Source organism: Phoca vitulina, unplaced genomic scaffold (genome assembly GCF_004348235.1).
Source record: "Phoca vitulina isolate PV1807 unplaced genomic scaffold, GSC_HSeal_1.0 scaffold97, whole genome shotgun sequence".
In the NCBI taxonomy this organism is placed as follows: Eukaryota; Metazoa; Chordata; class Mammalia; order Carnivora; family Phocidae; genus Phoca; species Phoca vitulina.
In genome coordinates, this window is record NW_022589800.1 from 1,548,991 (window position 1) to 1,672,077 (window position 123,087).

At 41.7% G+C, this 123,087-nt stretch overlaps 5 protein-coding genes across 5 annotated transcripts; 2 read left to right on the top strand and 3 right to left on the bottom strand.

The window, feature by feature from the left end:
• Window positions 1–35,308: 35,308 nt before the first annotated feature.
• Window positions 35,309–36,238, bottom strand: LOC116627516 (olfactory receptor 10J1-like). Its single transcript, XM_032397294.1, has one exon. The coding sequence runs from the start codon at window positions 36,236–36,238 to the stop codon at window positions 35,309–35,311; it is 930 nt and encodes a 309-aa protein (XP_032253185.1).
• Window positions 36,239–58,616: 22,378 nt separating this feature from the next.
• Window positions 58,617–59,560, bottom strand: LOC116627448 (olfactory receptor 10J1-like). The gene is given in 2 exon segments (XM_032397213.1): window positions 58,617–58,912; window positions 58,915–59,560. Coding segments are annotated over 2 exon segments (942 nt in total).
• Window positions 59,561–80,541: 20,981 nt separating this feature from the next.
• LOC116627396 (olfactory receptor 10J3-like) lies at window positions 80,542–81,483 on the top strand. Its single transcript, XM_032397152.1, has one exon. It carries the CDS (start codon window positions 80,542–80,544, stop codon window positions 81,481–81,483), a length of 942 nt encoding a protein of 313 aa, XP_032253043.1.
• Window positions 81,484–87,610: 6,127 nt separating this feature from the next.
• Window positions 87,611–93,686, bottom strand: FCER1A (Fc fragment of IgE receptor Ia). Its single transcript, XM_032397214.1, has 5 exons — window positions 93,632–93,686; window positions 93,180–93,200; window positions 91,877–92,140; window positions 89,217–89,474; window positions 87,611–87,795 (listed from the first exon to the last, which is right to left on the bottom strand). The coding sequence occupies exons 1-5, from the start codon at window positions 93,684–93,686 to the stop codon at window positions 87,611–87,613; spliced, it is 783 nt and encodes a 260-aa protein (XP_032253105.1).
• A 19,196-nt stretch (window positions 93,687–112,882) lies between these two features.
• LOC116627407 (olfactory receptor 10J1-like) lies at window positions 112,883–113,815 on the top strand. The gene has a single exon (XM_032397160.1). It carries the CDS (start codon window positions 112,883–112,885, stop codon window positions 113,813–113,815), a length of 933 nt encoding a protein of 310 aa, XP_032253051.1.
• The last annotated feature ends 9,272 nt before the right edge of the window (window positions 113,816–123,087 follow it).

Sequence of the window (123,087 nt, forward strand, 5' to 3'; positions counted from 1 at the left end):
GAATGGTGTGAGCAGAGCTAATGCAGGCTCATTCAGCGCTCACAATAGTAGAAAGTGCATAATGACATATTTGGTTCATTCAATCTTTGTATTTTGGAAAATCCCACACACTGAGGCACCGTTCAACCCCAAAGTCTCAGCTGGGTTTCTCTTCCTTACAGGAGGCCCCAGGAACTCAGCCTCCTTAAAGCTGCTACAAACCCCATGGCCCTAGACTCATTCAGAACCACTCTTCATTTCCTAAACGTGACATGATCATCCCTAACAGTGATGATAACCATGGCCGACATTTTTGGAGATCTTACTGTGTCCGTCATTTTGCTTAATGGCTTATGCTTTAACCTATTTGAGCCTTACAGTATTCAGAGCTAAGTACTAAAGTTACCCATCGTATAGATGAGGACAGTGTGTTATGGAGACGATTGGACCCTGCCCAAGGTGAAATAAGATTCAGTGGTAGTACCTTCTGGCTCTGGAACCTTTCCTTAACCATTGACCTGTAGTGATTCTCTTGCTGCTTCATCTAAATCTTTCTAAATGCTGATTCCTCTAACCAGATGCCCCCCTGTGACCCATGCATCGGTCATCTTTCCCTTACTAGTTTGGATAACCTCTTCTCTAGTGGGTTGTGACCCTTGGTCTGAGTTAGGTGCTCTTGTCTTATGCTTCTATAGCATCCTGTACTCATCCCCATCGTAGTACCCATTATTCTGCCCATCATTCCCATTTACTTTTCTCCCTTAATGGTGTTTCCAGTTCCTTAACATCAGAGACTCTAATTCATTATTCATTCAATAAATGTTTGTTGAGAAACTAGTATGGACTAGCCATTGCATCCATAGATCCTGTCACGTGGTAGGGGACTAGAAAATGTTTGAACAAATCTCTTTTGGGGGATTCTTCTCCCCTTAAGATTAATTGCGAATTTTATTGCTGATCTCACAGAGAAAGATGGGTTGAACGCATAGCCACACTGAATAAGTTATAGAATGGATTGTACTCATACCAGCTTCCTGTGAATACTGCCTTTTATCTTTAGCTTCCAGTCCCCACTCCAAAATCATTGGCAGTTTTCCTGGTGAAGCACCAGGTATGTAGTGTCAGTACTGGTGGGAAACCTCAAGCTTTATATGTACTGAGTTTACTTAGATAGCGTTTACTAGGTTTTCTAAACACTCTGCATATATTAACTACTTTGATCCTCACAACTCTGAAGATGTTGCTTCATTAAGCCCACTTCAGAGATAAACAGACAGAAGTGACTTCCCTGTGGGGACATTGCTAGAAGGAAAGAGGATTCAGTCCCAGGCAGTGTGGCTCCAGATAGAAACTTTCACTTGCAGAGCCTTCTTGCCTCTCACTACACTCTCTTTCCTCTTTGAGACCTAATGATAGGAAATTGCACCCTGACACCTTCTTTGTGAGACATCACTTGGTAAGAAATTGTACAGAGAGAAATGTGACACTCTATCAAAGTTTAGTATGCTCCTAGCATTTGACTTTGCATTTCACTTTCTTGTGTTCATTTAAGTATGAAATGACATGTTTATAGTTGTCTATTATAGAATTGTTTATATTATATGGCAACAGCTGGAAAAAAAATCTGTCAGCAGTAAGTTAATAATGACCTATCTATAAAATGGAAAATTATATCACCATTAAAAAAATTCAGATGAATCTTTAAGTACTCTCTGGAAGGGCACCCAAGATATTTTATTAAATATAGTAGGGAAAGTATGAATGTGTATATGAGCACATGTATGCTTGTGTATTAGCCTTATTGGAAGGCATATCTGCATAATTACATTCTATGTCTTTCCTGGACATGGGGTGGAAGGGGGAAAGGAGGGTGCATGCTTACTGACTGTATTAACATGACTCTGCCATTCGTTTGTTTTCAATAGTACAACTTTACTATTCTTCATCAGCATGGCGTTACTATTCCAAACAATCCTTGCCTAGGAAGACAAAAGTTGTGAACTTTATTCTTATGAACCTTCACAAGAAAAAATTCAGGTCAGTGACCATCAAACTCTTCAGCTTTTTAATAGCATCAAATAACTGTTAACTCTCTAAGGCACTAGAAACCCTTACCTCAAAACCCTTGCTTTATTGAGCCCACAAATCCTAAAGTACTATATTGTAGTACTCACCCAGTCCTAATTAAGCCCCTGAGTTGAAAAACTGATTATATACCTCACCCTAAACCATCAGGAATAGCCTTTTCACTCCCCTCTAGTAGATACTAATACTCTGTCAAGGTCATACTCCTATATCAAGATAGGAGTAAACTCAGGTTGTTTATCAATAGGTTATTTTGGTGATATATTCAGAGTCAGCATTCTAAAAGAGGAAGGAAGTTGAAGGCAGACTAATATTTAGCTAAAACCTGTTTTAGTTTTTGTACAGTGTTGTGTATTACCTATTCAAAAACCATTGGAAGGAGGGATGAATGGGAGAACCTAAGGTGCTCAGTAGAAGCACTTCAGGAAAGAATGCAAAAAACCCAGATGTAAGTCCTTTGTCATTTCAATTTGTAGGGTCAGAGTAGGAGCAACCGACTGAGAAAGAGCATCTGTGATAAAATGAGTTAAAAAGAAACAAAATTCTTTAACCTTCTTAGATAGAAGCAGGGTCATTAGTGGAAGAAGGGTAGAGGAGGGGTACCTTTTAGGTTGACATGTGTGATTCAGTTCCATGAATGCTAGAACAGCTGGGAGCAAGACACAAGTACACTTTAATGCCCCTATATTGAGCTCATTGTTCCTAGAAAAAGTCTGTCTTTGGAAGGGAGGGGAGGCTCCAGGTGTACCAGTCCAGCGTGACAGAGTAGAACCACCTTGCCACTCTGGCATGCCATTGCTGCCTCAATAAATCCAGTAGTTTGGGCCCCATCTGGAGAGACAGGGCGGTTCAGGAGAGAAGGTGCAGAGGAGAGCCGGAGATGAAGCTGGAAATCCAACACACATTGCCTTCTCCGAAGACATTTGGTTGTATCTTCCTCCTCCAGTGTCTGCTGTGGCCAATCTCCCTCCCAAGTGGTGAGGAGAAACATCATGCATCCAAGAGACTCCCCCCCACCCCCTCAAGAAAAGGGAAACACAAAGACAGACACATGTAGAAATAGTACAAGCTGTTGACAGATAAAGAAAAATCGTGAAATCAAGAAATAATTTTTCACACACAAGGGAACTGAAATAAAATTAACAGCTGACTTGTGGGACAGTGGAGTCCACAGTCAATGGGATAACATTTAAATGGCTGGGGGAAAAGAAAACATTATCAATGTTTGTTCTTTGCAAGCTTTTTTTTTTAAAAATTTTTATTTTTTTTAAATTTTATTATGTCACCATACAATACATCATTAGTTTTTGATGTAGTGATCCATGATCCATTGTTTCCGTATAACACCCAGTGCTCCATGCAGTATGTGCCCTCCTTAATACCCATCACCGGGCTAACCAATCCCCCCTCCCCTCTAAAACCCTGTTTGTTTCTCAGAGTCCATAGTCTCTCATGGTTCATCTCTCCCTCTGATTTCCACCCCCTTCATCTTTCCCTCCCTTCTCCTAATGTCCTCCATGCTATTCCTTATGTTCCACAAATAAGTGAAACCATATGATGATTGACTTTCTCTGCTTGACTTATTTCACGTAGCATAATCTCCTCCAGTCCTACCCATGTTGTTGTAAAAGTTGGGTATTCATCCTTTCTGATGGCTGAGTAATATTCCATCGTATATATGGACCACATCTTCTTTATCCATTCATCTGTTGAAGGGCATCTCGGCTCTTTCCACAGTTTGGCTATTGCGGACATTGCTGCTATGAACATTGGGGTGCATATGGCCCTTCTTTTCACTACATCTGTGTCTTTGGGGTAAATACCCAGTAGTGCAGTTGCTGGGTCATAGGGTAGCTCTATTTTTAAATTTTTGAGGCACCTCCACACTGTTTTCCAAAGTGGCTGTACCAACTTGCATTCTCACCGACAGTGTAAGAGGGTTCCCCTTTCTCCACAACCTCTCCAACATTTGTTGTTTCTTTCCCTGTCCATTTTTGCCATTCTAACTGGTGTAAGGTGGTATCTCAATGTGGTTTTGATTTGAATTTCCCTGATGGCTAATGATGATGAACATTTTTTCATGTGTCTGTTAGCCATTTGTATGTCTTCTTCAGAGAAGTGTCTTTTCATATCTTCTGCTCAGTTTTTGACTTGATTATTTGTTTTTTGGGTGTTGAGTTTGAGAAGTTCTTTATAGATCTTGGATACCAGCCCTTTATCTGTTTACACTCATGAAAGAAATTGAAGAAGACACAAAAAGATAGAAAAATATTCCATGCTCATGGATCAGAAGAATAAACATTGTTAAAATGTCTATGCTACCCAGAGCAATCTATACCTTCAATGCCATCCCGATCAAAATTCCAATGACATTTTTCAAAGTGCTGGAACAAACAATCCTAAAATTTGTATGGAATCAGAAAAGACCCCGAATCGCCAAGGAAATGTTGAAAAAGAAATGCAAGCTTTGGGGCGCCTGGGTGGCTCAGTCGTTAAGCGTCTGCCTTCGGCTCAGGTCATGATCCCAGGGTCCTGGGATCAGTGGGAAGCCTGCTTCTCCCTCTCCCACTCCCCCTGCTTGTGTTCCCTCTCTCACTGTGTCTTTCACTCTGTCAAATAAATAAATAAAAAATATTTAAAAAAAAAATGCAAGCTTTGTTTTAAAAGAGATGTTTAAGTACCCAAACAGAAAACATGGCTTGGGGGGCGGGGAAGGGGAAGAGATGTGAATAAATGGGAGCCACAGGTTGTCTATAGGAAGGGGGATCCCAGCTGCCCCTTCAGAATAGCCTGAAGCTTTCAGAGAGGAATGCCCAGGGGCTTGAGATCAAGAATTCTGTATTTGGCCAAACTACCATTCAAAAATGACGGTGAAAGAGACACATTCCCAGGTAATCAAACCCCTGAGAATAACTTGCTGGCAAGCATGCCTTCCAGGAGTGCGGAAGGAGGTCCTCCAGACTGAAAGGAAGGGACGCTGGGCAGCAACTCTGGGCTGTGCTGCGATGAAGGGCACCAATAATCGTAATTACAGAAAATGCTGTACAAATGATGGTTTTATTTAGAAACATTTGATACCAAAAGTGATCATCTATTTCTGCCTTTCCAGTGATGGAGAGATTACACACTAATAGATCACAAAAGTAGCATGTGGGCTCTTGAGAATTTTGAGTGTTTTTCCCTCACCACTGGTATCTGGATTATTAAAGGAAGGGCCTTTTCTAAACTTACTTTGGCTCCTCTTGTCCCTCCACCTTCCCGTTGCCCTCTTCTATCACTAGAAGCTTTTAATTCCGATCTGCGTACTTTTCTGCCTTTGGTCAGTCGTACAGCATTTTCAACCATGAGCTCTGTCGTTGATCTTGTGCGCGAGAGAGGTGTTTCTTCACCACACGGCCTGAGCTTCACGTGGCTTTTTCTAGCCAGAATGGATCATATGAATCCTATAAATCAGACCAAAGCCTGTGACCCTGTTGACATGGCCAGAGTCTGATGTCTGTCTCGTCTCATTAAAAATCTTTCCCCAGTTTCTGTCCTGGACATGTGGAGACGGACATGTGAGTAAAGGCAATTTGATTTGAATTGGTAGAAAGTATCCACTGAAGAAAACTTAGAGCTTATTCCAGCTCATTCCTAAAAGTTATGTCTGAATAATATATTAAAACTGTAATCAGTTTTTTTTTTAAAGACTTTTTTTTTAGAGCTGATTTAGGTTTGCAGCAATAGCCCGCATACCCTTTCTTCCCACATGTGCACACCTGCCGCCTTATCCGCATCTGCCTCAAGAGTGGTACGTCTGTTACAACTGATGAACCCGCATTAACATGTCATCACCCACAGTCCACAGTTCACATTCGGGTTCGCCCTCGGTACTGTGCATTGTGTAGGTTTGGATGAATGTAAAATGATGCGCATCTACTACAGTGTACAGAGTATTGTCCCTGCCCTGAAAACCCTCTGTGTTCTGCCTGCTCATCCCTCCCTCCTCCTCGGCCCCCGTTCACCATCTATCTTTTTACTGTCTCCGTAGATTTGTCATTTCCAGAATATTACATACTCAGATTCATGCAATACGTAGCCCTTACAGATTCGCTGCTTCCACTTCATAATATGCATTTATGTTTCTCCTCTTTCTTTTCACGGCTTGATATCTTGTTTTTAGTATCGACCAATATTCCATTATCTGAATATAGCATAGTTTCTTTCTCCATTCCCCTAGTGAAGGCATCTTGGCTGTGTCTCCATTTTGGCAATTGTCAATAAAGCTGCTATGAACATCCACACACAGGTTTTTGTGTGAACATAAGCTTCCAGATTCTTTAGGTAAATACCAAGGAGCACAATTGCTGGATCATATGATAAGAATGTGTTTAGTTTTGTCAGAAACTGCTAAACTGTCATCCAACACGGCTGCACCATTTTGCATTTCCAGCGGCCGTGAATGAGTGTTCCTATTGGTCCACATCCTCACCAGCGTTTGGTGTCATCAATGGTCTGGATTTTGGCCATTCTGATAGGTATGTAGTGGTATCTCGTTTTAATTTGCATTTTGTGGAGCATCTTTTTATAGGCTTATTTGCCGCCTGTGTATCAACTTCGGTGAGGTCTGTTAAGGTCTTAAATTCATTTTTAAAATCAGATTGTTTTCTCATTGTTGAGTGCTAGACTTGTTTGTATATTTTGGATATAGCAGATGTGTTTTAGGCACATATTTTCTCCCAATCTGTGGCTTGTCTTTTCCTTCTCTTGCCATCTCTCACAGAGCAGAGGTTTTTCTCTTTTATGTGATGTTGCATCTGAACAATCATCACCATACCCAAGGTGGTCAAAGTTTTTTTCTCTGTTGTCTTTTAGAGTTTGAGTTTTGCATTTTTCATTTAGTTCTGTGATCCATTTTGAGCTCGTTTTTTGAAGGGTGTAAGATCTGTGTCTAGATTCATTTTTTGCATGGGGATATTCAGTTGTTCCAGCACCATTTGTTGAAAAGACTGTCTTTGTTGTATTGGCTTTCTGTTCTTTTCCACCGATCCATGTGTCCATTCTTCTGCCAACACCATCCTGCCTTGATTACTGTAAGTCCTGGAGTTGGGTAATATCACTTCTTTGATTTTGTACTTCTCTTTAGATATCGTGGACCTTTTGCCTCTCCAAATAAATTTAGAATAAGTCTGTTGATACCCACAAAAGAACTTTCTGGGATTTTGTTTGGGATTGCATTGGATATACAAATCCATCTGGGGAGAACTGACGTCATGACAATATTAAGTCTCCCCGTCTCTGAGTGCATAATCTCTCTCCATTTATTTAGCTCTTTATTTTCATTTATCAGAGTTCTTGTAGTTTTCCTCACATAGTTCTTGTCTATATTTTGGTAGATTTATACCTAAATATTGCCTTTTTTTGGGGTGCTAACATAAATGATATTCCTTTTAATTTCAAATTGTACTTGTTCATTGCTGGTATATAAGAAAGCAATTGACTTTTGTGTATTAACCTTGTATCCTATAGCCTTGCTGTTGCTGGAACTCTTGGTTAGTTGGAGTTAGTTGATTCTTTTGGATTTTCAACATGGACAGTTGTGACAAAATTTCAACAGGATTTTGATATAGATAATCATAGACACTCTGAACAAATACTGATTGATTTCTAATCCTCCCCAATCTATATACATTTTATTTCCTTTTATTGTCTTACTGCATTAGTTAGGAATTCCAGTACCATGTTGAAAAGGCATGGTGAGACAGGACATCCTTATCTTGTACCTGTTCTTAGTGGGAAAGCTTCTAGATTCTATTATGATGTTACCTATATAGGGTATTTTGGTTGGTTTTTGTATATTCTTGCTTGAGTTGAGGAACTTTCCCCCTATTCCTAGATGACTGAGAGTTTTTATCATGAATGGGTATTGACTTTGTCATACTTTTTCTGTATCTATTGATGTGCTCATGTAATTTTTCTTTTTTAGCCTGTTGATATGATGGATTATATTGATTGATTTTCAAATGTTGAACCCGAATTGCATGCCTGCCATAAATCCCACTTGGTTGTGATGTGCAATTCTTTTTACACATTATTGGATTCAGTTTGCTAATATTTTGTTGAGGGCTTTTGCATTTATGTTCATGAGACATGTTAGCTTCTAGTGTTTCTCTTTTGTAATGTCTTCGTCTGGTTTGGATATTAGGATAATGGTGGCCTCTTAGAATAAATTAGGAAGTATTTCTTGTACTTCTATTCTCTAACAGAGATGGACAAAATTGGTATTAGTTCTTTCTTAAATGTTTAGTAGAATTTACCAGTGAACCCCTTTGGGCCTGGTGCTTTCTGACTTAATATATTATTTTCCTTCTTTTTAAAGAAATTATTTTAACATTTCCTGGAAGACAGGTCTACTGGCAACAAAATTTGTTTTTGTCTGAGAATGTCTTTATTTCTCTTTCACTTTTAAAGAATGATTTTGCAGGGTACAGAATTCTAGGATGGTCATTGTTTTCTGTCAACAGTAAATATTTCTACTCTCTTCTGCTTGTATGATTGCCGAGGAGAAGTCATATGTAATACTTATCTTTGTTACCTTATAGGCAAGATTTTTTTTTTTTTTTTAACCTCTGGCCCTGACCTGAACTTAGTGATGGGAGCAATCCTGTGGTATACACTGAGGGTGCCAGCAGGACACAGGTCTTCTAGTTCTTGAGTTAAATAAGAGTGGGTAGCCCATATCAGGGTATTACCCTGTTACTGCTCTGGGTTGGTGATAGGAAAGCAAAGATGACCCATGCACAGGGAAATGGGCTGATTCTTGCTTCTACAAGACTTTAAAGCCAAAGTGAGATAAAGTCCATGCAGTACCTTTTTGAAGGAAACAGGTCATTAAGAAACACAGGAGGAGCGTGGAAGGGGTGGTCACAGGGATGACATTATTAGCCATTGTTATGAAGTTACAGGTATGGGGGCAGAAAAAAAATCCTTGAAAAATAACTCCCCTGTATGTCTTTTCTTTTTGCTGAGAAATTTCACATCAGAAAGAGATTTAGAGAAAGTCAGCATCATTTATTAACACTGGGTATTGCTTTTTTCTCTAGAGAGGCTACTGTATAAAGCAAAAAACATGAGAGAACTTAGTTCAAAAGAGCATTGGCCTCCATTTCTGGAAACATGACGAGTACTGTAGCTCGAATGGCCCTTCCACCACCTGACCTTGTACTAGTCATCTTCTGTACATGAAGGAGTCGGGCTAGGAAGAGGAAAGCTCAGGCCTCAGAATATTTGGGAAGAACACCTGTTCTGGGACATTGCCAGGGCACTTGGTGTGGCGGTGCATGCTGGTAGGGATGGCTGGACCAGTCCCAGGTGGTACAGAGGGGGCTCAAGTGCCGGGGTCACTCAACACCTGCCGGCTCTTTGGCCTGGACCCACCTCTCTGATGATCAAGTATAGTAGTTGTCTTCCTAATTCTGTTCACTGACATTGAAACTTTTCCTCCCTCTCATCCCTGCTGGAAATGAAGCAAATCATGAGAAACTTCTTGATTTGTTCTCAAGAGTTTTGAGTCCCTGGCCAGTGGAAGAGCACTGGTGGTTCCTGAGGCTGGGGCATTACTCAAGAGTACAGCTCAGATGGGGCACCTGGGTTGCTCAGTCGTTAAGCATCTGCCTTCAGTTCAGGTCATGATCCCAGGGTCCTGGGATCGAGCCCCGCATCGGGCTCCCTGCTCAGCGGGGAGTTTGCTTCTCCCTCTCCTGCTCCGCCTGCTTGTTCATGCTTGCTCTCTTTCTCTCTCAAATAAAATCTTAAAAAGTACAGCTTGGAGCACCATGTAATCTGTTGGGCTGTGAGAGCCTCACCCTTCCTTCCCTTTGTCCAGCTCATTCAGATCCAGACCTTCCTCAGTGCTGAGGTTGACCTCTTGATGCAACAATACTCCCTGAAGATTTCTCCAGGAGTTTTGGGTGGTAGTATAGGCTTGTCCCTTTTTTTTTTCCCTTCCAACTTTGTACCTGCTGACTCTTTCTGGCATTGTCGTCATCATGGTGATCTGGACCGTCACCTCCATACTCCTTTGTACTTCTTCCTGAGCATGCTCTCTGTGAACTGCTATGGTGCGGCTGTCATTCCCTGCATTCTGTCTGGCCTCCTGAGTCCTCACCAGCCCACTGCCATTCAAGACTATGCCACCCACACTTGTGTCTCACCTGCGCAACCAGCCATGGTTTCCCCCCCTCGTGGCCATTCAGTATGATCACCGTGTGACCTGCAACCCCTGTGGTGTTCAGTCCTTGTATGTATCAAGGTTCTCCAGCGGAACAGAACCAATAGGTGTTACTGCTATATGTAAGAGATTTAAGAATTGCTTCATGTGCCTGTGGAGGCCAAGAAGTCCCATGATCTCCCAGCTCCCAGCTGAAGAGCCAGGAAAGCTGATGGTATAAATCCCAGTCTGAGTCTGAAGGTCCAAGACCCAGGAGCCCTGATGTCTGTGGGCAGGAGAAGACGGATGTCTCAGCTCAGCCACAGACAAAGAATTGACCCTTCCTCTGCCATTTGCTCTCAACAGGTTCAGGTTCTCAACAGATTGGATGATCCCTGCCCACACTGGGTGAGAGGGAGCTCGAGGCATGAGTGCACATGCAGTGGGGTTGGAGGCCACGCTAACTCCCCCTGCCAGCATCCACGGACGTCTTCCTATGTGGACAGGAGCTGTGATGTTAAACTCCCAACTCCCAGCCCAGTGCTGCTTGCTCGCTGTCAAGAGAAAACACACTGATGCATTAAGTATTTACTGGGTAACAAGCACCGTGTTAGAAATTGTATGCTTGTTGTCCAATTAAAACTGTACTGTATCCTTCACAAACCTAGCATATGGATTCTTTTGTTCCCTCGTGTATCCAAGTAGTGTTTGTTGAGGCTGCATTACCCGGTTGATGCTGTGAAGCTGGCCCTAAGAAGGTGGGGGCCATCCCACACTTGGTGACTAAAGAATCCTTTAAACACTTTAAAAAAAAAAAAAAAAAAGAAGACCCAAGAGCTTTTTTTGTGTTATTTTACGAATAATAAAAATTTAAAAATTTTTTGAAAAACACTTCTTATTCATTTAAAAATGACAATCCACATGATAGTGTCAATAGCATGGTTATGAAAAATAACCATACCCCAGACAAAAAGTGTTTAGGAGAGAGACATTTGTTTACACTTTTGCTGTTTTTAGTGTCTGGCTTAATAGAAAAGAAACCTGCGTTTTCATGTGTGCTTCTGTACGTGATCTGACGCCATATCACGTATCATGTAGCCTCCGAAAAACTTGTGTCTCAGGAGAGAATGAGTGAAAAGGGTGAAGAGTATCAGTTTTGTCATGAAAATAGTTCTGACCTAGGAGACCCTCAGAAAGGGATTCCGGAGCACTCTGGGCGCATCTGAGCCATGCACAGGCCCTTGTCTGCGGGCATCTGCCAGCCTTACCTGTCTTCTCATGGACACGCTGGTTTTAGAATAAGAGAACGAACCAGAACTGCGCACGGGGAAGCATCACTCCTTGGGGGTGGTTAGCAAAGGAACCGATGAGGAGGTCCCAGCCTCTCTCCTCTTGGAGCATTTTTTGGTCCATTGGAAGGGGCATCAGAAAGTGTGTTTAGGGGGTGCCTGGGGGGCTCAGTCAGTTAAGCATCTGCCTTCAGCTCAGGTCATGATCCCAGGGTCCTGGAATCCAGCCCTGCCTTGGGCTCCCTGCTCAGTGGGGAGCCTGCTTCTCCCTCTCCCTCTGCCTATAGCTCCCCCTGCTTGTGTGCTTTTGCTCTCAGTCTCTCTGTTAGATAAATAAAATCTTAAAAAAAAAAAGCATGGAGAGGGGAGAAATGAGATGTAGAGCCGAGGTCAGGAGGCTCGTCACCCCTTGGTGCTCAGTATGTGGGTGAAAGGCGGGCTTCCCAAAACTTGTTTTCCTGTTGATTTTCTCTTATTCCTGACCCTGACCGGCAAATTAGAGTCTGTTGTGCTTCATAGCACCAGCTGAAACTCAAGTGCGACCCTTTCTTTGGATTGTTAACATTAAATCAGGAGAGAAACAACTGATGGATTTTTTTTTTTTTTTTTTTTTAGTAGTTGGCTCTGAGCACATTGGAGTTCAGAGCCAGGAAGTGCAGTTAAAAAAAAAAAAAAATCTAATGAGAACTTCATGTTTGCATGTTTCTAAGTGATATCTGTTCCATCATGGTCCTTTCTTGGTCATGTGCCAAATTGGTCTATGTGTACAGATCTGTTTTGGTTATTTTGTGCCAATTTTATGCTGTTTTAATTAATATAGATTTATGATGTGTCTTGGCATCTGCTAGATCAAGTAAAAAACCATTGTAATTTTTTTTCTGAAATAGCCTTGTCTATTTTAGCACATTACTTAATATAAGCCCCACGAAAGCAGTGAGGTGGTTTATCATTTTGATTGTTGTACCCCAGCAGCTTTAATAAAAGTGACATAGTGTAAGCACTCAATAAATATTTGTTAAAGGAATGAACTTATACTTCTGAACTAATTTTAGAATTTGTCAGTGTGTATGCAGCATCTTACTGGGCTTTTTACTGGGATCGCATTGAATTTGTAGATTGATTTGGGAGGAATTGACATCTTTGCATCCTTGAATCTTCCCATCAATGAATATGGCCCCATTTATGCAGTGCTTCCTTTATGTTCTTCAGTAAAGGGACATGATATGCTCCAGAAGGATCTCATATAAAAATATCCATTTACAGTAATAACACCTTACAAAAACATAACAAAAATATACAATGGCTTCATTGAGATGGCATTCAGAATGTAAAATGCACCCTTTTAAAGTATGCAATTCAGTGGTTTTTGCCAAAATCAGTGTACAATTATCACCACTAATTTTAGCACCTTTTCATCACTCCCATCAACCCCCTGTAGTCCTTAGCGGCCACTCTTCCTTTCTCCCCTCCCCCAACCACTTACAAACACTGATGGAGTTTCTATCTATGGATTTGCCTCTTCTGCACATTTTCTATAAATGGGATCATACAATATGTGACTGGTGATTAGCTTCTTTGACTTAGCACAATGTAAGGTTCATCCATGTTGTAGCGTGTATCAATATTTTATTCCTTTTTATGGCAAAATAATATTCTAATATATTGATATACTGTATTTATCTAGTCACCAGTCGATGGAAATTGGGGCTGTTTCCACTTTTTAGCTCTTATGAATATAATGCTATTGTGAACATTAATCTACGATTTTTTGTGTGGACACATTTTCATTTCTTTTGGACATATGCCTCAAAGTGGAATTGTTGCTGGATTTCCATCTTGAGGATTTTTATAACTAATACATCAGGAGTATTGGTCTATAGCTTTTCCTTTTTTTTTTTTTTTTTTTTTTTGTGATGCCATTGTCTTGTTTTGGTATCAAGATAATACTTCACAGAATGAGTTGGGAAGCATTTCCTTCTCTTTTGTGTTCTAGAAGAGTTTGTGAAGGATTGGAATTCTTTAATGTTTTGTAGACTTCATCAGTGAAGCCACATGGTTCTGGGCTATTCTTTGTGGGACTTCTGTTCATCACTGATGCAAGCTGTGCTTATTGTAGGTCTATTCAGATGTTCTCCTTAAGTCAGTTTTGCTAGTTTGTGACTTTCTGGGAATTGGTCCATTTCATCTAGGTCACCTAACTTGTTGGCACACAGCTGTTAATAGTATTCCTTTTTTTTTTTTTTTTTTTTTAAAGATTTTATTTATTTGACAGAGACAGAGCGAGAGAGGGAACACAAGCAGGGGGAGTGGGAGAGGGAGAAGCAGGCTTCCCGCTGAGCAGGGAGCCCGATGCGGGGCTCGATCCCAGAACTCTGGGATCATGACCTGAGCCGAAGGCAGACGCTTAACGACTGAGCCACCCAGGCGCCCCGACCTTTATGTTTTTTTTTTTATTTCTGTAAGGTCAATGGCAATATCTTCTCTTTAATTCTCAATTTTAGCAACTTGTGTTATCTTTTTCTCTTGGTCTGTGTAGCTAAAGGCTTATCGACTTTGTTGATCATGTTAAAGAACCAAATACTGGTTTTGTTGCTTTTCTATTATCTATATTTCATCTCCAGTCTTTTAATTTTTCCCCCCTTCTTTTTGCTTTGGATTTAGTTTGCTCTTTTTCTAAGTTTTTTTTTTATTATTATTATGTTAATCACCATACATTACATCATTAGTTTTTTTTTTTTTTTTAAAGATTTTATTTATTTATTTGACAGAGAGCGAGAGCAGGAACACAAGCAAGGGGAGTGGGAGAGGGAGAAGCAGGCTTCCTGCCGAGCAGGGAGCCCAATGTGGGACTCGATCCCAGGACCCTGGGATCATGACCTGAGCTGAAGGCAGACGCTTAACGACTGAGCCACCCAGGTGCCCTACATCATTAGTTTTTGATGTAGTGTTCCATGATTCATTGTTTGTGTATAACACCCCGTGCTCCATGCAGTACATGCCCTCTTTAATACCCATCACCAGGCTAACCCATCCCCCCACCCCCCTCCCCTCTAGAACCCTCAGTTTGTTTCTCAGAGTTCATAGTCTTTCATGGTTCGTCTCCCCCTCCGATTTCCCCCCCTTCATTCATCCCTTCCTGCTATTATCATCATCATCTTTTTTTTTTTTTAACATAGAATGTATTCTTTGTTTCAGAGGTACAGGTCTGTGATTCATCAGTCTTACACAATTCACAGCGCTCACTATAGCACATACCCTCCCCAATGTCTATCACCCAGCCACCCCATCCCTCCCACCCCACCCCCACTCCAGCAACCCTCAGTTTGTTTCCTGAGATTAAGAATTCCTCATACCAGTGAGGTCATATGATACTTGTCTTCCCCTGATTGACTTATTTTGCTCAGCATAATACCCTCCAGTTCCATCCACGTCATTGCAAATGGCAAGATTTCATTCCTTTTGATGGCTGCATAATATTCCTGTGTGTGTGTGTGTGTGTGTGTGTGTGTGTGTGTGTGTATATATATATATACACCACTTCTTTATCCATTCATCTGTTGATGGACATTGTGGGTCTTTCCACAGTTTGGCTATTGTGGACATTGCTGCTATAAACATCGAGGTGCATGTACCCCTTTGGATCCCTACATTTGTATCTTAGGGGTAAATACCCAGTAGTGCAATTGCTGGATCGTATGGTAGCTCTATCTTCAACTTTTTGAGGAACCTCCATACTGTTTTCCGGAGTGGCTGCACCAGCTTGCATTCCCACCAACAGCATAGGAGGGTTCCCCTTTCTCCACATCCCCGCCAACATCTGTCATTTCCTGACTTGTTAATTTTAGCCATTCTGACTGGTGTGAGTATCTCATTGAGGTTTTGATTTGTATTTCCCTGATGCCAAGTGATGTTGAGCACTTTTTCATGTGTTTGTTGGCCATTTCGATGTCTTTGCAGAAATGTCTGTTCATGACTAATGCCCATTTCTTGATTGGAATATTTGTTCTTTGGGTGTTGAGTTTGATGAGTTCTTTATAGATTTTGGATACTAGCCCTTTATCTGATATGTCATTTGCAAATATCTTCTCCCATTCTGTCGGTTGTCTTTTGGTTTTATTGACTGTTTCTTTTGCTGTGCAAAAGCTTTTTATCTTGATGAAGTCATCCCAATAGTTCATTTTTGCCCTTGCTTCCCTTGCCTTTGGCAATGTTTCTAGGAAGAAGTTGCTGCGGCTGAGGTCAAAGAAGTTGCTGCCTGTGTTCTCCTTTAGGATTTTGATGGACTCCTGTCTCACATTAGGTCTTTCAACCATTTTGAGTCTATTTTTGTGTGTGGTATAAGGAAATGGTCCAGTTTCATTCTTCTGTAGGTGGCTGTCCAATTTTCACAACACCATTTGTTGAAGAGACTTTTTTTTTTTTTTTCCATTGGACAGTCTTTCCTGCTTTGTCAAAGATTAGTTGACCATAGAGTTGAGGGTCCATTTCTGGGCTCTCTATTCTGTTCCATTGATCTACGTGTCTGTTTTTGTGCCAGCACCATACTGTCTTGATGATGACAGCTTTGTAATAGAGCTGGAAGTCCAGACTTTTTATGCCGCCAGCTTTGCTTTTCTTTTTCAACCTTCCTCTGGCTATTCAGGGTCTTTTCTGGTTCCATACAAATTTTAGGATTATTTGTTCCATTTCTTTGAAAAAAGTTGATGGTATTTTGATGGGGCTTGCATTGAATGTGTAGATTGCTCTAGGTAGCATTGACATCTTCACAATATTTGTTCTTCCAATCCATGAGCATGGAACGTTTTTCCATTTCTTTGTGTCTTCCTCAGTTTCTTTCATGAGTATTTTATAGTTTTCTGAGTACAGATCCTTTGCCTCTTTGGTTAGATTTATTCCTAGGTATCTTATGGTTTTGGGTGCAATTGTAAATGGGATTGACTCCTTAATTTCTCTTTCTTCTGTGTTGTTGTTGGTGTATAGGAATGCCACTGACTTCTGTGCATTGATTTTATATCCTGCCACTTGACTGAATTTCTGTATGAGTTCTAGCAGTTTTGGGGTGGAGTCTTTTGGGTTTTCCACATAAAGTATCATATCATCTGCAGAGAGTGAGAGTTTGACTACTTCTTTGCTGATTTGGATGCCTTTGATTTCTTTTTGTTGTCCGATTGCTGTGGCTAGGACTTCTAATACTATGTTGAATAGCAGTGGTGATAGTGGACATCCCTGCTGTGTTTCTGACCTTAGGGGGAAACCTCTCAGTTTTTCCCCATTGAGAATGATATTCGCTGTGGGTTTTTCATAGATGGCTTTATGATATTGAGGTATGTATCCTCTATCCCTATACTCTGAAGAGTTTTGATCAAGAAAGGAGGCTGTACTTTGTCAAATGATTTTTCTGCATCTATTGAGAGGATCATATGGTTCTTGTTCTTTTATTAATGTATTGTATCACATTGATTTGTGGATGCTGAACTACCTTGCAGCCCAGGGATAAATCCCACTTGGTCGTGGTGAATAATCATGTTAATGTACTGTTGGATCCTATTGGCTAGTATTTTGGTGAGAATTTTTGCATCCATGTTCATCAGGGATATTGGTCTGTAATTCTCATTTTTGATGGGGTCTTTGTCTGGTTTGGGGACCAAGGTAATGGTGGCCTCATAAAATGAGTTTGGAAGTTTTCTTTCCATTTCTATTTTTTGGAACAGTTTCAGAAGAATAGGTATTAATTCTTCTTGAAATGTTTGGTAGAATTCCCCTGGGAAGCCATCTGGCCCTGGGCTTTTGTTTGTTGGGAGATTTTTGATGACTGCTTCCATTTCCTTAGTGGTTATAGGTCTGTTCAGGTTTTCTATTTCTTCCTGGCTCAGTTTTGGTAGTTGATACATCTCTAGGAATGCATCCATTTCTTCCAGGTTATCTCATTTGCTGGCATAGAGTTGCTCATAAAATGTTCTTACAATTGTTGGTATTTCTTTGGTGTTGGTTGTGATCTCTCCTCTTTCATTCATGATTTTGTTTATTTGGGTCATTTTTCTTTTTGATAAATCTGGCCAGGGGTTTATCCATCTTGTTAATTCTTTCAAATAACCAGTTCCTAGTTTTGTTGATCTGTTCTACTGTTCTTTTGGTTTCTATTTCATTGATTTCTGCTCTGATCTTTATTATTTCTCTTCTCCTGCTGGGTTTAGGCTTTATTTGCTGTTCTTTCTCCAGCTCCTTTAGGTGTAGGGTTAGGTTGTGTACTTGAGACCTTTCTTGTTTCTTGAGAAAGGCTTGTAGTGCTATATACTTTCCTCTTAGGACTGCCTTTGCTGCATCCCAAAGATTTTGAACAGTTGTATTTTCATTAGTTTCCATGAATTTTTTTAATTCTTCTTTAATTTCCTGGTTGACCCATTCATTCTTCAGTAGGATGCTCTTTAGCCTCCATGTATTTGAGTTCTTTCCGACTTTCCTCTTGTGATTGAGTTCTAGTTTCAAAGCATTGTGGTCTGAAAATAGGCAGGGGATGATCCCAGTCTTCTGGTACCAGTTGAGACCTGATTTGTGACCTAGGATGTGATCTATTCTGGAGAATGTTCCATGGGCACTAGAGAAGAATGTGTATTCTGTTGCTTTGGGATGGAGTGTTCTGAATATATCTGTGAAGTCCATTTGGTCCAGTGTGTCATTTAAAGTCTTTATTTCCTTGTTGATCTTCTGTTTAGATGGATCTGTCCATTTCAGTGAGGGGGGTGTTAAAGTCCCCCACTATTATTGTATTGTTGTCAGTGTGTTTCTTTGCTCTTGTTATTAATTTTCTTATATAATTGGCTGCTCCCATGTTAGGGGCAGAGATATTTACAATTGTTAGATCTTCTTGTTGGATAGACCCTTTAAGTAGGATATAGTGTCCTTCCTCATCTCTTATTACAGTCTTTGGTTTAAAATCTAATTTGTCTGATATAAGGATTGCCACCCCAGCTTTCTTTTGGTGTCCATTAGCATGGTAAATGGTTTTCCACCCCCTCACTTTCAATCTGGGGGTGTCTTTGGGTCTAAAATGAGTCTCTTGCAGACAGCATATCGATGGGTCTTGTTTTTTTAATCCAATCTGATAGTCTGTGTCTTTGGATTGGGGCATTTAGCCCATTTACATTCAGGGTAACTATTGAAAGATAGGAATTTAGTGCCATTGTCTTGCCTGTAAGGTGACTGTTACTGTATATTGTCTGTGTTCCTTTCTGATCTATGTTGCTTTTAGGCTCTGTCTTTGCTTAGAGGACCCCTTTCAATATTTCTTGTAGGGCTGGTTTCGTGTTTGCAAATTCCTTTAGTTTTTGTCTGTCCTGGAAGCTTTTTATCCTTCTATTTTCAATGACAGCCTAGCTGGATATAGTATTCTTGGCTGCATATTTTTCTCATTTAGTGCTCTGAAGATATCCTGCCAGTCCTTTCTGGCCTGCCAGGTCTCTGTGGATAGGTCTGTTGCCAATCCAATGTTTCTACCATTGTAGGTTACATATCTCTTCTCCCGAGCTGCTTTCAGGATTTTCTCTTTGTCTCTGAGACACGTAAGTTTTACTGTTAGATGTCAGGGTGTTGACCTATTTTTATTATTTTGAGGGAGTTTCTGTGTGCCTCCTGGATTTTGATGCCTGTTTCCTTCCCCAAATTAGGGAAGTTCTCTGCTATAATTTGCTCCAATATACCTTCTGCCCCTCTCTCTCTTTCTCCTTCTTCTGGGATCCCAATTATTCCAATATTGTTTTGTCTTATGGTATTGCTTCTCTCTCGAATTCTGCCCTCATGATCCAGTAGTTGTTTATCTTTTTCTCAGCTTCTTTATTTTCCATCATTTGGTCTTCTGTATCACTAATTCTCTCTCCTAACTCATTTATCTTAGCAGTTAGAACCTCCATTTTTGATTGTACCTCATTAATAGCCTTTTTGATTTTGACTTGGTTAGATTTTAGTTCTTTTATTTCTCCAGAAAGGATTTCTCTAATATCTTCCATGCTTTTTTCAAGCCCAGCTAGTATCTTTAAAATCATCATTCTGAACTCGAGTTCCGACGTCTTACTAATGTCCGTATTGATTAGGTCCCTGGCAGTCAGTACTGCCTCTTGTTGTTTTTGTTGAGGTGATTTTTTCTGTCTTGTCATTTTGTCCAGAGGAGAAGAGATGAATGAGAGAAGAAGGTGCTAACAGGGTAACAACGTCCCCAGAAAATATGCACTAAACCAATCAGAAGAGACCTGAAATCGGGGGAAAAGAAAGGGAAAGAAATAAAAAAGAAAAAAAGATAAAAACAAAAACAAAAAAACAAAAAAACCCAGTATGATCAAATATGATCAGGCTGGTGCATAGATCATTGCCACACACTAGATTTTGGGTGCATTTTGGTCTGTCAGAAGGAAGTGCCTCCCAAAATTTTAAAGAAAGAAAAGCTTATATATGTACAAAAATAAGGGTAAATACAATGAAGGGATGGAATATGACTGTAAAGATGAAAGTTATAAAAGATTTTATAAAAGGAATTGATAAGTTGGTTGAAAAAAGAAAAGAGGATTAAAAAAAAAAATGTGATCAGGCAGGAGACTAGAACAAAGCCATACACTAGAGATTTAGGGTATATTTTGGTCTGTTAGAAGAAACTGTATCCCAAAATTTTAAGGAGAGAACAACTTATATGTATATACCAAAAATAAGGTTAACTACTATGAAGAGATTGACTATGACTCTAAAAATGAAAAATAAGATTTTTTATAAAAAGGATTGATAAGATGTTGGTGGAAAAAGAAAAATTAAAAAAAAAAAGTTAAAAAAAAATTAACTTTGAAAGACTAAAGAATCATGGGAAAACAGCCATGGATTCTATGTGCAGTATTCCCCTAGCGCTGGAGTTCTGCCGTTCTCACTGATCGGTAAACTTGGTCTTGGCTGGCTGTTCTCGCTGATCTTCTGGGGGAGGGGCCTGTTGCCGTGGTTCCCAAATGTCTTTGCCGGAGGCGGAATTGCCCCGCCCTTGCCGGTCCAGCTAAGTAATCTGCTCGGGTTTGCTCTCGGGAGCTTTTGTTCCCTGCAAGCTTTCCGTACAGCTTTGGAGGACGAGAGTGAGAATGGTGGCCTCCCAATCTCTGCCCCGGAGGAGCCGAGAACTCGGGGCCCCGCTCCTCAGCAAGCCCCCAGAGAAAAGCTGTCAGTCACTCCCGTCTCCCTGGTCTCCGGCTGCACTCCGCGCTCACCTGGCCTGGGGTCCCTGCTGGAGGAGCAGTGGCCCGACTGTGCCGCGGATCACGGTTTATAGCAACCCCGAGCTGAGAGCCCGCGCCTGGGCTCCGTCTCTGCAGCCGGCTTCCCTGCTCCGATACCTGGGAGCTCTGCCACATTCAGGCACCCCCGGTCTCTCTGTGACCCCGAGGGTCCTGAGACCACACTGTCCCGCGAGGGTTCCACCCCCCGCTTAGCCACCGGAGCGACGTCCCTCAGCGGAGCAGACTCTAAAAGTTCCAATTTTGTGCTCCGGGGCTCTATCACTTGCCAGAAGCGCCGACGGAGCCCCCTCCCCCGCCGTCTATCCTCCCAAATATCGCCTCAGATTCACTTCTCCGCACGTCCTACCTTCCAGAAAGTGGTCGCTTTTCTGTTCAGAGAGTTGTTGCTATTCTTTTCTTCGATCTCCTGTTGAGTTTGTAGGTGTTCAGGGTTTGATCCCTATCCAGCTGAATTCCTGGGACCAGACGAAATTTAGGTGGTCTACTCCTCCGTCACCTTGCTCCTCCCCCCTGCTCTTTTTCTAAGTTTTTAAGGTGATTCTTAGGTTAATGACTTGAGAACTTCTCTTTTAATATACACATTTACACCTATAAGTCTCTCTCTAAGCACTGCTTTTGCTCTATTCCATAAGTTTGGGGATATGTTTTCATTTTTATTCATCTTAAAGTACTTTCTATTTTTTTTTATTTCTTCTTTGATATGGTAATTATTTAGAAGTGTGTTAATATCTACGTATTTGTGAATTTCCAAAATTTCCTTCTGTTAGTGATTTCTAATTCCAGTGTTGTCAGGGAACATGATCTGTTTGGTTTCAGTACCCCTAAATTTATTGAGGCTTCTTAATGGTCTAACAAATGGTCTATCCTGAAGAATGTTCCTTGTGGACTGGACAGGAATGTATATGTTGATAGTTTGGGTGGAATGTTCTATAGATATCTGCTCTAACTGCTTCATAGTGTTGTTCATACCTACTTCTGTGTTGATCTTATGCCTCATTGTTTTATCCATTATTGAATACAAAATATTAAAGGCTCCAATCCTTATTATTGAATTGTGTATTTTTCCCTTCAAATCTGTCAGTTTTTGCTTCATGTATTTTGAGGCTCTTTTGTTAGGTATGTGAACAATTGATAATTGTCATTTCTTCCTGATGGATTGAACTTTATAAAATCACTTTATAAAATGTCCTACTTTTGTAACAATTTTGGTCTTAAAATTAATTTTGTCTCATATTAATATAGCCATTCCACATACTTTTTGGTTACTGTTTGCCTGGTGTATCTTATTCCATCTTTTTAATTTTACCCTCTTTGTGTCTTTGAATCTATAGTCTGTTTTTGTAGATGCTGTATAGTTGGATTATATTTTCTAATTCATTCTACCAATCTCAGCCTCTTGATTAGATTGTTTAGCTTATTTGTGTTTACTGTAGTTACTGCCCAGCTAGGAGCTACATCTCCCATTTTACTGTTGGTTTTCTATCTGTCATGCATTTCTCTTTCCTCTGGTCTTCCATCATGCTGCCTTTTCTGCTAAACAGATATTTCCTAGTATGCCTAGTGCTTTTTCCTTCCTGGATTTTTTTGAGCCAGTTTCTTAGTGGCTGCCCTGAAGAGGATTACATTTTTTTTCCCCTTAAAAAAACATTGTTCTTATTAATACTAACTTAATACACATAGAAGCAAAAACTTCACTCCAATGTAGATTATTCCCTTACCTCTCCTTGTGCTATTCTTGTTATATTACATCTTTGTACAAGTCCAGCTACACATTTTTGTAGTGATTGCTTAACGTAGTTGTAGTTTAGGTCAGGAGAAGAAGAGAGTTGCAAACAAAACACATCTATATTGTCTTCTGTATTTGCTGATGTGTATATAGTTTCATTTTTTTCCTGACTTTAGTTGGAATGCTCAAACGTTTCGTCATGAAGTGATGTTTGTAGACTTCTGATAGATGCTCATAAGTAAAGGGAATTGCTTTTTAGTCTTAGCTTGGTAAGAATGTTTATGATCATCTGGATGTTGGATTTATATCATGTCTTATGTTTCTCATCTTTTAAAATCATGATTGTTTTTGTTTCATTTCTTAGTACAATAAATTATTTTGGTTCTTTTAATGTTGAATCATCCTAATGTTCCTTATCTAAACCCCACCTGGACATGCTGGTTTTTTTTTTTTTTTTTAACTATGAATTCTTTTTAAAAAAGATTTTTTTTGAATAATTGCCCCCATGACATTGGTATTTAAGTTTGTATTTTTAACTGCCTGTTTCTGGTTTGACAAAGTTTTTGAGGCTAGTGGTCTCATGATTTGAGTTGGGGAGATACCACTATTTTTATAAAACCTGAAAGAATGTGCATATCTTAAATGTTTGGTCTCATGTGTTTATCTTGAATAGAGATGATAACTACATTTTGACTGTCATTTTCATTTTGCTCTGTTCATTTTCTAATTGTTCTCAGGCCGTTATTAGAAATTAATATTTTTATTAAAATAGTACACTTGATCTGTTCAAATTGATCTAAAGTGTTTCATGCTTTTATAATTGTAACAGTTTTATTTGTATCCCTAGTTATATCCTTATTCTGTTTGTGATTTTATTTAGGTGGTCCTTCTCCCATCTGTTCTCGATGGTACCTACCAAAACTTTAATATTTTCAAGACCTCATTTATATTGTGATTTTTTACTTAACTCTTTAAGTTCTAATTATTTAATTTTTATTCATCTTTGCATTAATTTATATATTACAAATGTTTTTAAATTTTTTTGTATTTTCTTTATCTGCATTCTTGAATTAAACACTTCTGTTTTTCTAAGAAGTGGATTTATGGTTAGGAATTTATCCCTAGACTGCCTTTAATACGCTGCTCTGATTTTGCTAGTCTGCACTTTTCTTTTAATTTCAAATAGTTTATAATTTTTAACACTTTTATTTCTTCTTTCACTTACGTTTTTTTTCCCCCAAAGTATATTTTTATATTTATAGATGTAGGAACGGTTTCAGGAAGGGGCTAGCAAGGGAGCGTGGCCAACTTTTGTGGCTGCTTTTTAAAATTTACTGCATGAATTGTGGAAGCTGTACACATGTGTTGAAACTCATGGAAATCTCTCTGGGGTAAAGAGTGTGGTCAGATTTTTGTCAAAAATTGTGCTTATGAAAATAATTTGAAATTGAGTTTAAGTGTTTATCTCAAACTTTGTAAATTTTTATATTTTCTCACATTTTGTTTGCTTTACTAGTGTTTTGAAAATGTTTAATGTCTCTTCAGTGTCTTGATAATCCTGGTTTCCCCTTGTGATTTGTTAGTATTTGATGTATTTTGAAGTTTGGCTGTTAGATCCATACAAGTGATGGCAGTTATGTGTTATTGGTGAATTGTTCTGTTTATCAGAACTACATCTGTCTCGTTGTTCCTTTTGGTGTCTTTTTTTTCCTCTATGAATTTTAGCCCAACTGATATTTATATAATTATTAGAGAAAGCTTATACTTGCTTTCTTATTTTGGGTTTTCCTTTTACCATGTTTCTCCTTATTTCCCCGTTTTCTCAGAACCTAATCAGTTTTTATATGGTATGTTTTCTATGGTCTGTACTGGTTTGAAAGTTCTACATTCTCTAGCTATTTACCTAGTGATTACCCTTAACTTTTTAACATTTTTATTATTTAGAAATAGTGCAGGTACAGTTTAAAAATGCAAATATTTCTAAAATATGTATACATATATATGTGTTGTGTGTGGATATATACGTGTGTGTGTGTGCTATATGTATATATAAAAGGAAGTGGTTCTCTACTCCATCCCTCCCTACCCTTTTCTTTTCTCTAGAGGCTACCTGTATTGGGGTCTTCAGAAAAACTGAACCAATTGAATGTGTATGTCTGTGTTCTATATAAATATATATAAATAATATATATAAATTATATACATATATATAGTATATATTTATATTTATGTGTTACAAATATATAAATACAATATACATAAATATATATGTGTGTGTCTGTGAGAGAGAGGGAGGGAGGGAGGGAGAGAAGAGATGAAGGGTTATTTTCACAAGCTGGCTCCCACAATTATGGAGGTTGGCAAATCCCAAGTCTACAAAGTGGCCCAAGAGGCTGGAGGCCCAGGGCACAGCAGGGGCTGTAACCGGCTGCTCAGTTCCTTCCTGCTCATGCTAGGTCAGTCTCTTGTTCTGTGTTCATCTGTTTTGTTTCTTAAATTCCACATGTGAGTGAAATCAAATGATAATTGTCTTTCTCTGACTTATTTTGCTTAGTATAATACCCTCTAGTTCCATCCACATCATTGAAAGTAGCAAGATATCATTCTTTTTGATGACTGAGTAATATTCCATTGTGTGTGTGTGTGTGTGTGTGTGTGTGTGTATGTATGTGTGTGTATATATATATATATATATATATACACACACCACTTCTTCTTAATCCATTCATCTGTCGATGGACATCTGGGCTCTTTCCATATTTTCAAAGCCCACCGATTTAAATGTCAGTCTCCACTAAAAACACTATCACAGAAACATCCAGATTGACGTTTGATGGAATATCTGGGCAAATGTGGCCCAGCCAAGTTGACACATAACATTAACCATCACACTGTTTTCGATAACTTTACCTGTTCCCATCTTTAGTTCCTAACTCACACACTTCCCTCTTTCCTCTTTCTCAAAATATGTGTATATTCTAACTTTGGTTGTCATTATTTCCTGTTTCAATAATAATGATTACATGAATATTCACAGCTGATCCATGTCATACACTATAAATACATATCTCTTGAACAAGAAGGCTGAGGGTTTTTTTTTTTTTTCTCTCTCTATGGTCCGTAATGTCAGGCATCTGTTAATTTTCCTGCCTTTTTCTTTTCATGGAGCCAGTTGTCTGAGAGCTCTCTGCCTTTCTCTGGTTTTGCTCAGTTGCTCCTTAGCTGATGGGAGGGCTGTGGATGTGACACTTCAGTTCCAACCTGGGGATCCCCTTCCTTCTCTCTTCTGGATCCACTATCTCCTGGATCCTTTGTCTTTCTTCATGGTGTATACCCTCATTTTATTTTTTTATTCTTTTTTTTAATTAACATATAATGTATTATTTGTTTCAGGGGTACAGGTCTGTGATTCATCAGTCTTACACAATTCACAGTGCTCACCATAGCACATACCCTCCCCAATGTCCATCACTCAGCCACCCCATCCCTCCCACCGCCACCACTCCAGCAACCCTCAGTTTGTTTCCTGAGATTACGTGTCTCTTATGGTTTGTCTCCCTCTCTGGTTTCATCTTGTTTCATTTTTCCCTCCCTTCCCCTATGATCCTCTGTCTTGTTTCTCAAATTCCTCATATCAGATCATATGATAATTGTCTTTCTCTGACTTATTTCATTTAGCATAATACCCTCTAGTTCCATCCGTGTCATTGCAAATGGCAAGATTTCATTTTTTTGATGGCTACATAATATTCCATTGTATATATATACCACATCTTTATCCATTCATCTGTTGATGGACATCTAGGCTCTTTCCATAGTTTGGCTATTGTGGACATTGCTACTATAAACATAGGGGTACAGGTTCCCCTTCGGATCACTACATTTGTATCTTTGGTGTAAATACCCAGTAGTGCAATTGCTGGGTCGTAGGGTAGCTCTATTTTTTTTTAACTTTTTGAAGAACCTCTATACTGTTTTCCAGAGTGGCTGCACCAGCTTGCATTCCCACCAACAGTGTAGGAGGGTTCCCCTTTCTCTGTGTCCTCACCAACATCTGTTGTTTCCTGACTTGTTAATTTTAACCATTCTGACTGGTGTGAGGTGGTATCTCATTGAGGTTTTGATTTGGATTTCCCTGAAGCCAAGCGATGTTGAGCACTTTTTCATGTGTCTGTTGGCCATTTGGAGGTCTTCTTTGGAAAAATGTCTGTTCATGTCTTCTGCCCATTTCTTGATTGGATTCTTTGTTCTTTGGGTGTTGAGTTTGATAAGTTCTTTATAGATTTTGGATACTAGCCCTTTATCTGATATGTCATTTGCAAATATCTTCTCCCATTCTGTCGGTTGTCTTTTGGTTTTGTTGACTGTTTCCTTTGCTGTGCAGAAGCTTTTTATCTTGATGAAATCCCAATAGTTCATTTTTGCCCTTGCTTCCCTTGCCTTTGGCTATGTTTCTAGGAAGAAGTTGCTGCGGCTGAGGTCGAAGAGGTTGCTGCCTGTTTTCCTCAAGGATTTTGATGGATTCCTGTCTCACATTTAGGTCTTTCATCCATTTTGAGTCAATTTTTGTGTGTGGTGTAAGGAAATGGTCCAGTTTCATTCTTCTGCATGTGGCTGTCCAATTTTCACAACACCATTTATTGAAGAGACTGTCTTTTTTCCATTAGACAGTTTTTCTTGCTTTGTCAAAGATTAGTTGACCGTAGAGTTGAGGGTCCATTTCTAGGCTCTCTATTCTGTTCCCTTGATCTATGTGTCTGTTTTTGTGCCAGTACCATACTGTCTTGATGATCACAGCTTTGTAATAGTGCTTGAAGTCTGGAATTGTGATGCCACCAGCTTTGCTTTTCTTTTTCAACATTCCTCTGACTATTCAGGGTCTTTTCTGGTTCCATACAAATTTTAGGATTATTTGTTCCATTTCTTTGAAAAAAGTTGATGGTATTTTGATAGAGATTGCATTAAATTACACCCTCATTTTAATGGCTTCCTGAGAAAGAGGATAGGGGCAAAACATTGAGATCTTACATGTTGGAAAATGTTATTTTACTCTCACACTTGATTGGTAATTTGCTGAGTTTACAACTCTTGTTTGGGACACCAAAAATTAGTAATGGGGAAGCCTCATGAAAATGGATTCGAGATGTTTGGGCAGGGATGTGGTCAGCCCTACCACTCCTCATTGACTTCAGACCCAGCTGGAAGGAGAGGGACTTGACGTTGAACATGGATACCCCTCTCCTACTCCAGGAGGAGGAGGAGCCGCAGCTCATGCCCACAGGCAATGTCTCAGTCAATGAGAAGCCACCACACTCGGAACTCCCAGTTTCCTCCAAAGGACTTGCAGTTCAGAACAGCCCTCCCAACTCCCCCCTTTTCTCCTTAAAAAAAGGTGCCTCTCCTTTGGTCCCAGACTTGCCTATGGTTGTGCTGCAGCTTCTTTGTCCTGGATTGCACTTCTCTCTTACTCCCAAATAAACCCATCTTTCGCTGGTAAAATAACTGGCAGTTCCTATTTTTAAGGTGAACAGGACTAATTTTCCCTTAAAATTTTTTTTATTTAAAGTTTTATTTATTTTTTTATTCATTTGAGACACAGAAATAGAGAGCAGGGGGAGTGGGAGAGGGAGAAGCAGGCTCCCCACTGAGCAGGGAGCCCGATGCGGGGCTCGATCCCAGGACCCCGGGATCATGACCTGAGCTGAAGGCAGATGCCTAACAAGTGAGCCACCCAGGCGCCCCTTCCCTTAAAAATTTTAAGCCATTACTTCCTTGTCTTCCAGCTTCTAGTGTAAAGACCAAGGCCATTTTGATTCTCGATCCATTCATGGCTTATTACTACATCTGTTTTTTGGTTTTTTTTTAATCTTGAAGTTGGTAAGGTCATCTTGTTAACATGGTTTTTGAAACTTCATGAGGATGCATTTTGCATGTGTCGTGACTGTTCTGGTTGTGGGAGACAATTGGTTTGGAAGCTCATGTTCTTTTGCTCTTTGAAATTCTCTTTTACTATTTCTTTGAAAGTTTAACCCTTTCTACTTATTTCTGAAGTCTATCTAGTCAAATATTAAACATCTTCTATTTTCAGTATTCGTTTGTCAGCCCCTTAGTTCACTCCTATTTGTCATTTTGTTCTGCAATTCAAGACATTTCATCAAATTTCTCCTGCAAGTCTCCTATTTAATTTTTTATTTCAGGTAATGTATTTTTAATCTGTAAAGCTCTTTCTGCTTCTCAGTACATGCCTTTTATACAGCACTGCTTCTATTTCACCACTGCAGTGTCTGGTCATGTCCTTCTGAAAATGTTGAATATGTATCTTTAGGAAGACTTTAATCTACTCCCTGCACTGTATCTGATTCTTCTATGTTCTTTTGTTACCTGTTTATTAGATGGTGTCTGTTTTCATGTTATTCCCAAATGCTTGGGAATCCTTGTCGGCCCATTTGTAATATGACTAATGCACTAACAAGCTCTTTGGAAACTGTGTGCCTGTGTGTGTGTGTGAAGGGCTGGGGGTATGTCCAGTGGTGGGCTTTACTTACTAGGGTGATAAAGCCGAGAGATGTGGGGAAGCTGGCTTTCTTAAAGGAAGCTTACTTTTTCAACGTAGGACATGGAACTTTCCATATCTGTTGGTCTTTGTTCATGGAATGCTAAGTTCCCCAGGGAAAGTCCTTCAGTTTCCTGAGTGAGAGCTATAAGCCTTATGGCCAGTCTCCTGTAAGGGTTGCTGATGTTCTTTTACCTCTTCCTCACCTTCCAAAAAATTACTATAGCACACCCCCCACCCTACTTCCTCTTTGTAAGTATCCCCAGAAAGTCGCCCTCCAGCCTTCTGCACAGGTAGCGGAGAGACTCTGGCTGTATAATGTCTCGTAAACGTTTTCAGTGGTGTTTGACTAAACCAGTCATACACTCTTAGGTTCAGAAAGACTTGCTGTCTCCCTTTCCTGAGCGTTTCTGGCATTCTGGGTGAGAACTCGGCATTTCTGGTGTGTGTGCTGCCTTGGACGCCTTGGACGTCTGCGGTCTCTGTGCTAAGTCGCACAGAAGACAGTAATCATGTATCAGTCTGCTTTTCAGATTCCGCAGTTTTGCTGCACACACCTGTTGTCATCTCCCTGTTTCTTTTCTTGTAGAGATGAGCCTGTCCTGAACTGAAATTTAGTAGGGTTTTAGGGAAAAGCCGCAAATAATTCAACTGTAAAATCTGTGTTTGATCAACATTCTCTCTACCCTTCAATTATATTTTTTAAGATTATTTTTTTAAGGATTATTTTATATATAGAGAGAGTAGTGGGGGAGGGGCAGAGAGAGAGGGAGAGTAGCAGACTAACTGTTGAGCGCGGAGCCCAACGCAGGGCTTGATCCCACAACCCTGAGATCATGACCTGAGCCAAAACCAAGAGTCCGATGCTCAACCAACTGAGCCACCCAGGCACCTTTCTACCCTTCAATTATATTTAACAGAATTCCTATAACTTCATTTTAAATAGTGACTAGTATTAGCCAGTATGTGTAACTTCCCATTGAACAAGAGAAGTGAGTTGAATTTTCTTATAATTCTTTTATTAAAAAAAATTACTACTTTTTAGCTCAAGAGTACTTGTGGTACCTATTCGTTTCATCCTGTATTTCTGTCCTGTTTCCCCTGATCAGTTATGGCCCGACCCCCGTGTCGCTGCTGTGTTCCTCCCTCCAGGCATTGCTTCTGTCTGGAAACCACCAATACTCTTCTGCTACCACCTGCCTGGGAGCCAGAAGTGTTGGGGAGGGCTGCCTTTTCTGGGCCACTACACCCTGTTTCCTTCTCCTGGCGTTTCCCATTGTTTGGGTTCTCCTCCACCTCTGGTATGAAGTAACTTTCCTGACCAGGCTGCCCTTGTGACTCCCACTGCCTCCGAGGCACTGTACTCGGTTGATCCATTTGTTCTGAGTCTCTAGGTCGTCCGTGTAATTTGTAGCCCACTAAAAATTCCATTTCTGTTTTTAAGCACTGGCTATAGGATCCTACTTTAAAAATGTTTCCCTTCTAGCGTTTGATAGGGGTGGGGCTGGGGCGTGTGGGAAGAGAAATGCTCTATGCACTCATCGCACCATAGTGTCTGTCAGAGAAACAGAGGTTCCGTTTTCTTCTTTATAATTTCCTGAAGCTTTTTTCAAAGAGTATTGCTTTAGTAACCAGAAAAATGCCAATTAACATACCAGTGTTTCAGAATAAAAGAAGACAAAAATAGGTGGCCTCCTTCACAGATGCTCATTCCGGCTGGCTTGGGGGCGCTCACACGTGGAGCGTCCCCTTATGGTGTCCAGATCTGCCTGGGGTTACCCTAACTTTAGAGGGCCACCCCAGAAGCACATCAGAGTTTGACCTTGCTTTTGGTATTTAGTCAGAATCTGCTATTTCGTTGCTACATTGGTCTTTAGTCTTTGCAAAGTCGATAGCCGAAAATCTTGTATGCCACTTTTGGGGGCAACTCTGAGCTTTCAGGTGAACAGTGATCACATCATAGCATATGTAGTTACCTCCAATCAGGCTGATAGCATCAGGAATCTGGACAAAGCAAGCCTTTGGCTTTTTAACAAATGTTCAAATATGAATTTTCAAATATAGTTACTCATTCTGTGGCTTTAGTTGGACCGCAATAGCTTTATAAGCTTTACATGTTAAAATTCAATCAGTTGAGGTATACATTATATTTATTACTGCAAAGGTAAAGTGCAAAAACAATTGATGATTGAGAGCTGTTAATTTGGGGGACAAACTTAAGAGTTTTAAATAGGAAAATCATATTTCATATAAACATCGAGTGTGTTGGTTTATAGTTTTAGAACGTTATGTGTTGTAAAGCCAATAAATACTTACAAAATTTAAATATACAAAGCAGAATAATGGAAATTAGATATCAGAATTCTAATCTTTGTAAAACTGGTGTTCTGTATTCATAATTTTAAATAAAACAATTATGAAGCACTGTATTTTTAGCTTTTTAATTCTTTTTAAGTCCTGAATTTACAGCATGATTTTAATTTTGCCACCACGGTCGAATATGACAGTCTTCAGGATAAATTATTTTTAATCCATATTTAATGAAGAATATAAATAAAGTGTTAGAGAAAAATAAGGTATTTCCCTCAAGATAATTTTGCTTCTCTGCCAGGCTGTTTCTCACGTGAGAAGTGAGCCACCTACCTGGCGTCCCGGACACGTGGCCCAGCAGCTACAGTGAAAGGTAAGCATCCCTCCTCTGAGATGTTCTGTGTTAAAATATGAACACCGAATGTTCAATAATAAAATTCCTGTGTTCTTAAGATTTTAATTTCACTAATGCAGAAACATAGTCTGACGATATTGGGCTTCAGCGTGACCTTCAGCTGAGTATTTTAACTTTCATCTATTGAGTATTTGGTCAAAATATGTTGTATCTGCACCTCTGTTCATTAACCTTATTTGACTAAAATGAATTAGAACAGGACAGACTCGGGGAGCCTGGCTGTCTCAGTCGGTTGAGCGTCGGAGTCTTGGTTTCGGCTCAGGTCAAGATCTCGGGGTCCTGGGATCGAGCCCTGTGTTGGGTGCTCAGCGTGGAGGCTGGTTGGGATTCTTTCCCTCTCCCTCTCCTTCCCCCTCTCCCTCTGCTCCTCCCCCTGTGCGTGTGCACATTCTCTCTCCCTCCCTCCCTCTCTCTCATAAAATTTGAAAAAACAGACTAGAATGGAAAACATTAGAATGCATTGCAAGTAGTAAGGACAAATACTGTTCTGTGAATTCTTTGTTCAGTTTGTAGATGTGTGCTTGCACGCTGGGTTATGTCAGAACATGTATTTCTTATTGAGGGCTGTGGGGCATGGTGAAGAAGTTGAAATCCGCTGAACTAGGAGGAGGGAAGGTGCGTAGTGTAGAGCAGAAGGATAGGCAGTAAGTGCTGAAATTGCTAACAAAAGATAATGGTGCAAAGTTTGGGGACTTTTTTTTTTTTTTTTTTTTGCAAGGAACTGCCCATATGTGAACTTAAGCATTAGAACTTAAGCACATGTGGGAGAAAGGTAGGAGTCAGAAATTGGTGAAATAATATAAAATGGCTGGGAGAAATTGGAAAGGTAAGAATATAGGGATCATGATAATACGCTATCTTTCTAACACTTTTTGGTGGTTATCATTGCAATTTCTATCTACTGTGTTTATTCTCGTGTAGTTGATTCCTACGGCAGCTGAACAGGAAAGACAAGCAGGTACTTGTAACCCCATTTTGTAGAGAAGGAAAGATTCAGTTACTTCCTTGGGGATCCACAGCTGGGAGGGAACAAAGGTGTATCTTAAATTCAAACATCTTATGATTTCGTGCTCTTAACAAAAGAGACCAGTTGAAAAGTGAAGGGTGGCACCCTGGGTCTGGGGAAACCAAGTACAACACTCGCTTTCTGGTGCTTGGTGCTCCCTGAGGCACTGTTTCAGATTCATGACCGCAGTGTGTCTGGAAGATCATCCGCAAGCGGACGTTACCCTCCTCTTCCTCCTCCTCCTCCAGAGCGTCCGAGGAAAGAGACCCCTGAGCCAGGTGTAGAAATAAAAAGGATAACAAGAAGACAGAAGAGCGGCATCCCCAAAACCTCCGAGGCAGTGGCCGTCTCAGGTGGATGAGGCTGAACTCCGGGTTTGGTAGATACGATTGGAAGTTTATGGGGATGATTTTGCTGTTTTCTTACTCTAATAAAAATATTTGTTTCATCATTTACAAAGGATTTTCACACTTGTCACACGTGTTTGTCATAAACTTTGGGTATGTTTTATAGATGAAGAAACTGAGTCTTAGGGAAGCTAAATAATTCATTCAAATGTAGATCGTGAGTAAGAAGTTCAGTAGGACTGAAATTAGGGTCTTTTTCTCCCAGTGCTTATGTTCCATTCCTTTCGCTCAGCGGCCTGCAGAAACCACCACCTAGCATTTGAAGTAGCCAAGTTGTCAGATACAGATTATCTGTTGAGAGGGTCAAACAGGGCAGCATTTTTGAAGCTAGTCTAAAATAAAGTTTTTATTTACTTAGTAAAGTGACCATTGACAAATGCAGGGTACTTTTGAGTTCTCTTGGATTTCACCATAAATTTTTTTTGAAATTTATGTATTTGAAATAGAATGAGGGGGGGAGAGAGAGAGAGAGAGAGCACGCACGCACACGAGCAGGGGTAGGGCAGAGGAAGAGGGAGAGGCAGGCTCCCCGCTGAGCAGGACCCTGGGATCACGACCTGAGCTGAAGGCAGACGCTTGCTTCACTGACTGAGCCACCCAGGTGTCTCACCATAAATTTCTTAAAAAAAAAAAAAAAAGCCTATAGTTGAATCTGTCTAAGAATGAACCATAATAAGCTATTTATGAACTATTTGGACACAACCCTACTTTTTAAAATGGACATAAAGAACACCACCTGCGAAGACCGTGTCAGTGGGTACAGTTGGGACGTGATCGAGGGACTGGAGCTGGGCGCTGGCCACCATGTCATTGCCCATTTCACAGGTGCGTCCATGAAGCGACCAGGTGGAAGTTTGCCGTAGTGACGGGTGAATTCACGAGTGTCATGTGGTGGGGTGTGAGGAAGTAGATGGAGTGACTCCATCAGAAAATTCATGGGAGAGCGACTTTGGTTTGGGGTTTCAAAATGAATCCCCTACTGAGTGGCAGTGAGAGATTTCCGTCCAGTGCTGGTAAGCGGTAGAATGGCCTGAGGATAGGAAAAGGGTCACTGGGTGTGGTTGGGGTTTGAAGGCTGTGTGGAGTGGAGGACACGCTGAGGGCAGGGGTCCTGGGAGTGGAGGTGGCCAGTGACCCATGTCCTGTCAATTCAGGGCCTAGTGGGTCTTAAGTGGTGGTAGGACGGATGGACAATTGGAGCCTGTCTTGGGTGGTTTCTAAGTTATCAGATGGCTGCGTTGTCCTTACCATGCACAACCTTCCAACCGTCTCCTACTCACCCCTGCTGCAGACTCTCTCCTTTACTTCCCTGCACTTGTTACTACTTTCCACTCCACGAAAGCCTCTCCCAAGGCAAGCCCATCTCTCTTTAACGGGCGAGTCACTCAGATTGTATCACCATCAATCTCGTATAGTCTCACAATATAAATGCCAATATGATTCACCTGGTACTACAGCTTTAGCTAGATCATCAAGGGATTTTAATCACTTTCTGAAAATGTTTCTCTGACATGATCATGGAAACAGGTATCTATTTTCCCCTATGGCCAACCTGGCACTTAAGTGAAAAAGATTCAGAATTGAAGCCTAATGAATTTTACACGTTTCTGATGTCTGTTCTCCATTTACTTACGGTGTCTAGGATGCAGGAGCTTGAGCTGTCTGTGAAGGAATTACTTCAGCTAGGACTTAAACCTGTGTAAATGGGCACAGGGAAACTCCGTGGCCAAAAGGAGTGTTGGAGAACATTTTTAAAATGTTAACCCTGTCCCAGAGCAGCCGCCCCCACTTCATCCTTCCTTCTGTCCTGATGTCGTTCCGCCCACACTGCCCATCCCCTCCCAGCAGTCCCTTCTCCTGTGTTGAAGTCCCACAGCGTCTGTGTTCGCGTGTGAGGTGCAAGCTTGCCTGTACTCTGGGGAAATGTGTCCCTTTCTCCAGTGGCTGAATCTTAGTGCTTTTGTTCTCTCCTCACTCACCCACTGCTTAGTAGGCTCCAGAATTTTAGCTCTAGGGACTGTGGGCACTGCTTTGCTTTCCTGCTCTAGAGAATCTTACAGGATCCTCACTGAAGTGGGCCCATCTTGTCAGGAAGAATTCCTGCCAGTGGCCCGGAGCAGAGCATCCTTGACCTCCTTGTTCCTCAGGGTGTACACTACAGGGTTCAGCAGGGGAGTGATGATGGTGTAGGTCACTGAGATCAGCTGATCCTGATCCCTGGTGTTCTCAGACTTGGGCTTGAGGTAGGCAATGGAGGCGCAGCCATAGTGGACGATGACCACCGTGAGGTGGGAGGCGCAGGTGGCGAAGGCCTTCTTCCGGCCCTCAGCTGAAGCGATCTTAAGGATGGTGGAGATGATGAGGACGTAGGAGATGAAGACCAGCCCCATGGGAACCAGGATCACCAGCACACTGATGATCACAGTCAGGATCTCATTGACTGTGGTGTCGATGCAGGAGAGCTTCATCACAGGTCGGATGTCACAGAAGAAGTGGGCCACCTTTGTGGCACAGAAGGGCAGCCTGAACACAGCCAGCACCTGTGTCATGGCTACGATTAGGCCGATGCTGCAGGGCCCCCCCACCAGCTGGATGCACACCCTCTTGTTCATGAGGACTGTGTACCTCAAGGGGTTGCAGATGGCCACGTAGCGGTCGTACCCCATGGCTGTGAGCAGGAAGCAGTTGTTGATGGCCAAGGTGATGAAGAAGAACATCTGGGTGGCACAGCCAGCCAAGGAGATGGGCTGACTCAGGCCCAGGAGGTTACAGAGCATCTTGGGTATGATGACAAGCGTGTACACAGTCTCTGAAGTGGACAGCATGCTCAGGAAGAAGTACATGGGCATGTGAAGATGACGGTCAACATTAATGATGGTCACAATGATGACGTTGCCAGCCAGGGTTAAGGCGTACAGCACAAGGAATACGACAAACAGGGTGAGCTGGTGCTCACGGAAGCTGGAGAAACCCTGAAAAGTGAACTCCCTCACCCAAGTGTGATTCTCTCTCTCCATTAAATCATAGGCTGTATCTAAGAAAGAAAAAAAATCCTGTAAGGAACCTGGACGGGTGGTTTCTGTCAACTAGGCTGGGGAAGTTCTTGTGGTTAGTCTGCCTTGGGTCTCTGCTTCTCTATATTCACATTCACGTTTGTTCCTTTTGGGAATAGAGAGTAGAGAAATGTTTTCTCACTAAGAGAAAGAACATGGCTTTTAGAGTCAAATGCTGTAAACTCCTATTGTCATGTGCTGACTTGTCTTGAGTAAGGAATTAACATCTTGTCTTTATATGAATGTACTGATGATGACCTTGTAGAGTTGTTCATAGGAGCACGATACTTAAGCTTAAAATGTTTCTATTCAACAAATTATTGAATACATTCAGGTTCGGTCCTGCTGGGCTCTAGGGTCTGCAGCCGCTGGCTCATTCCTGAGTGGCTAGGGTTTGGGTGAAACACCTGCCATGGGGCTCTACACACCGCATTCGCATTCCAGTTCTCCAGCTCTGTCAGTCCTGTTCCTCTCAACCTCCATCCCTACAGGCCTCTTCCTAGACACCAGTCAGTTCTCAGAGCCACCCAAAACTGGTGATGCCCTATAGCATCCTCCTCTTTCCTCCCTCACCTCCCTCTCCCCCCGCCCCTGGCGCCCGCATCCTTGCCCAGGTAGCTAGCACAGAACTGCTTGCTGGCTCTTTTGTATTGACAATACCTTACTGCGTATTACAAAACACATTCCTGTCCATTTAGTGTTATTACCGCCCAGTGGAGCAGAGAGAACCAAGATTACTGCTTGTCTTCGGATGCAGAAACTGTTTCAGGAATTGCCTGGGGAAAAAATTGGCTTGAACCCAAGTCTTCTGATCCTGTGCCCATTGTCCCTCCCCCTGCCCAAAACTGCATTGTAGAACTGCCCCCATCAGGGCTAGATTATATGGTCTTTGAGAACAGGGACCCCAGTGTTTCCACCGCAGAGTAGGGCCCAGGTACCTGCTGGAGAGTCCTTACCGGTCAGCACTCCACCAAACGAACTGCTCGCTAGGAAGCAGAGTGCTGGGCACCACAGTGAGGTTTTCTTCAAAGAGGAAGAGGAGTGAGTGTTTTTAAACCCCGTGTCCTTTTCCCTGCTGTCTGTGCTTGTGATAGCAGCAAACAGCTACAGAACCGGGCTGAGTTTTAACAATGAAACTATAACCCTAGAAGAAAGCATGACGCTATTAACATCTCATTGGAAAATACACCATAGTGTGGCTCTTCTAACAGACTTTACCGAATTACCAGCCAACATATAATTACGGAACAGGTTAGCTCCAAAAAAAAATAAATTCAATAATAGAAACAATGGCATTGCCTAAAAAGTACCTTTTGCTAGAAGTAAAGCAAATCACCCACATTGCAGAATGATTTACTAGTGGGTAAACAGCAAAGGTAAGCTTTCTGAGTGCTTTTAAAATTAATCTGCTTTTCAGAAACACCACTTTTAATAAAGAGAATCTACAGAACGGTGTAAGGGAGTGGCATCGTTACGCTTCCGCTCTTTAGAGCATGTTATGAAAGAAAATGCTGTGACGTTGCCAAAAAAAACCCCCAAGACAAAAAACTAACCACTTATGTGTAGTTTCAGGGACCATTTCTTGAGGAGGAAGGTGGTTTGGTGCTGAGGTGTGCACCACGGGATGTAACCGTCAGCCTGCTCCGTGAGGCTTTGTCAGCAGCGTCTCTGGATTCGGACTTGTTCATAGAACGTGAACCAGGAATCCTAGCTGATAAGTGGCAGAGCCCCATTCTTTATTAGTCAGGATACTCTTTAATCCTGGGAAGTCGTGATTCCTTAGGGTTAGCAGGGCATCTTTGAAAGTGGCAAATCCAGGGGGAAAACAAAAATTCCTAGATGCCCGGACCCTTTTCAGTTTAACCCTTTAACAACCATAAAACCCATATATATGTGTTATTCCTCCTATGGCCCTTTGTAAATCATTGAGGTCTTTTTTGAAATCTCACTTACTTTTCTTCCTGCAAATCTGTGGCTCAACAGAGAAATGGAAGTAGAGGTCAGAGATGTGGCCCATTGGTCACAAGTTTTCACAAATCATGGTCATGAAGAAAAGGCCCTGAATGCGGTCCTTCCACCTGCCCTAGGACCAGTCCAGGGACGGAGCTAGAAGGAGAGTCACAGGGGACACCCTGAATACTAGATATTCCCTCCAGCTGGAGAAGGAGCTTTTAACACCCAAGAAAGGCTCTCTGAGGACCATCTCTCGAGGTTTCTGGGTGCCCTTCCATGACCACCCTTGAGAGTCACCCTGGGGCTGGAAGGAAGCCAACAGCCAGTGCCAGGGGACCTCGTTATGTGTGGGGTGCATTTCCCACGTTGCCTGGGCCTGTGCTTTGGGAATCTTTCAGTGCTTTCACTGCAAGTAGAAACAGCAGTGGCTTATTTGTCAGGTTTTCGTTTTTAAATAAATATTCTATTTTTATACAGTTGGGCCTTGGAAAACCATGGTTACAAAGCCCAAGTGAGCTCTCGCTAAGAGCCCCTGCTTGGATTCCAGGAAACCGTGCAGTTTTCCCCGTAGTCGAGAACGCTGCTCAGTATTAGAAGCTGGCTTTTTCCCCCCCTTGGACTGAAACAGTCAAATCTGGCTCTAGTTTTTGTCTTGTGGGATTCAGAAGTGGGAGAGCAAAACTCAGTAGACCTCTCTAGAAGGCCGGGAGACCCCTGCGAGTGTCCAAACAAACCTGAGCTGGGATCTCCTCCTCAGGGGCCGTCAGGCTGGGCTTCTGGAGCCCGTCGCCATGCTGGCTTCCCTGCCCCAACCCCACACGCTTCTTTTCCTGAGAGTATCTTAGTCTCACTGTTTTTTCTTTTATATTGTTCAAAGATGAACTGAGACGTATTAAAAATGTTAAGTTTGAGCAGAAATCAAGTCTCTGAGAAACAAACTGAGGGTTCTAGAGGGGAGGGGGGAGGGGTTAGCCTGGTGATGGGTATTGAGGAGGGCACGTTCTGCATGGAGCACTGGGTGTTATACGCAAACAATGAATCATGGAACACTACATCAAAAACTAATGATGTAATGTATGGTGATTAACATAACATACAAAAAAAAGGGAAATCAAGTCCATAGCACCAAATGGGCAGTGGTTAGGAGTGCTCTTGCAGCAGGAGCTAGGGGAGACTTTTCTAGAGAAAAGGTGGAAACAATGCGAGGGAGGATCAATTGCCTATAGCCTAAAGCCTTCTTGGCTCCTTGTGATTGGTTGTCCTTAGTATTTTGATTTTGTAACCCTGAGGCATTTATGGGCTTAGATTTGGGTTCCTTTACGTAGGCGGGGGTGAGAGCCACCCAGCCTGTGGCCTCTGGGTTTAATTAATCTAACGTATGTACCCTTATCAGTCTCCTCTGCTGCCCGCTCCCTTCCAAGGTAATTTTTCTACAGTCCACAGAAATGAAATGCCTATATTCATGTCTTAATAAACTGAAAAACATCCCTGTTCCTTTTTTTTTTTCCCCTATTCCCACTTCTCTACTGAATTTGTGGTCACTTCTAAATTTAGAAAATTATAATATGAAGAGTTTACAACAAATATAAACTGGTGATTAGTATTTGCCCTTCTCCCTATCCATTTCAGAGACCTAAGAGGAAAGACTAGCCAAACCCGTTCGTAGGAGACTCATATTTTTCATTCAACGGTCGTTGATAACAGCATCTCAACCTCTCCCCTTGTTGTTTGCCACCACGGGATACCGTCATATGCGTTACCGCCTTTGAGCTTTGGGCTCAAAGTGGGATTGGATTGTCCCTCACTTGGGCGTCCCCTTGCTGGTTTTTCCCTCTGCTCTAGTGAGAACAGTCAAATTGTCACCCTGGTTGTCACTGGAGACACGAATCCGATTAGCGGCATAGAGAGCCTCCCTCCCCCAAGTGGGAAGCGGATATAAAGCCTCTTGTGCCAGAGACCAGCGGGACGCCTCTGGCCACACACCATCAGGGCAGGGAGAACTTCCTGCTGTTACGGTCTGAGCGCGCTGGTCCGAATTAGGCCACGTTAGAGCAGGGTGACCTAGTGAACTAATTTCCCAGTAGAGAAGGTGTCCTTTTATGTTTCAAGGGGTGAGAAAGGAAATCCAGCCAAATTCTGAGTTTCTGAGTAACCCAAAAAGGAAGGAGGACTGTGGTTAGGGCTCTGCTGAGCAGCTCACGGCAGCAGGTTTCCCAGGGGATGGCCGTGTAAGCGCCAGGGAGGCTGAGTCCTGGGAACGCGCAAGGTGCCTTTACCGCAGCCTGGCCTCGGGCAGGTGCGCTTGGCCACCTCTGCGGGGGCTTGGGCAGAAACGTGAACATTCTAGTCAGCAGCATCACCGAGTACCGGGGACTTAGGGGGGTAGGGCAGCTAGGATCCGTCTCCCGGGTGGCTGGTCTCCTGTACTTGTGGCCAGGCTGGGGCTTGCTCACGTGCCAGTCTGGTGATCCCAGGATGTCACCTGCAAGGCCTCCACGTGGCCCCTGCAGGTGGCCTGGGCTTCCTCCCAGCCTGGTGCTCTGGATTCCAAGGGCAAGTGCCCCCAAAGCTGTGTGATCCGTTGTGACCTCACCTCAGACTCACCACGCGGTGTTGGTCCAAAGGCTTGCCTGGTCTCAGGGGCAGGGGTGCAGACTTTACCTCCTCGTGGGACGTGCCATGCTGTCAGGAGGGCATACGGAATGGGCGCTGCTGTGTCCATTTTTAAGAAAGCCAGGCTGCCCCGGCAAGTCAGCAGGTGACCCGTATCCCCGGCCCTCAGTGGAGGTGAGTTGTTGAGAGAAAATAAAAATTAGACTAATTTCAGATTTCCCTGCTTAGGTATCTACATAAACCTGGTCATTTTGTTTGAAATGCTTAAGTTCTAGGGATTCTTGGAATACAAAGGGGAAACGTGAACCCCTCCCCAAAAGGGAGATTTTCCATCTCCGCCTAATCTAACATTAGCAGCTTGGGATGACGTCGGGGTTAGAAAGTGTAAGATACATTGAGATGTTCGGTGATGACCACGAAAGGTGGACAAAAGTTCTAAGCTGTTTCACAGTTAACGACGCTGTGGCTTGGCGCACAAGATTCTGCAGCCTCCAGTTGCGACATGCCTGTAGTATGGGTTTTTGTGACCACATGGAGACTTGGCACATTATGATCTTTATTTGAAGATATTTATCATTTTTAACACACTTTATGCTTAACACTATGTCTAAAATGATGTAAGTTGTGAAGCGTAACAAAATAAACATCTGGGAGCTCCTCACTCCACTCTAACTGGGCTCACACATTTCTCACCCACCCCCCAACACCAGCAGTGACTACTACTTTCTAATTTTGGGTTGATTTTTGTCTTATTTCATACCTTTATGACATATGTGTATTTAAGCAGTTATGTTGTTTATATCTGTTTCTGAGCTTTATAAAAAGTATATACTGTATATCGTTTTCTGGGATTTGCTTTTGAAAAACTTCAGTGTTACATTTCCAAGATCCAGAGGGAGCTGCGGTTTCGGACTTTGCCTGCTTTAGCATATTCCACCGTGTGAACGTGCCACAGTGTTCCCTATCCCTTCTGGTGAGGGCTACGGTGGTGGTTTCCGGATTTGTATTCTTCTAAATTGCAGTGTTTCAGATATTTCAACACATGTTTCCTTGAGCAAACGTGGAAAATTTCCTCTGAGATTTATCTTTTAGGAGAATGACTAGCTCAAGGGATATAAAAATGTTCAATTTTACAAGACCGTGCAAAATTGAGTTTTGAAATGGTTGTGCCAGTTTACACTGTGACAGGCAAATAGTATGGGGAATTCCAGCTCATCTAGATCCTTGCACACACTTAGCAGACTTCCTAATTTCAGTCATACTTGTGGGTGTGAAATGGTGGTTTTAACTTAGTTTCCTGAGTCCTAAAGAGGTGAACATCTTTTCAAAGTTTATTGGCTGTGAATATTTGTCTTCCACAGAATACATGTTCATGTCACTGCCCCCTTTTCTACTGGGTTGTGTTTTCCTTGTTCAGTTGTAACAGGTTTTTAATACTCAGAGCACCATCCTCTTGTCCTTAATATGTTACAGGAATATTCGCTACCATTTGGTGGCTTATTTTTTTCATTTTCTTCACGGTGCTTTTTATTGAACAGAATTATTGTAATGTAGGCAAATGTATCATTCTTGTCTTTTATAGTTAGCTCTCTTTGCATCTTCCTGGAGGTTTTACCTCCACGTTGCAATAATCTTATTTTCTTCTAAGCATATTAACATACTGTCTGTATTTAAATCTGTTGACTTTTTTTTTTTTTTTTTTTTTTTTTTTAAGATATTTGCGAGAGAGAGAATGAGAGACAGAGAGCATGAGAGGGAGGAGGGCCAGAGGGAGAAGCAGACTCCCTGCTGAGCAGGAAGCCTGATGTGGGACTCCATCCCGGGACTCTAGGATCATGACCTGAGCTGAAGGCAGTCGCTTAACCAACTGAGCCACCCAGGCACCCTAAATCTGTTGACTTTTGTATAGGTGGTAAGATAGATGTCTAAATGCATTTTTCATTTTTTACATGGATAACCAATTATCCTGGCACTTCTGTTTGAAGAGCCTCCTTTCTCCACTGGCCTACAATTCTGTCTGCCATATCTCACAGTTGTACACACACATGGGTTAGTTTAGGGACTCTCTCTCCTCCATTGGTCTATTTGACTCCCTTTGCCAAGATTACACTGTCTTAATAATGATAACTTGATAATAAATCTTCGTTATCAGAGAGATCAACTTCTCCTTATTATTAAGTAGTTAGACCCTTGCTTTTCCATACAAATTTTAGGTCAGGCTTGGAACTGCATTAAATTCAAACATCATCAGGGGGATGAATTGATTGTATAGTCTATCTCCCCATATTTTTAAAGGTCTTTAATCTTTTGTGGGAGGTCCTCAAGATCACCATCGAGCTAGATGATTCTCTTGGAAGGACCCCCCCAGATGCAGAAGAACTGTTGCAGTCACGGTTATGGTTTATTACAGTGGCAAGGTGCTGATTAGAATCAATGAAGGGGAAGGACCAGTGGCGAAAAGTCCAGGAGAAACTCAACATCAGCTTGCAAGTGTCCTTTCCCAGTAGAGTCACGGGGACATGTGTGAATTTCCCAGCACCAGTGCGTGACAGCAAGTGCAAAGTGTGTCACCCGGGGAATCTCACCTGAGCCTTGGGGTCGGGGTTTTTTTTAGGGGTCAGTCACATGGTCCTACAACACCACATTACTGACCTCAGGTACTCGGGCTCCAGCCCTCTGGAACAAAAACAGTTTCACCGTAAGTCACGTTGTTAATATAAATCATCTGATCAGACAGGTATCATTTGGCTCAAGGCCTCGACATACAAAACGTTTATCGAACAGAATAATTCAGGGGCTCGGAACTCCTCTCCCAGGAGATGGACACGGGCCAGTCTGAAAGATGAGCCTTTCCTGGGAGTATGCAGGGTTTGAGCAATGCAAGCTCTCCTGAGCTAACCCTTTCCTGCATAGATGTCTTTAAAGAGAATAATTATGTCATGCTTTTTAAAACACTTTTTAAAGACACAATTTCAGACTTAGAGAAAACTTGTAAGAAGAGTACAAAAATTGCTTTACAAATATCTTTTATCCAGATACCCAATTATTTATATTTTGTCCCACTTGCTTCATCAGGTTTTCCTTCCTCCCTCCTCCTCTGCTTCTCTAATTTTCTTCCAAATCACTTGAGAGTAAGTTGAAGTCATTGTCTCACTATACCTTAAATATTTTGTATTTTAGTCTGTATTCCCTAAGAGGGGTATTCTCTTATATAACCACAGCACAGTTGTTGAGAATCAGCGTGTATACATAGAGAGACCCATACGTAGATTAGTTAGTATCAAACTCAGTAAAACTATTGTCTAACCCACAACTCATTGTAAGTTAGCCCGGTTGTCTCAATAATGTCCTTTATAGCTAAGCTTCTTTACAGCCCAGGGTCCCATCCAAGATACCCATTGCTTTTTGTCATCCTGTTTCTTTAGTGTATTTTCATCGGAAATGGTACTGTGGTTTTCTTTGTGTTTCTCAACCTTGATACTTTTGAAAATGACAGGCCAAGTGTGTTTGTAAAATGTCTCTTAGCTTGGGTTGACCTGAGGAGTGCTAGAAATTCTAGTTTTTCCCTCACCTTCATCTCCAATTCTTTTTCAATTCCTTCTCTTCTGTATTTATCCTTTGGTTTAATCTCCTTCATGATTAAATTCAGATTGAGTTTTTAACAAGAATGTCACAAAAGTGATGCTGTATCATTCTCAATGTGTCCTACTGGGAGTTGCACGATGTCAGTTTGTTCCAATAATTAGTGATGTGACCTATTCAAGCGGGAGAGCGAGGTTCTTGTCTCACAGAGTCAAAGAATGAATGAGTGAGAAAAGCGATGGAGTTTTATTAAACAAGGATACGGGAAAGGCCCTTGGGAGTGAGAGGGTCCCAACAGCCAACGTGGGCCTCCACTGACGGTCTTTTATTTAGAACTAACCAGGGAGCTTGTGGCCTTATCATTCTTGTGATGTCTTGGTTTGAGTAAGGACTGGTGATAACATCCTTAATGGCTTACTACTTCTTTGGGGTCTGGTCATTTTTTGTTGGTCACAAGGTGACTGCCATAAAAAGACCCCACGTCTGATGCCCAGGGCAGGGTGGTCTGGTTTGTTCCCTTATCTCTGGTTTCCTTATACCTCAGTATTTCTGGGATTTCTGTGAGCCTGATCCCGTAGCCCCCTACCTATCTCTCCCTACCTAGCCCCACCTTCCCTTACTCAATGAGACCCTTTGGATGTGTATCAGTGAGACAGGTACTTGGGGGTGATTGCCAACATGTTTCTTGGTGGGGGGGGGGGGTAGAAAAAAGTTTCTAAAGGAATTTTTAAAGTAGCTTTACAGGGTCCTGGGGGGTCAGGCTAAGATTGCCTTTTGCCCTTAGCGAAGTGTCCACATTGAGGCACTTGCGTCCCTAGAGGAAGGTCCCTCTGCTTGTTTCAAGGACTTGTCAGTGGGTTGTAAGTAGTAAGGAGATTTAATAATTTTTTCTTCTGCCTTTGTTTCCCACATCACTATCTTCTCTTTTTCAAGGTGGTATCACATGACCATTTTACCCATGTAAAGTTAGTATTTTCTCTTTCTTTAGGGTGATCTACTAAGATTAATACTCTGTTCCTCCTCAAACTCTGACCCTGGAGTTTCAGGCTCCACTGATGAGTTTCTAACTCCATCTTTCCTGCTATAGATTGGCATTCTACATAAGGAAAATATCTATTCAGATACAACCAGATTTAGGTAGTATGGGTACTACTAGATAATGGCAGATACTATAACATTATCTTGATGTCCAGATCATCACAGAATAGGTCAGTGGGAACGGCTTTAGTTTGGCTGCTCTGTTCTTTTGACCTGTCTCCATTATGCATTAATAACTCTTTTATACAACAGCCCAATAAGATGTTCCAGCTTGTCTTGTACTTCCCTGGCACTGGCCCTGGAATCAGCCATTCTGGAGGGAGCTCTGGTACCTTTTGGTGGAGGATTATACTTAGAAACCAAGATCTGGGTCCTAGGTATACTTACTGCCATTGCTGTGTGATCACTTCTAGACTCTCGCAATGGAAAAGCTAGAAAGTGGTATGTCTCTTGGTGTCTGTGTATTAACATCTACATCTTAAAATCCATGATTTCATAATGGTATCTGCAATTCAAACTATCTCACAGATACTCTGGTGTTGCCCCTTTCCATATTTATAAGTCCTGTCTACAGCACTAAAAACCTGGTTCATATTCTCAATATATTTGCACATTTGCTCGTCTAATATACATAGAAAGTTGTTTCTAAATTGCTAACCTCTGCTACGTCAAAAACCAAACCTACTAAATAGAATTTAGAAATGTTCTGTGTACTGTTATAAGCTTTTTCATATAACAATACATTTGAGATGTCTTGACAAATCAGTATGTGAAGATTTATGCGTTCATTTGAACAACTGGGTATTGTAGAATAAGAATACAACATAATTTATTTAACCTGTATCAGTGGATAGTTAAGCTGTGTGCAGTTTTTGACATTTTTTAGGAGTATTCTGGAGAACCACTCTTCGTATAGAATTGTGCACTCCTGGGAGCATATCTATAGGATCCATTCCTGAAAGTAAAATTCCTGGTCAGTGATCTGTACATTTAAGAACTTAATGACTATTGCTAGACTGCAACCAGAATAGGCTGTACATATACTTTTGGTGCCACTGAGAATGCTTCCTTACCCACACTTCATCAACCATGGGCTTTGACCAATTTTTTCAGTTTGGCAAGCTGGTAGGTAAAGATGGTATATTATTTTTTTCTTTGATTTTTATTTAATTATGAATGGGGCTGAGTATCTTTTCATATGCTTATTAGTCATTTGTACTTCCTTTGCTGTGAATGTCTATTTACATATCTTGCTCATTTTTTGTATTGTCATTTTCTTATAATGAGTTCTATAATGGGGAAATATGCCTTCTATCATACATGTTGCAGTTAGCTTTCTTCCATTTATCACTTTTACTGAATTTATGGGTTTGAAATTTTATTAGTATTATATTTACGTGTGCATCAGTGCCTTCCTAATTACAAGATTATTTTTTTAAAGTACCCATCTTTTCATTTGTACCTTTTATATTTCAATATGTGATTTAATTGGTTGTAAGAAACAAATTTAGAAATATTTCTTAAATCAGATATACCTTTTATTATTCCCAATAACTAGGCATTGTTTCAACACCATTGAAAGGGAAGCAGAATTTGCTACCCCAAAGTGTGTGTCTCTGGCATGGGGATTATTTTAAACTGGTTATTTTTTTTTTTTTTAATTTTTTTTTATTGTTATGTTAATCCCCATACATTACATCATTAGTTTTAGATATAGTGTTCCATGATTCATTGTTTGTGCATAACACCCACTGCTCCATGCAGAACGTGCCCTCCTCAATACCCATCACCAGGCTAACCCATCTTCCCACCCCCCTCCCCTCTATAACCCTCAGTTTGTTTTTCAGAGTCCATCGTCTCTCATGGTTCTTCTCCCCCTCCGATTTCCCCCCCTTCATTCTTCCCCTCCTGCTACATTCTTCTTCTTCTTTTTTTCTTTCTTAACATATATTGCATTATTTGTTTCAGAGGTACAGATCTGAGATTCAACTAAACTGGTTATTTTTAACAGCACACACAGGTGAAGCTCTGAAAACTGAGTGGAACTGACCCTTTTGTAAGAGACCTTTGAATTTATAAGGGAAATCTCCATTTGTAAGGGTGTCTCCTTCTCTGTATGGGAAGATGGAGATGACTCCCTCTGTGGAAAGTCTTATCAAATCTGCATTACAGCCTTACCCTAGTTTACTGTGCTTTTCCTGGTCACCTTCTATGTTTCCCCCTCTACCCCCCAACATATTTCTCTGTCTTTCGCTTATATTTAAGGTAATGGCTTTATTTGGGGGGAATTACTTAGTTTTTCTGGGTGTCTCCCATGCGTACAGGAGGTATATATTCTGTTAAACTTTGGTTTTCTCCTGTTAACCTGTTTTACATCAATTTTATATCAGTTATTAGACCATCCAAAGAAGCTAGAAGAGGGAAAATGTTTCCGCCCCTAGGTCATACATTGAATAATAAAAACATCGTATATTGGTACTGTGTGATGCTACCATATGCAAAACCCCCCCACCCCCGCCATTGTTCTTCTTTGGAATTTCTCTAGTTATTCTCACATTTTTAACAGTTAATGGTGTTTTTATTGATTTCTTATTTGTATTCATAGAAATTTAAAGAGAATAAACATCTTCAGTCTTCACAACACTGAGGCTTTCCATCCAAAGCAAGATTTAAAAAGAAATGTTTTTGTTTCATAGGGTTTTAAAATCTTCCCCATGTAGAAAATGCACATTTCCAATTCCCTTGAATTTGCTATGTTTTGTTTCATTTAGGAATGGGCTACTTCCATTATATTTTCTAGAGATCTATTGATTTATGGCTTTCTTTCCAGCTCATTCTCACTGGTACCCTAATCCAAATAATTTCTCAATTTATAAAGTCCTACACTCCATATTTCTGTGTGTTTCCGTCATTCCCAGGTGCTCAGCTACTGCTCTCACTGTTCTCACTTTCATCCCCACCCTGTTGAGACTCCATAGACTACCATTGTCAATTATTGCCTTGCATTTACCTTTACTTGCTCCTGTCTTACCTGGCATAATACCAGCTTTTGTTAAACCACATATTCCTTGTGCAGAGCACCCACGCAGCTGAACTTCACTGGTGAAAAAGGTTACTACTGTAACCTAATTAGCATGAGTTTGCTCCTTGTGAGTCACACATAGAAACCACACCTGGTGGACTTGTCACACAAAGGAAACTTTATTCGAAGCAGATAAAGAGATCTTGGGGCATAGCTTCCAAAACCATAACCCCCAACCCCCCAGCAAGGATGAATGGGTTCCTTTTTATTTAGGGTTAGTAGGATTATTTATTTATTTATTTAGATTTTATTTATTTGAGAGACTGAGCACAAGCAGGGGGAGCGGGAGAGGGAGAAGCAGACTCTGCTGAGCTGGGAGTCCCTGAGGTGGGGCTCAGTCCCAGGAAACTGGGATCATGACCTGAACAGAAGGCAGACGCTTAACCGACTGAGTCACCCAGGCATCCCAGGATGAATATTTATTTATTTATTTATTTATTAAGATTTTATTTATTTATGTGACAGAGCACAAGTAGGCAGAAAGGCAGGCAGACGGAGAGTGAGAAGCAGGCTCCCTGCTGAGCAGGCAGCCCGATGCGGGGCTCGATCCCACGACTCTGGGATCATGACCTGAGGCGAAGGCAGACGCTTAACCGACTGAGCCACCAGGTGCCCCACCAGGATGAATATTTAGAAAGGGGATCCTTGTCACCCTATGTAGAGGTGGGCATAAGGTCACAAATGCGCCCTAAGGAGACATGCATATTTGTTATGTTAATGGGGCTTGTGTTCCTCGTTGGGTGGAGATTTTAGCATTATAGTGGGGTAAAGGTAACTGTGGGTCGCTCCGTGGTCCATCTGCACAGGTGTGAGTAGGGGGTTGAGCTCAAACTGATCTGGGGCCTGCTGGCTCCTCCTCAGAGTAGTTGTTACTGCTTGAGGGGTAGTTTTGGTTTCTACCACAGGATGCTGTGCCCATCAGGTCTTTTGCCTGAGTTAAAAGATAAGCTGGAAAGAAGAGCATAAGGAAAATGTGGGACAAATGTTGCTGGGTACATGCAGGTGGGCAGTAAAGGTCAGGTGTTGGGGTCTTGCTGGTGACTCTGATAACCAGTTGTGATATTGTGATTTATAAGAAACATGTGGTCATTCATCTGAAGGAATGGCACGTATAGAGATCCTAAGTGGGAATAAACCTTCCATGTCAATAGATGCTGGAGTAGCAGGGGTTAGCAGTAAGAGATGAGGTCCTTCCTAAAGACATGGGTGGTAAGGATAGGGCCTTATAGGCCACCATGAGGAAAGTGGATTTTATTCCGAGTGCAGTGGGAATCCATTGGATAGTTTAATTAGGGGAAGGGTGTCATCTGGTTTTCATTTTTAGAAGATAGCTATTATGTAGAGAATTGTTTGGAAAAGAATAAGAATAAACAAGGGGAGTGCATAGAGAGAGATTATTTCTGGATAAGAGAACTTTCAGTGGAGATGGAAGGAAATGGATGATAAATTCACGTTGTGCTTTGTAGGTAGAGCTGACAAAGCTTGTCGGGAGATACCAGTCTAGATGGCCCCAAAGGCTCATTTTCTCTCTCCTTTCAGTAGCTTGGCAAAGAGCTGACACAGCAGTTCTAAGAAACTTTGGTGGAAGAAGAGGCTAACACCAGCTGCTGAGTTCTCGCTGCTGCCCTTCTTTCTAACACGGCTGTTTCCACCTGGGAGCTCCTGTTGTTAGATAATCACTTAGATGGTCCCTGTTTCTCCCTTTTTATAAATGTGCCATTCCCACAGTATAACCAGCCCACTTATGCACAGCCGAAGCTCAACAGGTTAACAAGAGTTTGGGAGATTGTGTGCACTCTTGAAGATTTTCTCCTTATAACCTTGTTTTGCTTAACACCCTGTGGTGCTAGTAGGCTTTTGTCTTTGCCTTCTTTTGCATAGAAATGCGCTGACAGATTCAGTGCTGGGGAGGACAGAGGAAGAGATAGGATTCAAGACAGGGTCACTGGCTTTTGGATTGAGTAGCTGGGTAGAGAAGGTGCCATTTACTAGTTGGGGGGATGTATACTAATTTTTTTTTATGTGTTTTGTTTGGAACTATCCTAGACCTCCAAATGGAAGTGTCAAAAGCAGGCAGCTAGTTACATAAGCCTGAATCTGGGAAAGACAACAGCTGGAATCATAAATTTGAGAGTTCCCCTTATTCTTCACAGCTATTGGCATAAAGCAACAAGAACCAATCTAAAGCGACCTTTTCTTTAGAAAAAGTCATAGAGGAAGTGGTCAAAACATTCCCTTCCACAAGAGTCTCAGTTCCAGAGAATTCTAGGCTATAAAATCATATGACATAAAGTCAGAGGATAATTCTAGACTTTGGGGCCATCTAGACCAAAACTTTAAGGAATAAACCACGATGGTCTTTAAAAAGGTGGGAAGCCTAGAAAAAGAGGAAACCCTTCAAATTGTTTGATGAAGTGAACAGCATTGAAAACAAAGCCTGATTTGATTATCACATGTACACAGGACACACATGTGTTGGGGAGGAAGAATTTATTCGACCCTTGAAGGTTCTTTTAGCTGGACTAAGAATCAAATTGACATGAGACAGATTAACAGGACAAAATCAAGTTTAATAGCAAATGTATGTGGAATCCACATAGACATGGAATTCCAAAGACAGTCAGCAACATGATACTTATGTGAGCTCAGGAGAGGGGTAGGGTCTGTGGATACAAAGGGGAGGAAGACCGTTAGCGGGAAGGTGAGAGCAGATGTTTGGAAAGGAAAGGTGCTCTATTATGCAGATAAGTTTCTTAGGTAAAGAGGAATCTCTGTACTCTTCTTGGTGCTGAGATGCTGTTGAAGGGGAGGTAAAGAGCTTTTTCCTGAATCTGTTGGATTTTGATTGCTTTTAACTCAAAATAGTGTTCATGCCAAAGTAGCCCATCTTGGGCTGCCTGCTCTACACATGCAGACACAAAATACAGATTTCACTAAAGTAAATAGAGAACCCAGTGCTAGATTAAAATAATAGTATACTGTGGCAAAGTGTAATGTAATATTGCATGTGATCAATAGGAAAACTCTTGAATCCCAAAGTCTTGGAGTTTAAAAACGTCATTTATGAACTATGTGATTTTATAACAGTATTCATACCTATAAAGTGGGAGTAATAATAGTATCTACATCATAGGATTGTTTTGAGGATGAAATCAGTTGATTAACACACATACTTAGAAAAGTGCCTGACACATAGTAAGTATTCAGTACGTTAGCTATCATACCAATAATACAAGGAGGGTTCTGAATTTTTAAATCTATTAATTTAGTGAACCATATAAACAGAGAAAAAATGTATGCGTTTCTCTCTAGGTGCTGAGAAAGATCCATGATAAAATATAACCTCTATTCTTCATTTTAAAAATCCAATTAAATAGGATTAGATGAATAATTCCTTAACATAAAAATGTATGTATCCCAACTAAAAATCCAGCATCAGGCTATATTTATAGGGGGAAATGAGAAACACTCCCATTAAATAAAATGAAACAAAATGATCACTATAACCATTATTGTTTAACTCTGTTATACTGAACAACATAATTACCTCAAGAGAATTAAAAGGTATAAAAACTATAAAGGAAGTGGTAGAATTATAATCTTTCCCAGGTGATATAATAGAATACTTGGAAAATAACCCAAGAGGAGTCACTGAAAAATTATTACATTAAAATTATTCTGTAAGGAGTCTGTGTTCTGATTTATCATTATCCTAGCTGCATAGAAATAAAAGTCAATAATGGAAGAAAAGCCATTTTCAATTGCAAAACTATAAGAAATGTCAAAGAATAAACTTAAATGTGTAAAATTTATAGAAAAATGAATTTCTGGTACAGATAAAATGGCGTAGATTCATTTCTCCCCTTAAGTAAAACCATAACCCCTGGAAATAACCCAAGAGGCAACCAAAGGAGAACTCTAAGAGATGATGAGAGGAAGCTAGACTTGTTTGTGACCTCAGGTCTGGAGGAACAGCACAGTGACAGGAAATGTTAACCTCTGCCATCTCAGCATAAGGTCACCTTGGCCCCAGTGTTTCCTGACCATCAACCTGGCTCATTCCTATCCTGGATCAAACAGGTGGTGGTGAGCCTGGCACCACTAGCAAGGGGATTGATGAGGGAGCCCCACTGATAGTAGCCGGGGAAAGTGTGTTCTCTCCCTAACCCGAAACACTAAGGCTACTGATCCCACCAACAAAGCCAGTTCTGGAAGCCTCTTTGACCTTGTGAGCCTGATACTTCCCTCCTTCCTCCAACTTCCCTCCATCCTTTAGAGACACAAGTTTAGGGATGGGGTGTACTAGTAGGAGAGGATCTCCATCCCCACCTATGAGGGGCATGTGATCCTAACAAGCACCTGCCTAGAGAAGCCTCTGTCCCCACAGGCTGAGACTCTCCTCCATGTCAGCAGCCCAGCTTGGGGAAACCCCTTCTAGCCCTCAGGCAACACCAGCAGGGCCATCTCAACAGCATCAAACAAGCTAAACACACCCAAAAAACAAAATGTTCTGAAAATTAAATGTCCCTGGAACCACGTGCAACAAAAGTAGGCCAGACCCTGCATACTAACCCTATACTGAGCAACTACCTGCTAAAGTAAAAGATTTAAATAGGATCTAGCGTCTTCTAACGGAATAGGCAAAATGTTCAGGTTACAAACCAAAAGTTAATAACAGGACAATAGGAAAACTTCTAAAAACATAAAAATTAAGTATCATACTTCTAACAAATCCACAGGTCAAAGACACAGTCTCAAGAGAATATGTAGGAAACAATGGAAATGATTGTATGATTTATAATGCAGATACAGCTAAAGCAGTGCTGCGGGGGAAATTTATAGCACTAAATGCTTACATTAGGAAGGAAGGAACCTTTCAAATTGATGATCTAAAGTTCCTATCTCAAGAAACTAGAGTTGCAAAATCCCAAAGCAAGCAGAAAGAAGTGATAACAGAAGTCAATGAAATAAAAAATAGGAAAATAGAAAAAAATCAATGTAACAAAATGGATTCTTCGAAAAATCAGTGAAGTTGATAAATCTCTAGAAAGACTGACAAAAGACACGAGTCACCATTATCAGGAGTGGAATGAGGGTATCAGTGCAGATTCTGCAGCTATTAGAAGGATAATATGGAAATACTATGACCAACTTTGTTTATAAATCCAACCACTTGAAATGGGTCAAGTCCTCAAACTACTAAAAACCAGACAATCTGAATAATCCTATAACATTGGATAAAATGAGTAGTCTTATAACTATTTAAAAAATTGAATTCGTAATTTAAAAACTTATGAGAAGGAAATCTCCAGTCCTAGTTGGTTTCCCTGGAGAATTTGTCAAACTATAAAAGAAAAATTAGCATCAAGTATGAATAGTCTCTTCTAGAAAACAGAGGAGGGTAGAATACTGATCAACTCACTTTGAGTCCATAATTTATGAGGCCAGTATTATTATCCTGGTACCTAAACCATGTAAAGGCTATACAAATAAAACTACAGATCAGCATCTCTCATGAACTTATGCAGAAATCCTCAGTAAAATATTAGCAAACCAAATCCAACAATGTATAAAAAGCATTACACATCTGGACAACTGGATTTACTTCAGGAATGTAAAGCTAGACCAATAGTCACAAATCAGGCGATGGTATTCCCTATATTAACAGACTAAAGAAGAAAGGTCATATAATTATATCAACTGACGTAGAGAAACACTTGATGAAATCTAGCACTCATGACAAAAATTCTTTGCAAGTTAACAATAGAGGAAAATTACCTCAATTTGATAAAGAACATGTCCCAAAAACCTATAGAAAGCATCATCCTTAATGGTAAAGACTGAATGCTTCCATCCCTTTGCCCCCCCCCCAAAAAAAATCAGGAACAAGGCAAGAATGTCTGCTCCCACCACTCTTATTTATCATAGTAATGGAAGTTCTAGTCAGTGCAATATGGCAGGAGAAAGAAAAGCATACAGATCAGAAAGAAGAAATAAAACTGATCCTTGTTGTCGAGGACATAATTGTCTCACCCCCCCCCAAAGACACCTAGAACTAGTGACTTAAAGTCACAGCATATAATATCAATACATGAAAATCATATTTCTGTAAACTAACACTGAACATGTGGAAACCAAAATTAAAAGCATGGTATCATTTACAATTTCTCCAAAGAAAAATGAAATGCTTAGGTATAAAATGTAAGATTTGCATGCTGAAAATTACAAAATGCTGATAAAAGAAATCAAGATTTAAATAGACCTATTGTGTTCATGGATTAGAAGACTCCACATCGTAAGGTTGTCAGTTCTCCTTAAATTCATCAATAAATTTGATGCAATTCCTATGAAATACCAGCAAGGTTTTCTGTAGACATAAGCTTATTCTAAAATTGGTATGGAAACACACAGGACTTAGAATAACTAAAACAATCTTGACAAAGAATAAAGTGGGAAGACTCACCTGACTCAATATTGAGGCTTACTGTATAGCTGTGTTAATCAGGATGGTGCAGGATTGGAGAAGTAGACACATAGATCACTGGACCAGAAAGAAACCCAGAAATGGAGCCATAGAAATCTGCTCAATGGACTTTTGACGAATGTGCAAATTCAATTCAATGGAGGATGATCACCTTTAAAGAAGATAGGGCTGGAGTAATTGGCTATCTGAAAGCAAAAATTAAACTTTGACTTAAACTTCACACTTTAACTCAAAAGAGATCACTTAAATGTAAAACATAAAACTATAGAACTTTTATAAAACGATTATAGGAAAATGTAAAATTTCCTGATTCAAAAGGAGACTTGAGCCAATGGAAAATAACACTGTTTTTGAATACAGAGATTCAAGATCATTAAGATGTCAATTTTCCATAAATTATAAATGCAGTAGGATTATAGTAAAATAGTACCAGAGTGTGGTTTGCTTATATGGGTTTAACTGTGTTGAGAATGCTGTGTGTTTTCGTTTTTTGGTTTTTTTTTTTGGGGGGGGGGGGGGGTTGTAAATTGAACAAGCTGCTTCTAAAATTTATGTGAAACATTTAAACAAGCAAAACATCCCCCAAAATTCTAAAGAATAATGGCAGATAACTAGTTCTAGCAAATAAAACATTAAAAAAATCCATAATGTTGACATGTAGAATAAATATATAAATGCAACAGAATAAAAATTCTACATTGTTTTCACATTCTACATTCCTCATTGTTTCACAGGACTTTCATTTGCCCCAGGGCAAACCTAAAAGAACCCAGAAGAAAAGTCAATTGAATTTCAAAAAGATTTTTTAAAACTCATAACTAAAACATTTGTCTTAAAAGCTGAAATGGTTTTTAACTTTAGCAAACTTGGGCGCCTGGGTGGCTCAGTTGGTTAAGCGACTGCCTTCGGCTCAGGTCATGATCCTGGAGTCCCGGGATCGAGTCCCGCATCGGGCTCCCTGCTCTGCAGGGAGTCTGCTCCTCCCTCTGACCCTCCCCCCTCTCATGTGCTCTCTCTCTCATTCTCTCTCTCTCAAATAAATAAAATCTTTAAAAAAAAAAAAAAAAAAAAACTTTAGCAAACTTTTCCAGAGAGGAAAGCCTCTTTTAGCTTACAAATAATTTTGAATATCAAAAGCTTAAGGATTGAAGTACTTTATATGTGAAATGTACGATGCAAATTGTAGAGTTAGGAAGAATTCAGGTTTTTCTGCCAAAACAAAATAAAGGCATCCAGCTTTGTGGTGTCAACATTAGAATTAGCTGGATATGAGGGAAGACCCAGTCTTGCACCTGCCAGCTAAGTCCTGCTGTGGGGTGGAAGGGTGAGGTATCTGATAAAAGCAGAAAGGGTATGCTCTCACTTCACAGAGAAGCTTCTTAGAAAAAGCTGGCATCCTGGTGGAGCAGACATGAGTGAGTGATGCATCCGGGTGGGTGGCATGGGAACACCCCACTGAGTCCTATTCATTACAGGGCCAGGGTGCAGCTGAATGCCTAGATGTCTTCAAGAAGTGGCTGAGGGCAGGCCAGAGGCCCTAGAAAAGTCATAAGGAAGATGAGGTGCAGGGACCACATTGGTTAAAGAACATGACGACACCGGAGTCCTCTTGATAGATGCCACCCAAGATGGCTTCTGGGGGTCATGTATCTTCATAGAAACCGACATGGGGCAGTTGGAACCTTCCATGGACTAAGTAGATTCCTTCTCCTCTATGCCAAGAAAACTAGAAGATTTTTTTTTTTAAAGATTTTATTCATCTGTCAGAAAGCGTGTGAGCACAAGCAGGGGAAGCAGCAGGCAGAGGGAGAGGCAGGCTCCCCGCTGAGGAAGGAGCCCGATGTGGGACTCGATCCCAGGGTCCCGGGATCGTGACCTGAACCGAAGGCAGACGCTTAACCAACTGAGCCACCCAGGCATCCCTAGAAGACTTGACCAGAACTTGATTGATTCACCCCAAGGAGAATGGGGGAAGAAGGGGGAGGAGCAGGACTTTGAATTTAATTATGGTTACTCATAAAGTGCCTTATTCACTAAATTGCCCCAGTTTGCATAGAAAGGACCAGGTGATTTCCTCCATCCATCAGATTGGGAGCTCAGAATGACAACATTAATTAAATTGTAGAACCTTCTAAAAGTTAGGTTTTTATGTATCTGCATACTTAGCCTATAAAATTCATAATCACTTTACACATTTTGATATTTCTTCATTTCAAAAATACTCTACATTGAGAATACCATGTACTCACATATTGATTGTGTATCTTTTTACAAACAGTTCAGTGTAGTAACTCTGATTTGCTCAGCAGTTACAACTGCTAATCATCATCATGTTACTCAACACCAATTTTGTCTCACAAATTGAGTCTAAAATCCACCCTGATTCATTTTTATATTTTTGACATGAGGAACGGTAAATAGTCTTTTATTATTCCATTTCTAACTCAGTTGCTTTAACCTCAAGGAAGTTTTCATGTCAAAAATCCTCTTCTGACTTTTTTTTTTAGCTTTTCAGGAGTAATATTACCTAATTCATCAGAAAGGAATTTTGTTGACACTTTTTCATATTCTCACTGAACTCTCTTCCCTTGCCTTTGTGACTTGGTTTAGGAAGGGCAGGAGAAGACCCAGTCCAAAGGATTTTTCCCGAATTCTTGCCCCACCAACTGTCCCCTTGTCCTTCTGCCTTCTCCTACTCTCTTCTGACTGGAAGCTCTCATTTGGATCCACCTCTGATTTTTCTTCTGTTAGTCAGTTTCACAGGATTCTTTTCAGCAGTCTGCTCCCTGAGCCTTCTGTGGGCTCTTCCTCTGAGCCCACTGGTCATCCTGTCCATGGGAGAGCCATTGCTTTCAACCCCACAAGGATGCCTTCATGTGGCTTATGTTCAGCTTGAAGAAGCAAAGGATCAGACCAGGTCTGTGCACTCTGTTCACGTGGCCAGGGCTCCATGGCTGTCTTGTGTGGCCAGGAGTCTTCTGTACTTCACTCCCCTTCTCTTCTACCTCAGATCCTTTTCCTTTGGTACCCCACATGTGAGTAACAGGAAGTTTGCAGGGGGTTGCTAGAAAATCTTCTCTCTAGAAGGTTTTTAGCTCATCCCAAACCCATTTCCTAAAAGATATCTCTGTCTTTGCTTTGCTTATCTTTTTAAAACACAAGGCGATTAGTTTTTGGCACAGTATCGTTTCCAGTAACCACTTGTTCAAACATCCAACTTGACGTTAAAAGAAGATTCAGTCATGTATGACTTTAATGTGGTTTGTACTTCAGCAAAGTGGACTGGTCACTTTAAATTTAAGCTTGAGATAAACACTAGATCACCCTCTGACCCTGTAATTATCCCCTGGATTACGGCCAATAGGTGTCTTTTTACAAGTCTTCAGGGTGACTTATGTTTTTATTATGTTAACAAAGAGGTTGAGGAAGTGAGAATCAATTATTAGAAGCTGGTCCCCAGCTTCACTTCAGTTCTGCTCTGGCCCTAGCTGTGATGTCGATTTCACCAATCGCTTGAAACCCGGGCTCTATAATTTTACCTATGAGCTTCCATCTGGAAAACATGCATGCCTGTTTATAGGGTAGAGATTTCATCTTAGGGAAAGATGAAATCTCTTCCTACCCACCAAATTCCTCAGAGCACCCTGGACTTCTTTGTTTCTCAGAATATACACCACAGGGTTCAGTAAAGGTGTTACCACTGTGTAGGTCACTGAGATCAGCTGATCCTGATCCCTCGTGTCCTCAGACTTGGGCTTGAGGTAGGCAATTGAGGTACAGCCATAGTGGATGATGACCACCGTGAGATGGGAAGCACAGGTGGCGAAGGCTTTCTTCCGGCCCTCAGCTGAGGCGATCTTGAGGATGGTGGAGATGATGAGGATTAGGAGATGAAGAGGAAGGTGGGAGGGGCTGTGAGGGCCAACAGGGTGATAATTAAGGTCAGGGTATCATTAATGATTGGAGCAGCACAGGCTGGGTCCAACACAGGCCGAACATCACAGAAGAAATCCTCAATCAGGGAGTTGCAAAAAGACAGTCTGAAAATGGCCACAGCCTGAATCAGAGTGAGCAAGAACCCTGAGGCACAGACCGAGGATGCCAGGATGGTACAGACCCTCCAATTCATGATGATTGAGTAACGAAGTGGGTTGCAGATGGCCACATAGCGATCAAACCCCATTACTGCTAGCAGGAAGCAGTTGGTGATGGCAAAGCCAAGGAAGAAAAAGAGCTGAGTCCCACAGCCCACCAGGGAGATGGATTGGCTCAGACCTACGAGGCCGGAAAGCATGCGTGGGATAATGACCAGGGAGTAGAAAGTCTCTGATGCAGAAAGAACACTTAGGAAGAAGTACATGGGGGTGCGGAGGTGGTGGTCGATACGGATAATAGTCACAATGATGACATTGCCAACCAGAGTTAGGATGTACACGATCAGAAACACAGCGAAGAGTATGAGTTCATATTCTTGGAAGTTGGAGAAACCTTGGAAAACAAAGTCTCTCACCTCTGTGTGGTTGGCTGTCTTCATTGAGGATCTCAAATCAGAAAGGTAAAGAGAAGGTCAACACCATCCCTTCACACCAGAGACCACCCTGCCCCCTGGTGAGCACACCATCAAGAGCAAAGATTCTGTATCGCAAAGGCCTGGTTCAAAACTTCATGAATCAACTGCCTTTTCCAGGAACGTGGTAGACTCAGTCCTAGAACTGACGTAAAGATAGCGAAAATCTGAGCAACATTAATTGAAAGTTTGAGGTAAAGCATTCTTTTCAAGGACACCTGACCCTATGTATGGCCCATGACGTTGGTCTCAAAAATTTCTTAAAACTGGATTTTCCTAAAATGTCCACTATGTGATTAAGTTAGAAACTCTCACAAAAAACTTGAAAAATTGGAAATGTTTGAAAATCTAACTTATAGTTCAAAGAGGAACTTATAATGGAAATTAGAAAATCTTTAGAACTGAGCAGTAATAGAAGAATCATGTAGCACGACATGTACCATGCATTCAAAATATTATTGGAAGGAAGTTTATCATTGGAAATGCTTGTTTGTTTCTTAAAACAGAAGATTAATGAGAATCCATTCTAAGAAGTTATAAAAACAACATAAAGTAGAAGGAAAAAAACAATAATGATGAAACAGATGTGAATGAGAAAATATAGAAGATCCATAAAGGTAAAAGTTTATAAACTTCAGGTAAACTCGTGAAAATCTGACCGAGAAAAACAAGTGAAGACATAAACTCGATTATGAGTTAAGGGACAGAAGCTTCAGACTCTGAAAGATGAGAAGTAACATTATGAACAATTTTACCTCAATAGGTTTTTAAACTTCAATGAAATGGATACATTTCTAGAAAAAAAATTACTTATCAATATTGAATAAAGAAGTAGAAAACCTGAAAACTATTTTAAGACATAAAGACAGGAGTGAAAAATCTACAAATAAATCTCTAGGCCAAGAGAAATTTATGAATATGTGCTATAAAACATTCAAGGATAAGTCGATTTCAATGTGATACATAATTTCTATTTTAGGTAATAAGGAGGAAATCCTCACCTCATTTTACGAAGCTGGAATTATCTTGACAAATTAAACAAGCCAGTCTCACTCACAGGTAAAATTCTTGAACAAATGTCATCAAACCACATCCAACAATGTGTAAAATGCGTTCATGACCAAGTTGGTTTTATTTCAGGATGTGGAATTTGTTTAACATTAAAACAATCCAATTATATATTTCCTCCAATAAACTGTTCAAAGCGAAAAAGTCGTATGATTATTTCAATAGCTGCCAAAAAATTTTTTTAAAATTCAGTGTTACTTATAAGAACCCTTAATAAACTAAGAATAAAAGATTTTCTTTAAGCTGATAAAATGTGTGTACAACAATTCTGCAGCCAACATATACTTAGTGGTGAGATACTGAAGGATTCTCTTTAAGATTAGGAACAAGATATGGGTGACTGCTTTCTCCACTTCTCTTCAACATTGTACTGAATGTTCTGGCCAATCCAGTAAGCCAAGAGACAGAAATTAAAGATAAAGGGATTGAGAAGGAAGAAATTCTCTACAGATGATGTGATTGTGTACATAGAAAATCCAAAAGAAACTGCTGATAAATTATTGACATTATTAAGAGTGTTTAGCAGGCTTTCTGCTATAAAATTTAGGTATAAAAATCTATCAAATTTCTGTACTTCAACAAACTGATAGCAAATTAAATTTAAAAGGACTATCACTTATAATAGCTTAAAAATAAAAAGTACCTAGGAATACGGATCTTTATGAAAATCATAAAACCTTAAAGAAGACACCAAAGACTGAAGTAATGGAGCAAAAGACCCTGCTTATGAGTTGGAAGATCTGAGATTGTGAAGATTCCAATTAATCAAAAATCTGTCTTAATCTCAGGAAACAAACTGAGGGTTGCAGGAGTGGTGGGGGGTGGGAGGGATAGGGTGGCTGGGTGATGGACATTGGGGAGGGTATGTGCTATGGTGAGCGCTGTGAATTGTGTAAGACTTGATGAATCACAGATCTGTACCTCTGAAACAAATAATACATTATATGTTAAAAAAAAAAAAAAGTAGGAAGGGAAAAATGAAGGGGAGGAAATCAGAGGGGGAGACGAACCATAGAGACGATGGACTCTGAGAAACAAACTGAGGGTTTTGGGGGTGGGGGTGGGAGGATGGGTTAGCCCCGTGATGGGTATTAAGGAAGGCACGTATTGAATGGAGCACTGGGTGTTATATGCAAACAATCATGGAACACTACATCAAAAACTAATGATGTAATGTACGGTGACTAACATAACATAATAAAATTAAATTAAAAATATCCAAAAAAAAAAAATCTACGAATTCCTAGATTTATGATTTATGAATTCTATGCAGTTCAATCAGAATCTCAAATGGATTGTTTTTGGTTGGTTGGTTGCTAGATTGATAACTGACACTAAAATTTATATGAAAGTACAAAGATCTGAGAGAAACCAGAACACTCTTGAAGAAACACAGGAAGAGAAGATGTGCCTTTCAAACATCATTACTTATTATTAGGCTACAGTAATTAAGAAGGTGCGGTGTTGGCATGGAGCTAGAGTCACGCCACTGGGAGAACACAGAGTTCTGAAATACGGGGACTCTTCCCACCAGAGCTGGCACTGTAGGCTGGTGGGAAGCACAGAGTAGTCAATTAATGATGAAATAGTTGGTACCTGTATGGGGAAAAGTGAAATCAGATTGCACCATAAAAACATTTAATTTCAAGAAGGAACAAAACACTTTATGGAATGTTTAGGAAGATAATATATGAGAATATTTATAAAGCTTGGGGTAGTAAAAGATACAGAAAATAATGATATTCTGGTACATAAACATTAACTTCCATTTTTCAAAACAAATTCCAAAAAAAGAAACAAGTAAAGATATATACAACAAAAACAACAGGTAGAGCACTAGTATCTAGGGTATTTAGAGCTTTAAACATAAAAAGAAAAAAAAAGATCAGCTTAATATAATGATAGATTTTAAAAGTGTGTAGGAATTTCATATTAGGGGAAGCACAGATGTCATGTGAACAGATTCTTAACATCATTAGTAGCCAGGGGAAAACAAGACCACAGGCCACAGTTTCACACCCATCAGACTGCAGAAAATCAAAGCTATCACAGATAAAGAGCCGGGGAAGCTCCTGAGGAGTGTACATTGATACAATCATTTTGGAAAACAGTTTGACATTAGCTGTTCAAGTTGAGAATGAACGGGTCCGATGAGCCATTAGAATTTAATCCAGAACAACTACAGAGACACACAAAGTTAAAACAGCTTTGCTTATAATAGGGGGGAAGAAGTGCTGAAATGAACAAATATTCTTCAAAAGCAGAAAGGATAAATTGAAGTAAACCGACAATATATTATAGAGCATCGAATGATTTAATTATAGAGCATGGGTGGGCAAACTACAGTCCATGGACCAGCAGTCTGTTTTGTAAATAAAGCTTTATTGGGACACAGTCACACCCACTATGTACGTGGATTGTGTTCACACTGCGACAGTGAAGCTGAGTAGTCCAACAGAAATTGTAAGGCCAGCCCGCAAGACTAATGTGTTTACCACCTGGTCCTTTACAGGACAGGTCTACGGACTACTGTTAAAGATCGCTAAGGGCACTCATTACATTTTCACACTTCAACTTGCATGAACCTCAAAATCATAATGTTGCATAACAGACGCCAATCACAGATGTGTGTGTGTGTGTATTCCATTTAATGTTCAAAAGAAGGCAGGGCTAATATATTATTTAGGGATAATTTGTTTCTTTATAAATGTGCAAGTGCTTTAACCTGAAATTCACGATCGTGACTATTTGGTGAGGATTTGAAGTATTTGGAAAGAGCATCTACAAGACTTCTAGATTTATAGTGATCTTCTGTTTCTTAGCCTGGGCAGAGGGTAGCTAGGTGTTTGTTTTGTTATTTTTCTTAAAATGTACATTTATTTTATAAACTCTTTAATGTATACTCTATTTTACAATAAAATTAACGTTATACATCAAGAGTGTTCATGCTATTATTAAATGGGAGAAATACCACAAAACAGTAAGGATCATATGAACCCAATATAGTAAAGAAAGTAAAGATCTATATTCATGTATTTGTGAACATGTCTGAATACAAAAAAGACTAAGAATTTATAAATGGGGGCACCTGGATGGCTCGGTCAGTTAAGTGTTTGCCTTCAGCTCAGGTCATGATCTCAGGGTCCTGGAATTGAGCCCCATATTGGGCTCCCTGCTCAGCGGGGAGTCTGCTTCTCCTTCTGCCTCTTCCCCCCCTCATGCTCACTCGCTTGCTCTCTCAAATAAATAAATAAAATCTTTTAAAAAATATATAAATGAATATATGTGACATTTGTAAATAGAAACATACAATATTTTAAAACTTGTGTAGCTTTTAAATGATGCATATGAAAATTATGTAATTCAATGGAAAATAAGTTACAAACAGGATGTGATATATACAAAATTACCTCAATTACATGAAAATGTGCATAGAAAAAAGCTGAAGGGAAATCATGTAAATGTTAGTAGTGCATGATTCTGCATGGTAAAATTATGGATGAATTTTTGCTCTCTCCTGAATTTTCCAAAGTGTCCACAATAAATATATATTATGCAGTGAGATGGAGGATAGCTTCAATTTCTTTTAAGCGTCCCTTGGGGTCATTCTCCTCACCATCTTTCCATCAAGGCATCCCTCCCATCTTGGTTCTCTCAGCCTCTCTCATTCTTACATGATAACACTTGTCACATTCAATTGAAATGATTTATTATCTAACTTTTCAACTAGATTGTACCTTTTTTGATGACAGATCATACTTAGTTGTTTCTGCATCCCCAGAACTTAACTCAATTTTTGCCGTCTGTCAAGCCTTTGATCACTGTGTCAACAGAACTGATAAGTGAAGGAAAACTCTGGAGGTGCTTCTGGTCTGAAGGAGGAGCCCCACAGCTGCGCCACATTCATCCAGCAGTGCTGACATGGACAAGTGGAAACAGAGCAAAGTACTGAAGGATTTCTGAGCTGGAGGGAGTGAGAGGTGGAGGACATGGGCTCTCCCATCAGGGGCCTTTCAGACACATGGAGCTTGTGAAGCACTCAAGCGACAGACAGAGATGTGGCGTCCAGGCAGACAAGAAGGGATAGAGTCTGTAGGCTCATTAAGTTGCAGAAGTTGAGAGACTTCCAGAGAAAAAAGACGTGAAGGAACAATAGGAAAACATGGATGGATGAGCTAAATATTGGCAAACCATCATCATCAACATAGACCATTAATCTTGGGTTAGTTTTCCAATCCTCAGTCAGACTTTTGGTGGATAGCTCTTTTCTTAAAAAAGATTATAGAAATTTATATGTGTTTTCTTTTACATTTTACATTTTTCCTTTATTCTTCAAAGTCATAATACATCTACTCAGGAGTAATGATGTGGTAGAAATGTGGGGAAACTTAATCCCAAAAAGGATAAAGGATGCCTGATACCACACATTTAGTTCATGGCAAAGATAACCTGGGGGCCCAGCTCTCCTTGCCCTGTACTGAGTCCTTTGCTCTTAAAGAGACCTTTATCCTGGAGGAGAACCTTTCTGCCCCAGCTGAGCTACTGATACGTGTAACACTGACACAAGGAAGTGGATGAGCCTTCTTTAGGAAGACATTAAGAAACAGAAGAAATCACTGTATCTTGTTCTGAGTTTTTGATGTCTCTGTGAAAGAACATGGACTTGGTACATATTACTCAATTTCCATTTAGTTCCTAACATAACTACTAATGTCTGGAGGGGAGGGCAAGTCTCAGAGGAATTGGTGTTCCCTTTCTCTTTTTCTGCTGCAAGTTCATCATCTCTTTCCCTAGAGTCTCCAGCTCCAGCCCAATTCACATCCACATCTCTCCCTCTCTCACACACACACATATTCTGCCAAGTGTATTTTCTGGAAGTAGTGATCTGGATGTCCCCATGTTACACTGCTAAATGAGAGCAAGGCAAAGAACCTGAACCGGGATTAAGCATTATAAGTAAAGGGAGTCAAAGCAGCATATAGACCTCAGATAGAATGATAAAGTTGTCTGAGGTCATTAGAAACCAAAATGTAGAAACTAACATTTGTTTAAAATATAATACCAGTCTATTTTTTTTAGGGAGAGACCATGTGCATGCAAGAGAGAGAAAAAGAGAAAGAGGGGGTGGAGGGGCAAAGGGAGAGAGAGATAACCTCAAGCAGACTCCATGCCCAGTGCGGAGCTCCATGCAGGGCTCAATCCCACGACCCTGAGGTCATGATCTGAGCCAAAATCAAGAGCTGGATGCTTAACCGACTGAGCCACCCAGATGCCCCAAAATATATACCAGCCTATTAAGACAGGCTAAATAGTTTAAAGTTTAGTAATTACAAGGAAATAAAATAGTCTCATTTTATGTATGAAGAGTGTGAGGCTCAGAAGGGTAAACTATTCATCATAGTCAATTATGTAGTAATTGAGAAGACCAGGTGTGAAACACAAGTATGTCTCCAAATCCATACACCTGCATGGAATCCAAACCCTACTGAATGGATGTTCAGGCATGAGGTCCAGGTTTTAGGGAAGGAGGCAAACAGCTGTATGAAACTGCTTGACCCTCAGCCTCATTCACTCAAGACACTAGGGACATCGATGGCAGATGACAACTCTGGGGTTAGGAAGGCTGTCTTATTTTCTCTCCTCCCTCTATGATTTTTAATAGATCCCCCCACTATTTACTTACAGACATGAGAATACTCAATGGCACGTTATAGGCACCAGGACTCAATCAGCCATCAGGGGAGACATGGGGAAAGTGTGAAACTAATGTTTAAGAAAATCACCAGACAGCCAGAACAGGAAAATGAAGAAGCTTAGAAAATTTAAAATCAACTCTCCTCTCCTGTTTTTTCTACTAACAACCACTTCTTGCAAAGTTGGCAAAGGACACGAGAGAAATTCTCTTACTTGCAGATGCATCTGGACTTTTTAAAAAAAAAAACTCAGAATGGGAATCTTCGTGAGGCCTGTGAGGGAGACATTGAACCCCAGGTCTAGACGTGCAGCATTTCCTGGGTGTCTGAAGGAAGCTCAGGGTGTGGTGGCCAGCTCAAGGCCCAGAGCACTGATTCCTCAAGCCTCCACAGATCCTCCTGCAGAGTTGAAGCCTCTTGAAACCCTATTCACAGACTGATTCCTGAATCCATCTGATGCAGGACTTCAGAGACTTGCCCTTGAGAACCATTCCAGGACACAAGTGGCAGCAGAGAAAGAGCTTGAGGCTCCATCCCAGGGGCCTGATTAGGATCTTGGGCAATTAGTAGAACAAAACTCTGCCTTTATGTACTGATTCACAAGAGCAGTTTGCATTGTAGAAACAAATACGTTTTGTCAAAAATCTAAGGAACCCAGAAGAAACATGAAAAATAAAATACATGCCTATTACTCTACATCTGAGGATCACACCTCAATTTATTGAAGTAACAAATATTAATGCACATCTACTTATGTTGCAAGCACTATGCTAAGTATTGGCAGTCCAAGTGCACGAAGAACAGTCATGGTATTTGCTTTCATGGAGCTCATCAAGGAGGGAAGCAAATAGAGCCATCGCTTGCTAATCCATTGGGTATCTTTGTGCAGATTAGTAAAAGGAGCCTCTTCTGGGTAGGTGCGGCTGCATGCACACCTCTTGGTGAGGAGACAGTGTATTTTTGCAGCTAGGAAAAGAGCATCCCTTCATATGGACAGATGGAGCTCTATACCAAGGGTGTATGACTTGTCAAGTGGACAGTGGGCTGCTTTTATCTCTCACTTTCCACCTTGATTAGGCATCTTTGTGTAGCGTACAGTGTCTACACCGGGCAGTTTTCAAACATATAATCTCACCAGTAAATTATTACAAACAAAAATCAATGCTGCAAGGCAAAAAAAAACAGCGTTTCATGAGAGCATATAATAAAGGGGGTGAAGTTTTGCTAGTCTGGGGAGTCTAAATATTTCTCTGGGCAATGATTTTGAGCTGGGGTCTCTAAGGTGAATGAGGGTCAACAAGGTGAAGTTAGGGAAGAGAATTTAGGACCGAGAAAAACATGAGTGAAGGACTTGATAGATTATTGATAGTAATTCATTCCAAGAACTGAAACAAAGCCAAATTGTGCCCAGAAAGCTTGAGGGAGGGATGAATTTAGAAGGCACCAGAGGACGTGAGTGTGCGGGCCTTGCCGCACTTCAAGTTTGTAGAGCGATGTGGAGCCAGCAAAGCTTTTAAGGAGGCGAAGAGCACAGTCAGATGTGCATTTCAAAGCGTCTGGTGGAGAAGTAGAAAATGAATCGGAGAAGAGCAAGTTTGGAACCAGGGGAGGATTGTCCCACGCAAACATGACGGGAGCTGGGACCAGGGTGGCAGGCGCAGCACCCCTGGCTCACGGGACAAGGAAGACCAGTTCACAACGGGCATCGGAGGGTAGGTGGTCAAGTGACCTGCCTTTTCCAGGACTCAGAAGTGATTCAGGAGGCATTTCTCAGAAGAATTCCAATCTAGGGAAAGAACGTATGGTTTTTTTTTTTTTTTTTTTTTTTTTTTACAAAAATCTGAGGATTCTGCACTGTGATCCTCCTCTGGGGGCCTGACAGAATCCTGACTTAATTCATTATAATAGCGAATCATAGTCTCTTACCCAATCTTAGACTGCAGCCAGTTCACAGAACTCAAGTCAGGGTTATGTTCGCCAGCCCTAGGTAATTTTAAAATGTATTGTTACTATTATATATAGATAGATATAATTTATATTATAAATGTTATGTATTGTTACTATTATATAGGTCTGTATTTATTATATAGATTACTATTATATAGTTTCCCTTCTGTTTCGGTCTTAGGAACACCATAATCAGTTAGATACACCAAGGAGCTCCATAAGCAAGCAATTCCTGTTACTACGTTACCTCTTTCCATAACCACACATAGTCTTTACCTCTGACAGCTTTGTGATGCCACTTGACCTTTGACTCATCGGGCCCTCATTCTCCCTATTGAAATCAGGGAGACGTTCACTGGTAATATCTCACGACTTCAACCACAGGCTGCAGGGACCAGACACTATTAAGTTCTCCACTCTCGAGTCCATATTTTAGTTCAGCAACTGAGCAAACTGTAAGAGCTACTCCTATCTCCTTGAGCAGATAGATGGAGTACAAAATCTCTACTTAAGGGCACACATCGATACATGTTGCCTGTCTGAACATTATGTTTCTTTCTCCTCTAACAAACTTAGAATAAATCCCTGCACACGTTCCCCTGGTTCTCAATGTTATGAATCTGGAATCTGTCACTAGTTATGGATCGGGAGGCAGTGAGAGAAAGTGAGGCAGACGGAACTTGTAGTAATGGTGGCAAGTGAGGCCAACAGCTCTGTTCTGGAAAAAAAAAAAAAAAAGGCAAGTAGAAAATGGAATGATATAAGCAATGATTTAAGGGCACTGGAAATTGACCAAAGGCAGATAACACATTAAGAAACATTAATGCTCCAAAAATTGCTAGAGCTTCAGGTAAAAATGGCAAGAGTATGTGCTCTTTTCATTTGGGGATGTTCCCATCACTGTCTGCCCCCAGCCCCGCCTCCCCTCTCAGTGCAGAGGGTAGAAACTGTAGTTTTATCTGCTTGGGGTTGGCAGGAAAACCCAGCAGCTTGAGTGTCAGGAAGCTCAGTCTATAATTTGCACTGGAGGTTGGGCAAAAACCTGCAGCTTTGCTGGCTTAATGCAGACTCATTTGGGGAGAAACCCACAGCTCCGCTACTCTGATATTGTGGTCTTGGTTCTGAGTGAGGAAAAAATAAGCTATAAATTTAACTGAGAGATCCTGAAAATGTGAGAGTCGTAGAAAGGCTGAAATAAGTTCTACATCTCTAGCTTCAGAGAAACTATGAATGCCCAAGGGAGACTTGAGAACTGGCTGGAATTTTGAATGCATCCAACAGCCTGCACATGGATTAATCAGCAGAGGTGATGGGTTCTAGGTGTTTGGGTATGGGTTCTAGGTGTTTACATACAATCTCTGCCCAAATCATCGGATAACCGTTAAGCTATGTATTCACAGGGAAACCCCTGGGAAGCCAGGCTGCAAAGATAAACATAATTGAGAAACTGAGCAGACATCAGCATCCATACACGGCAGTCTCTGCATTTAAGTTGAAAAGAATAACTGAAAATGGAAAAGAACAATGATTGACATTTAAAAATATAAATTTTCCAGAGTTGCTATGATATATTCAGTTACCAACCAAATATTACAAGTTGTGTAAAGAAACAGAAAAGTGTGACCCAAATTCAGGGGAAAATGTAGTCAGTAGAAGTTAGTTCTGAATGGGCCCATTTACAGCAGAGTTGTGATGAGCAGATTTTATAAATATAGTCAAAGAATTAAAGGAAACTCTGTTCAAAAAAATTATATATATAGAATGGCAGCAATCACACAAATAGGGAGCCTCAAGTAGAGGCCATAGAAAAGAAGGGAATGCAAATTCTAGAGTTGAAAACTATAACTGAAATGCTATCAACAGTAGAAGTAAGACGGCAGAAGAAAGAACCAGGGAGCCCAAAAATTGACAGTAGAAACCATCCAGTCTTGAGGGGCAGCCTGGGTGGCTCAGTCAGTTAAGCATCCGACTCATGGTTTCAGCTCAGGTCATGATCTCAGGGTCGTGAGATCGAGCCCCGCATTGTGTTCCACACTCGGTGTGGAGACTACTTAAACAAACAAAAAATTATATTAAAAAAAAATAATCCAGTCTGAAGTACAGAAACAAAAGAATGAAAACAAAGTGACTCTCACAGATCCGTAGGCTGAAGTAAACACTCCAACATAGGTGTAATGGGATTCCCAGAAAACAAGGCAGAACAAAATATTTAAATAAATAATGGTTATAAACTTCAAATTTGATGAAAAACATTAATGGCTTCAAGAAACTCAACAAATCCTGAGTTGGGTAAATGCAGAGAGAACCATATGTAAGACATCAAGCTGCGGAAAGTCAAATACAGAGACAAAAATCTTGAAAACCAAAGAAAAGTGACTCACCATGTACAGAGAAAAAACTATGATTAATAGCTGACTTCTTAACAGGAAACACAATTGAGACCACAGGATAGTGAAATGGCATTCAAACTGCCAAAAGGAAAGACTTTAACAACAACAGAAACATCTGTATCTAGCAAAAACATCCTTGAAAAGTGAGGGAAAAATTAAAGTGTATCCAGATAAACAAAGACTGAGAGAATTTGTTGCTAGCAGACCTACCATCTAAGAAATACTAGAAGTTCTTTAGGGTGAAAGGAAATGACAGTTGACAATAACTTGTTTCCATAGGAAAGAACGAAGAAAACCAGAAATGCTGCCTCTGTAACATATATAAGTCATCATAGAGGAGTGTGTATGTGTGTGTTTATGTCTACCTTTTAATTTTCTTCCCGTAGTAATTTTTTTAAAAATACCATTATTTAGAAACAGTTATATTGTTATAATACCATATGGATTTATAAATTGGATTTATAAAAATTAAAGATGCTATAGGACAGTAATAGTGCAAAGGAGTAAGGGGGGGAAATGGAGCCATATTTCCATATTGCTGTATTTCGTTGAAATCAACTCTGTGTTAACCTGAACTACATTGTGATAATTTAATTATGCATCAGACAAACACTAAAAAAAAATCTAGTTTTAAGATCAACAGAAGAATCAATATGGTACAATAAAAAAGTTTTTAACAGAAAAGAAGGCAGTAAAAGTGGAACAAGAGAAATGAAAGGACATGAAATTCGGGAAACAACTAGCGAAAGGAAAAGCATTAATCCATTCACAGCCTTAACTACATTAAAAGTGAATACATCGAATCCTCAGAACAAAAGGGGAAAGATTGTCAGATTGGATTTTAAACAGCAAGATATAGTTGATAAGCTGTTTATGGGACGTACATTTAGAATCTGAGACACATACTTTGAAAGTAAAGGTTGTAAATAGATACACCATGCATACAGTAACCATAGGAGAGCAGAAATGGCTATGTTAATATCACACAAAATAGACTTTCAGACAAGGAATATTACAAGAGACATATATATTTCTTATAAAAGAGTCAGTATGTTAAGGAGATACAAAATTATAAATGTATATGCACCTAAGAACAGAGCCCCAAAATCTGTGAAGCAAAAAGGACAGAATTGAAAGGAGAAATAGTGCAACAGGCACAGTTGGAGAGTTCAATAATTCGATTTTAGTAATTTATAGAACAACCAGCCCTGTCAGCCAACTTGACCTGACGTTTATGGAAAACTACACATAGAAGGATCAGAATACTTATTCTTCTAGAGTACATGTGGCATGTTTTCCAGGCTCCAGATATCAGGTCATAAAATCAGCCTCAAATTTTTAAAACATGAAGTCTTCTTTTCTGATATTTACATAAAACAATAATTTTCTTTCGATTAGTGTTTACATGATATTTTCCCATTAATTGGATTATTATTTTACATTTAATGAAATTTAAATTTTATTATATATAATGAAATTTATAATTTCTCATTTTACATGTAATGAAATTTACATTTCATTTTATAATGAAATTACTGATATCTTTGGGTTTAAATATACCAAGTTAGGATTTGTTTTCTACTTTTCCCATTTTTTATGTACTTTTTGTCTCTTTTTATCTTACTTTGGAATAACCAAGTGTTTTTATTATTCCTTTTCCTTTTATTTGTCATTTATACATCATATTAATGGTTTTTTTTATAGATTGCATTTCAAGGACCAAGGAAAGATTTTGTGAAATCCAAATTTGATTTATCCCCATTTTAGTGTTATTGTTGTGTATTTTAATTCCACAAATATTTAGATATCCACAAGACATTAATTTATTGGATAATATTAAGCATAATATTAATTGATACTTCCATACATTTATTTTTTCTGTTATTTAAAATTTATTTTGGTTATTTTCATTTGGTTGGATTTTCCTTCTATCTGAAGAAGTCTATATTTCTTTAATGAAAGTCTGCTGATGAGGAATTCTCTAATTTTTTCCATTTCAGAAGCTGTTTTCGTTTTGCCTTTTTTTCTTCGTGAAGGATATTTTCTGGAGTGCAGACTTCTCATTTGGCAGTCATTCCCTTTCAGCACTTTGAAGATGGCATTCCATTGATTTCTGTTTCTCATTATTGCCATTAAGAAGCCAATTCATAGTCTTACTGGTATTCCTTGAGAATAATGTATCTTTTTTCCTCTAGCTACTTTTAAGACTTTTTCTTTTAATCTTTCTTTTAGCCATTTTACACAATATGTCTACACCCATTTTTTTGGGGTGGGGAGGTGTGTGTAGCTATCTTGCATGTAGTTCAGGGTAACTCTGTATGTTGATGTTTTCCTCAAGTTTGGAAAACTCGTGGCCATGTTTCTTCATCTCTTGCTTCTGATACATTCTTTCTCTCCTGTCCGCCTGTAACTCCAATTACACACATGCTGGACCTTTCGCTGGGTTCTGTATGGCTCTTTCACTCTTCGATATATACTGCATTTCCCCCTCTCTGTGCTCCAGCTTGGATATCTTCTACTGACAGACTTCTAATTCAGTGATTTTTATCTCTACTTTTTTTCTAATGTGCTGTTAAACTATTAAGTTCTTAGTTTCAGTTATATTTTTTACTGCTGATGTTTTTACTTTATTAAAAAAATATTTTCCAGTTCTCTGTGTGGTTCCACAATCTGTCACCTATTTTCTTCAACACAATAAGTTTTTTTATTGCTTCATAACAAATCACCACAATTTTTTACATGTGACTTATTTACATTCACTTTCTCATATTTCTCAAATACGCACAAATGTAATAGCTTAAACCAACACACATGTATTATGTCATAGTTCCCACAGGTCAGGTGTTCTGGGTATAGTTTGACTGGGTCCTCTGCTCAGGGCCCCACAAACCTGAAATCAGAGTGTCAGCTGGGCTGTATTTCCTTCTGGACCTTGGCGTTATTTTCCAAACTCATGTGGCTGTTGGCACAACTCATTCCTTGTGGTTCTAGGATGGAGGCTGTGTTTTCTCCGTTTGCTCTCAAGGTGCCCATATTCTTTGCCACATGACCTCCTGGGAGTCCTCTCAAAACTTGGCAGCTTGCTTCTGTAGAGTCAGCAAGAGAGGGTCTCTTGCTCCTGTCTGCTAAGATGGATTTTTATAGGAGGTAACATGAGCACAGGAGTGACATCCCATCACCTGTGCTGTACTCTGTTGGATAGGGGCAAGTCACAGTTCTGCCCACACTCAAGAGGATTATCCATGGATTATCCATGGATGTGACTGATTGTGGGTCACTTTAGGACTCGCTCCCACAATCTATTTATCTGAGTTGTATCTAATAACTTTAATACAGTGACTTTTTTATTTTTTTCCTTCTTAATTCTTAGCCCTTTGGTCTTTTGTCCTGGTATGGTTAGTGCATTTTTATTACATCCTGGACACTTTATATTAGGAGTTCTCAAACTTTTCCTGAAGGGGGCCAGATAGTAAATAATTTAGGATTTGTGGACCAAAGTCTCTGTCGCAGCTATTAAATGCTGCCATTTAATAGTACCACGTAAGCGGCCACAGGTGGTACTAAGCAGGTGAGTGTGACTATGGTTACAAAAAGAAGAAAACACCTTTAATTATGGTGACAGAAATTTGAATTTCATACAATTTTCATGTCACAAAATAGTATTTTTTTAAAATTTTTTTCTTATGTTCAGTTAGCCACTGTATAGTATTCCTTTTTAAACTTTTTTGCAATCATTACAAAATGTAAAGACCATCGTAACAGCTTGTAGGCTAAATGAAAAGAGATGGCGGGTTCCTGGGTCAGCGGGTAGTGGTTTGCTCATCCCCAGCCTGTGTGAGAAAGTTGTAGAGATAAATTGAGTCTCTACAGTTCATGATCTTCCTGTTTTACCTCCTAGCAGGTACTTAGACTAGGGGGGAGAGCATATTAGTAATTAGGGATTAAGTGAGATTGAAGCTGGTTCTAGTTTTTGTTAGGGTTCACTTCCACTTTACCCTCTCACGTAGAGGGTAGCCCTGAAGCCAGATGTTCTCATTTTGTTTTAGTGTTTTGATGAAAGCAACAAATATAGCTCCTTGAAGAAGCTGCAAGCAGTGGGTTTTAGGCTAAAATTTCTATGTCCTTTCTTTATGGAATCTTGGTCCCTCAATCAATTACTGACTTAGAAGATACACCATCTATTATAGTCATTCTGACATCACTTTGGAGATGGAAGAGAGAGAATTCGGTCCTTTGATTTTCTGTGCATGTGAAGAGTGGGGGTGGGGTGGACTCTGGGAAAGCCCACTTATTCCACTTCTCTTGTTTAACCTTAGTCTCTTCATTTGTAAAATGGGGATAGTAATATTCAATATCTATCTACTGCATCATGTTACTGTGCATTACATGAAGCCACGTGAAGGATGCAGAGTGAGGGCACCATCTGGCGAGGCATCCCTGTCCTCACCATTGTCACATTGTGACATCCTCACTCACAGATGGAGAAGGAGGACCAGATCAGAGACGTGTCCATCCAAACGCCAGCCAGGTTAGTGGCAGATCTGGACACTAAGCGTGGTAAACAGAACTAATCTGCTCCTTTTCCACCATAACCAAGCTGCCTTCCTGGATCACTGTAACCAGCAGTACCACCGTTGGGCACAATTTCAAGTTACATTCCATCCAACCAATAGTTATGGAGAATTACTCTGTGTCCAGACTTGTGCTTGTATTTCTTCTGAAGCTGGATTTCCGGTTTAAGTCCTGGTTTCTCCTTTATCAGCTCCGTGTCCTAGAGAAAGTTCCATAACATCTCTGTGCCTGTTTTCTCTTCTGAAGATGCATATGGTAATGCTGCCTCATAGATTTATTGTTAGGATTCAGTTAATATGTACATTGCATAGTTTAGTACCTAGCGTATAAGAAGCATGTATCAGAAGTGTTAGTAATTACTTTGATTAGTAGCAGCTGTAAGTACCCTGAGAGAAGAGATGAGAGTCTTTAAAGGTGCTTACAATTGAATTAGGAATGTAAGATCAATGCAACGAATATGATTAAAGAGTTAAAAATACGTGACAGCTGCGTGCCAACTTTTACCTCGTTTAAAGCTCCATCTGTGTGGTCTGTGGGTGGTAAGATGGATGTGGTATCTGGAAGGTGGCCGGGTAAGGCTGAGGCCTTTGGCCAAACCGAACCAGGAGCTCCAGAATGATGCAGGGTGTGCGGCGAGCAGAGCAGAGATGAGAGAGATGTGTTAAAAGTAGAGTGAGTCACGGAGAGGAGAGGCACCGCATAGAAGACATAGCGATATGGTCACTGTGTTGCGTGCCGACAAATGGTGGCCGCACTCGTGGCCAGCGCAGCATAACACATAGTTACGTTGCACACCTGAAGCTAATGTGAACATCAGGTGTGAACTATACTTCAACTTAAAAAAAGGTGTAAAAGTGAGAAAGAAACACCATATGATTTCACTCATCTGTGGAATTTAAGAAAGAAAACAAACAAGCAAACGGGGCAAAAAGAGAGAGAGGCTAACCAAGAAACAGACTCTTAACTGTAGAGAAACTGATGGTGGTTGTGGGGTGGGTGGGTGAAACAGGTGATGGGGGTGAAGGAATGCACTGAGGATGAGCACCGGGTGTTGTAGGGAAGTGTTGAATCACTTTATTGTGCACCTGAAACTAATTTTACACTACGTTAACTGGAATTTAAGTTAAAACTTTTTAAAAAAGTTTCAAGTTCTTACAACAGAAGTCAGAGCCTGGATTGCTGAGGGTGCCCTGGGACTCTAAACTGGCTTCAAGCGGGATATCTGAAGGTCAGCCCTCTGCTCACGGACGCAGGGGTCCATGCTTAAATCCTGCTTGACAGTTGTTGCTTCCCTTGCACCACATATGAAGAACCATTTCCATAAGGTCTTAAGCGCCTCTCCTTTGGCACCAGAGAAATGGACAGAAAGTATGACACATACCTTAGCAGGACCATGGCCCAACCTAACAAATTTTGAAATCAGCCTTTTCACCCCAGAGATTTCTCCTAATAGCCAAGCCAATTCTATCTCTCAAAATGTTAATCCCGGGATTAGGAAATGAACTTCCTGAGTAATGAGGTCTCTAGACACCATGCTGTTTGGATTGTGCCCTCTGCTATTGGTCACTTGGGAGTAGTCAGTGCTGTTTTGGGGAGAGAGACCCAGGAGTCTGGGACAAGCAATCTGCACCTTGTTAAGAAACCTCGAGCCAGAGTTACTGCTTTGTGACCCAAAGAGGAGCTTCTGTCGGAGGAGGTTGTGGGAATCTAGAGGAACTTAGTGTGGCTTGTTCTGTCCCTCACTTGTAGGCCCAGGCATTGGAAGATGGGGCGATGCATTATTTCTTTCCTTTCTAGTTCCCTTTCAGTATCACATTCTGGGTGGTATCTCAAGATTAGCCAGTGAAGGAGGAGTTCTATTAAACCACAGCTCTGCTTAGTAAGATGTTAGCAACCCTCAGATAAGAAAATTCGTAGACTTTTAGTAGGATAGCAATATTTTTACAGTGATCTAAACTCAAGTCACTGATGGATTTTACATAATTTCAGGAAGGGCATTGACAAAAATCTGGGAAATGCTTTGTAACTATTAGTTAACAAAACAAAACATATCTCTTATTGCAGGCAGTCACATTTCCCGAGTGGAGGACTGTGACTCTCAGCAGAGCAGAGAAGCAGACCGCTGGTGAGTTTTGCTTCCGTATCTGCGGGATGGTGCGGGCTGACTGTCGTGGAGTTGTCACGGAGCCGGCGACGGTCTGTAGAAGGGGCGGCACGATCTCTCCTCGCGAATCTTGAGATTTTTATCATCTTGGAAGTATGGATATGTGAACTAATGGAGAGAGGAGGGACATGAGACTTGAGGGACCTCTAATTGGGTCCCGTTCAAAAAGCTGTTCAGAAATCTAAGCTCCGTGAGGGCAAGGACCGTTGCTTGGTTATCTTTGTGTTCGTGATACCAGCACTGCACTCACACTTCGTGATGTACTCAACACATTGATCCCCTGAAAAAATGGTTTTGCTTGGATTTGAAGCAAAATTTTATTATTCACAGTGGACTTAAAAAAAAGGTCAGAGAAAAATGAGAAAAAAGTTCTCCCTGGAGAAAAAATGTAAGTAGAATATTCATCCAAGATTGGGTCAGGGACAGGCTTTGTTTCACTTTTCTTTTTTTTTTTTTTTTTGATCATTTATTTGAAAGGAAGAAAGGGTAGTAACGTCAAAGCCAAAGATAAGCTGAATTTCGAGGTTGCTGACCATCTGTACCCCCCTACCTTTTTGTCTCTCTCCTTCTTCACCTCCATTTCTTACACCCTAAATGAGTAATCCTACTCTTGCCAGTGTTTCTCATTTCCCCATCCCACTCTGTGCCCCTTTACTGGTTTTTCTGCTGGGTCTACCTGCATAATGGTGCTGGAATAGAGTTGTTTCAGGTGTTGGTAATTTAGAACTGACTAATGGTCTGGAGGAGGAAAGAAACAGAAATATTCTAGGCTATAGGCATGAGTAAAATATTTTGCCAGGACAGTGAAATTAAGTTATAAGAATAACCTGGATGAATTTCAATGTAAGTGTGCAAGTATAATGAAAACTGTGGTTTTCTAGTGACAGATTCCGAACTATCCATTATAACCTGGGAACGCAATCTGGATGTCACTACAGGTTTTTCTTAGCTATATTAGCTGGATGGGCCACTGTGATCTAAGGGAGAAGGAAAATGTTGGGCATCTTCAAGAGTGGGATTAAAAGCAAAACTAAAAATCTTGTTCTACCAGATCCACACCTGTGTTGGAATAGTACTTATTAGCAGTACATGGATCTGGTCAGTGCACTTCAAGAAATATTTTTAAAGCACATGAAAAATCCATATGAGCAATTGGAAGGGAAATGATGAAATTTATAAAATCAAGGCTGGATAATCACAGGCTTGTTTATAAATCCTGGAATGCTGGCCTGAAGACCCCTACCCCTATCCAGTGCTGTGTTAAACTCTTCAAATACACTAACCCCTCTAATATGGTGATTCCAAGAGGTATTACTATACTTGATTTACAAATGATTTTAAATATTATGCTTAAAATTTTGAGTGGCTACTGAAGGGATTTATGCAGGAAATCTCCATTAGCAGATCTTATAATTTTTTATCTTAATTCCAGTAGAGTTAACATACAGCATTACATTAGTTTATGGTGTGCAATATAGAGGATTCAACACTCCCATACATTACTCAGTGCTCATCACCGTAAGTGTGCATTTCACCCATTCCACCCCTTCCCCCACCACCTCCCCTCTGGTAACCATCAATTTGTTCTCTATAATAAAGAGTCTGGTTTTTTGGTTTATCTCTTTTTTTCTTTGTTCATTTATTTCTTAAATTCCACATGTAAGTGAGATTGTATGGCATTTGTCTTTCTCTGACTTATTTCACTTAGCATTATACTCTCTAGGTCCATCCATGTTGTTGTAGATGGCAAGATTTCATTCTTTTTTATGGATGAGTAATATTCCATTGTGTATATACACCACATCTTTATCCATTCATCTATTGATGGACACTTGGGCTGCTGGCAAAATAATGCCGCAATAACCATAAGAGTGCATAAATCTTTTTGAGTTAGTGTTTTCATATTCTTTGGATGAATCCCATAAGCAGATTTTTTTTTTAAAGAATGTTATGACAACATTCAGGAGGCAGGCTTGGACTTGGACCAAGGTCATTGCAATGAGGAAGCTTGATTGCATGGGAGACCATTGCAGTCCCTACAGAGAATGATTATTTGTGCTCAGAAGTTGGGTGTTGTTAGAAAGCACAGGGAGGAGGGGACAGAAAGGACAGAATTTCAGGAGGGACTGTTTCCCACATGGAAAAGGATGATTCTTAGCTTTCTGAATGGAGGTAATGGTTAAACATGGTGGGTTCTATCAGGAGTAGATATGGGTTTAAAGACAAGGTTAAACCTGCCACTGTATAGTCTCCAGTTCTGAGCTAACATGAGATGAGTTCATTTCTATCCCTCTCTCAACTTGGAATATGCAAAATTGAAGGAAAAAATAGAACATCTGGTCCTTCTCCAGTTAGATGAATTTTATCTTTGCTCTCACACTAGGAAAACCCATTCCCTACTTGAAGGGATATCCTTGGATTTGTTCCATCCTGTTTTCTGCTAGAATTCAAGACGATAAGCTGAATACCTGCCATGCCTTATCAAACCATTGTCCATGGCCCTAGAGGATACTTGGTGCAGGGTTTTCAGGAGAAACTTTTTGTTGAAATGCTCCCATTTCTAGTCTTTCACGATCACTGGGGAGTTTTATGTTCAGGGCTTAGGGAAGTGAAGCCTAGGACCTAGATAGGGTTCTGGAGGAGCAGAAGTCATTGCAGGATGGTGCTGGGGCATTTGGCAGTGACAGTGCATTCTGACCAGTGTTGAAAGGATATCAGCCTCAGCTATATTCTGTCTTCCATCTTAGTTACTGTTCCTCGCTGGATCCTTCCCAGCGAATTCAAGAGTGTTTGAGGAGGAACTATAGTGCTGAGCTTCTTCCTTCACCTGGACTCACCTCTCTGATGTCTGGGTAATTACTTCTACTCATCTTTCCTTTACTCTGTCTCTACTTTTTCTCTCAGATCTCTCTCTGCCATCAGTCTCAGCGTCCTGGGGTAACACTTCTGTAGAACCAAAGAAGAGAGTGGGCAAAGGCAATACCGATGACCCTTGAGGTCCAGGGCATTGCTCAGCCAGTGGACACACTTCTTACTGAAGGCCTTGACTTAGCCTGCTCTCTTTCACAGTTGGCTCAGCACACCTGTCCTTTGTCCAGACCTAGACCCCACTCAATGCCAATGCCAAATTCCACTGCTGTGACTGAGTTCCTCTTGGAAGGGTTCTCCACCTTTGGGTGGCAGCACAGGCTTGTCTTCTTTGCTCTCTTTCTAACTTTGTACCTGCTGACTCTCTCTGGCAATATTGTCATCGTGACTATTATTCATCTGGACCGTCACCTCCACACCCCCATGTACTTCTTCCTGAGCATGCTGTCCCTCTCTGAGACCTGCTACACTGTGGCCATCATTCCCCATATGCTTTCTGGCCTCCTAAGCCCCCAGCAGCCAATTGCTGTCCAAGACTGTGCCACTCAGCTCTTCTTCTATCTCACCTTCGGCATCAACAACTGCTTCCTGCTCACGGCCATGGGGTTCGACCGCTATGTGGCTATCTGCAACCCCCTACGGTACTCGGTCATCATGAGTAAAGAGGCCTGTGTCCAGTTAGCATGCGGATCACTGGGAATTGGTCTGGGCATGGCCATTGTCCAGGTAACATCTGTGTTTGGCCTGCCCTTCTGTGACGCCTTTGTCATTTCTCACTTCTTCTGTGATGTGAGGCCCCTGCTAAAGCTGGCTTGTGCTGATACCACTGTCAACGAGATCATCAACTTTGTTGTCAGTGTCTGTGTCCTAGTCCTACCCATGGGCCTGGTCTTCATCTCCTACATCCTCATCATCTCCACAATCCTTAAGATCACTTCAGCCGAGGGCCGGAAGAAGGCCTTTGCCACCTGCGCCTCCCACCTCACGGTGGTCATCGTCCACTATGGCTGCGCCTCCATCATCTACCTCAAGCTCAAGTCCCAGAGTTCCCTGGGGCAGGACAGACTAATCTCCGTGACCTACACAGTCATCACCCCCTTGCTGAACCCTGTTGTGTACAGCCTGAGGAACAAGGATGTCAAAGATGCTCTGCACAGAGCTGTGGGGTGGAAGCTCCTTTCCTCTTAACAAGGAGAGATTATTGAAAGACTTTTATTTGATTTTGTAAATATATATTGGTTTTATGCTGTTTCAGTAATGCTTCCAAATACAAGATCAAGAAGAATAGACTAAAGTAAAGGGACCAAAACTGTGGGCTTCCATTTGAGTTTGTCATGGTTTCCTATGCCCTCCTTCAGAGAGGATAAAAAGTGGCTTGCCATCAGTCAATCAATAAATCAATCAATCAGTGGGGCACCTGGGTGGCTCAGTCAGTTAAGCATCTGCCTTCGTCTCAGGTCATGATTCCAGGGTCCTGGGATTGAGCCTAACATCCAGCTCCATGCTCAGCAGGGAGTTGGCGTATCCCTCTCCCTCTGCCCCTCTCCCCTCCCCCTGCTCATTCTCTCTCTCTCTCTCTCTGACAAATAAATAAATAAATCTTTAAAAAAATGGCTTGGCAAATGCTCAAGACTAGAGGGGAAGGATTTACCTGCCTGGGTCACTCCCAGCTGTGTCCTGTCATACATGCGTGCACACAGCTACACAACTCCACTGAGACACAAAACCAGCAGCGTTCTAAAAAGCCCATGAACAAAGTATTTGGAAGCCACCTGAGAAAGACTTTCACTGTTGTTGGTAGGGATGTAGAGTAGTTTGTGCAAACTTTTTAACAAGTGAGGAGACACATGCATATTCTCTTCTGTGGACATTGAGGACTTTCACATAATCTGTTTTTGCTAATTGCTAATATCCCAAAACAGCCTGAGGAATCTTCAGGGGGTTGGATACACACTTTCCAAGTGGTAGAACTGCCCTACATGGCCATTTCTTGGAATGAAGGGTGCAAATGTGGGAAAGCAAAAAGTCATCAGCTACTGAGAGCACAGAGGTGGTTCGTCCACTGTCTGGAGATGGCTAGGTGAGAAAACACCAGATGTAAAGGGGAACATGATGAAAAGTTCAACACCTTTCATGTTTCCAACCTGGGAGTGAAAAGCACAGAAGCTGGAAGGAGCCAAGCAAAGCATAGTTCTTTTGCAGGGTAGACCTAAACTCTTTGATAGGTTGTTAAGAATGTAAGCACTTTAACTACAACTTCTGAAAACACTTATTAATGAGCAGAAGTCTGAAGCTTGACTTAAATAAAAAATTTCCTGGTAAGCTCCTAAGCCTGCAGAGGTTAATCTTCAGAAGTTTCTTCTGAGATACCCCCAACTTAAAAACTGACTTAAAAACAGCATTCCTATCTGAGCATCACAGAAGGTGAACATGTGCGCTCTGGTGGGTCCTTTCTCCCTCATCCTTCCGCTCCACTCTGGCTTTCTACACCAAGGAATGAGCATACATAACCTGAGTTCCAGACACAGCTCTTAGGGTCCCCGCAATCAAGCTGACACCATGGGGTGACCCTGCACAGGCAAGATATCACTTGTGAGAGTGTCCTGAGGTCTGCCGGTTGCGGGGGATGGGACAAGGCAGTGGAAATTAACAAAGTCTCTGAGTCCAGTTAACATGTCTGACTTGGCAAAGAACATTAGTGTGTGAAGGTGACCTGGAGACCAAAGATACCTTTGCCTCCATGTCCATATTTCTAGAAATGATAGTACCAGTGCATTGCTGTGAGAATAGTTGAAATTATAAAAAAATTTTGGGCTTAGTGATTCTGCTTAATCCAGATAAAAAGCTGTTAAGTAGAGGTCTGATGGCCGGGGCTTCACTCTCTTCTAGTGCAGTTGTACTCAGTGGGTGCTGTGCTACCCTACTCAGATGGCACACCTTCGGGACCCACACGTTCATTCCCCCAAGCTGCTGGGAGGGCGCTGGGCCAACAGCGGTCAGTTGAGTGGCTCTTTGGAAATTGTTCTTGCTGAAGAGCTACTTTCTCCAGAGTCACACATCTTCCCAGGGCACCCTGCCTCCAAAGACTTGTCTACTTCAGGGTGTAAAGACCGGTCCCCGGACTTCGATCTAAGGTGATTACAAAGGGCCGTCCCAGCTCCAGGGCTCTTGTCTGTGCAATGGTTTGACTTCTGCTGTGACTACATTGCATTTCAGCTTCTCCCTCTGCGGGGGTCCGCCGCCTTCACTCTCACACAGGTGTTGGTGCTGAGGGCACTCACTAAGAACCCTGTCACATTTCAATCTGTTTCAGAATCTGTTTTCTGAGGGTCCTAATCTGTAGTGTTTTAGGATCCCATTTCTAGAACAGCACTTGGCAAGCGGAGAACCCAGATTTTTAGCCTTGACATATTCTAGTGAGGGCTGAAGGCCAGTGGCTCCTATATTTCAATTTAAAAAAAAATTCAACCTATTAATTGAAGTATATTTCCTGTGGCTCCATTTAGTTGGTAGTAGTACAGTATTATCCTCTTGGAAACTGGTGAAAAAAAATAAAAATTGTAACTTTCCTCAGAATCCACAAGAAGTCATTCCTTTATCTTCAGAATTTTTTCTGCGAGCAATTTTCAGTTGCATTGCAGCCCTGGATTTCCATTCAATTACCTTGCAGTGAGATTGCTGACCACTCTCAGTGATATTTTTAAAATTTCAAATACGGGGAAGGCTAAATGTGAGGATATGTCATTCCACTTTTCAGGAAGGGAAAGAGTGTGGATGCTACAAGTGATGTGTACAAGCTAACTTGATAGTGATCCTGGGCACAGTTGTAGGTAAAAGGTTTGGGGGTGGGAATGCTATGGAGGTTGATGAAGCACCAGGTGGGGACTTGAGCTTGGTGACTAACTGTCCAGAGCTGGGCAGACAACTTCAGGCAGGAAGACAGGACCACTCTTCGAGGTTATCTAGGGGCCCAGGCTGGCAGGTGCCTCTGCCATTCTCAACGTAAATCTCCCATCTCTGGGGTCAAGTAGATGATCTTGTTGTCCCACTTCCCATTTCATGAGAGGAGAAAAAGAGCAGAACTTTTCTTCAAGCACTCAATTCCCCAACATACTGACAAGGTGGATGTTTTGTCTGAGTTTGCATGCTTGAGGTGACCAAGGGAATTTGTCTTTCCCTGGCCACCAGTAGGGAGTTAATTGAGTTGATTTTCAAAAAACCATTTTCTAATGTTGGGAATTCATGATGATTTGTGGCAGCCATTTTGGAACAGCAACTGTGGGAAAGAAAATTTGCTCTGTGAACTGGCCTAGACCAAGGTAGTAAGAGATTGGAGGTAGCAGAAGAGGCCTTAAGAGTGAAGCAGGGGTGGATTATCTCCATTTTAATCACTGGTATAATGTACTTACTCCCTCTCTGGCATAGACAAAGTATTTTATGTATATAAAAATAAAAACATATCTTTTTAAATGCAGTATTTTAGAGCACCACAAAATATTTAAGCCCTGATTCTGTTCCACATTCCTTATGAAAGAAGCGATGTATGGGAAGGAAGAAAATGGGAAGAAATGAATGGTAGACGAATTCTCAGACAACTCTGAGATTCGGATCCATGGAAGAGCACAGTGAAGACAATGTGTGGAGGATGAAGGGAGAATTCACCCCGGAACTTCTTGGGGATGCATTCTGAGCCTCTGAGCCTGTGTAGTCACTGCATGGGAAGTAGGCTTTCAAGTCACCAAGGACAGGATGTCTGGGCTCGAGGAAGCTTAGAGGCTGCCTAGTCCAAACCCCTCTTTTTACAAAGAAATGGAATCTCAGACACCAGCAAGTGACTTTCTCCAGTCACACAGCTAGTTCACAGGGGCCTAAAGATCCAGGTTCATGCTCTCTGCAGAGCCCTTGCAAGCTTGGGTGGGGATAAAGGGGAGGTGGAGGTAAATTGTGATACACCAGAACCTAGAAGACCTCTCAGAAGTTGTATCTCAAGCTGATCAAGTCTGGACTTCCTGTCCACGTTAAATATCTCCCGACTCTTCACTCTGGGTCATTTGGCCTTAGACCCAACAAAGGACTAAGTCGCTTGCTCTCTGGTCTGATGTGTATGATGCCGTGTCTAGGACGCTGTGAAGCAAGATGATGTTAGTGAAGGGGGTGGCAAGACCGTGGTCTCAGGGTCTCATGGATCTTCTGTCTTCCCTTAAAGGCAGGGGGAGTGTCCAGAGCAACACAAAGGAGCCTCCTGCGGGGAATTTTCCTCTCCTGTTATTGCAGGAAAAATCTCTTCTCCACTCACCAGGCCTGTTTACGTGAAGCCAAGTGACAAGGCTATTCACTGGGAATCTGGTCATTTCTTACCTCTCTGAAAGGACTTGGAAACAAAACAAAACAAAACAAAAAACAACTAGAGAGTGTTAAGGAGACTCATACCAGATATCTATATTAAAGAAGGAAAAAAAAGCTCCAATAATTCTCTCTGCTTTGTGGTCCAAAAACATCTTTTGGAGAAAGTGGGACTTTTTTTTTTTTTAATTTTTTTATTGTTATGTTAATCTCCATACATTACATCATTAGTTTTAGATGTAGTGTTCCATGATTCATTGTTTGTTCGTAACACCCAGTGCTCCATGCAGAACATGCCCTCTTTAATACCCATCACCAGGCTAACCCATCCTCCCACCCCCCTTCCCCTCTAGAACCGTCAGTTTGTTTTTCAGAGTCCATCATCTCTCATGGTTCGTCTCCCCCTCCAATTTCCCCCCCTTCATTCTTCCCCTCCTGCTATCCTCTTCTTTTTTTTTTTTTTTTCTTAACATATATTGCATTATTTGTTTCAGAGGTACAGATCTGAGATTCATCAGTCTTGCACAATTCACAGTGCTTACCAGAGCACATACCCTCCCCAGTGTCCATCACCCAGTCACCCCATCCCTCCCATCCCACCCCCCACTCCAGCAACCCTTAGTTTGTTTCCTGAGATTAAGAATTCCTCATATCAGTGAGGTCATATGATACATTCTTTCTCTGATTGACTTATTTCGCTCAGCATAACACCCTCCAGTTCCATCCACGTCGTTGCAAATGGCAAGCTCTCATTCCTTTTGATGGCTGCATAATATTCCATTGTGTATATATACCACCTCTTCTTTATCCATTCATCTGTTGATGGACATCTTGGCTCTTTCCACAGTTTGGCTATTGTGGACATTGCTGCTATGAACATCGGGGTGCACATACCCCTTCGGATCCCTACATTTGTATCTTTGGGGTAAATACCCAGAAGTGCAATTACTGGATCATACGGTAGCTCTATTTTCAACTTTTTGAGGAACCTCCATACTGTTTTCCAGAGTGGCTGCACCAGCTTGCATTCCCACCAACAGTGTAGGAGGGTTGCCCTTTCTAGAAAATGGGACTTCTTGGTCTCATGGGTATTTACAAATTTCCCCTTGGATTCACTTCCTCCTTATGTTAGTAATTGTTCTAAAACACAGTGAAGCTATAGATATTCTGATCTCTCATTGACTGTTGTGAACTCATGGTCAGCACGGGCAATAGGTTGCCTCTCTTCCCTAATCCTTTCCCCGGGCCCCCGTATAACTGTCTCCATGGCCAAAGGTGGGGTGGGGGTGGGAAAGCGAAGGTTGCTTTGCCTGAGATCCCTGTTTTCAGAGCTGAGAGTTCTGGTGATTATTTGCTGGGATTTCTCCAAGATGCTTAGTTCAGTTGCTGTAAGAAGGTATTCAAAATACAAGTTTGAGAGATGTTAGAAGGAGAAACAATCACAGGGGAATCTTAGACTGAGCCTCACCCCTCAGAGTCCTAGGGCCCAAGATTGCCCCAGATTCAGCAAAAGCTAGAAGCTCATAAATGGTATGTTGAAGTGGGCATAAAAATGGTCAATCTCACCAGCATCCCCCCATGTCTTTGTAGTCCTAGTCCAGACTTAGAGTGGTTTTAAGAGAAGACATCTCTAGTCTAGAACTTCATGGTACCTGCGTCTAGAAACAAACAAGAAAGTAGCAAGCCTCAAATACTCAGAAGCATCATGTTACCTGGTTTCATACCTCTTTTATTCAAATTGTACTCCTCTTTGACAGATGAATCTAGTCATTCTTTTATTTATTTAACTGACGTTCATTGAGAACTTACTATTACATGCTACTTAATCAGTTTGAGTTGTTTAATGAAGCAGTTCTCTAAAGCCTTGAGTGCAGACCTCCCTGTGTGCATTGGGAGCTGTGTTTGATGATGGAGAAGGGATTGCAGATGCCAGAAAGAAGTTGCTATTGCTAATGTTTCTTAAGCAGTGACATCAATTATTTTTGGGGTCTGGCTTTTTGTTCTTCCTGGTCCTCTTAGTCTCCAAGAGCAGTGTCAACTGCTGCTGGGTCAAGATAAACAGTCCTGTGTCCACAGCAAACAGAATCACCACCAACAATGGGATCAGAAATTGTAGCCAGGAGTATTTGCTTCGGTGACCATTCCAGTTGGAGGAATCTAGATGCAACAAGAAACATAAGTCATATGAGGAATTGATGAATGAGGCTCAGGACTTCATCCTCCCTAAGAGAAGGACCTAGCACAGTCCTCTGTCTTCTAACATGACATGGCATCCAGGACCAGAGAGCAACACCCATGGATTTAGGTTCCTCTGTCTATGCTTCCTGGAGCCCCGGGACTCCTGAGATCTCCCCCATAACCCCTGCCTACAGCTCCTCTAGCCAGTGTGCCCAAGGGGAAAGGTCGGGGGAAAGATGGCCCCTTTCTTGGAGCTCACAGGACCAGTGCCCACATATGATTTGGGGGTGGGCAGGAGACAGGGCAGGGGTGGGGGTTACCACTGCCTCATTTCTGAATCATTCATCATTTACCACCTGCCTATTGGGTGAAACAAAGATACTGGGCTAGAGCTTCTTTAAGCTGCTTTCCAATTCCCCTCTCTTGTGATTCTGTTATTCTGTTTGTAAGGTGCTGATTTTTGTGATTATCCTAGAATTATAGAGCTATTATAGACTATTGTAGCCAGAAACCCCCTTCCCCAGAGATTACCTAGACTGGTGGCTCTCAGCACTGGCTGCACATGACTGTTACCTGAAAGGGCTTTTAAAAATACTGATGCCCAGTCCTCCAAATCAGTTAAATCAGAACCTCAGGAGATGAGATGCAAACGTCAGTATTTTTAAACTTCCCCAAGTGGCATCTAGACCAAACCCTTTACTTTACAAATAAGGATACTAGAAGGCCAATGACAATTAAATAGCACTTAGGTCTCAGACTAGTTAACAGAAAATTGGCATTAAAGCTTTATTCTGGCTTCTGGTCTCGTGCTTTTTTAGACATTAGTATGAGCCAAATCTGCCAAGCAAAAAAATCTAATTTCCTTCTTGCAAGGCAGATATTCCAAAGGCTCCCTCTCTTCTCTGGAGTTAGGAAGGAGCATCTTTATCTTTGGCCCTGGAGGCAGCCTACCAGCCCAGCTCTCTTCATTAGCCTCTGTCTCCTCCTGACTTGGGCACCCAGCCCATGGCCCATGGATCTCCTTCCCCAGCTCTCCTCCGCCAGCATGGCATCTTCAAGCTCCTCACAGCCTTTGTTCTTTTAACTCTGAAACTCCCTTTCAATTTGATAAATATAAGTGTTCTCCCCAGGAGCAACAGAGGACTTTGAGATCAAACCAAGAATGGTGATCCATCATGCTTGGGTAGCACTTAACAGGCTACACATCCATTTCCCAATATCGCATGTAGTCTTCATAGAAACCCCACAGTGTGAACAGGTATCACCCACAGGCCAGCAGACTCACAAGGCACCACTGCTGTCCACTGCTGTCCCCTGCTGCATGCTGCAGCCACTTCAGGCTGGGGGGTCGCTCTCTCCCTTCCCCTGCCATGGGCACCCCTCTTGCTTTACCAACTCACCTTTTTTCACAGTAATGTTGAGGGGCTCAGAGGTCTGATTTAGCCTCTGAATCCACCCTGTGCAGAAGTAGCTGCCACTGTCCCTTATTTGGGCATTGGCAATGGGCATGTCGAAGTTATCATAGTCGTACCGGAGGGCTGTGCCATTCCTATAGTAGGTCACCTTTTTGACAGTCATGTTCCTCCAGCTGTGGCACCTGATGCGGAAGGACTCCCCCTCCATCAGCACCTCAGCAGAGGCTTGAAGGAGCAGCCACTCTGAAGAGCATTCGTTAGGTTATGTAACAGCAAATGGATAGATAGACACAGAGAGACAAAAATAAAAGTGGTCACGCACAGAGCATGTGTCAAAAACCATGGTTTATCAAGAACCCATTTCTTGGCTCATAATGTCAATAAAAAGGAAACACAACATAATGCTTAGAGTCTGTCCTCTATATTGATAAATCCTCTCTCCTCCTGAAAAGTGAGTCGGGGGCCAGAAAACCACTCTGACATTTCTGCTGAGCCCGTCCATGGATGGCTTGAAAGCCAGTACTCCCTTCAGCTCCGTCGGCACCAGTTCTGGTCACTAAAGGGGAATAAAACTATCCTGTCTGGGGAGTCCTCACCTAGGGGCAGGTCTGTTTTGTCTTCTTGCCTCTTAGGGGCTCCCTTCTTCTACCATTAATCATAGTTGGCTCCAAAACTTCCCCAGAACATGAATGCCAATTTTAATTATGTGTGCGTAGTTACTCACTTAATGTCCTCTTCCTCATTTGGCTCCATACTTCAGGAGGCCAGGGGCCATGTCTGATCCTTACATTATATCCCCAATGTCCAACACCATTACCTCGGGGGTAGGTACTCAACAAATACTTGTTAACAATGATTCTGTAAAATGTAAGAGTCGGGTTCTCTGTCTAATGTCATTGTAAGAATTGAAACACACTCACTGAAGGAAAATTTTGGACAAAATTCTGGCTAGGTTGTGCAGGCACATTTTAGAGCAATCCTGGAGGAGTTTTCTAGAATCTCTTCCAAGGAAATAAAGAAGCTATTCCACGCTACTTTACTTTGTATCTGGAATTTGCGTATGGATGCTGCCACACCTCTTTTCACTCAAGAGGAAAATATAAAGTATGCTTATACCTTAAATATATTTACATTAAAAAATATAAAGTAAAATATATCCGTGGCCTAACCATTTAAATGAAATCCTTCCTTTGTTCATCCGGCATTTTCTAACTAACCACATGGGCCTAAGCAAGCTGTGCTAATCATTGGCAGTGGAAGAGTCACAAAGTTGAAGCAAACGTAAGATTTGTTCTTCAGTAAAAGTGAAGGTTGTGAGGGATCTACATGGATGTCTTTCAAAACCAAGAGTGCAACCTAATATCCAGATCGTGGTGCATAGAAATTGTTGAGCAAATTTTTTTTTTAAATTTTCCCATGGCTTTTATTTGTGATTCATTAAAGAAAGTTATTACACTTGGTATTGTGACTTTAGTAACATGAATACAGTTTTTAACTGGATTGTAGGAAATAGGCAGTTTTGCAATTTCAGTTAATATATCACTTCCATGTATCATAAAACATACTAAGGAGCCAAGATGTGCCTTTTGAATGATATTTTTATAATCCACAATGCTGGGGAGATCTTAAAGGTATCTTAAAGGTAAAGATCTTAAAGATCTTTTATAATCCACAATGCTGGGGAGATCTTAAAGGTATCTTAAAGGTAAAGATCTTAAAGATCTTTTATAATCCACAATGCTGGGGAGATCTTAAAGACTTTAAGATCTTAAAGATCTTAAGTTCTTTAAGCCAAAGCAACCCAGAGCTAACTGTAGTATTTGACCCTCAACAAGCTACCTAACACTGATCCAGCAGGTCACATGGATTTACTTGCTACAGGGTTTCTAATCTCTTTGCTGAAACTTCTTTAGGTTAACTAGGCCTTTTTTTTTTTATGTTATGTCAGTCACCATACAGTACATCATTAGTTTTTGATGTAGTGATCCACGATTCATTGTTTTCATATAATACCCAGTGCTCTATGCAGTACGTGCCCTCCTTAATACCCATCACCAGGCTAACCCATCCCCCCACCCCCCTCCCCTCTAGAACCCTCAGTTTATTTCTCAGAGTCCATAGTCTCTCATGGTTCATCACTCCCTCCGATTTCCCCCCCTTCATTTTTCCCTTCCTTCTTCTAATGTCCTCCATGGAGGAGATTACGCTAAGTGAAATAAGTCAAGCAGAGAAGGTCAGTTATCATATGGTTTCACTTATTTGTGGAACATAAGGAATAGCATGGAGGACATTTGTTGAGCAAATTTTACAATCAGACCTTTTGATCCTATTTCAGATGTTCAGCTCTTTGCAACATTCACATATCCAACCTACCATTTGTACATATCATACACATCTGCCCCAAGCAGAAGAGAGATAAGGTGGAGTAGAGGGATAACACTGGGAGGTGGGAGATGGCCAGAACATAGAAAGAAGGCAAGGCTGGGCAGGAGTAAGGGTGGAAGGAGAGCGACGGGCAGGTCTTGACTGAGAGACCAGAGTCCCACCCTGGTGCGCTAACCCTGGAATAACTTGATCTCTCCCCATCTTTGGATGGGCCATTCCTCACATAGGGGGATCTATTTTTCTATAGTCCTGGAACTTACCTGCAAAGACTCTTAGGTACACAGGTTCACTCAGTTCACTCGGGGTGGATCCGTTGTTCTGACACCTGTATTCCCCACTGTCCTGGATTTGGGCTTTCACAATGTTCAAACGTGAAGATGTCTCTTCCAAGCTGATGTTGTTGTGGGTCCACACAGCAGAGTCGACTTCAAGGGAGTTGTTCTCATAACATATAAGAGTCACATTATCCTCTTTCAATATTCTATTCCATGGTGGGTTCAAGGACACCGTAGGTTTCGAGTTATCTTTGAGGAGATCAAATTGTAGAAAGAGACATAGATGGGGGGGAGGGGGCAGAGAAAACTGTCCAGGCTCTAAAGTACAGACATGGCAATAGTCAACGGTCAGTCTACCCTTGGACTGCCGCTAATAAGAAACTGTCCTGATTCCTAGGATTACAGAAGGAAGAAACAGTACTGTGGCTCTAGGGAGCTCCCAACCTAGGGGGAAAGACAGGACACGAGTGTGGGGTATTAAAAAATAAACAAGCCAGTGAGGACTGTAGCCTCTGGTAAGGCAGAGGCGATGTCTGTCCTGTTCAGCCCTAGCTCAGCACAATGGTTGGTACATAATAACGTGTTCATTAAATATTTACTGAGTGGATGAATGTGTGACTAATGGATGAATAAATGTGTTGGACTAGATGAAACATAGTCTTTCCCAGCTCTAAATTTTTATGACTATTTAACTGTGAGTGCATATGGAGTGAAAAATTCATGTCAGTTCTGGAAGGAAGTGAAAAGCGCTGAGAGAATCAGCCTTAATAGGTTTTCAGGAACAAAGAAATGTGGTACAAATTTGACCAAAGCCTAGGAAGTGGCAGGTGGTGATGAGGAAGGGTGCAGAAACAGAGCTAGACTTGGACCCAAGGGGCTTGTGTTAGAAGCTGGCCCTTGGCTAGCTGTGAGACCTCCAGCAAGGCACTTAATTAGACAAAGTCCTCAACTACAAAATGGTGACAGTGCTAAGGTGATGATGACGTAGGAACCGAAAGAGGTTGTGTGGTGGTGCCTGGGGGGCACTTGGGTGTTTAGATGTTCCACAGACATGGTTGTTGCAAAAAAAGAGGTGGGGTGTCTCAAGAGAATGAGGTGGTTCTTTTAAAGCTGTTGAATGGGGGAAAGAAGGAAGACAGGCAGGGTGGAAGTGGGGCTCAGGTTGGACAGGGAGTGGTGATGCCTAACCATTAGAAAGCAGAGGAGATGGGGTGAAGGGAAACAGTGAGGGGGGAGCTGTGCCCAGCCATGTTGAGGCTGACAGAGCAAGGACAGAGGACTCACTCACCTGCTGACATGCCATCTAGAGCTGCAAAAGTTCAGAAGAGAAAAGTTAGTGGCTACACCCAGGCTTCTAGGACTCCTAAGGACAGAGATATGGGTACAGTGATGAGGTCTACATCCATGGAGTTTTAAAGGCCAAGGAACTTCTAAGGAACCTGACCCTTGGAGAGAAGGAACTTCTCTCCTCTGTCCTCCTTCCCTTGCCCTCTGGGAGATGCCAGAGTGATTGCAAGGACAGGTTTTCAGGCTTGCTCCCCCTTAAGTCTTGCTCAGCCTGATTTGCTCTGCTCTCCAGCTTGTGTCCACTACAGAATCCCTGGGAGATGCCCCATGGTTTGCATGTGGCTTAGAAAAAGTCACCATGAAAACTGTCAATGTTCCTACCCCAGCTGCTCCCCAGATCCATCTTGGTCCCTCTGGGGTGGGGGGTGGGGGTGTCACTGAACGTCTACTTACAGAAGAGCAGCAATGTCATCCACAGCAGAGCAGGGCCTCCCTTGGGAATAGGCATCTCCTCCGTGGCTCCCAAGTGCCAAATGGACTGGAGACTTGAAGCCTTAAAATAGACTTGAAGCCAAAAAGGAGAAGGAAATGTTTTCTGTATCACTATCTGGTTAACTCATCAGCGGCACCTCGGTTTGTCCTCTCTGGTGATAATAGAGTGGTGCCTAATTGGGCAATTTCACATTTACCTGCTAGTGCCCTCCTGTGCCAGGCCAGCAAGTGCTGAAATTCGGTTGTGGTTCTCCAGAGCTGCCATCCCTCTTGTTACCTAATTTCCTGCTGGTCCACGAGCCCACTGATCCACATGTTTTCATCTTATTCCCTGAGGATCCATTATCTGAGCAGCCAAACTGGGGATATTTTCAGACTCCTTCTCTTCCACTGGGTCTTGATGGAGCTCCCAACACAGGACGACAGGTGTTAGACCATAACTTACAGGGATCTGGGTCTATTCTATAATTTATTTCCTTTCCCAGCTTTTATCCGTTTTTATGTTTCTAATCTTCCGGCATGGCCGCCCTTCCTCCTTTAAACCCACACCTGTTCTGTTCCCCCCAGAACCCCTTTGACTAGTTATTCCGTGTTTTAGCTCTAGGCCGGAGCTGGTCACCTGCCCCCCGGATTTGGTACCGAGATGATATCTCCACAAATATCTGTAGTCATTACCATCCACGAGGCTTTTATCACAGGCAGTATTTATTCTATTTGGTCCTTGCCAAAACTCTGAAGTAGGCAGGGCAGTATGAGGTAAGCAAGGCCCCATTCTGTCTTACCATGCTTTTCCTCACAGACTGCGGGAGTAGGTCTACTGAATCGAACATAAAGTTCCTCCGCAGGAAGACCTAACCAAAACTTCCAGCCTCTGTGGCATTAGAGAACTTGGGGCTACAAAGATTCATAAATAGAGAGTTCCAGATAAGAAAGACTGGTGACTGGTTATAGGCCACTCAATGGTTTAGGGACAGGTCTTTAAAGAGAGCAGCAAGTTATTTTGAAAAAAGCAAGTTGTTTGTATTTAAAGATCTGAATTCAAATACTCCCAGCATTTATATCATTCGGTTTACCTGTAACATAGGGACAATAATGGCATCGAGATCACAGCTTTAGCATGAGGTGTAAGAAGTTAATAAACACATAAAGTGCATTGCACAGCGTCTGGTATGTACAAGAGGCTCAATGAATGTATCTTTCCCTCCTTTATTACCAGTGCTTATTAAAGACTCTTAGGAGATTCATGCATTTCAACTGGGTTAAGGCAGTTAGTCATCTACTTTCCTGTAATAACCAGTATAGTTTACGTAAGCAATCTCACTCATCTCCGTTATCATGATAAGAGAGCCTGATATGGAAGAATTAACATAGAAGTTGTTCGATGGGGGTGGGGAGCAGGAGAAAGAAGTGGGGTAGATGCGGTTTTCAGGGTGCTGTTGGAAGGCCATGGTTGAATAGCAAGATCCTGAAAGAGACAGCTGTGCTTCACCACTTCGTTGAGACTTTGTCCAGGGCACTTATGGGATATTCCTTTCTCCCGGGACAGTGATTCTACAATGACACTGTCCTTCAGAGACAAACACCTTCCCAGGACTCACATGGTCTCTTTGAAAGCTTCCTCCTAAGACTCCACTGTTGTCCAAACACCTCCTACTTGAATGGGAGGTAGAGTGGGGCCCACTGAGAGGTCCTGTCTCCTAGGGGGTGAGAGTACAGGCTTTGAGGTGAGAGAGACCACTTTCATTTGCTGCACCATCCTAAAGCTGTTGCTTCGGTGTCTGCCCTTGAAATGGAGGTAGTGTTTTGGCAGTGGTGAGGGCCAAGATTTCGTGGATTCAACAAAAGCAGTTCATTAAAGCTCAAAAAAAAAACCAACCACCCTGTGCATCCACCCCTAAAACAAAACCAAAAATGACTACAAAACCAGCAGTGCCAACATCAGGAAGAAGAAATCATCCCCACGGGACATGACCACAGGTACCGAGAGGAATGAATTGACACCCTGGACTAACGGGTTGATGTGCCGGTTGAGTCCCATACATCCTTTGTCTTATACAAAAACCAAGTCCTCTGAATTTTACATGCACTCTCCGGGTGGAGCGTGCTGTTCATTTGGTGTATCCTGCCTGTCCATATCAACAAGTGTCTCCCTGAGGCCAGGAGACTGGGTCTTAATCTCACCTCTTCCCACAAGCTTTACAATTGGGGTATTCCTAAATAGAACATCTCTATCCCAAATTCTGACCTATTGTTGGTTCTTGGAAACCTTAATTTGTATTTCACACTGTAGCAGTGGAGAAGGGAAACCCAAATGGCCGTCCTCAAACTACACGGCCTGGGAGTTGTGGTTTGTCTCTGCAGCTGGATACAGGAGGAAAGGCTTTGGATGGGAGCTTTCATGATTTGGGACATGTTGGCAGAGGAGGGGTCAGCCCATAGGGTCTCGGGGCCTGGGTACCCTTCTCCAAAATTGAAAACAGACAGAAGGGCCAGTTTACTGGCTTCTTCCTCTCTGTGTTCTCCAGCACAAGGCAAGGTCCCTATGAAACTGGATGTGAAAAGATGAGAGAGCCAAGTAGCTGTCTGCTTGTGGTGTGGATGCACCTGATGATCACCCCTGAGGACTAGGTACAGGGCTGAGTATGAAACATAACTAATTTGTTTTGGTCCCACCAACTTCATGTAGTTAAAGAACGAGGAAGTTAAAACACAAGGAAGTTGGGTGACTTGTCCCGGCACGCATCTGCTAAGTGGAGGTATTAAAATTTGAAACTATGTGGTCTTGCTAACGAGCCTGTGCTCACGACCACTTCCATATAATGCCCATCCAGACAATCTACACAGTGTGCTCACAGTGCACCTGGATTCCGAGGCCCCACGGAAAGACTGCATGCATTCCTAGGGATCTGTAGCCCACAGATGGAAAATCACTGGTCTAGGTTAACCTCCTCTTCTATCCACAGTTTCTTTTCTTGGGTTCACAAGATGGCATCTCAATCCATAGCCACGCAGTGCTGTTGGCACGGTTGCATATTCATTATGTATTGTTCATAGATGCGGCTAAAGAGAAGAGAGAGAGATTCTTGCCTTTTAATCCAGATTCTTAAGGTCCAGGAGGTCATCAGCTCTTTCTGCCACCGGGACGGGAATCTGTCTGCTTAACAGCGGGTGCTGGCTGCCTTGTGGATTTTCACAATCAAGGCAGTGGTTTTACTACTTGTTTTATTCTTGTCTTGACATGAGCAGTTGCCTGCTTTGGGTGGATCCAAAAGAAACAAATGGAAACTCCCAGGGCTCCCAAAGCAGATCCCACTGACAAGGAGATGGGGACAGGGGTTATGGAAGCAACAACTTTGGGTGCGGACAGAGATTCTTCCCCCCGAGAAAAGAAAAATGAGACTTCAGGATAGAAGCCCAAAGATGGTCTTTTCCTTCCATCTTTAGAGACTTACTTCTTTCTAACACGGAAGGGACAATCAGTGGGATTTTTCACAGAAATGATTTGAATGGAGACCAGACACAAAATATATTTCTAGTACCTGATTTTTAATAAAACATACTATTGCTCAAACTTAAAGGTGACCATAGTATTTGGATTTTATATAGTGGTATAACAAGAGCTAATATCTGTTTATAGGTGAGTCCTACCGGATATCCAATCAAACGTTGCCAGTGGCCAAAGGGCCTGGTTCAGGCACAGTGTCATAAAAGTGCAGTAGACTGGGGAAAAGATTTCCTAACTAGTCTTACAATTCTTGGGTGTCCCCTAAAACTGTAAATTACAGAGAAAGTCCTTGAATAGGTCTCCCAACATCCCTCAGGGCTGGACCACTGACTGAGCGTGATGGGCAACCCTGAGCATCTGGGCTATCACGCTGCCTGTCTTTGAGATGCATAACCCTCCACTCACTTTCCAGATGAGGTGTCTTTGTGGCATCTTGCAGTTAGGGAGCAGTCTGGGCCACGAGGTGTGCTCAAGCAAACTGACGAGGAGCTTTGCTTGTAAATGCTGTGTTCCAGCCCGGAGACCCAGAGGACCTCACACTTGCCTTCCTGCCTTCCAACAGACACAGATCAGTTGAGGTGAGCTGACTTTTCCTTCAGAATGGGGAGAACAAAATTATAAGGAAGAGTCTCAGAGGGAACGGTGGTGGTAAAAAAAAAAAAAAAAAAGTTTTATAAAATGTTAGACTATTGCATTAAATTTTAAAACCTAAAGGATAAAACTAAGTTATTGTCCATGCATATTTCACAGAGATTAAGTGTAACGCTGATTACAAGTCCATGCTCTGAACAGGCTGGGGACTGTCATTCTCAGATCACTCATGATGTGTGTGGCTCCTGGTAAGTTCCTCGGTGTCTCTGTGCCTCAGCCCCATCTCAGCAAAACGGATCTGGCGATAGTACCTGTTGTTGTTATTAAATGAGTTGATGTAGTGAAAGGTTCAGAGAGGCTGGCAGACAGTAAAGCCGTGTATGTGACTTACTGTGTCATTATTTTGTAAGGAGCCTTTGGACTTGAGAGCAGCAGGGACAGATCCTCCTGCGCGTCCTTGGGAAAAAGTTGGAAAGACCACTGGTGGACCCCGGGGGCACAACTGGTCCCAGGATGTATCCTGCAAACACAGGCCAGGAGGCCCCGGGGAGCAGACAGCCGCTCACTCTCAGAGCGGGGTGGGGGGCTCGGGGGAGTTGCTCTCTGGGGGCCCGGGGTTGTTCCCAGGCATGCTTTGAGACAGAGAAACCCATCTTGTAGTCAGCCCTCCAGCCAAATGTAGTGTAGGCCAGTTTATTTTATGCTTCCTCACAGAATTACACCGTTAAAAAATGGAAACAGCCTTCTCTGAAAGGAATCCCTTTAGGCTGTTAGCAGATAAGGATAAGAGCTCTTAGCTCAGCCAAGGACATTTGCATTTTAATAGGTAACTTTTGAAGCCCTAATCCTTCAGGACCTGGCTAAACAGCACTGTGACCAGTGTGTTTCTGAGGGTGAGGATGGGCATGAGTGGGGGGGTTGAAAAATGAGGACAGAGGGAATCATCTGAACCTCTCAGCTCATATTCCCTGAATGTCATCCCTGCCGAAGGCCATCAGGAAATATGAGAGAGAGAGCGTGCGCGTGCGCGTGCGTGTGTGTGGGGGGGGCTGCAGGAGTGGAAGGGGGTTGTGTATTGCTTGTTGCAGCGATGGGCATGCAGCATGCATATTTAGCGTTTAGTGGACACCGCACACCCCGCAATACTGGGGACAGCCTTGCCTCAGAAAGAATCGTCCTGCTTCTGCACAACCTTTGAATGTCCAGCCAGATGTTTTATCATTGTTTGAGTCTTGAATCTGACTAATAAATGCAAAGAATTTTTACATTTCTTCCTATATGCTGGATGTTCTAGGGAAAAAAACCCCGTGTAATGCCCATGTAAAGATTTTTCTTTGCTCTTCCTGGAACAACATCCTTGAATGGCTCACTGTTGGACCAACTCAGAACCCCAGCAGGTGCACACTTCCTCATCTTTGCGCTGGTGCCTCGCCCTCCCCTCGGGCTGTGCGCGTAGCCAGCGCACGCATCGTGGATATGTTTTCTTATCATAAAGTTATTTCCCCTTATTTCTTCTTTATGTTAAGACTTTATGTGTGTAGGAGAGGTGGATCCAGAACTCCCACAGTTTGGGCCCTCTTTAAAAAATTGAATAGAAAATTATGAATATAGGGGCGCCTGGGTGGCTCAGCTGGTTAAGCGTCTGCCTTCGGCTCAGGTCATGATCCCAGGGATTGAGCCCCGCATCGGGCTCCCTGCTGAGCAGGGAGTCTGCTTCTCCCTTTGCCTCTGCCTCTGCCCCCTGCTTGTATTCTCTCTCTCTCTTTCTCTCTCTCTCTCTATCAAATAAAGAAAGAAAAGAAAATTATGAATACAATATTAGGTATCAGAATGACTATTTAGAACAAGAAATTATATCACAATAAGTTATGAAATATATAAAAGCCAAAAAATGACACACACATTATAAAAATCCGGGAAAAATAACAATTCGCTGCTAGGCATTGCACTCTTACACTTTTCTTTTCCTATGTATCTTTACTAAGTACTCTTTGATCCTCTTCATCAGACAGTGATATTGTATTATCATTTTTTTTTAAATTTATTTGACAGAGAGAAAGAGAGCAAGCACAAGCAGGCGGGGAGAGGCAGAGGGAGAAGGAGAAGCAGGCTCCCCGCAGAGCAGGGAGCCCGATGTGGGGCTCGATCCCAGGACCCTGAGATCATGACCCCAGCCGAAGGCAGATACCCAACTGACTAAGCCACCCAGGCACCCCTCGTATTATCACTTTTAATAGAGAAACTGGAAATACAACTCATTCTTTCCCCTAGCATTGCTGATCAATATTTTTTTCTATTATTGATACTTGGGGTACATAGAAAATGCAGTTTCTATGAAACACGCTCACTGTTTTATTTCCATGAACAAGAAGACAAAAGCATCATGGTGTGTTTATAATTCTGTATTTCACATTACTGAGAATATTCCTGAAGGGCGAGAACTTCCTTCCATTTTCACTAGACACAGAAATGAACCAAATCCTCTGCTTACAATTTTACACACATCTGACACTTGGGAAAATGTTTTGACAAGATTACCTTCTGACTTCAGATATTTCAACCTCGGTTTTCCTTCGCTGCCCACAAATTTCCAGCGCCGAGTCCTGGAGGATGCGGTCACGCTGCAGCCTGACCACTGGCCCTCTACCTTTGTGTCCCGAAGCCAAGACAGTTGGCTCTTCAGTGGAGTTTTCCTGGAGGCCATTCCTACCATGATGGCTCCAAGTGCCTCGCCGTGTCTTACCCTACCTGGAAGGAACTGCGAACTCCATGCATCTCTTACGCTAAACCAGGACAGAATACCCTCAACCCACGTCCTCCTTAGCTGGATCCCAGAACCTTCCTGAAGCTACCCTCATGTGCCAGTAGGAAAGGAAATCTCATCCAAATGTGGCTCAAATATCTGACTTCTGTAAATTTTACAAAAGCATATGACCTCCTTCAGGACCTTGGAGGGGCCCACGCCAGTGAGGGGTCATAAAGGTTAACTTTCTATAGCCCCCCCACTCCACCTCTGCTAGGTGAGTCCATGATCTGTGCATTCTTATCAAGAGAGCAAGGAGAGTGTGACCAAATATATACTGCAAGATGGGGTCTGATCGGATTGAAAAGCACTGGTCTGGGTTTTGAAGAAACGAGGAAGGCCAGACAAAGGAGAGATAGGTGCTTTAAACTGGGCAGTTTCTAGAGAAATTGTCCTTTCCTTCAAAACAGGCAAGATTTTCACAGAGGTTCAAGAAAACAGTGGAGGACTTTGGGTCAGACCTCCAGTGTCAGACCCAAAACTAGTATGTCTGGTCTGACAAGGGATGTGAACAGTGGACTGAATATTGGAAAGAGATTCAGTGTCAGAACATTCAGGATGGGGCGCTTGGGTGGCTCAGTCAGTGAAGCGTCTGCCTTCAGCTCATGTCATGATCCCAGGGTCCTGGGATCGAGTCCCGCATTGGGCTCCCTGCTCAGCGGTGAGTCACTTCTCCCTCTCCCTCTGCCACTCCCCCTGCTTGTGCTCTCTCTCTCTGTCAAATGAACAAATAAAATCTTTAAAAAAAAAAAAAGAAAGAAAGAAAATTCAGGATGTTTTGGTGACCGTCCCTACTGACCAGTGTTTCTCATAGGATTGCTCAAGGATCTGCAAGTTTTTTAAATGAAAAATACATACATTTTCCACTGGTGATAATCTAAACAAATAAAATATGTTATGGATCATTCAGATGACCATTCTGTGACTAAAATTGCCACTTGATTTCAGTGCCGACATTTGCATTGTTGTTTACAATTTACAACTGCATCCACTGACTATCAAATTAAGTCATTTTGCAGCCATGAAAATGGATTCAAAAAGAGAAAAGTGGAGCGAAGATTCCTGCGGCACAAGACGTACCACAGAACAGGCTGCCGCAAACACAGCCACCGTCTGTTTGGTTTGGTTTGGTTTGGTTAAATTGAACTATAATTGACATACAACATCCTATTAGTGTCAGTGTCTGTCAGAGTGATTTGACATTTTTATACATTACAAAATGATCCCCACAATAAGTCTAGTTTAGTTACCTGTCACCATGCAAAGTTATTGCAGTCTTATTGACACTATTCCCTGTGCTGTGTACATTACGTCCCTGTGACTTGTTTATTTTATAGCTGGTGGTTTGTACTTCTTAATCCCCTTCAGCTATGTCACCCCTATGGTGACCACCAGTTTGTTTCCTGCATCTATGAGTCTGTTTCATTTTTTAAAGATTTTACTTACTTGAGAGAGAGAGCGAGCGTATGAGCAGGGAGAGGGGCAGAGGGAGAAGCAGACTCCCCACTGAGCAGGGAGCCCGATGCGGGGTTCGATCCCAGGACCCCCAGATCGTGACCTGAGCCGAAGGCAGACGCTTAACCAACTGAGCCCCCCAGGCACCCCTATGAGTCAGTTTCTATCATAGCTCATGCCACAGTCATGTTGCATGAAGAAAATCCTCTCCACGTGACCTATGGGGCAACAGTTAATTAGAAGGTAAATATAATCATAAATAAGAAATAAATAATTTTTATATTCTCAATTACTAAATTAGATATACCAATTTACAATATATTTTAATAATGTCAAAATGTTCATCTTTAAGAGAAAAAGAGAACTATGTCTAATTATCAAGGGCTACCTCCTTGAAGTCAGATTTTGAACATAGATTGCTGGTAGAGTTTTGGTTAATTATATGCCCTAATTTTCCAGAGTGAACAAAGTCTTGCAGTCTATTAATATCATTTTGTACAACATACTTTTCCAAACAGGCAATCCCTGAATCTGAATTATTATACTCAGATATGGGAATGACTTAAATAGAGATACAAAACTGATACGTGATCATTCTACCATGAAACCCAACACACTCAGAATTTTGTTTTAGCACAAAAACATCATTCATCATATGTATTCATTTCTTTATTTGTTCAATGAACATTCATGTGCTAAGCATTCTGTAATGTGATGGTAATATGAACAAGAACTAGAAGGACCAGATTTCTTCCCTCATGGAGTGAAACCTCCATTGGAAAAGATAGACCTTAAAAAGTAAACAAAATAGGAACAGCTTGTAATTTAGGTTTGTAAAAAGTAAATAACATTGCTATACAGAATCACAAGGGTAATTTAGCTTAGATAGGATGGTTAAGGAAGGACTTTCAACAAAAATGAGTTAGAGCGGGGCGCCTGGGTGGCTCAGTCGTTAAGCGTCTGCCTTCGGCTCCGGTCATGATCCCAGAGTCCTGGGATCGAGCCCCACATCAGGCTCCTTGCTCAGCAGGAAGCCTGCTTCTCCCTCTCCCACTCCCCCTGCTTGTGTTCCCTCTCTCGCTGTGTCTCTCTCTGTCAAATAAATAAATAAATAATCTTTAAAAAAAAAAAATGAGAGCATGAGATAGAATGGACCAAGCTAAAAGCTAGGGCAAGACTATTTCAAGCAATAGGAAGTTCAAAGTCCCCCAAACAAGAAGGAATTTAGAGAATTCCAGGAATTAAGAGAAGACAAGTAGGATGGAAGCATAGTAGTGATTAAGGGGACAGAGGCAAAAAATGAGATTAGATGTGTATCTAGCAGCTGAGCAGCGGCGGGAGCCTGGTGCAACATGGGGAAGCGTCAGGACTTTATTTGAAGGGTAATGAAAAACCATCAATCAAACTGTTTGAGCAATGGGACACACACACACATACACACAGAGGCATTTGTGTGTATTCACCTTTAAATGGTTTGATGGCTCTTCATCAAATATAGGTATGCACACATCCATATACACACATATTTGCACACACACATGCATGCACCCACTGCAGCTGTGTGTGATAAAGATTTTCTGAGTGGCAATTGGGAAATGGGGAGGAGACAATAAAACATGGTGATAGATTGGCCTGGGGAGGTAGCAGTGCAGGTGAAGACAAGTGGATGGGGTTCAGGCATCTGTTGGGAGTGGTATTAACAGGACTCGCTGACAGATTGGAATGTGAGGGAAGCATAAAATAAGATTCCCAAGTTTCTGACTTTAATCACTAGGTAGGTGATGATGCCATTCATTACATGGTGAAGACTGAGGGAATGCCAGATGTAGGGAGGAAAATCAAGTGTTCCAGTTTGGAGATGCTTTAGTTTGAAGGGTTTTTGTGATATCTGATGTGTTCATGCCAAACAGGCAGTTATAAGAGTCAGGAGACCAGAAGAAATGTCTGGACCAAAGACATAAGGTTGAAAATTATTGGCCTACGTTTAAAGCCAGTGGAGCAAGATGAGATCAACCAAGGAGAGAGAAAGAGCTGCTGGAGAAAGAGAATGTCCCAGGAAAGAGTCGTGAGAAATTTTGATATTTAGAGGATGGGTAGAAGGGAAAGACCCAGAAAAAGACCAGAGGAAATGACCAGTAAGGTGGGAAGAATCTCAGAGAATGTACCACTAAAGCTGAGGAGAGAGCGCCATTCTAGAGGAAATGGTTGCTTGTATTGAATTTTGTGGAGGGGTGAAGATAAGAGAATAAAATTTTTCTTTGGATCTAACGATATGGAAATTTCTGGAACCTTATCAATGGCAATTTTGGGGGACTGGTAGGTATGGAAGCCAGGCTGAAGTGGGTTGGAAAGGGAATAGGATGTGAGGAAGTACAATGAGCATGCTGGTCTGAGTTTTGCTGTGGGATGATGATGAGGGAAGATGCGGGGTCAAGAGAGGGTTTGTATTTTCTGGGAGGTGCCAGGTCTTATTTGCTAGCAGATGGGAATAATCCAGTAAGCAGAGACACACGATGAGGGAAGGCAGAGGCTGGTAGTGGAAAGAGTGGAGTCTTTGAATCACAAAAAGGGAGAAATGGTTTTCATTCAATTCAGTTAAGAGTTCTTGAACATAACACAGGTGCTTCTGCTATAACATCATATGTGTTTATTTTAAAAAGTCCTTGCATTCTGCAAAAACACACGCTAAAAATAACAAGGATTTTGGGAAAAAATATTGTGGCAGATCATGCAAAACCTATACCCAGAGCACTAATATAAACATTAGCATTTCTGCTAAATAAATGGTTAAAAAAAGTTAAATCTCTAGTAAGTGAATAAAATCAATAGTAGACATAGGACTTGATCGTCTTCAAAGGTAAAGGACGGTGGATGGAAGGAGATGACAAGGTGAAAATGCACAGAAGCCGGAGAAAACCAGGCAGTGAGCACTCTCCAGACAGACGTATGGTGACACTAAGCTGTGGAGAACACCTGCTCCTTGTGTGGGTGCTCGGGCCCTGGCCGTCACAACTGCACCAGTAAGGTCTGGGTCCAGCTGCTCTTCCTTGGCCGTAAACCTTCACATGCTGGGGAAAATCTTGTGGCAGCTAGCTTCCACATCGTATTGACATTATTCCTGGGTTTACCCAGAGTAGGTGGCGCATCTGCATCTCAGAAACATGTGCTGCCTCACAGAAACTCCAGTGCATTTCTCACTGAGCAGCTGCTAATTCATTCATTTTTCATGGTAAATAGACCAGACCAGGCATATCTTTGTGGCCTTTGCTTCCTGGTGGATATAAGCAATTTAGTATATTAAAATGCATGTCAGAAGATTACTTATTATAACCCTATTACTTTGTTCTTACCCTATCAAAGAATGCATAACAATCTATGAAATTCACATCTTTTTTGTCTGGTTCCAAACATACAATGTGTGTTTGAATCATTGCTCTTTACCTGGTGCTCAGCACAGTGCAGGGCATGTGTAGACCTTCAATAAATATTTGTTAGAGGTATAAATGAGCAATTAACTCATTGATTATTTCTATCATGATGTTGCAGCCTAATAAATCCTTCTTTTCCTTAGAGACAATTTTCTAAAAAGAAAAAAATCTCTTGAAGAGCATTTGAAGCATGCTAGACAACTCTGTCACCAATTGTTGATCTTTCGTGAGAAACATGAATCTCGTTTTTGCATCCATGCTAAGGAAAAACCAGCACCTAAGGCCATACTCTTTAATTCGTTCCTATGGTAATATCATCGAGTGTTTTCTTTTATGACTGTTGGCCTGCCAGCCCTACTGAGATATATAGAATGTGGACAAGATACAGCCTCTAATCCTTTCTATTATTTTAAACACAGGATATTTAATTATACATTTAATTTACTGGAAATACAGTATAATAAAGTCAACAAATGAAAAGGAAGATGAAGTCCCTTGTGGTGTCTGGCTGTGGTGTGTAGACGCCCTTCACCCCAGGCACACGTCACCTTGCTGAAGAAGAGAGAGTCTCCTCTGACCTGCCTTTTATGGTGTCCTTGTGGCAGCAACTCCAGTTCTTTCAGAAACCACAAGCAATTTGATTTTCTAGGGCCCATCGCTGGCCAGATACTGACTGCAAGGATTATCTTGAAGTGTGTCACTCAGACTTCGTGGCCCGAATGAGAGGAAAGCGGAGGAACACTGCAGATCCTTTAGTGTGCATCACCCTCTTCTCCTCTGGATGCCGTCATTGATCCCTTGTTTCTAGAGCTTTTGTTTCTTCTGCTTACAGGATTGCTTGTGGGTTTGCTAACATTTGCAGACCCCACTCCTACCCCCGTGCTATCCTCCGGCCACCTCACGTCTCTGCTGGTTATAATACATGGGCTTGCTGGAGTACGACGGTGTGTGGTCCTGCATCATCAACATGAAAAGAGTGAATTTCCCCCCACTGGATATATGGGAATACGCGCTCGACTCAGATTAGGCAGACCAAGTTTGATTCCAATTCTACTCAGTCCTACGTCACTCTCTGGCCCTAAGGGATGAAAAGAAACTTCTATACACAAACAGTTTCACAGAATAAATGTAAGAGAAAGGGCATGATTAGGAAAGCACTGTTTGCAACTTCTAATAAAAAATTGATTTAGACAAAAGTCATCAAAAGATGAAATGATAAAATATTGATGGGATCAATTTGAATAGAGCACCAGGCTGTTGCTACCCGGAATGCTGATCAATTTTGCATTGCTTAGGGTGGGAAAACCAAACAGTGTGCACCTCCTGATTGGGCTTCCAGATAAGATACAGGATGCCTTGCTAAACTTGAATTTCAGATAAACAATAATTTTTAGTACATATGTCTCATGTAATATTTGGGACATACTTATCCTAAAAAATTATTTGCTGTTTGTTTAAAATTCAAATATAACGAAGTATCCTTTATTTTTATTTGTTAAATCTGATAACTCTACTTGAAGTAATGCAAAGTTGTGTGTGTGTATATATATATATGCATATATATAGTTTAATACAGTTTTACATATAATTTATATATATAGTTTAATATAGTATAATGCAGTTTATAGTATATTTTAATATAGTTTATATAGTTTAATAAGTTTAACCTGCATCTAATTAAGCCTTTAAAATTGACTTCAAATTTACAGGAAATACAGGGCATAGAAAGAAAAATGGTACAATGCATGAATGGTATCCTGAAGGTGCCTGCCCATGAAATGAAAAAATTGGGTGGAGGATGGTAGAATGCTCTAGACCAAAGATGCTCAAAGGAGGAACATTTTGCCCCCCAGCGGGTATTGACAATACTTAGAGACGTTTTTGGTTTCCCCCCATATGCTGCAGGGAGGGGAGAGGATGCTGGGAGCACCTAGTGGGCGGAGGCAGGGAAGCTGCTGACTGTCTTGTAGCACACGGGACACTCTTACCCCTCGCCACACCACAAGACACATCAGGCCCGTGAGGACAGCAGTGCCACTGTTGAGAGACCCTGACCTGGTCTCAAAGAGCCTTTGAAGACTTAACAACCAATTGCAATGCACATTGCCCATCTGAATCCTGACACCACACTACACATACAAGAGAGAAGGCAAGGCAGCTATTTAAAAACGATAGGATGGAAAAATGCTTACGTGGGAAAGGCTCACAGTACGTGGCTAAGAGAAAAAATGAACTGGATGTAAGGAAGTTTGTATGGCATGACCTCATATTACTGAAAAGGAGAAAGAACTACGAAAACAAGTCATTCTGTGTTTGCTGTAAACATAAGGGTGTATGTGTGTATAAACAGACACACATTAATGCAGAGAAAACCAATTAGAGAATTAGTCACCAAAATATTAATAGTGTTGGTATTTCTAAGTTGGAGATCATAAGTGATTTATGTGATCTTTTTTTACCTATTTTCTGTGTTTTCTAAAATGAACACATATTACTGTTTTTAACCAAGGGGAAATAGGATGGTTTTAGAAAGAAAGTTCTTAGTCTGGGTGGAAGACCCTTACAGCAATCACCTTTTGCAGCACAGAGCTGAAATGGCTCCTCAGACATCTCCCTTGTGCCCAGAGAACCTTGATGGAGATGGTGACGCTGAACCAGAAACTAAAGGAACTGGGGCAGAGATCTGCTGTGTCATTCTCTCTCCAGCGGGATCCAAGAATGAACCAAAGGGAGCATGAGGAATGGGCCTGACAGCAGCCTCTTTCCAAGCGTGGGAGGTGGGTCTCCCTCAATGGGAGCTAGGCAGAGATGTATGCCTGGTGAGCCTTAAGGAAAGTGGCTATGGGCCAACACTGGACAAGAGAAGCCCTGGCCGCCATTCCCCTCTGTGTGCCCTGATCAGATTTGGATAAGTTGCAGGAAGTTTTCTGTTCTCTGATCCTGAAAAACTAGAGTATAGGGTCTTCTCTTTGTAAGCTTATCCAGTGTTCCCGTGGTTTTACTTGACTAAACCCAATGCAGTATTGGTTTCTGAAACCCCAACAGTCCCCAACAGTGAGTAAACAAACGAAAGCATCTCCCTTGTCTGCTACCCAAGTTCCTAACGAAGCTCTTGAGACAAGCCCTAGGGTTCTCTCATCCTTAGCTCTTGTTACCCCAGAGGGATTTTCAAAAGGATGGTCTCAGGAGACCTGGCACGAGGGATTTGCTTCCCTTGGGGATAATAAATAGTCAAAGCTCCTAAAATCTGGAGTTTAAGAGACTGCATTTTTTCCAGGACTACTTCTCAAGCCAAAGGAACCAATGCCCTCAACTTCAAGAAATATAGCAATAATTTGAGGTTTTCTCTGATACTAGAGAAAGCTGAATTTTCCTTGCTTTGTAGGTTTTAGCTTCCCTTGTAAATGACTCTTGAACACAAGGTATTTTTACCAGCTTCCTCTGAATAGATTGAGCCCTTTCAGTGACTTTTAAAAATCACTATCTGGAAAGTGATTCCTTCTTCCTTTCGCCAAGGTCAGAAGCAGTAAGTGGCTGTGGGCAGAACTAAGTGAAAATGGAATGCCATGTGTGTTTTCGAAATTCTTATTATTTTCCCTCTAAGTTTTTCATTATTTTTTGGTTGTATTGATTCTCATGCCATTAATATTATATTTCTTCATGCTCATCTTGCTGTGGTAATGGATTCAAAGACATGAAATTTAGCAGAGACATGATAATAATCTTCCACTATTGAGCTGAAAAGGAAATAGAAGGTAGGATAATGTGGGAAAGTGGCAAGTTGCAGGGAGACAGATGTTGAGTCAATAGAAAGTGATATTTTCTAAGAATCAAGGCTACTCAACGATAGAATAGATGATAGTATATCTATATGGATCTGTATAGTGGGAAAGTGTGCACCATTGGTAATGAAGAGATAGATCCACTCCACTGTTATCAAGAGTATTCAAGATATAATAGTAAGTGAAAAAAGCTAGTTGTGAATTGGTATGTGCAGTTTCATTTCATTTGTGTAAAATTGAAATGATACGGAAATATGCACAATTGTACTTAGAAAATTTCTAGACAGAAATTTTAGAAAGACATATACATGAATCATTTTTACCCCTGGACCAGAGAATGCAAAGCACAGGAAAAGAAATCTAACTTTCCCATTTATATCCTTTTGTACAGATGGCTGTTTTTCCCCGAAAGCATTTTTATAATATAAAAAGCCTGGTTTTATTTTTTAGGTAAACTTGGTATCTTTAAAAAAAAAAGAGAGAGAGAGAGGATGCTAACTTGTAAGATAATGAATTTTCAATCATTGGAAGCACTGAAGCAGAATTTGGGGGACTATTTGTGAGGAATGCTTGCTTTTAAAATTACCTCCTAGTACTAAGGTCCTGTGATTCCATTATATTAAAGGACTTAACGCCACCAAGCACATGGGTTTTCCCAGCTTGCTTCCCATTGGAAAGACTTGAATAATGAAATAGATAAGATTAAACCCTTGCCCAAGATTGCTTGTCAGGTCTAAGCAGAACATGATTACTCTAGAAGGAAATATTTTGACTTTTTTTTTCAGGGTAGAGGGATATTTCTGGCTAAAGATCCAGAATCCAAGAAAACAGCAAGTGGTGTAAAGTATTGTTCTTCTCGGTGACCTGGATTCCACAGAAGTAGACTGCCATTTTGTTTCCGCTGTCATGACCTTACTATCATGGTGTTAACACTCACCAGGTCTTTGCCGTCTTGATGAGTCCTCATTTTCCCGAGGGGGTGATGAGAGAGGAGAGGGAGGCACAAGCTCAATTCGATCTTTTTTCTTCTATATCCTTGCTTATCTTCTCAACTCCCTTAGCGGAGGTAGGATTGATTTTCCAGTTACATAAGATTGGGGTTTTATCTTGTTCAGTAACACATCATGAATCTCAGTTAAATAGCAGTGGTTTCAAGACTAGCCTATCACCACATCTCAAAAGAAAATGAACACATAATTTGCTCTCCATTTCCCCCTGTATTTTGAAAATATATTTTTCTATTCCTCAAAATCTTTAGTAAGGAAATTCCCAAATCTGCCCTCATTTAGCTGCTTGCATCCCACTGTGGTGATAGTCAGAATTTTTATTTTGTCTCTATTTAAAATTTTAATATTTTGTTCATCATGGATTTTTGCATTAGCTTTTTTAAAAAAATACTGCATCAAAATCGTGTTCATCTTGATCACTGAGTTTTTTTGGTGCTCCCCTAAATGTTGCATCCAAGATGAGTGCCTCACGTGCCATACTTCACTTCCAACACTGTTCAGAAAGGTTTTCTTTTTCCAACTACAATCTTTCTTTAAAAACCGAAGTTAATTTCCTCTGGATCTGGCTGTTGGGTGCTCAAATTTCTATGAAATTCCTGTTCGGAGACTAACTTGGTCTTACATGATACTGTCAGCTTTCTCTTCTCCAAGGTAAATTAACCCACTACATTTACCTTTTCTCTTTCCTTTTCTCTTTAATCCTCACTGCAGCCTCATTATGGAGTCTCATTGTAAGAAGAATTTAACAGTTATTTTTCGGTATGTTTAGAAGAGAAATAATTAAGAAAATCTGTATTATATAGAGAAGATAAAAAGAAAAGTCATTTAAGATTCTCCATTCACTATCCAGAAAAAAAATATTTTTAGCATTTTGGTATATTTATTTCCAACCCATTTTTAATGGTGTGTGTACCGTTCCATGTTTCCCTTCATTGTTTATTCCTTCTTCTTTTCTTTTCTTTTTATTTTTGAAAAATTATGGACTATCTATCTATCTACCTATCATATTTTTCCATGTCAGAACATTAGATGTTTAATAGCTCCATAGTTCCCATCAGATGGATATATTATAATTCATTATTCCTTTACTTATTTACATTGTTTTTGGTATTCATATTATAAATAATATCATAAAAGCTTCTTACACATATATCCTGATACATCTCTCTGATTATTTCTTTAAAGTAAGTAATTGGCAGCAGAAGTATTAAGCCAAGGAGAATGGACACTCATGGTCACTAATATGCTAATTTTTCATTTACTTATCAAGGTAAACATACTAAAATTTTTCCGGTTTCCCCAATGTTTTCCAGTTTTTCCAATTTTTTTTTCCCAATGTAATCTCATTCCCAGAGTGAGGAAGATCCTTTAATTCTTTTCAATAAAAGCCAGGGGGAAAAAAAGTGTCTTCTTTCTCCCCTGTTTTGTAGCCATGATGCTTCTTCAGGCAGTTGTGGTAAAGGCAATTCACACTGGCCTTAAAATGAGAAGATTGGATCTATGACTTACTAATTTTGGGCAAACCAGCGAACCCTAGGTGTCTTAGATTCCCCATCTGCAAGATGAAGATAGTTATTGAACAGATGGGATTGATGTGCTGTTAAATAATACATATAAACACTCTTCATAAACCAAAAAGTGCCATAAGGAACTATTCTTGTTGTTATTATTATTATTGTTATTATTATTAAACTGTTTTTTTTTTAATGAGAACTTGTTGATCTCTAAAACTCCCCAGATAGCGAGAGAGGGTATGCAAACTTGTTTCCCTAGAGGTACAGTTTATTATTCTAAAGAAATTAGAAAAGAGAGCTCAGAGTCTAGTCATGAGTCAGACCACCTGTGAAAATTCACGTCCAAGCACCAGCTGCAAAACACGAAAATACACACAGTGCCGGAGAACCAACACTCAGTAACTGACCTACACACACAAGGCGTGCATCGACAGGGCCCGGCTGGTCCCGAGAGGTCCCTCCGAGCCAGAGGAGGCTCCGTCAGCACCCGAGAAAGGGGGGGAATGTGTCTGCTGAAACCCTACATTCGGGGGGGCAGTCAGGTTTGAAGCGGTTGACTGTTTTGTGAAAAGGGTTCACGAAAAGACGTAGACAGGTGGAACAGGGACAGAACAAACACTCAGGTCCCCTCAGAGCAGAGAGCGTTGTCCCAGTTGGCAACTCGGAAGGTAAGATCTTTAAGAAGATGATCAAAATTGTGGCTTCAACAAAGTGGAAGAGGTTGGCCAATTTGTTTTAGGTAAATAAAAATCTGAAACTGTAATTCATGAGAAAATTCTTCTCAAAATTACGCATTTTCTATTTCTTTAGCTCCAGTTGCCTCCAAATACCCATGTTCTGGCTCATGAGGAAACCTCTTCCAAACTAGCCCAGGTATCCTTCCTGCTACCCTATCCCATCCGTTTCTTCTTCTGTGCTTTTATACAAAACTCCTTGTACATGCAATCGCTTCCTGATTATGTTTTCTGCCTTTTCCCTCCTGGGGCACAGGAGGACCCATGCACCTGACACATCCCGTGGAGCAGGTCCTTGTTGCCCCTTCTGGTCCTGAGCAGGCGCGGGGCACAGGCATGTTCTGACTCACTGACGGGCCTGAGTCTCCATCGTATTGACTCAACAATTCATCCATGAAGACTAAGAACCACACAGTGGTGAGTGAATTCATTCTCCAGGGGTTTTCCAGCTTCCGAGAACACAAGGTCATCCTCTTTGTGATATTTCTTATGTTGTACCTTTTTACTCTGGCTGGCAATGTCATCACTGTGACCATTATCAGCTTTGCTCGTCATCTCCACACACCCATGTACTTCTTCCTCAGTGTGCTCTCCACCTCCGAGACCGTGTACACACTGGTCATTGTACCGCGGATGCTCTGCAGCCTTACAGGTCTTAGCCAACCCATCTCCTTGGCTGGCTGTGCCACCCAGATGTTCTTCTTCCTCACCTTGGCCATCAACAACTGCTTCCTGCTCACGGCCATGGGGTACGACCGCTACGTGGCCATCTGCAACCCCTTGAGGTACGCAGTCCTCATGAACAAGAGGGTGTGTGCCCTGCTCGTTTGGGGGGCTTTCAGCTTTGGGCTGTTTGTGGCCATAATTCAGATTTCCTCTGTGTTCAGGCTGCCCTTTTGTGACAGAGAAGTGGCCCATTATTTCTGTGACATCCGCCCAGTTATGAAACTCTCCTGTGCAGACACCACTCTACATGACATAATTAATTTTATCATCAGCTCGCTTGTTATTGTGATGCCCATGGGGCTGGTCTTCATCTCCTACATCCTCATCATCTCCACCATCCTCAAGATCCCCTCTGCCCAGGGCCGGAAGAAGGCCTTCGCCACCTGCGCCTCCCACCTCACGGTGGTCATTGTCCACTACGGCTGTGCCTCCATTGCCTACCTCAAGCCCAAGTCCGAAGATACCAGGGATCAGGATCAGCTGATCTCAGTGACCTACACCGTCATCACCCCCCTGCTGAACCCTGTGGTGTACACCCTGAGGAACAAGGAGGTCAAGGATGCTCTTCACCATGCAATTAGCAAAAATCCTCTTGCCTAGGATCTATGGTAGTTTGACACATAGCCTGTCATCTTCTGGGTATTTCATAATCTCGAAAAAAATTTTTTGATCATGTCATTCATTCTCTACCCAGAAAGAGTTGCAGAATGTGGTGGTAAGGCTGCAGTGAGGAGCCCAGAGTTTCCCTGACTTGAAGTTCATTTTCATCGTCATGCTCCATGCCTTCTACTAATCTCAGGGGTTAACACCAGAGGAGGTGTCAGGTGCTGCTCGGAAGGTGGAGAGCTGGTAGGGAATAACAAGCAAGAGGGTGGCTGATTGTTATCAGTTTTTGGTGGTGGGAACCTAGGCTGTATGACGCCTATTTGAAGGGAGGAGTTGAGAGAGCAAGCTGAGTGTCAGGTAGATCCTGAGCTCTGAAACGTAAAGAGAGCATGGCTAGTGCACAGGATGTTCTGGAAACACAGTCAGAACTACCTTCCTACTTATCATCACTTTCTCCTTTGGGCAGTGACAAGAGTAATAGACCCTGACATTCCAGAAGAAATATTCTCTGCTTTAACATTCTCACCTGCCTTGGAGACCCATGAAATTTTTTTTCCAATTTTATTGAAGCTCACATTAGAACTGTTTCCTTGGTGAGTCTCATATATTCACATGTTAGTAAGTCACTTGTCACATCTGGCAGCTGCATTTCCCTGCAGTTAGAGATGCTCTCTGTGGGGGTGATGCACGCGCTGTGCTGCGTTCACGAGCGTGGGGATAGCTGAAGACCTTTTCTGAAATTAAATTTATTAACCCCACCTCCCACCTAACTCTGGCTGTCTCAGATTTGGATAATTAGCATATGTGGAGTCTGAGCAGAGACGCGTGTCTTGTCTTCACGCTCTTCATTTCTGCATTGCTGAACTCATTTTCTGTCAACAGTTGGGTGCCTGCTTTAAACTCTTAAGTTTGAACACTTGTCTAAACGCAGCCTGGGGTGTCTCCCAGTTCCTATTGCTGTTGCCTTCTGCAGGGGGGGAGATTGTATTGATTTGTGAGAAAGGTGTAAGTTTTTAGGGTTATTTGGCCTGGAGTGAAAAAGAGACAGAGCTTGTCAAATGTCTTCCAGTCTGTAAAAAGGTGATGTTAAAAAAATAATAATAATCCAAACTTCCCACCCACCATCCTCTTCCTGCTCAAGGACAGTCCAAGTGTTCCCACTGAAGGTGCATTGAGAGTGCCTGTCGGACAAGCAACTTGGGATCCCTAATGGTAGAGGGGCCAAGAAGAGAAACTTTCATGTTTATGCAGCATTACCTGAAAGAAGTTTTGCCTCCTCACAGCAGCTGCCTCATTATTGCCCTTATCTGGGTTCTGTGAGAGCACCTCAGAATCCTTTCTGAGCCTGGTTCAAGGGAAACACTCTCATAGACCTACATCTTGGAAAACCCCAATGGAGATCCTCTCTTTGGGGGTCCCGCTCATTGTAGCAGCCCATTCCTGAAAGCCTCTCCCAGCAGTCAACCCATTTTATAGATTGCTGAATTTTTGCACACAGAACCCCCATAGGATTTCTCACAGCTGCCCAGGGCTTTATAGGATTGGCGCTCATACTGAAAATAGTGTGTTCCCCGGAATTCCTATCGTTTGATGCTGCAGAAAATTATGGTGTAACTTTCCCAAAGTAATATTTGCAACAGTAAAGATTGTGTATTAAAGGTCCACCCATTTTTTGTCTTTTTTAAAATATAGTTTATACCATCATAACAGAGCCAGAAAAAAAATTAAACCAATGCATTTAATTTCAAAGAGAGTGTGTGACTAATTCTCACTCAACATAAATCATGTCTGAACAGAGTGATGCTTAAGCGCACACCTTGGGCTTAGTCACTGCATAGCCATGATCTTTCTAAGTCAGGGCCTGCCAGTTGAGGGGCTTGCTACTGTGACATGGGGTACACATCTCCTTTTGGGAGAACATGTAATCCCGCAAGGACACATCCCATATCTCCCCAACAAAGGATTGCTACTCTTGTCCCAGAATATTCTTTGCCTCTGTCCCCCACACAGTACCCCTTGCTCACACCCGTCCTCCCCGTGGTCTTTCCATCCTCCCAGAGTTCAGCAATCCTGGAGCAGACTGCTTGCTGGCACAGATGTGGAATTGGGCATAAGGAGATGGGGGCTTTTGCAAGTGACCGTAGCATTCCCAGTGGACCCCATGTGCTCTCACCTGCTTTGTTGACATAGAGAACCTGCTCACTGTCCTTGGCCTGGGTGCTGTGGGGGGAAAGGCTGTAAGGGCAGGTGAGGCCTGTAGAGTCCTTCAGTGGCCTCTTCGCCCTGGGGATCAGGACTCCCCTTCACTAGGGACCAGAGGCTGCCTCCAAACAGAGTGTATATATATATAGGCATATAACACACTGGAGCTCACAGGGTACCCGTGAGCACATCATCTCAGTCATTACCTAAGAAATGTTGTGTTAAAGCGCAGGCTTTGGTCCAGTTGTCCTTAGAAGAGGGAGTAAAGACGTCCTACATCACCCTCCACTTGAATTGTCTCTGCGGATTTCATCTGTGCAGACAGCAAACACCAGCCATGGGGCATGAAACACCGCTGACTCATTCAGTGTGACTGATAACCCATGGAGCGCCCCCACTCCCCCCACCGCTGATCACACTCTGAGAGTCTCCCATGGGACCCTAGTGGCTGTGGTTCAAGGGCGTTATCGTGACTCTTCTGGAAGCATGGCTTGTCTGTGCTGGACCATCGCTCAGAGCCAGTGGACGCCTGAGGAGCGGAAGTGTGCCCGCCGCGCCCCCCCCCGCCCCCGCTCTGTGCAGCTCTTGTGTTTAGGGCCACGTTCCCACTGCTTACTTCCCCACGGCTGCAACATCCGCGTCGTGGCATTACTTATCATCGACTTATTTCCTCTTAAGGCCCCTGGGAGAGGCGGGCTTAACCATCATAAAATCAACTGTTTTTCTCTTGCTTAGGGAAGCAGATTTAACAAATATTATGGTCTGGAAGTAAATTAGGGAATAATGAGTAACTTAATCAAGGGAGACACAGCCTAGAAACACTGTGAAGTCCCGAACTGAGTTAGTTTTGCTTCATAGTAGGAAATGGGAAAACAGCATGAACTCTTCTTTCCTCAGATACAAGGTTTCTTAAAATGTTCACCCTAGACAAAGATTGAGAGAGAGGGAGAGCACCTGTGTGGAGGGAGGAGGAAGGAGGGAGAGAGCCCGTGCTTTAGTCAGTACCGTAGGAATTAGGAGGATGAGGAAGTCTCTCTGATCTCATTATCTCCCTCTGTGTGATTTGTGACCTTGTTAGTGTACAAACCTGGGGCAAAACAGCCTGGTTAGCCCGAGTGGCGTTTTGAATATTCGATTACTGGTAGTGATATGATAGAGAAGGGGGGTGTCTCAAACCTGAGAAGATGAGGCTGTCCTTAGTGGCAGGAATAGGAAAAAAAAAACAAAAAAAACAAAGGCTGACAGAATATTAATGCTTTGTTTTTGCCACTAATAAAAACTAACTTTCTATAACATTTACACATCACAAAGTGCATTTTCCCTTTAACCGATCTCACCCAATCTTCAAAGCAACTCTTGCAAGATTGATGTCATTTTTATCCCTATTTCATAGATGAAGAAACTGAGGATCAGGGTCCAGTGAACTCACAAATGTAATGCAATTTGTTTGGGAGAAACCAGCTCTCTGATTAAAGTCCAAGATCCTTGTAAGTTTTCGTATTTCCTCCCCTGCGACCCAGACTGAAGGATTGGAAGGGTCAGAGAGGGGACACCCCAACCCTGCAGGACCTTCTCTTTTTCTAGTGAAGGCTGCCTGCCCCTTCTCATCCCCCACCGCCACCCCAGGTGGGAGGGAATGGTGTTCCCATGGAGGAAGCAAACCACTCTTCTTTCTCTGTCCTGGGGCTTTCTCGAGCCAAGCATATCCTTACTCACCAGCATCTGCGGCTGTTTTAAAAATATGCCCAAAAAATAACTCTACTCTCCTTGATTGTGGGTCAACTCACTTCTACTGAGTAGAATACAGCCAAACTGAGGTGTGTGGTTTCCAAGATTAGAGTGGGGGAAGACAGACTTCTGTGCTAGGCGGGACCTAGGCAGGGATCAGTGTTGGAGAAGCCTGCCATGCTGGGGGCTGCTCTGTAGGAAGGCCCGCATAGCAAGGAACGAGGGGGAGCTCTGCCAGTAGCCAGTGAGGATCCGTGGCCCCCAACCCAACAGCAGGCCCAGAACGGATCCTGACAGTGGCCACGCAGGCCAGCATGGAAGCAGGTCCTGTCCTGGTCAAGGCTGAGATGAGAAAACAGTCCTGGTTGATGGACTGCAATTCAGTCGTCCAGCTAAGCTCCTTCTGGTTTCTGACCCCCACAAAGGATGAGATAGTAAGTGTCTGTGTTTGAAGCTGCTAAGGTTTGGGGTGCGTGGCACACAGCAGTGGGTAACTTAGGCGGCGTCCTTCATCCGCGTCTTCCTTAAAACAGCAACAACACAGGTGCTGTGCCCCTGCTCCCTCAGGGACACGGAGAAACGTCTTCCCAGCAAGACTTAGCATGCACCCGACGGTGTCACACTGCCCGAGAGGGCTGCCAGAGCTCCAGCCCGCTCTCCGTGGTCTCGGGCAGGGCGAGGCACAGCCCCACCGGCCCAGCGGGAAGATGCTGGCTGGAGGGCTGCCTAGGCCGTGTGGTTAGGGGCGCAGACTTTGTTCCAGCACAGAGGGCAGCGTTTTTAATGGTTTTAATGACCTGAACCAGGATATGATTAGAAACAAATTTGTTTACTTCAAGATATTGTTTCAGTTGTAGGGTCTTTCCTTTCTCTTTTAACTGTTCTGTTTTCTGCTGTCCTGCTCATGCCTCCAAGGAAAGAGAAGCTATGTCCTCCTAAAGGGACATCCTACTGCCTAACGTGTGTAAGGAAACCGTGGCAGTGGATTGTTGGTTCCGTAAGACGAGCTTACTCGTGGAGCTGCCGGAGGAACCATTTCCTTCCAGCCTTCGGGGCTGGGGTGTTACCCGTGGACCAAGGACATTCACTGGTTCAGGTGGCTGTGGATTTCAGTATAGCGTGAGTTGGAGACTGTGTGGCCCCCGGCAGCGTGGAGATCTAGCTCTTGTGGTCTTGACGATGAAGTGGCCCGGTTGTCGATAAGGAGCTCCTGGATATTGGGTTAACGGATGAAGCCCTTCACCTGGAATCAGGACATCAGCTAGGAAATTAGGAGCTCAGAGAAGGTATCTGTGAAGATGGATAGACTGAGCCCATCTCAAGAGGACGTGAAATAGTGCTTGATACTGAGAACAAGCCAGCTACATTGGCCTAAATCTGTGATTTATAAACTTGACTATAAGCATTTCATCCTGGTGTTTGTTTCTCTGTCTCCAATAAAAACTGTATCAGTTCCCTGTTTTTTTTTTAGTTATCATACATTATGAGTGAGACTTTAAAATCCAAGAACATATGGGTCAGGTATGGTTTCCCCCACAGCGTGATCTCCAGCATCTATCTCTGTGATTAATTCATAGTAAGAGCCATACAAGTACTTAGAGCATGGACTAATCTTGGTGTTTCCAGGTCAGTGAGAAGAATGGAAGGAAGTTGTCTGAGTTAAGGGTCCGGGTTGCAAACAAAAGCCACCATATCGACTTGTGGCTGTCCACCTCTACTTAACTATTCCGTGCAATAAACCACCCCAAACTCAGTTTGTGAAACAATAAACATTTAGTACATCAATCTGTGGGTAGGTGATTTGGGTTTAGGGATTTTTTTTTTTTTAATCTCAACTAGGTGATTAACAGCAAGTCAGCTACTTTGGAGGCAATAATATCATCTGGGCCAGAAATGGGGTGATGGGAATTAACACATTTTTAAATCCTTGTCTTGTTTGTATAATTTTAGGTTGGTCTAAATCAATCTTGATTTCTCACTTTTGATTCTAAAACTCCTTTCATTGTAATATATAACATCAAAAATCCCCTGAGTTTTAAAATAATTTTTCACAGCATATTTTTGCATAATATTAAATAAACAAGTTATTTTCCATAATATATGTTACTTTAGATCAATATATTACAACTAAAGCTTACACTGTAAGTTCATTTTATCAAAGTCTTTAATATCCATTAATATATATCTAAAAAGAAAAATCTCACTTATCTACATTTAATAAGTGCTCCATATTATTGAATTAACTTTAAAATTATTATGAAAGAAAGAACATAATTTATGGACAGAGTCACAATGACATTTTATATACTACATTTCATTCAGGGATAAAAATAGATGCATTAAAATGAAGATTGAAATTTAACTACTTTTTGCTACATCAGAAATACACAAAAAAATCCTTTGAATGTTTGATTTATGTTTCTGAGGTTTAGAGCCTAAGAAAACCCCACACATTGTATGTTAAACAATATTCATGCTTAGTTTCCAAGTACTTACATTCCAAGTGTTTATTTAAGTGCTGAAGACATCTTGATGTGCTATAGAATAATTTATTAGATTGGGATCTCTGGCAATCGATATGGATAAATATCAAAAATAGAATACATATGTGTATTTGGGATAAGACCATATATTTATACATATAGACATGTGGGCTAGTGTGTAAATGTGCAGAGGATTAGCTTTCACTCAACACACTGGTTATCTCTGAGGAAGAAGAAGGGAGGGGAAGGGACGGAGTGAGCTCCTGATTTTATCCTTAAATGTTTTTACCTTAAAAAAAAAAAAGATAGGAAACAATTATGACAAATATGGCATAGTGAATACATGGTACTTGATTTGTAATTTTATAACTTTTCTCCACCTTTTTTGTAAATTTTAAACTTTTCACAATTACTGTTTTTATTTTTAAAGAATCTTTGGGTGAATTCTGAGTGATCATTTTTATGTTCTTCATTAACATGTTCTATTTCAACATGAATGTTCCTCATGATCCATAACTTTAGCCAATGATTCATTGTGGATATAAATGAAACAAATGTATGATCAAGACGGGGAAAAAAGCCACTGTGAAATGGTGTATCGGTCAAAACCACCAGCTCGTCTTGCAGTGATAAACTCTCAGAGTGGTTGAGTTACGAGCAGGCATTTCTGATCTCCACTAACCACCGGACCTGCTCACCTGATTCCCACTGGGAGGCGTCCAGCAGGCTCCACTTGAAAGAAACAAGACCAAGAAATGGAGGGCCTCCCCCCTGGCTTCCATTTTGAAGCCCACAGCTGACCTCCGTGGTGAATGATGTCAGTTGTCTATAAGATACCAGTCTTTCATATTTCCGTGTTGAACCAAGACCTGGACACACAGATCATAATGTCAAAGAGGCTGTATCCTCATAAAGTCAGACAGCCTGTCTCCTTGGGTGACGTGCTCAGGCCTCCTCAGGAGAAAACAGGAAAAGGGGAGTTATAGGAGATGGGGCATTCACACCTGAAAGAAGTGACCAAGGAGTAAAAGAGTATTCACCTCCCTCTCTGTGCTTATTTATCATCTGAATTTGACTCCTCTCAGCTAGAAAAAAAGACCCTGTCCTTGAAAGAAGAGGGTCAGAGGCCCAGTGGTGTGCATCTTCCCCTTGCTCAGACCCCTGCAGCCTTTGAGTGTCCCCTCAGTCTTCACAGAGGACGGAGGTGCAGTCAGGTAGGTACTGAGTCCACTTGGGTGGAAGCTCCCAAGCTAGAAAAGCAGGGAGAGACAGAGAGGTTTTTTTGTGTTTGCTTGTTGTTTGTCAATGGGGGGAGAGGGGTGGGGCTGGAGCCAGAAGAGGTGGCGGATAAATGGGAGAACTGATTTTCGGAGCACCAGGGATCCTTAGGGCCAGAGAAAGGAGAGTCGATGTGGCTGCCAGATGGGAACACCGTTACCTTTGGTTCAAGAGAAGGTCTGGGGCCTTGTTGGTTCACAAGCCAGTTTCCTGTACACGGGGCTGGGGAGGTGGGGGGGTTGGGGCACTAAAGACAAAGAGGTAGTCCACTCCAAATCGGTAGGTGGCAATTTTCTTAAGGGAACAAGGGAGCTTATCTAGGGGGCTTGTCTGGGGTGGCAGCAAGATGAGTAGATTTCTGCACCAGCCTACCAGAATCTGAAAAGTTTACACAGATTAACTGCATTCAGCCTCCTGCACCCTCCAGAGGCTCTCAATGCCACATCTGTCTCAAGGCTGTGTCCTTGGAACAGCTCCCACTGGGCAAGTTACCCCATCCCCCCACCCACCTCCCTTTCTGCAGCCCTCAGTTTGTTTCCCGGAGTCAAGAGTCTCATATGGTTTGTCTCCCTCTCTTATTTCTTCCCCTTCAGTTTTCCCTCCCTTCCCCTGTGGTCCTCCATGCTATTCCTTATGTTCCACATGTGAGTAAAACCATATGATAATTATCTTTCTCTGCTTGACTTATTTCACTTAGCATAATCACCTTCAGTTCCATCCATGTTGATGCAAATGGTGGGTATCCATCCTTTCTAATGGCTGGGTAATATTCCATTGTATATATGAACCACATCTTCTTTATCCATTCATCTGTTGATGGATATCTGGGCTCTTTCCATAGTTTGGCTATTTGCTGCTATGAACATTGGGGTGCATATGGCCCTTCTTTTCACTACATCTGTATCTTTGGAGTAAATTCCCAGTAGTGCAATTGTTGGGTTGTAGGGTAGCTCCATTTTTAACATCTTGAGGAAACTCCATACTGTCTTCCAGAGTGGCTGCACCAGCTTGCATTCCCACCAACAGTGTAGGAGGGTTCCCCTTTCTCCGCATCCTTGCCAACATTTGTTGTTTCCTGCCTTGTCAATTTTTGCCATTCTAACTGGTATAAGGTGGTATCTCATTGTGGTTTTGATTTGTATTTCCCTGATGGCAAGTGATGTGGAGCATTTTTTCATGTGTCTGTTAGCCATTTGTATGTCTTCTTTGGAGAAGTGTCTGTTTATGTCTTCTGCCCATTTTTTGACTTGATTATTTGTTTTTTGGGTGCTGAGTTTGAGAAGTTCTTTATAGATCTTGGATACCAGCCCTTTATCTGACATGTCATTTGCAAATATCTTCTACCATTCCATAGGTTACCTTTTTTTAATTTATTTTATTTTATTTTATTATGTTATGCTAATCACCATACATTACATCATTAGTTTTTGATGTAGTGTTCCATGATTCATTGTTTGTGTATAACACCCAGTGCTCCTTTCAGTATGTGCCCTCTTTAATACCCATCACCAGGCTAACCCATCCCCCTACCCCCCTCCCCTCTAGAACCCTCAGTTTGTTTCTCAGAGTCCATAG

Coding starts and splice junctions, on each gene's coding strand:
- LOC116627516 (XM_032397294.1), bottom strand. CDS start 36,238: ATGGAGAGAGAGAATCACACTTGGGTGAGGGAGTTCACTTTTCAGGGT.
- LOC116627396 (XM_032397152.1), top strand. CDS start 80,542: ATGCCAATGCCAAATTCCACTGCTGTGACTGAGTTCCTCTTGGAAGGG.
- FCER1A (XM_032397214.1), bottom strand. CDS start 93,686: ATGCCTATTCCCAAGGGAGGCCCTGCTCTGCTGTGGATGACATTGCTG. Junction 92,141..93,179: donor TCTAGATGGCATGTCAGCAG/GTGAGTGAGTCC, acceptor ATCTCCTCAAAG/ATAACTCGAAACCTACGGTG. Junction 89,475..91,876: donor GTACCTAAGAGTCTTTGCAG/GTAAGTTCCAGG, acceptor AATGCTCTTCAG/AGTGGCTGCTCCTTCAAGCC.
- LOC116627407 (XM_032397160.1), top strand. CDS start 112,883: ATGAAGACTAAGAACCACACAGTGGTGAGTGAATTCATTCTCCAGGGG.